We start from the raw sequence: 144179 nt of genomic DNA on the forward strand, positions 1-144179 counted from the left end.
ATTGATTTCAAATAAGCCATTCTCATCTTTGCAGCTTGACGTTCCCCAGTATGCATCCAACAAGCCACCTCTATATAATCACTCCATCATTAATAAAATTGACAAATTAAATTAACAGAGATTATATATGATTTTTTACTAGGCCATTTCCATACCTGTCCATGATGAAAACAATATTGCTATACTTAGATACACAAAATCCAACGAGTACTGCAAAATTGACAAAAAAATTACTACATTAAAACACATGCAGCTAATAAGAGAATAGCATTTCTTGAATGCAATTAAGTCCAAATTACCCTTCAATTGATAAAAAGCATCATGGTAGTATTTTTTTTCCAACTAACCTTAGAAGTTTAATTAGGAAGTGGACAAGACAAAAAAAAAAGGTTGTTACTTGTTAGTTGTTACTACAACAACACAAACCTTGGCAACTTTGTGAGAGGCTTCCTTGGGGAAAAGATAGGCCAAGCCTATGACATTAATCAACTTTCCAAAGAAGATAAAGAAAACGGGAACAGAAGCACCATGTACAATTGCCCCAACAGAACCAACACCCATTAAGACATAGTCATAGAAGTCAGCAAAAGAGAAGAGTTTCAGCAGAGAAACTTTATGTTCCTTTTTGTTGCTCTTAGCATCATCCATGGCCGAGTCACCGGAGAGGGTACCCCGGTCTGACATTTTGGCCTGAAAGAGAGAGAGAGAGAGAAAAAAAAAAAAACAAAAAGCTAGTGGTAGCTAACACTACAAGGTGCCCTGCAACTGCAAACTGCAATGTACGTTGCAAAAGGCAAAAAAAGTGAAGATGAGAAGGAACTAGCGTGGAGAAGGTAGGAATAATGGGGTAGGAGGTGGTGGATGTGTCATAATATACAAGGTAGAAAAGAAGATGGAATATTTATTATCATTAAGGATTAGATAGAATGCAAGGTTCACATTCAAGTTACTACTAATTAAGCTAGTGATAATAACCTTAATATATAATTATAACATTTATTCAAGCCAGCTTAAAAGATTGTTTCTGTGTTTGATTCTTTTGTGGTTACTTAGCTCTTTCTTGGGTCATTGCGTGACTGGTTCATATACTGATGAGCTGTGACTTTTGCAGCTAAGCCATAGAAATGCACTACTCTCTCTCTCTCTCTCTCTCTCTCTGCATTAAATTGCATTGAGAGAGTTGTTGGAGTTTGCTATATATATATATATATATATATATATGCATGTAGGTTCCAATAAGTTGAATTGGGCTTGGGTGAGTCGGTGAGTATGACTTACTATCGCTGTACCTTTTTCTTTTTTTGGTTAGCACTCAACATTATCACTGTACCTACATAAGGAAAATGAAGAGAGAAACCATTCAAAATCAATGTTTTTGTGTTGAATTTTCTTAATTTTTCGTTTTCATGTAGATTTACTAAATGTCAGATACACTATCAACTTCTTCACAACAGATTCTCAATAATAATTATAATAACACTTTTCCTCTAATCACAAATTGTTAGTGTTTTCGACTAAGCTTGAGGTCCAATTTGAATAATATAGGTCAACTTAACTCAGAGTACTACTGCATCAGTCTTCATAAAAAGATAAAAAAAGTACTACTACATCGGCTCAAAACCAAAAGAGTTGTAAATTGATTTGGAGTAAAATTATCATGTATCTCCAACTAAATGCCTAAATAGGGTATTATAGTTCTGAAATATCCTTTAGCCTCAAGGAAAACAATCTAGTCCAACTTAGACATCTATAAATATAATCAACGCTGTTGTACAGTAGATAAGTATTTATTTCATCGGGTCCTATCATGCTAGTAAAATATTAATTGGTTTGAGTGTCGAAATGTTTTTTTAGATATTTATCACTTTCTCATGTTGTCTTTATCTTGTTGAAAAATACATAATCACCAAGACCTTGATTCTTATAAAAACTTAACCTAATTAATATTTATTAGAATTCGCTCATAATCAATAATAATGTATTAGACTACAAATTCGTGATACATCAATCTCTCTCTCACACACATATATATGGTATTTTTTTTTTTAGAGTAACTACTTTAAAGCTCATATTTAAAATAATATTTTATTAGTTGATAATATAATGACAAATAATAATATACAATGATTGGTAATCATGCATAAAAACTAAATAATAATAATCATTAGTATTAAATGACGTTATTTAATCATAAGAATCTTCTAAAACAACCATAACAATAATTTATTTCGAAATAATCAAACATAATAGTTGAAAAGAAAGAAAAAAAAATATAGTATACCCCTGATAACTGATATAATACGTTCACATATCATAGGTATACCGTCATATCCACATGGGGTTTGGGAAAAAGGTATATTTTAAAAAGAAAAATATTACAACACAATAAACGTGTTTTTTCAATCATTAATGGAATTTGGAAAATATGCTAATACCAATTGGTCGAGAAATCGAAATTTTATGCAATGAGCTAAAACTAACATGTTTCCTATACCGTCGTTGTGCATCACCAAGTATGAGCATTTTTCGTACGAGATATGGATCGTATCAAATCAAAGCCCCTTCAAAATTCTCCAATATTTGAATTTCCATTGAGAAACACTAGACGTAGAAGCAATATATATCAGCTTCTGCATATTTCTCTCCTTTGTTTCATCAGGTTTGAACAAGTCAAAATTTTATGAAAGCTAAAGTATGCTTTATTATCTAGATAAAATTTAGATTTTTTTTTATTCATTTTTCATTTTCATGAAATTAAAATGTATTATATTTTGTTCTTACAAATAAATATGAACTTACATGTAACAATTTGTGATAGTTATAAATCTAACCCGTTAAGAATTGTCACAAATTATAAAAAATTACTACAAATTGAAGAAAAACTATTATATATAGTTCTAGAAAAATCGTCACAAATTATATTTTTTCATACAAATTTTTATTGTTAAGAATTTTCATGTGGGTTTGAATTTATCCAAAATTTACTCTAGACTAAAATGTCACATATATATATGAAAAATATATTTTAATCATAAATTATTAAGAATTTGAATAACTTAGTTTAAATTTTTTTATTCATATACAATAAAATCCAGTTTTAAAAGGATTTAGTTAAATTCTATTTAACTGTGAAGTGTGCTTTGTTAATCAATCAATTAATTAAGCCCACACCCTCAAACGGAAATTAATTCCATATTAAAAAGTAATAGAAACACTGCTTTAGTTGGGGTGGGGGTGTCACGAATCAAATTTCATATACGTTGTCAAGCTAAATAAATAGAAGAAAACGATATAAACACTTTTTAATTGAGAATGTCACTTTAAGAAGAACTTTACTTAATCACAAGCCTAACTCAAATTAATTAACATTTATATTTATATATATAAAGTTACTTATTCAATGACAAAACAAACATGAAATTAAGAAAATATAAAAAGAGGGTCTTATTTAGACAAGCAGTAACACGTGGGGCAGAGCAACAAACATACCAAAGACATATCCTTTTATCTTAACAGGTTATATGGGGCGTATACAGCAGATACTGTCATGCCATACCATAAAAATGTAAAGTCACCGAATATTTTGATGTTCGTAACATCTTTCACATGTACTTTGACATACCCTGCCCCATACCAATTAGTTCTTTATTTATTTTATTTTATTTTATTGACTACCAGTGTCAATATGCTCAAAAATCAATGATCTATCTCATTTTGTTTCGTTGGCTATTCGAAATTAATGGGAAATTTTCACAAATTATGAAAACTTCATCATTTGGGTCCGGCTTGAATAATCTAAATGCAACTTTAATTGCCTCCCCCCAACCGTTTACCAATATTATCAATGCAATAATAATAATTGGTTTACTTTGTCCTTCTTTTTCCATATTTCCATCCAATCCTGTGACATACTTACTCTTACCAATATGCATACACATGACCCGATTGACCTCCAAACCATACATACACGCATCTTTTTTATTTATATTAAATTTTGTTAAAATCCTGAGATATATACCTGAAAACAACATCAATAATAAATTAAACTCAATCTATATAGCTTATCATTTGAAACATTGATTAAACTCAATAAAAAAAATGACACTCCGTCCTCAAAGTCGGGGGGGAGGGAAAGAAGAAGAAAAGAAAATCGCATGCATCCACATGTAAAACCTAACCAATTGTCTTTTAACTAGTAAAATATCATGAAGTGATATTGAATTTGGGAACGTTATAACTTATAAGCAAATATGTCATGGCTAATTGTATCCTAGCGGGTACACGATAGTAGTGGGGCTTAAAATCGTGAAATGGAATTAAATGTATGTAAATTGGAATACTGACAGGACACGTTAGGAAGAAGAATATTGATGTCCTTGGTGCTCTTATTATTAGGAGTGTAGAAAGAAACTAAGTGCAAGATGGATCTTGATCTTGATCTTGAACGAACATAAAGTGATATGATAATTATAGTAGTAATAATGAACATGCACAAATAGTTGAGCGATTGAATTGAAGTTGGGCTAGCAATAGTTGTTGGAAAGCTTTTAATAACTGAGAGGCAACCGAAAAATTGATGCTAATTAATGCAGTTGTGGAAACTGATTGGGACTAGCTGTCACGCTTTCAAAAGAAACTCATCTATATTATCTTCTATAGTTACCTAATTAATTAAATTCAATTGGTAACTTAGACATCTTTGGTTCCTTCAACAAAGTCATGTAAGGCCGTTGTGATGGGGATTCATCGTGATTCTGGTACACACTACTTGTATGTTGCTTTATGGAGTTTAGTAACGTCATACGCATGCAGAAGTTGAATATCACAATATTTTTTGGAGATTTTAAAAGCATAGTATATGAGAGTAAGGTCACAGGGTGTATTGTATTTGTTAGAATAGAAGGTGGCCGTAATGTCTTGTTTCTATTTTGTCATATCTTTTGTAAGACATTTTGAATTTAGTTTAGCACACCTTGTGCTAAAATAAAAAAAAGTTTAATGGATCGAGTAATACATTTTGGACTTAGTTTGGCACACCTTGTGCTACAACTGAGTTTTTACTTTTAATAATACATCAATTGCCTTTAAAAAAAAAAAAAAGGGTACACCTATGCGCCCACTCAAACTAGAAAAAAATTCTTTGAAAATACGTTGAAAATGGAATGATCACATTTAAGATGTAGAAAGTAATAGTCATAGCTTCTGATAATCACATTCAAAAAATGAAAAATTACATTCAAAACATAAAACCAAACAATTTGTTATTGAGAACAAAATATATACGATGTTATCATTCCACTTTCTGAGTAGGAGAAAAACTTTGCATTCCATTATTTTTAAAAATTCTCTATATTCTGTGTCCTTGGAAATGAAAAGAAAAGTATGTTTTAATTTCCATTAATCTAAATATATATGTTCGTGATGAAGAAAATTGCTAGATGTTACAGATTAGTTGTGACAAAAACTTAAGAAAACTAAATAATAGTTCTTGCATCCTGATTGTCATCAATCATTCAATCTTCACAGTTCACGTACAGTTCGTGAAATCATTGTTCATTGAAATGTCTCATGAGAAATACGTGGGATATATACTGAGCAATGACAGACAATTGGTACTTTATTTAGTCAGTCTAAAAAAAAAAAAAATAACAAGCATCTATCTAACTAAAATGTATAATTTTTTTTTACTGTATTGAATTTGTGTTTAATTCTTACCAATAAAAAATAAGAATTGTTTAAACCCACGGGTTAGTTAGTATTCCAGATTTGTTTCCTTCTAATTTAAGTAAATATTAGGCTAAATCATAATTTTAACAAAATAATAAACCATTAATTTAATATTATCTTTTATGATTATTAGTCAACGATTATTTTTTTCTTCAAATTTATAAATTAAAAATATTTAATATATAAATCTTGGTAAATTTATTTTTAAATCATTTTATATATTTTTATTTTGAATAATTTATGTATTTTTATTTTTATTTTTATTTTACCAATTTATAATTAAATTTTATAAATTAATATTTAAATTATTTACATAATTTTTTATAAATTTATTTTAATATATAAATTATTTTTACTCTAATTATTTACGTAAAATTATTCAACAATAATATAATAAAACACTTGTTTTATTTAATTAAACATATTATTATTATTTTTTATATATTATTAGTCAAGAGTTATTAATTTTTTTCAAATGATCAAAATTTATAAACTAAAAATATTTTTTAATTTATAATTTTTGATAATTTTATAAAATAATAATAACTCTTGACTAATGATGTAAAAAAATAATATTAACGTAATTAACAAAAGAAAATAAGTGCGTTAATTATTTATTATTTTATATATAAATAAAGGATTATGAATTCAATTTTCATTAAAATATTTTTTTAATTTTTTTAATTATGGATTTAAAGTTAAAGGAACTAAATGTAATTTAGCCTAATATTATAAAAAAAGCGTACTTAATCAATCTCTTTTAAATCGTTGCTCAAATTTAATTCTTCAATCAATAATAAACACAATGAAATATGTGTGTGTGGAGCCGATGAGCTTACACTTTTTGGTGGTTACATTCTTCAATTTGGATGCCAAGGAGTATTTCTATAGATTTATGAAAATAATAATAATCTTATAATATAATGATAGCAATATTCGTACTTAATTAAGTTTTGCTTAACTAACATTTTTGTCACCCCTCACTAGATCTCGAAGTCTTAGAACAATCCTTGTTAAACAGAGAAGAAACCATACTTTTCTCAAGCTATTGGGAGATAAGAAGAAAATTCCCAAGTGAAACAGTATGCTACTCGACATTAATTGCCATGTGCAATTTTCTCGCAGAGAATGTGCAACACCTTGCTTTGGTATCCCCGTCATTTATTTATATGGTCCTTTCAATCATGTGGTGAAGATGATGATTATGATGTTGTAATTTCAAATCGCTTTGCACCTGATGAATTCCCCCAGATCAGTTCAAGAGATCACTCATATGAATTATTATTTTTTTGGCAAATGTTGAACATTCCTTGAACATTAGTTAAGGATTTAAAAGAAATTTTTTTGTTGAGATAAATAAAATTATTTTGTTCATCACTTTTTTTTTTATGTTCTTCTGATAAAAATTTCTACTTTTAATCCTTAATCAATATCTTAAGAACTGATTAACAAGATCTGTGTTTTTTTAGAGAACACATGCATCTTCCATTGATGATAATTATGTTCAAATTAGGTAAGATTATTACCAGGGATATAAAGTTCTTCCCACAAATATGTAAACTTGAGTTGAGAGTTTCTTAACTGACAACAATAGTAAATAAAAACTCGTGAGTGAGTTTTATGTCATTGGAGAGCAGGAAATCTGGGTCATCTTTTATTCATTAATAATATAGTAGTAATATTTCCTCTCTCCTTAAAAATATAATATTATTTGTATATTGTGGGGTCCATTTGAAAAAGTTGAGTGAGATGTTGGTTGGAGAAAAAAAATGAGTGCATGTTTAGTTTTATCTTCTAAAATTAATTTTAAGTTCATTGATGTTGAATATATTTTTATATGCTTGATTTTACATTAGAAAAAAATTTATAATTGATTTTGTGTTTATAATTAATTTTTGATTAAACAATTTTGAATAGCTTTTATATTAAATCCAAAATTTTGTATTAAATTTTACTCATAAATTAATTTTATAATAAAAGTATCCAAATATAAATCATGTCACTTTAAAATAAATTTTTACCAAAATCAATCTATTGATTCTCTCCTAATTAATTAAATTGTAGATGCGATGATTTATTTATAGGCAAGGTCTCTGATTCATTGAGTTGTTTAAAGTAAAAAAATGTAATATTACATTATAAAGTATAAAATATTATTGAGAATGTAGTAAAAAAAACTTCTAATGTATTTCTTCACTGAATATGCCCTTAGTTGATCCACCATGCTTAGTAGTTACAGAGCATATGTATGTCATATTATCATCACATCTATAATTTTTAACTGTTTGATCATATATAAACACCATTTGTATTTTAATTCTACTGCAATTACAAACTTGAGAACAAAAGTGATTAGTAATTAATATTTGTCATATTCTTTAACTGTATAATACAAGTCATGCCCAAATAGCCAACTACCACGAGTCAAAGGCTAGTTAGTTACAGATACAAGTCATGCCCAAATAGCCAACTAGGTGAGTAAGTAGACTCCAGCAATGCGAATCTATGATAATTAAAGTGGCTCACATATTTAGGTTCCATTCATCATGTCCAAAACAGAAGTATGTATAAAGAACTGTGTCTTCTTAAAGTTCCATTCTGTTTTTATGAATTTTTTTTTTTAAATCGGCAGCTTGTAGCATAAATTGTATGGGAGAGTATAAAGTTATTTTTTTCAATAGTTAGTAAAATTGCTGAAATTTTCAAAGTAAACAGAAACAAGAGGAAGGGGTAGTCAAATGTAGCCACAAGAGACTAGGGAGTAGAGACCTATAGAACCATTGCGGTGTGGGCAAGTATAGTCTTGCCTTTTATTCAAGATTATGCATTTATAACTGAATTTGAATGTTTTCATTATTTAGTATAAACTATTCACTGAATATCAGACTTCAGAAGGCGTGTGAACATGTTTTAGTATAAACTATTCATTGAATATCTGAATTCAGAAGGCGTGTGAAGATGTTCACATTCAAGTTAAAATTTTGGTGAAAAGCAGAGATATCCAATTAGAAAAGTCTGGCTGCTATAGCCTTCAGTTCACTTCAGGGATCACAGTATTATTTTTCTCCTTGTAATAAAACTGGCTTTTTAAGACGGCAAATTCGGCTTGTTTCATTTCCCGATTATCTTTTCTCATAGAAGGGGAAATCGTTGAAATTGGAGTAACTGATGGGGATGAATGGCGTATGGCTAATTATGGATATGATATAGATAAGAAGAAAAGATTTTAAAACAAATCTCTTCAATCAAAACCAGATAGTTAATCAGTGCTGGAGACAAAGGAGAACATTTCTAGTATTTTGATAAAGTCGTGCTTAAGAAATAGAAAATAAAATAATTATTTATAAATTGTTATGCTTTAAGAAGGAAATGTTGACAATTGCTTCAGAATAGTTAAGCAATAAAGAGTAAAATAAAAATTAAGAGAAAGTCTAACATTTAATGTTACTTAATACATTTTCATCTCATTTTCAATAAATATTTTTATTTATAAATTATATAATGTCCTGATCTAAGAAATTAATAAATAAAATATATATTGAAAGTCGTGATAAGAATATATTAATAAAAATTTCTAATAAAAAAATATTTTTATTTATTAACCAATGCCATTAAATATCCTTTAACATTTGCCTTAAATTATTTATCAACTTCTTAATTAGTATTTTTTTTAGTACCTTTCTAACTAATGTTGATATTGATTAAGAAACTACGACAAAGATTGATTATTCTTTTTCATTGGAATAATTTTGTACTAATGTCATGATCAGTAAAAAAAAATTATTTTTACAGATCATAGAAAAACATTAAAAAACAACACAATTTATACATTCCAATAAAAAAATTCCTTCTTTTAATTTGTTACAGGCATTTGCCTTTTTTTTATGCAATCTTAATTAGTATCTTTAGACGTTCATTTACAAGATTCCCTATGATACCGCCTTTGTTTTCAATTAACAAGGAAAGGAATTAGCCAACTGTTTCCATAAATGTTTTGAAAATGTCACTTGCAGAAGATTGCTACCATAGTTTCGAAATGCAGTCCATCACCGTGACATTTGTCCACATTTTTTCTGCAACTTCAGTAACCGTAGTATATATAAAGTAAAAAAAAAAAAAGCGTTTGGAAAGGAAAACCACACGAATATATACAAATAAAATTTAAATAAGGTTGTACTACCAGGAGAAACAAAAAATAGAAACAGCAATAAACCATAAAACGTCAGCTAAGTAAACTGTATAACTTGTTTTCTTCCGATCAATCTCATGTTGTGTTTGGATGAGGGAGGAAGAAGACAAATTGGGAAGAAATAAGATGAGTTCTATATAGGTCTCACTCTTATATCTTTATTTCAATTTAAATATTTTTCTTTTATTTTCATCATCTCAACCAAACACAACATAATGTATATATTTATTCTAGTAGGCTATGATTTACTAAAGTGGATCCATTACTCCAAAACCACATTGATATAGATCTATAAGCTAAGACTACTAGAAATAAACTGTTTCTGCACTAGCTAGTAGTCACTAATGCACTATTCCCTTTTTTCCATTTCTCCCTAAAGAAAAAGGTGCATCAGCTTTAAATGAAAGTTGATGTACCACTTAGTTTCTTTATTAGAAGCAACTGCCTAATATGAAAGAGAGAAGAGTAATCTGCAGCCTAAAAAAAATCCAACCAATTTTTTTAAATTTTTTGAAGATGCTTGTTGGATGAAAAATAACAGAAATCAATAATCTATCTGAAATAAAGAGTAATACCAATTTGGTCTAACGAATATTCCCGTCATCAAATTCAAGATCTAGGTGCTAGTTAGCAAGAAAAGTTAGAAAGTAAGCGATACTACTACAAAGAAAAAAATCTTTCTAAAGTCGAGTAATAGGTAGTTATCAAAAAACGGTTTCACACCCCACAAATTTGTATGTAATCAAAATCTCTTTGAATATCTTAATCTTCTTATCTTCCTTTGTCCTTTTGAAAAAACAAAGAATGGCAATCAATTAACCTATAAAAACACTTTGACAAATGCAGGGAGAACTTAAATATAATAATCAATACAACTATGAACCATGGAATGCAGCTTTTGCTTAATGATATTAAAGGAACCAATTGGTTACATGAGTCGACCAACATAGGTAGCCCGGGGATACTGTCGTTGCAGCTGTGGCCACTGAACAAAAAGTTGATCAGCCATCCGCAACTTGTACAGGAGCAGGCCACTCAAGGAGAGTCTTCTCACTCTTGCAATACTCTCAACGTAGAAAATTAATGACCATCTGATTCCCAGTACCTGCACAGAAGCTTGAACAATTTCAGTAGAATCATAAATTATCAAATGAAGTGGATAAATGAAATTATGGAAATGATAGAAGAATAAGGGAATATGAACCTTAAATATGAATGCAATAGCACAGAGGGGAATGCAAGTTCCAGGTCCATTGCAAAGTATCTGGACAGTAGCAATACAGAATCACTTCAAATTGTAACAAAATAAAATTAATAATAGAAGCAAAGAATGATAGACATGGTACCACTTCAGGTCTAATTTTAATCATTAGCCATAGCGCATGTACCATTGCAACTAAAGTAGTCCAAACGGAGGTTATATATGATTGACCAACTTCCCTACTCCGATATATCTTCATGAACTGTGCAGTATCAGTGACCCTTGTTGCATTCTGCAGTAAAATCTATTTCTGATCAGAATCTGTAAACCAGCAAGCAGAAGTGAAATTCAAAACCCATCAAGCTCTAATTAAAACTAACATATTGCATGTCAATAGAAGAAAATAGAAAACAGAAAAGGTCACGTTTTTTTTATCAGTTAGATAGATATATATTCTCTATTTCCTGTCCCCAAATCTGCAACTTGGAAAAGTTTGAGATTATCAAACCAGAAAGAATGGCAGAAATCAGCAAAAGAAACTATTGATACCATTCAAAAAATACGGACATTTTAATTTAGTATTCAAAAATAATTTCCATCAAGGATGATGGCAGTTTAAAGACTACAAAGTTCTTGTGACAATAAGCTATTATTGGATTCCTAGATACACTCCTGCAAGAAAACTATAAAGCATGGGGCAATGTTGCTTTGGATCTACCTATTCAAGCAACATTAGTAGTAGTCATGTTTCGAATCATCAGTCAAAGCTAATTATTGTCACATCTAAATATACAGGACTTCAGCCCATAATTTTCCTATAATTATCAAATGAAAACATAGACAAAATGTTAGAACACCTATTGCTATAGCCATCAACATACATCATTAATAATTTGATTCATATGTTGCAATAAAGGTGCACCAAGTTAAAAACTACCCAATTTATATTGTAGAACTCCCCCCCACCCCCACCAAAACACCCACACATACACACCAAAGTAAAAAAAGAAAAATAGAGTTCATTGGATAAAAGGTACTTCTAGAGACATAGCAAAAAATAGAACCTCAGCAGCCAGGGAATTCTCCAACAACTGAGCTTTTTGAAGACTCATATTATCAGTAGCAGCAGCAATGTAGAATCTTGGATTAAACCTATCTTTCTGTAGCACTACCAATAGATTAAGCATCTCAGCAGTATGACCACCTACAGCAGATAAACTATAAATTTGTGGAATTCTCATGAAATGTTTTGATATGGATGGAAAAGGAGGAAAAGTGAGTGCAAACCTGATCCTAAAATAATAAGGGTACTAACAGGTTTTGAAGCCCTTTTGCTCAAGGGCCTGCTGCTACGATATAAGACATAAAGGAGACGAACCAAAATCAAGGAGACAACAAAAATGGCACTTGAAAAGACAGCAATTGAAAATATACTAGAGAAGCTGCAGCCATTGCTTTTATCCATCAGAGGTAGCTTCAAGATATCAGTCACAGCTACACTTACATCTTCACTGCAGAATTCTGGAGAAAATCAATGTTGAAGATAATATTAGTTTCATAAGCATCTATTTATACTTACAAGTACATAACTGCGTATATGGAAAAGAGAGACACATTGCTAGAACAAACACTGCATACAAGACTAGATTTTGCATATGCAAGTGTAGGAGACTAGCCAAAGGGCAGAAACAGAAATACAATTAAGTGTACATACACAGTCACACACACACACACACACACATGAAGTTAAAACTTGGTGCATAATCTTGCCATATCAGATTACTCATCCTCCTCACAAATCTCAGCCATCACACCCCTACCAAGTGTGAGATCTTTAACTATCACGATCCCCTGTAGATTAGAAACTTTGCAACTGGGTTTTCTTTTACCAAAAATGGGCAACCAAGCCATTTGAAATCCACATAGGAAGTTGGTATGCATTCATTACCCATAACTCCAACAGTGGCACTGAGGCTTCATTAAAGATTAACCTTTTAATTTCTAGTCTTTCTCCTATAGATTCACTCATATTCATTCAGTCAAAATTTAGAGTAAACAAACAACTTGGTTCCTAAGCAAGGCATATAATATAGTGACTAATTCAATACTTCTTTGTTTTAAGTGCACTACTAATTGTTCATTTAATATTAAAGGCAAAGCTACACAAAGTTGCAGCAAATGGAACACTACTGCTCCAATGGCCCCGTTAATTGCTGTGCCAGCTTGTTTTAGTGAACGTGACATGTGATTGATTTTTTTGAGTTTTAACACATTAGGAATACAGAAGGACTAACAAGTGGTGTGATAGAAACTGGCCTAACATGGTATCTTAAAAAATAAAAGAACTAAATCAGTCACTGAAATATATATCCTTGTAACAAATTCACCTGACATGGCCTATATGTTTCATGAATCAAATTCATTGACTACTATTTACCAGGAAAACAATACCAGAACAAATACAGAAGCAGACAACCATTCATTTATGAAGTTTTTAACCTATTTAATTCTGCCAATAGGTTTTTAAAATGTCCAATACAGTTTGTAAAATCTCAATGGTAGAAGACGGGCAGCCAGCATGGTGCTAGAAAGATCTCAACGAGAGACCAATCTCATTAATATCTAAGTGTCAATAATTTGTGCCTATTAAGACACTGATATAAACTGGGTATTTTATTTAAAATAATAGGGAAAATCTCCCCCAAATCTAGCTTAAAACTTACAAAAATTTGAGCATCTGCACCTCTCTGGCCCAAATGCCCTGGACCTCTCTCAAATGACAAGTTGACCTACCTCCCATCCCCTCTACTATTTACTTTGTAATGTCCTACCCGTTCTAACTACCTCATTCCAACTGATTGGTTGAGTTGTTTAAAAAACAACCATTATTGAGGACATTGCACACCTAGAAAACCCATCATCATATAAAAAAAAAACTCATTTTTCTAACCAAGCCTGGAAAATGAAACCCAAATGAAATTTCCTGTGCTTTTTTTAGCCGATATGGAAAAAATACTATCTGTTCAAACTTCAAATTGCATTTACTAGGTTCAGAATTCAGAGGTCACAGTATTACGAAACACTGCGTGAGGGAACTAATCAATATCAAGAAATTCAGTTTGCACACAAGTGATTACGTGTGGAAGGGATTGGAAGAGATTGGAGCCGGAATTTCTTCACCGCAAAAGCAGAGAAGAAGCAATTCAGAGATTGAGGAAGGAAAAGTTACAGAGGGTGGAGGCTTAATCATCAGCATCATGCATTCCTTTCAAACTAAAAGGCATTTGGGATAGGTAAAGGCCAACAAACAAGTGAAACAGGACAAGAGGTAAAAATGAACAGGAATACATTCAATAGAAGGAAGGAAGGATAAAGTGGAATATCCTAACCTTCATAACAAGATTTAAAATTGTCAAAAAAAATTTATCTCTAACAAACTAAAAATGATACCATTAAAATAGAAAACAAATTTCAACCAACAACGCGAGTGTGTTAATAACTCCCAACTCTCAGCAAATCATATTCCATCGTAATTAACTCCCAACTCTCAACAAATTTCACGTTACACTGAATTTTAGCATATAATATTATTGAATTTACAAACAGATTACAACGACAGATCCAATACAAAATAAAATACATTATACAGATAACAGATGCGAATCTTACCGATCAAAGGCTCGGAATCGGCGAAAGCGACGTAAGACGGCGTGGGAACGCCTCTCTTCTATACTCAGAAGACGAAAATTTACCGAATCGCTCTAATTTCCTTCAAAATTTACAACACTATTTACATCTTTCAGAATTTTAGCCAGCTAGTCAAAAGGTATCAAATAGTATCTTTAAAAGAGAATATCCTTGCAAAGAAAATGAAAAGGGAAGAAGAAACTTTTTTTTTAATAAATAAACTAACAAGGAACATTGTCAAAAAAAAAACAAAAAAACTAAGTAATAACTAACGTTTATATAAAAAAAATTGATTTGTGTTTACAACTTTAACAATACAATCATTGTCAGTTGTATTTTTTTTTTTTATGTAAAAAATTTCAGAGGAGAAGACGATGGTCCAGTCTAAGATAGAAAAACCTTCGGCTCAAAAAATGTCTCGCTACTTCTCAGTTGTTTCATAAATTTTTTTTTATAGAATATGTATAAGAGTTATATAACGAATATATTTTCTTTTTAGAAATTAAAATTATCTTTTATTGTTTTTCTTTTCATTTTTCTAAATAATTTTCATTTTTCTTCTTGGAATTAGGAGGCCGAAAAAGATGAAATGTTTGCTCTATCTCAAGATTTACTATTTGCGGCTCTGGTAGCTTTTTCTCTTGAATAAATTAATTAATTAAGAAAATAAAAAATCTATAAATAGTATTTACTACCAAGGGTCAACCTTTTGTTGGATTGAAGATTATAAGAGAAGTTTCTATAATTTAATAATAGAAGTTGAATACTTTAACAGTGTGGGTTCTATCTAACTTTGACATGCCTTTCGAGATTAGTTATGATGTCTTTTATTTGGGATTGAATTGTGTACTAATGCATTATGGGAAGGTTATGACATATGCATTTCGATAGATGAAAATGTGTAAGAGAAACTAGCCTACACATGATTTGAAATTGGCTGCAATGGTGTTTGCTTTGAGAATATAGAGACGTCACTCTTTTTAAGAAAAGGTTGACATGTTAAGTGATTTCATGAGTTTAAAGTATTTGTTGAACATAAGAAAGGGATGTTGTGGGAAGATCTTGAAAGACTGATTTTCAGTTGATGTATCACCTAGGCAAGGCAAACATAGTAGTGAATGCTCTAAGTAGAAATATAAATTATGTGTTCGTTTTGACGGTGAAAGAGTTAAAATGAGTGAAAAAGTTTAAAGATATAAATTTATATATAGAGATGGATCATGATCACTTTAGTTGTGACATAATTACATTATAAAGTGTAATTTTCTTGAGACCGCAAGGGAGAATAGTTGTTAAACTCAACTTTGTGCAAGACGAATAAGTTGTTGAGGACTAATAAAGTCGTAGACTTCAATTTAGGAGATGATGTTATCTTAAGATTCACGGTTAGAGTTTGTGTATCTTAGGACTCAAAAATAAGACAACTCGTCTTAGATCAAAGTTAAAAGAGTATGAAGTTATGTCACAATTTGTGGTGGTTTGGTATGAAGAGGAATGTGGTAGAATATATGACGACTTGTCAAAAAGCTAATGGCATCAAGGATATGTTGGTTTGTTGGTATGAAGAGGAATGTGGTAGAATATATGACGACTTGTCAAAAAGCTAATGGCATCAAGGATATGTTGGTTTGTTGCAAACGATGGAAGTTCCTAAATGAAAATGGAGTAATATCATCATGGATTTTGTTGTGTGTTTCCTATGACAATAAATGTGTTTAATGTTGTATAGGTCATTGTTCATAGGTTGTGAAGTATGCTTACTTCTTACCTATTAACATTATGTATTTTCTTTAGAGATTGACTTAATCATATATAAAAAAGTTTTTACACGGAATACCTTCGAACATCACATATGATGGAGATTTGAGGTTCACATCAAGATTTTAGTAGAGTTTGTATTGGGTATTAGGCACAAAGTCATGACTTAGTTCTACTTATCACCACAAATCAATGGTCATTCCAAGAGTATAATTTAGTCACTTAAGAATGTGTTTGGATCATCTTGGTAGTTAAGATGAAATTCTACCTTGAGTAAAATCCACCTACAATAATAATATTAACATAAGTATTGAGATGTCATTAATTAAAGTCTTGTATGATGGGAGGTGCAAGACATTGCGATATTAGTATCAAGATGATAAGCACCAATATGTTGTATCGGAGTTGATAGAATAAACGATATATAAAGATAAAAAAGAATTAAAGAAATATGAAGATTGTCCAAAATTGTTAACAAATATAAGAAACCTCTTGATTTTGAAAAAGATAATCATTTTTTCTAATTAGTCATATTTGCTATAGATGTAGGTAGGAGAAAAAACCCCTTCATTAGACCCTACTAAATTAACTCCTAAATAAAGTAATACATTTTGTATAATTTAGTTTTTTTTTATAATTATCATAATTTATAAAAAAAATCAATTAAAAGTTAATTTTTAGAAAGTTATAAGTAATATCAATCAAATGATATTTTTCTGATGAACACTAAACATATGATAATATTAAATTTTATCTTATTTTTATCCTGGTGGCATAGCCTATTAAATCTTATTTTGACCACTAAACCAGTCATAACTCATAAGAAGGACGGTCTTGATGGAATTAAGATTAAGATATACAGTATTTTACAACTAAGAAAGAACAAAATAAAGTGCCAATGCAACAGCGCGCGGCGGAAGACTCCTCCTCCTTCACTCCGAACCCTTCTTCTCCTCACCAAAATTTTGGCCAACCAAACCACCGCAAGCCCGCACGTAGGAACCGAGGTCCACAACAGCACCACCACCACCAGACTTGCAATACCGTGTCGTCAGCATGCCCGAACCGGCTCCTTCTTCTTCCAATTCTCACTCCGTGGAGGACAATGTAAACGTTGAAGCCACTGGCACGCCGCAAAATCGCCATAACAAGGACGGTGCCGGTGCCTCCGAGATCAACACCGTTGACGGCTCCGATCGCGTGGCTAGTTCAAGCAAGGCCGAGGAAGGAGACGGTGATGATAATGATGATTATATTCAAGCCAGGGTTGATAAGTTGCTCTGTAAAATCGAGGAACCTGAATTGTCCGAGGAACAGATCAGAATCAATGATCAATCGCAGCAAGATGAGGTAGAAATAACGCTGTAGAATCGAAATCGGAATTAGTGTTTCAGCTAGTGTTTTGTACTAAAGTTAGGACCAAGCTTAGATGTAGTTGCTTTGGTGTTTTTGACTTTTTGTTTATGTTCTCCTATGAATTTTAGTTTTACTTCGGTAACTATGTAGATATAATTTCTTAGGTGCTTTTAATAACGTTTTCCAATCAAATAGTAGCTTCATTTCGGTAATCTATGTTAACCTTTGATGCAAATCTTAGTATTACGCAATTTACTCAGGTGAAACTCTAATTTTGATTGGAGAACAGTACTGCATTCTAAGTTTTGTAGGTTATTAATAGCTAAAACTCGATTCTCATTGAAAAACACGGGGAAAAAACACTTAAGAACTTCATTTAAGTTTTGTCGTATTGATTTGATGCAGAAGTATTATGGCACGTGATTTCTATTTTGTAGATACTTGTGGTGGAGTCAATTTATGGAGAAAACGTTTTCAGCCTTGAGAGGTGGAAAGGCCTGCGTTGTTTTCAGGTGTTGCTGCTGTAAACCTAATAATATAGTTTTGGCTTAGTTTTGTTACAATGAAGATTCTCTGAAACCTAATACTGACTCTGTTATTATTTCTTTTTTTTTTTTCCCTTCCTCAGATACATATAAATGTTGATGTTTTGGGTGAAATTGCCATTACTGCTAACCTAAACTCTATCAATCAACTTGAGACTCTAAGCAGCAATTCAGATGAGTTCTTGTACACTTTCAAAGTTCAATATCTACCACCAATTGTTTTGACGTGTTTATTACCTAAGTCGTACCCAAGCGACCAACCACCTATTTTTACACTCTCTGTTAAGTGGTTGGAACCTGTGAAGATTCTGAATCTGTGCTACAAGTTGGATTCAATATGGGAAGAACAACAGGGTCAGGAAGTGATTTACCCTTGGGTAGAATGGTTACATAGTTCTTCTCTTTCTCATCTGGGATTTGATGAGGAAATCATACTTGGGCCTTATGGCATGAATTATGTCCAGGATGAGCGTGTTATTTCAGGAGCTGAATGCATTGATGTTGATATTCCTTTTTTACGAAGTTACAACGATGAGAGACACAATGAGAACTTCCTCAAAGAATTGCATGATTGTAACATTTGCTTTAGTGAATATGCAGGTAAATTCCTATTTGTGCCTGATAATTTATACACACTATTACTCTTCAAAGGAAAGCCTGACTTGGTCTTACACAAAGTTGCAACTAATTTTAAATTTCAGCTTATACCATTACCATCACAATTCACAACAGAGTTACCTTCTCTTGTTGAGACTTGGGACTGTATGTCTGTTCATCACTGTTTATAAACAGTTCTTTAAACTTCATTGTGGTGAATCATTAACAGTTTGACTTATTGTAATAATTGGTGCTTTATTATTTGGTAGGGTATCAATACATAAGTTTTATTTTGTTCTAAACTAATTATCCAAGCATACACATATTTGACTAACCTATGCTAGCTTATGTTGTAGTAGACTAATATGAACATTTTCATGTTGTTAAATGAAACCAGATGTTTGGCTAGTTTTGCTCTAAATCAAGTCCATGGCTTCATGCCATTTCAATCCCAATATTGCTTTTGACCTTATATTAAATCCCTTTACAGTCTTTGCTCTGGTTGTAAAATGGATCTTACTCCTTGCCTATTCTATATTTTTTTGCCCCATCTTATGGACTTTATAATTCTATATGTGGAAAAGCTAATGCTATACCACATTACCACTTGAGCTAATACAATGCTACATCTTTCTATTGACATGCATGGATATTATCGTTTGCATTGTTGGCCTCTAAAGAAGTTTTCTTTTAACTATGCTTTATTACTTATTTGTAAGACTTGATTCTGCTTTTTTCTCCATGTTTGCTCAAATAGAGTTAATATTGAACATGGTTCTTATGTCTGCCACTTTACCAGGCTCTCAGTTCATCCGGTTACCATGTGAGCATTTTTTTTGCCTCAAATGCTTGCAGACCTTTGCCCAGATACATGTAAAGGAAGGCACTGTTAGTAATCTTAAATGTCCTGAAGCAAAATGTGCAATTATGATTCCTCCTGGCCTTTTAAAACAATTGCTGGATGACACAGATTATGAGCGCTGGGAATCCATGATGTTGGAAAAAACACTTGCATCAATGTCTGATGTTGTTTATTGTCCAAGGTGTGAAACACCCTGCATAGAGGATGAAGACCAGCATGCTCAATGCCCAAAATGTTACTTTAGCTTTTGTACCCTTTGCAGGGAACGACGCCATGTTGGCATAGCATGCATGAGTCTAGATATGAAGCTTCAGATTTTGCAGGTATGGTATTTGAATCCATAATCAGACAAATGGTTTAGTTGTCAACTTGTCATAGATCACAGGCATGATTTTTTTTATTTTTTTTTTTGGTGAATACAGAGGTATGTATTCTTATAACCAGCATTTACTTATATTTTAAAGGTGTATTATATGCTAAAATGTATTTGATTGATGATGAAAATTTTCAAACTTTTAATGAGAACTATTAATTTAATGTTAGATTGATAGTGTCAATAAAAAAATATTGAGTGGTGTAAGTTTAACAATACTTACTCCTATAGTAAGCAGATCTCTACAGCTCCACCCATATGTAGCTGCTTTTGAAATTCAATATCTTAATTACTAGCTTTTTTTGCCTTATCTTTGAGCCCAAGAGATCAAAGAGAATTGAGAAAACTAATAGAGTGAGATTGATTGAAAATGAGGATGATGCAAAAAATGTGTGATACATGCTCTATTTGTAGAGCTTATTAGTAACTAACAACTAACAAATTAACTAATCAACCTTACAACTAAATAACTACTCTTAATTAACTAGCAACCTCTAACCACCCCCAAATGTGTGATTGATCCTGTCATTGTCTTGATTTGAGTCTAGTCTGTTGCTAGTTACTATTGCTCTTGATGTTCAAAAGGTATGTATTTTGACACGTCTTTCTATTCTATTATCATTTTTCTTGATTTTTGGCTGTAATTATTTAACCAAAAAAATGCCTCCAGTTTTCTGATTTTTGTCCTTATTATTGTTAAACTCAGAAAAGGTTAGGCCAAAAACTGCTGCTCCTCATAGAGATTTCTCATATAAATACACTTTAATTACAATCTGTCAAGCTGATTTTCAGCCCAATAAATAGCTAAACTGCCATATACACAATTACAGCTAATTATCCTGATTTTCAGCCCAATAAAATAGCTAAACTGCCATATATACAATTACAGCTAATTATCCTAATTAAGAGAGTAATTGTTACAAATAAATGTGCAATCCCATACAATTTGCTGTGACATTTAATTCCGTGCTGTGACATTTAATTCCGTTGACATCCCCCCTCAAATTGATGCCCGGAAATCGACTAGCATCAATTTGCTAAGTAGAAAATTGTGTCGCTGACGTGTTAATGTTTTAGTGAAAATGTCAGCTATTTGAATGGAAGTTGAGATGTGTGGTAGACTGATGACTCTTCGATCATAGGCATCGCGAATAGAGTGACAGTCAACCTCAATATGTTTAGTCCGTTCATGGTAAACTGGATTCGCTGCAATCTGTATGGCACTGGTGTTGTCAGCATGCAGCGGAGTTGGTTGTGCTTGAGAGAATCCAAGCACTGTGAGGAGACCACGCAGCCATATTATTTCGGAACAAGCGGCAGACATCGCGCGATATTCTGCTTCAGTGGAGGACTTTGAGACTGAATCTTGTTTCTTACATTTCCATGAAATAGGAGCATTCCCTAGGAACATACACCAGCCAGTAGTGGATTTTCTTGTGTTTGGACAACCAGCCCAATCAGCATCACTGTATGCTTGGAGTTGTATGGAGGAATCAGCAGGAAAAAACAGACCATGCTTTGGGGTGCCAAGGAGGTATCTAATGATCCGTTTTACTGCTGAAAGATGCAAATGCCTCGGAGATTGCATGAACTTACTCACGGTGTGGACAACAAAAGAAATATTTGGGCGAGTGATAGTTAGATAGATGAGACTTCCCACGAGCTTGCGATAGTGAGTGGGATCATCAAGAAGTTCACCTTCATCTCTCCGATATTTAACATTAACTTCCATGGGAGTGTCAACAGGGGTGGCATTTGGGAGTCCAGCTAGTTGAACCAAGTCTTGAATATACTTGTGCTGACATAGAGAAATGCCTTGGTGATGATAATGCACCTCTAAACCCAAGAAATAAGTGAGATGACCTAAGTCTTTCATCTGAAAGGTTGAATGCAACTGATTTTTTATTCTAGAAACAGCATCTTGATCTGAACCAGTGACCACAATGTCATCCACATAAACAAGAAGCACCACGATGCCTTTAGGAGTCCTTTGTAGGAAAAGAGAGGGATCATACTGACTTTGAGTGAATTCAAAAATAAGTAGTGTCGAGCGAAACTTTTCAAACCATACTCTTGGTGCCTGTTTTAATCCATATAAAGAGCGTTTCAGTTTGCAAACAGTATTAGGTGAAGGGGTAGGCATACCATTAGGAAGCTTGATGTAAACTTCCTCCTTAAGGTCACCGTGAAGGAATGCGTTTTTGACATCCATTTGATGTAGTGGCCAAGATTGTGAGGCAGCAAGAGCAAGAATAGTGCGCACAGTTGTCATCTTGGCGACCGGTGCAAAAGTCTCATCATAGTCCAGTCCATATTGTTGCTTATTTTCAAGCACAACTAAACGAGCTTTGTAACGATCTATGGATCCATCCGAACGCAGCTTTATAGAGAATACAAACTTGCTACTTAAAGGCTTAACAGATGTGGGACATGGGACTATATCCCATGTTTGATTTTCTTCCAATGCTAGAAGTTCAGTTTCAATAGCTTTCTGCCAACAAGCATTCTTCATGGCCTGGCTATAAGAGGAAGGGATAGGAATAGAGGATAATGAGGCTGTCATGGAATGGATATACCTGTCTGGGGGCTTAATAATGCGTGAGCTGCGTCTTGGAGGAGCTGGTTCTGGTTCTTCTACTGGATCAGCAGCCAAGGAATTATCTCGAAGGGGCCCTTGAGGTTCTGTCTGTTGATTTTGGTTTGCAGTGCTACGTCTGCTGTAGGTCAAGAGAGGTTTAGGAGATGGTTCTCCTGCATGAGAGTTAGAAAACAATGGCAAAACAGAAATTGGAGAAGAGGTAAGGTCAGGATATGATGCAAAAAAGTATACATTTTCTTGGAAAATGACATTTCTAGATACTCGAATCCTACGGATGGTAGGATCATAACATAGAAAACCCTTTTGATGAGGAGAATATCCAAGAAAGGCACATTCAACAGATTGTGCAGTGAGCTTGGTGCGTTCTCTTGGAGGAAGATGGACATAACACACACAACCAAAGATACGAAGATTTGAGTAATTGGGTGGATGACCATATAACCGATTGAAAGGGGATTCATTACCTATTGATGGAGATGGCAATCGGTTGATAAGATGAACTGCAGTGGAGAGGGCTTCACACCAAAAATGTGATGGCACATGAGACTCCAGCAAAAGGGTGCAGACAACATCAAGCAAATGGCGATTTTTTCTTTCCGCTACCCCATTTTGTTGTGGAGTTGAGGGGCATGACCTTTGGGATACAATGTCATTGGATTGCAAGAAGTCCTGAAATGAGTGTGACATTTATTCTCCCCCATTATCAGAGCGAAAGATTTTTATTTTTGACGAAAATTGGGTCTGAACAAAGGCATGAAAAAATTTGAAAGTGGAAAAGACTTCATCTTTTGATCGCAGAAAATAGACCCAAGTGAAGCGACTATAATCATCAATAAAAGTTATGAAATATTTATAATGAGCATGAGATATAACCGGTGCCACCCCCCAAACATCACTGTGGATGATTTCAAAAGGTTGTGTTACATTAGACTGATGTGTTGGAAAAGGCAGAATTTTACTTTTACCAAGTTTACAAGGAATACAATCAAAGTGAACAGCATTGAGAGATGAATTGTGTTTATTTCCAAGATAATTAGATTTGAGCAAGTCATGAAGTACATTTGCGTTTGAATGTCCAAGACGCTTATGCCACACTTGGTAATCAACAATAGCAGAATTACAAGAAACTAAAGGCAAAGAAAGACTGGAAGGCAATGAGAATTGGATTGGGAAAAGGCGTCCAACTTTAGGCCCCTTCGCGATTATCTTCCCTGAGTGTTGATCCTGCACAAGACAACCAGACTGTGAGAATTGTACTTGACAATCATTGTCAACTAATTGACCAACTGAAATAAGATTACTAGTGAGACCAGGAGAAACAAAAACATTGGTTAGAGATGGAGAAATATCACCAGTGGCTGTGATAGGCAAAGGATTTCCATCAGCGGTGTGTATCTTAAGGTCTCCAAGATATTTTTTGATATTAGTAAGAAATTGAGCATTGTTGGTCATGTGGTTGGAAGCCCCCGAATCAAAATACCAAGGGGGAGAGGATTTACCTGAGATTCCTAAAGCAGAGAATGCTGAAATGATCATTTGTTGAACCATTTCAGGGGTCATAGTCGGAGCAGGATCAGGAGCTTGTTGCTGAACAGGTGTTGGATTTACTGAATTATTAGGAACAGATGAATCAACTGAGGCTGTAAAAGCTGTGACATTTCGCTTGGGTGGCCTTATGGGGCATTCTTTAATAATATGTCCATCCTTTTTGCAGTAGTTGCAGAATTTGTTCGGACAGTTAGAAGCATAATGTCCAAATTGCTTGCAACAGAAACATTGAACAGTACGCATGTCATGGCTTTTTGGTTTTCCTCGGGCCACATATGCCACTGGAACAATAGCGGATTTGTGATCTTCAATGATGGACTGTGTAAGGAGGCGCTGTTCTTCACGCAACAGAGCATTAAAACATGCATCCAGTGATGGTACATGATTTCTATGCATGAGGTTGGACCGAATACCTTCAAAATCAGATCTCAATTTCATAAGAAATTGATCACGTTTAGTAGTTTCATGAACTGTTTGGACTGAATTGAGGCCTTCAGAAGGCAAGTCCGCATAAACTATATCAGTGTATTCAGCCCAAAGATTTATGAATTGAGAGTAAAAATCAGAGATGGAGAGACTATCCTGTTTAAAGGTAGCGATGTCGTGTTCAAGCTGAAACCTTCGAGCTTCATTGTTCTGACTGTAGACTTTCTTCAAGTAATTCCACATTGTGGCTGCTGTCTTGTAAGGCCGAAGATTCAGGACAATGTTGGGATCGACAGAGCCTAGGATCCAGGCCATGACTTGAGCATCTTTGACTGTCCATTTGGCGTGTTCAACCTTAGCTGTGTCTTTGTCAGGGACGGGAGAGCTGCTGTCAACATGACCCCATAAGTCTTTTCCAGTGACAAAGATCTAGAATTGGAATGCCCAAGCTGAGTAGTTTTTGCCATTAAGGCGAACCAAGAGAACATCATACTTTTCGGTAGACATGAAACAAGGGATGGTAATCTGGACTGGGAAAGAAATGACCAAGAAACAGAAAAAAACAAGGACTTGGAGAGAACTGGAACTTGGACAAGGCTGAAAGAACAAGGAAAGAAGTGCAGACTAGGGTCTTGGATCGAAACCTAGGCTGATACCATGTTAAACTCAGAAAAGGTTAGGCCAAAAACTGCTGCTCCTCATAGAGATTTCTCATATAAATACACTTTAATTACAATCTGTCAAGCTGATTTTCAGCCCAATAAATAGCTAAACTGCCATATACACAATTACAGCTAATTATCCTGATTTTCAGCCCAATAAAATAGCTAAACTGCCATATATACAATTACAGCTAATTATCCTAATTAAGAGAGTAATTGTTACAAATAAATGTGCAATCCCATACAATTTGCTGTGACATTTAATTCCGTGCTGTGACATTTAATTCCGTTGACAATTATAGGACCGTCAAAATTTGTCTCAATTAAAGGAAGATCAAAAGCGAAGGGAACGTGAAAAGATCAATGAAATGCTCAATATGAAAGAAATTCATCGTGATTCCAAGCTGTGCCCTTCTTGTGACATGGCAATTTCTCGAACTGAAGGTTGTAACAAAATGAAATGTGGTAACTGTGAACAATACTTCTGTTACCGCTGCAACAAAGCAATTGATGCATCAGATCCATATGGACATTTCAGGTATTTGGCTTTTTAAAAGCACTGTAAAAATACTTTTACTTGATTTGCATCTGCCCAAGATTCAATGTAAAAAATTCTTCTGGAACTTGTATTTGTTTCTTTTTTTTTATTCATTCAAGGGATGGTTCATGTGAATTGTTCCCACGAGAAATGGTTGATTCCTGGGAAGAGCGCATTAATCATCGCCAGGCGGTAGGACAACTACAGGCTGAGCTCTTTCCTCAACATGGCTTGGCGTGTCCTAGTTGTCGTCAATATAATCCAAAGGTGAGTAAAGCTTTGTGTTTGTTCCTTACAAAAACATGGCACGAAAGTATTTGTTGAATGTATTTGATTATTGTTGAATTACTGAATTAGTGGAGTCTATGACTTTGATTGGGATTAAATATTATGCATTTGGTTAGCCTATGATATACCTGTGGTGAACTCTATTTTACTATCTACTACAGAAGTGACCTTCCAGTTTTCATATTGTATTACTACAGAAGTGAACTTCTATTTTACTGTCTATTTTGTTGTTTGGAGGACAGTTTCTCTGTCATCACTAACAACTTTCTCTATTGCCATTTTGAATTCTTCAACAGATTGGAAATAATAATCACTTGTTTTGCTGGGCATGCCAACGCCATTACTGCTACTTATGCAAAGCGATTGTCAGGCGTGGCACTAAGCATTATGGACCAAAGGGCTGCAAACAGCACTCTGAGGGATAGTATAAGCACAATCCCTTAGAATGTTACAGGTTCAATACGTTCTTCCAGACTGGTGAAGCCACTGTGATCAAATGCAAAGGTGGAAACCATCTGCTAAAAGTTCAGTGAGTTTCAATTGTATTTTGTAACAAAATAAAATCAATATGAATAGGATGTGTTTCAATTACATTTGGATTTCGGAAGAGGTAGTGTAAAAGGGTTAATTATATGGCTGTAATGGGAGTAAAGCCGAGTCATTTTTTTTTAAAAAATATTCTCTACCTCATTTTTATTGTTTTTCCGATACGTCGTCTATAACATTATTGATTTTCCAATCCGAAAGCACAAAAGTAAATAAAGATGAATGACAGCACTCGTAAAGAACAATTACATAGAACCCCAAAGCACCAAAACATGATGTAAGAAGCCACTCGGTTTATCCCTTTTGCAACAGCTTCAATTAATGAATTCTTTGATGATGACGGACCCTGTCGACTACTCCTCTTTTACGAGAATCTCAGCGATCCTACACAGAATAAAGAAAAAGTGTCAGTTTTGTTTGGTTTTCCCAGACAGGCTTTGATTTTGCAATGTCTTGGTAATTTTTAGTTACATAATTGACTGAAGAATCAACTTCACCGCTTGGTTCTAGTTCTAAAGTTATTGTCAAAGCTAATATCACCAAGAGAGATTTTGAGTTGAACCTCTTGTGAATGAAAAAAAAGGATCATGATCACCCGTGATTTACAAAAGTCCAGCATGATTGTGCTATATGTACTTCAAGCTAGTAGAGTAGCATTCAACAATTAAATCCGAAGTGAAAATATAATGTAATCAAATGATTTGTTTTATAAATTCAATTACAACAAATTGATAATCTAAAAGTTTTTTTTATATAATAATCAAGTTATAGATTTGCATGTATGAGAAAGTGATATCTAAAGTGATTTTTAATTGATTGATAGTATAACTATCAATCTATCAACTTTAAAATAAATAATAGTATATATGTAAATCAACTTTAAAATAAATAATAGTATATATGTAATGATAGTGTAAGCACTTTTTACACATAATGATTTTTATAGTTATTACCTTAAAACTTATACTAAGAAATAATTTTAATTAGTTCACAGTGTAATTTTTTTATCTTGATAATGCACAGTACGTCTATTAAACTCCAAAATTATTTCTTTTTTTATCCTTACTTTTTATTCAAAATTTTTAATAAATTAAATATACTATTTTTAATTTTATGTGCAACTTTATTCTATTTTAAAACACATCAAACATAATATAAATTTCATATATTCTATCTCATTCTAATATACCTATCGAAATAAAATACTCTTCTTTTAATACCACATTTTGGGTTATTATTTTATGCAAATTTTCTTATTTTTTACTATTAAAATTTTACACTTGTGAAAATAAAAGGATGTTAGTTCATAAAGAAAACAGAACAATTAGTATGTACTACACAATAGTATGCATAAAAACTAACTCAATTTTTTTAAAAAAAAATAAAGCACTCACGGATATTTAAGTTTTTTTTTTCTTTCAATATATGGAGTGGAACTAAAGACCTAAAAAATAATTATCATATAAGTGTAATGAAAACTGTAGGTCAATTCTTAAAGAAAGTAATTACCATATATACAATAACATGGATAAATTTTGACTCAAAAATTGATTCTTTTTTCAATAAAACGCTCTTAGACAAAATGTAATCTGATAATATTCTAAAGATTTTTTTTTTCAATATATGAACAAAAGAACTCACTCTCAAAAACTTCATTCTAAAATTAAAACTTTCACTCATTATAAAAATAAAAGACTCACATCTATTTTTTTTTTCGGAGCATCTTAAAAGCTTGTTAAATGTTAATATCCTCTTAATATAATTCAGCAAAAGTAAATCCTCTTAATATAAACTGCCGTAGGTTTAAACCAGAGATATTCGTTGCAAAAAATTCAAACAGAACAAGGTGTAATAAAACTGCAGCAGTAACCTGGCGGGGCTCTCTTGTTCCATTAAAATAATAATGCATAGCTGTATTAATATTTAATGATAAAATTTAATTTTAAAAATGGTGAAAACTATAGTTTTAAATGACAGTAAAGGATAGCACTTCAATCTTAGGAAACAAAACATGTTTTTTTGTTTGTTTTAAGGAAACCCTTTTTTTTTTGTTCAACTCGCCGTCGTGGGTCTTCGTTTTTCTATCTTTTTTAAATGCTTGGTTACGCACCCTCTTCATTGCTTTGTGTTGGTTTAGTTATTCGAATTGGGTATTGATGGGTGTATCTTCATGTCGTTAATATGCTTTCTTGGATGTGTTTTGCTCCGTCACCAAGTGCACTTCCAACGCCAATGCTTGTTCAGGTTCTATTCCTCTACTTCTTCTGCATTGATGTTGGAAGACAACGTGTTTGATGAAAGTTCAAAATCTCATTACACCAATTTTGTGATTAATAGGCCTGCACCCCATGTTCCCGCAACAAGGAGGGAGTTGTTTCCTTTAGTGTCTAGGGTGTTCAAATCACTGAGTTGGAGTGTTGCAAGAGAAGGTTTGAGAGTTGGGTTGAGAGTCATGGGTTTTCTCATTCAATCAATTGCTTTAGGATCATCATTCACGCGTTTGCTTTGGCGGGGATGCGTTTGGAAGTGTGGGCTTTGCTTAGAGATATTGTTGGCTTCTGTAATGAGGCTAAATATGATACATTGAATTGTTTTCAGCTTTGCTGGATTCACCCCAGCATGTGGAAAGATCCGATGTTGTGTTTGATGTGCTCATAAGAGTGTTTGCATCCAACTCTATGCTGGAAAATGCTCTTGATGCGTTTGTGAATGCTAAGCATGTTGGGCTTGAGCCTGATAATAGGACTTGCAATTCTTGCTGAAATGCTTGGTTGAGGCGAATAGAGTGGAGTTTGTGAGATGGGTTTTCAGGGAATTGAAGGACCGCAGCCCGTTGCCAAATATCTACACCTATACAATCATGATGAATTTTTGTTGTAGTGATGTTGGGTGTGATGCAGGTATTAGACAGGCTGCTGTGATTCTGGGGAAAATATATCGGAGTGGGGAAAAGCCAACTGTTGTCATATATAGTACTTATATTCATGGACTTTGTAAAGTTGGTAATGTTGAGGCTGCTCTGATGTTAATTCGCAACTTGCACTATAATAACCAGCCTCTCAATACCCATTCTTTTAATGATGTAATTTATGGATTTTGTAAAAGAGGTGAAGTGTTTGAGGCTTTGCAAGTTTTGGAAGAAATGAAGAGCTCTGGGATATTGCCAGATGTTTATAGCGACAGCATCTTAATTAATGCCTTCTGCAGGAAAGGGGATGTAATGAAATGTCTTGATTGATGGAGGAAATGGAACACTCCCAGATAAAACCATCCATTGTTAGCTACACCTCCCTCATCCATGGTCTGTGCAAGAAGAATCTGTTACAATGAGATGAGATGAGTAATATTTGGACAGTCAATTTCTTAAGTCAATAAAATGAGATGAGTAATACTACACATGATTATTTTATGCATATGAAAATTCACATATATAGCCACAACATTAGATTTTTGTTTATGGAAAAATAGTGTGCATAACATTTTCAAAACAGAGCAGGTGCTACCAGTTTAAAAATGCACTTGAATCCTACTCATCCTTCACCTTTATTGAATGAAGTTTTCAAGAATAATTACATGTGTGACTCATTTAGCATTCATGTGTGACTTTTCATTTAGTGTAAAAGTTTCCCTGGTAAACAAATTTTTTTGTCCCTTGCTGGTTCCTGTGCTTGTTTAAATTTTTGTGAATTACCAAATATCTTTACCTGTTGCAATTCTAAGTGGACCCACTTTATATCATCAAATTGAAATATTCAGTAGATGGTGGCTGTGATGGAATGATGAAATGTTTTTTTTTGTTATGGAGTTATAGAACTAGGAGATATAAGGTTGGTTTAGTAGTGAAGGGAGAAGGAAGGGGGGACAGGTCACGGGTTCGAATCCCCCCGCTAATAAAAACTAACAATACTAATAACTAATATTTAGCGATAAAAAAAATGGAGTTATAGAATTGATAGTAATGAGGGCGAGCCCTGGTGCAGCGGTAAAGTTGTGTCTTGGTGACTTGTTGGTCATGGGTTCGAATCCGGAAACGGCCTCTTTGCATATGCAAGGGTAAGGCTGCGTACAACATCCCTCCCCCATACCTTCGCATAGCGAAGAGCCTCTGAACAATGGGGTACGAAGTTTTTTTATAGAATTGATAGTAATGATGATTTTAGTATTGAAAGTATTAAAAATATTAGTTATATTAATCTATTATTATAATCGTCAGCATTTTTAGATTGAATATTAAGGTGAATGTGAAATAAATCAAATAATTTTATAAAGTCAAGGTGATGGATAATTATTAATTAGGGATACTCTAAAAAAAAGAAGTTAAGGTTCAGGTTGAAATGACTTCTGGGTTGTATGCTTTTGATTTCTTAAACTCTTGCACTATTGGAGAAAAGCTAGCCCATTTTGCAGTGTTTTTCTTGTTTTGCCTTGTGTACTTAATATAAAGAAGCACTTCTTCACACTCTTGCTGCATTCCGATTGTGGTCCCATACTCCCATGTGTGTTGATTCGGTGATTGTTACAAGAAACAAATCATACTTCCTTGAAAGGAGCAACAAAGTTTGCATTTTCTTTGTACCTCGAAGCCTCAACTTTTGCCGAGCAACTTTAGAACATGGTTCTTAATAGATTGATACTTTGGTTGCAGTGCTAGATACGGTTGACTTGATGTAAACCTATATGGAACACTTAACACAACTTACACAAGCATGATTGCAGCCATTATCTGCATCTGGGTTCTTAGCCTGGTGCTTGAGGAGAAGGCTGTGCCTTGATGTCCATAAAATATTCTTGAAGACGTCTTCAGCATTTAAAGAGTGGTTATTCAAGTAATAATTATATTATTCTATTAGAAAGCAAGCTTCATCTCTCACATTGGGAGATCATCTTTCAGCATGCATCACCATGGCCTTGGGACCAGAATACTCGGTATCTTTTTTGTCTAAAGCCGTACCTAATGCTTAATAGTCACTGCAACGTAATGCTGCTACACTATGAAAATCTGTTCATTGGTGTATTTCAAAAGTTAGTGACCAAATGATTTTGGCTTTTGTCTGCTTAAAGATGATACTGATAATACAACAGGAAAGAGGATGATAAACACTAGACAAAAAAAGCTGGAGATTTCATTCTCTACTTAAAGATGTCATTGGGCTAATTGGGTCTCATTTTCCTGCTTGCATTGATTTCATCCCAAGGACAAGAATGCAAGAGCTATTTCTCTGGTTAGATTCTATAACAAACTTCACTTTCTTCATTTTGTTAAGAAAAAATGATATCCTATGGACCAGCCTGCCAGATAACTTGCTTCTTTTTTCCCCCTCTATAGCATTATGTATGACCAGCAAAATGCCACTACCCTCAACGTACACCTACATCCTCTTATTTAAGCTAAGACGTTATCCTTCCAACCTCTCTAACTAATTAATTGTTCTAACTATGTATTAATGCTCCACTGTAACTAACTGTTGATAGTTGGGAATCGCTAGCACTTTGTGTTGTAGTTTCTTGGTCGTTTCATTGTCTTGATGTGAGTCTAGTCTGTTGCTAGTTACTATTGCTTAGGATGTTCAAAAGGCATGTATTTTGACACGTCTTTCTATTCTATTATCCTTTTTGTTTTTAACCAATCTATTCTATTCTTATCCTTTTTCTTGATGTTTGGCTGTAATTATTTAACCAAAAAAATGCCCCCAGTTTTCTGATTTTTGTCCTTATTATAGGACTGTCAAAAATCGTCTCAACTAAAGGAAGATCAAAAGCGAAGGGAACATGAAAAGATCGAAGAAATGCTCAGTACGAAAGAAATTCATCGTGATTCCAAGCTGTGCCCTTAATGTGACATGGCAATTTCTCGAACTGAAGGTTGTAACAAAATGAAATGTGGTAATTGTGAACAATACTTCTGTTACCGCTGCAACAAAGTAATTGATGCATCAGAACCATAAGTACATTTCAGGTATTTGGCTTTTGTAAAAGTTCTTTTGCATGATTTGCGTCTGTTCCAGAATATGATTACTTTTATTCTGAATTCTGCTAAATGTATTGCCAACATCACAGGTGCAGATGGATTTCGGGGAAAGAACTAAGGTTGATGTGGTCGGGGGAAGGAGATTATTTGCTGAATCTGATGTCATTGTTCTACAAAATTACTATTTATAAATGTTTTTTCCTTTTCTTCCTGTTGGCACTAAAAATAATTAGCCCAAGGAGTTGGTCTATTGGCATCGGCTAGCGGCTGATTTAGCCGATAACTAATAATCACCCAATTTTTGTCAAACTCATTTTATTTTGAAATTTCCATTTAAAACAAAAAATTAACAACATCCCAAATAAACCCTTAATAAATACAAAAAATGATTAAGAATATATTATTTGAGTATTTAAAATTATTCTTAAAAGAAATAGTAAATGCATTTAGTTTAAGAAAATCAATACTTCGTTTATTTAGTATTCATTTAGTTTCAACTTTTAAAACTGTTCATGTTTTCACCCCCTTTTTTTATTCCACAATATCTTTTATAAATTTGAAGTCTCACTAATTATTATTTTCATATACTCTTATTAAAATAAGTAGATTTCATCTTTTTGAAAAAAAAATCACTTACAACTTATTGAAAAGACCTCAATAAATAACAATCACGTTAAATCTTAATATTAAATAAGGGTGTTTTAGACTAAATAATATTTTACATTTACTAAATACTCCTTAATTAGTAATATATATTTTTTATTCATAGTAATCAAATATCCGTAGTTTGTATATATTATTTTTTTTTACCAAATATATATTAATCTTAAACACCAATCAGTTTCTGACGAAAATTTAATTTTATGTATAAGATCCTTTTTTCCTTATTGCACTGTCTTGTTATGAGAGATTTGTTTGATGTTTTATTTCCTCATGATTATTAATAAAATTGTTTTTCTTAGGGTGTTTTAGCCCCTAAGGCATTAAAAAAAAAGAAAAGAAATCAAATATAATTTTTTTATTAAATAAATCGTATCTTACACTTCTCCGCCAACATTTTATACTTAAGTACTTTAATTAATAATATTAAATTTATGAACATTCTGTTTACTTTTTTAAAAATTATTCTTGAAATTATTGAGACCCCATTGTTATAATCTCTTCCTACTTATAATTAATAATATATCTCTTTCTAGTTTACGTGACAACAGTCCATTATTTTATTTGTGTAGGATGAAAAATTTCCAAAGGTGTATGTTTTTGGGAGGATGCTAAATAGGTAATTCGAGCAAGGCGCAACCCCAAAGAGGGTGACCACAACCTTGATTCAATCCATTCCCCTTTCTTCTCCAACAAATTAGGGTTTCCCTTTTCCCAACATTGCCACGCATTCCCTAATTACTCTTTCTTTCTTTTCTTTTCCACTTAAATTTAATTTCTTGATATGGAAGGCGGCGGGTCCACTCCGGCGGCGCCGATTCCGAACGCGAACGCGCCGCCGCCGTTTCTGAGCAAGACCTACGACATGGTGGAGGACCCTTCCACCGACGCGATCGTGTCGTGGAGCGCAACGAACAACAGCTTCATCGTGTGGGACCCACCCGAGTTCGCCAGAGACCTTTTGCCCAAATACTTCAAACACAACAACTTCTCCAGCTTCGTTAGACAGTTAAACACTTACGTATGTTTTTTTCTTTTCTTTTCTTTTTCTTCACTCCACTATGTTAACGATAGGTGTTTGATTTTGATGATGTTGTTATGTGTGTAAGTGTAAGTATGATTCAAAAACATAATCTTTCTAACTATTTGTTGTTGGTATGATATATGGAGGAGTCTTATGGTGGGATGAGATTCGTGGATTTGTTTCTGTGTATGAAAATAGTGGCAGCTTGTGAATTTTGAGTTTCGATATATTGTCATCATCCTACGTTGTGTCTCAGTAACTAGGTGAATCAGTTGTTTGATTACTAGTTTATTGATGCATTGTATATATCAGATTTCATGTGTTGTGTGACCTGTGAAGTATATACCTAACAAATTGTTGTGAAGAGGATTTGGGGGTCTACAAGAAGATTCTCACGGTCAAGATGTTATGATATCGTACGCTGGTTTGCTGTTATTTTTTTATACAATTACGTGCCCTTTGTTGTGAGAGAGCGCGTTTGTGTTCTGCATAGACACTTCCTATAATGAGTGTTATACATGTTTTTTCAATTTTTATAGGAAGACTGATAAAGATGAGATAAGGATTAGGGTTCGTAAACAATGAGGCAGCACTGCTTGATAATTGATTGCATTTAGGAAGATTGTCTAAACTTTGCAACTCTGTTGTGATATTGATCAATTGTCATGGTGGTAGTAGGGCTGTGTCTTTTGGATAGTATGGGGCTGTTGTATTCCTGGTTTCCTACGAAGCACAAATGTGTGCTTCAGACTGTCCCCAGCCTAATTGGTGGATATGGGATTTTTTTTTTAAGTAACTAGTTTGCCTGAGTAAATAAGCTGTACACTCCATGGTTGTTAAACCGGTATATATCCTTTGTGGGATTGGTAAAACATCTGCATCCTAGATTGTCCCCTCATTGAATCTTGGTTGAGAGTTGAGACTGAGTGCTTAACATTACAGCTTTCATTGCGAGGTTGGTTCCAGTTGCTCTTGTGGAGCAAATCCACTTGACCATGACCGGAGTTAGATTTTTTTCCGTAGCCAGACCTTGTTGCGCCCTTCTGCTATATTGTTGCACATTCCTTATCATCTCCTACCTACTTTTTAGTTTATTATCTATGCATACTTTAGTGTTTCTGTGTTTTATATAACAACTCAAGCTGTGTGCCTTTTCATATGCCCTGTCTTTTTTTTCTCTTCCTTTCTAACATCGTCAATTCATTATCATTATACAGGGTTTCAGGAAGGTTGATCCAGATCGCTGGGAATTTGCAAATGAGGGTTTTTTGAGGGGTCAAAAGCACTTGCTTAGGAGTATAACAAGACGAAAACCTGCCCATGGCCAAAACCATCAACAGCCTCAGCAACCACATGGACAGAGTTCATCGGTAGGGGCATGTGTAGAAGTTGGGAAGTTTGGGCTTGAGGAAGAGGTTGAGAGGCTTAAAAGAGATAAGAATGTGCTCATGCAAGAGCTTGTGAGGTTGAGGCAGCAGCAACAGACCACTGATAACCAGATGCAAACAATGGTTCAGCGCCTTCAGGGAATGGAGCAACGACAGCAGCAAATGATGTCATTCCTTGCAAAAGCTGTCCAGAGCCCTGGCTTCTTTGCTCAGTTTGTACAACAGCAAAATGACAGCAATAGGCGCATAACTGAAGTCAACAAAAAGCGTCGGCTTAAACAGGAAGGTATGGCTGAAACAGAGCATGCTGCTGCTCCAGATGGACAAATTATTAAATATCAACCTATGATGAATGAAGCAGCAAAAGAAATGCTTAGGCAGGTCATGAAATGGGATACTTCTCGTGTAGAATCTTTAAATAAAAATTCTGATAACTACATGATTGGTGATGCTTCATCATCTTCCAGTGGAATGGACAGTAGCAGCTCTTCAGGCTGGACTTCTGGAGTAACTCTTAAAGAGGTCTCTCCAGCTTCGGTGCAGTCTTCACATATTCAAGCTGCAACTGGGACTCAAGGGCATGTCCCCTCAATCGTTAAACCTGAAATTTTATCAGTATCACAAGCAGTAGCTTCTGAAAAAGTTATGAATGATGGAGCACATGATCCACCTTCTATCCCTGTTTCTCGAGCAGATGTAATGATCCCTGATCTTCCTTCAATAACAGAGATGGTTGCAGGAAATATTCTTGATATTCCTGAAGAAAATTATATGGCAACTGAGACAGATGAGGGATATATGGATCCTTCATTGGGGGCTGGGGGGTCATTTCCCATTGATTTTGAAGGTATTTCACCCGATGCAGACATTGATGATTTGTTAGCCAATCCTATTTGGGATGAAATTTTGCAAACTTCAGTTCCAGAGGATATTGATACCAATGTGGCCGAAGTATCCAAAGGGAATGAGGTCCAGCCAACGGAAAATGGATGGAACAATACTCGACATATGGATCACCTTACTGAGCAGATGGGTCTTCTTTCTTCCAATGCAAAAAGACCATGATATTCATATTAATCTTTCTTATTGTCCTAGGTAATCCCTGACCCAAACAATACACGACTGATATATAATTACACTCCCACTTGATCACTGAAAAAGACAATGCTTTTCATTTGGTCTTCAATGGCTTTAGTTTGTTGTGCGTACGAAGAGCAATCCAACTTTCTCATGTGCATTTACATTGATTTTTCTTGACTTTATTTTGAAAACAAGTTGTGAACTTGTGGTCTTGTGATGGCATCCTCGGGAAGTGTTTGTGATTACATGATCAGTTCTTCCAATGTTATGGGCAATCTGTCAAGTTGAGTTATATGTGAATTAGATTTCTGTTTTCAGGTTTCCTTGGTGAGGGGGGAAATGGGAAAAGGAGAACATGTTGGACAGTGTTGGTAACGATTGCTCAAGGCGTCTGAAAAATGCACATTAGAAGATTTGCTTTCTGAACAAGGGCGGCAACAATGGACTGCAGTGATACGATGTAAAGCTGCAGAGGCCTTTTTGTTTCTTGGTCAATTTTATTTTATCCTTTCCGAGGTTATGTTTCAACTTATGGTAAAATAGAAGGAAATGAAATTGACTGATATTAGGCACCATTGTTGGAATTGTTTATAACAGAATGGAATTTATTCCATTTCTTTTTATCCAATTCTCTTACCCCCTTTATGATAGAACTATTTTATTGTTTGTCAACCAATCTCCTTATCATTCTGTTTTCTTGAATAATGAAATGAAAAATTCTTATACGCAATAAAATATTCAAACAGTAGTATAGTAATTTGGTTCCATTCTTTTTCATTTTATTCAATCCATAAAATATTCAAATGAGGGGAAGGATGAAATTAGCAATGTATTGAGATGCTTTAACTAATTAAGGAAAAAAGTGTGTAAACACTAAGATATTTTCATGAGATATTTAATGTTAGAGGCAAATATGATTTTAAATATACGTAGACAAAAATAATAAAGGATTTATTTGTAAGGTTAAATAAGATATAAATGATGATAATAAAGGAAAACTATAAAAGACTATTTAGAAAAAGGAGTTAATTATGTATAAAAAAAATGAGTTAATTGTTTAAAAGGAATCGTAAATGTTTATTTTTTAAACATTTTTTAAATATATTTCTCACACTTTTTTCCTATTAGAATCTTTCAGACTTTCTCTTTTCTAATTCAGTTTCCATTACGATTACGCAAGATTCTTTTCAAGAAAGAGATCTAGTGTATGAAGAATTCTATGCACATTTTTCACAAGGACTAGGTGGACTGTTAAGATTGATTACAGTAAGAAAAGTTGTCCAATTCCATATAGAGTTTAATCGGTTTATACAGTAAAAGTTTTTTATATTATCTCCTAATCCAAAATTATTATTGGTATTCCTTGAGTAAATAATTTAGGCATCGACGGTGATGTATAAAGAAGTTTTATATCGTGATTTACAAATTAACATATGATAAGTTTTTTTATTTTCACCGAAATAATTTTTTATTGGCTAATAATATAATTTTTTTACACTAATGCATAACTATTAATAAATTTTCATCCAATAAAAAGTTATTGTTGGTATAAATAAGGTAAATATTATAAACTTTATCATACCATTTATTTGTGATTGGATGAAAGTAACAAAAAATGTGTAATCAATGTATTGTTAAGAGAAATTCATCCACTGCTTAATGAAAAATATTTTTTTAAAATAATAAATAATTCTTAATTTTTGTTATTGGAAGAAATTTTCAAATTCATGACCTCGATCTTCTTCTCACCTTCAACCATCAAGTCAACTTTTAAATAAGATGATGCAGAGTGAATTTTTATTAAATGCTTGTATATTTTTTTTACATTAATAGCATATATAAATTAAATTTATGATGTAATAAAAAAAATAGAGTAGTTTAACTCTTATATTATTTATCCAGGCTATCAAATGAGTTCTAGTATTATAATTGAGACAATATATATAGAATAATCGTTTATCCTTACTAGAACAATTTCACTTTAATTTTATGTGTTTAATGATATTTTTAATTTAAGCTATGTTACATATACACTTTTTTTTATCATTTTTACAAAAAAAAAAAACATGTAATTACTAAAAACTCACAAGAGAAATATGTCAGCATATACTATTTTAAATACATTCTTTGATAAAAATTTATTAAATATCACAATTTTATAACTCTCACTTTTTTATTTCAATCTTGATTTTACAATTTTTAATAAATCTTAACCCATCGTGTATTATGAACTGAGTGAAAATTTAATTACCTACATAAAAAATTAATGTACAACTTATGTTTTTTTTTCTTCAAAATGTGTTAAAGTTGAGTGAAAACTCATGGTTTTGCCTTAATGTAAGGATTGTGATCCGAAAAATCTGATTAATGGATCCTGACTTGTTATATCATTTCGGGTTGTGTCACTGCTTTGGATGCTTAACACTTGATTATAGGCATCTCCATTCTCCACCATGGCACCATCATTTCCTTTTAATTAAATGTCTCTAACCTATACAAATGCTATTGTTAGGTGTAGATGATTACCAGATTCATCCTCACTATAACAAACACCGCAGGGTTGTAGATGAGCATGTTTAACGACAACCATGAAATTTGAGATTTTACGTACCTAAATATGGATATTAACTGAATTCAAGTATATTGTTAAAAAAAAAAAGGATAATAAATAAAACAACAATTACCACAACCATGAAGCGTTAAGCTCTGATATCACCACAAAAACCTCACCTATCCATCCATTTCGGATTGATCACTAAACACTTGTCATCACTCTTATAAGCCAAAGTTCATAATCAAGCACGTGGCATTCTGCAACACAATTACTACAAAGCATAGTAAGAATTAAGTCCATTGTATCACCCACACATTGCCGGTTAGGAAGAAGATGCTCTGCCATGGAAACTTGTTATAGGGGTAGTTATCATTCTAGTAACGGTTATTGTAGTGGGGGTGCGGTTATTGTAGTGGTTATTATAGTGGTTATTGTGGTGGTTATTATAGCGGTTATTGTAGTGGGAATATAGACATGTAATTGTGTATAAAAGCTCTAAGAATCAATGAATAAGGCAGAAAGAGAAGAATTTAGAAAATTAGTTTGTAAGGAGGTCTTGGTCCTCGAAACCAAGTAGTGTAGTTTTCTTCCCCTCCCCTCTGCTCCTAACAATTGGTCTGACCTGCCACTCTTCAATGGCGGACACCGAACTTTCCATCGCCTGTGTGGATCGTCTCGAGGCCGTCATGGCTAAACTCGCTGCAATTCAAACTTCCATTGCTGCAGACCAAACTTCCATTACTTCCAAACTTGATGTCATTATTCGGATATTGAATACCATGGTACCTAAACAACCCTCTCCATCTTCTGCCTCTGCGAAGTCACCACCCATGCCGCCTTTGCTTCCCAAGACAATCAACCCAACTTCTTCCTCTGCTAAGCCACCGCCAACAGCAGAAACCACGCCGCCTCCACCAACAGCAGAAACCACGTTGCCTCCCCTTCCCATGGCAACTTCCCACCTTCCCGTTAACAAGCACCACACACTCTCCTTCGAATCCCTCCTGGTCGCCAGTCATCGGTCCCACACAAAGTCCTCTAGTCGTGGCATCCTTCCCTCTGACATCCACTTCTCCCTTTCTGTTGTGTGTGCTGCCACAGTCAAGGACACAAATCTCAACCACCCCTTCCTCCTCCTCATCTTCGTCATTCTCGTCGCTGCCAAAGGGCTCTGTCTCCACAATCATCTTCAGGCACTAATTCTTACACCCATTTTCATTTGGGATCCAGGTTCTGTTTTCTACACCCAACACCTTGAGGACAAGGTGTTTTTGATGGGCTAGGGAATGTTAGGAAGAAGATGCCCTGCCATGGAAACCTGTCATAGGGGTAGTTATCATTCTAGTAGCGGTTATTGTAGTGGGGGTGTGGTTATTGTAGTGGTTATTATAGCGGTTATTGTGGTGGTTATTATAGCGGTTATTGTATTGGTTATTGTAGCGGTTATCGTAGTGGGAATATAGACATGCAATTGTGTATAAAAGCTCTAAGAATCAATGAATAAGGCAGAAAGAGAAGAATTTAGAAAATTAGTTTGTAAGGAGGTCTTGGTCCTCGAAACCAGGTAGTGTAGTTTTCTTCCCCTCCCCTCTGCTCCTAACATTGCCTTATAGCGCAACTCACAAATCCCAAATATTCTCCACTGCAACTTATGATGCCGTCGCCGTCGCGTCGAACACTTCCTCTACGCCGTTAACCAACGTCATCGTTATCTCTGGCGGCGCACGCGCTTCACCTCCACTTCGCACGCCGAGTTCCACTCCTTCGCCTTCCGCGAGTTGCATTGCGCCAGAAACTCCATACACGACGCCATTCGCGGGTTCAACGCGTTGAACTCGATTTTCACTCTCGACAAGAACTTCAACATTTTCCTGACGCAAAATTCACAAAGAGAAACCGATCAAAACTTTCACTTCTCTTTCTTTCACACCTTCTTCATCGGTGTGATTTTACCATCTCTAATTAATAATTACTGTGATTAATATTAATATGAGAATTCTTTATAGTTAATTTATGTTTTTTTAATTTGTAGAGTACAATAGGGTTTAAATATATATATATATATATATATATATATATATATATATATATATATATATATATATATATATCTTTGTTTTAAGTTTTTATGCAGTAATTAAATTAATCTAAATATACATTGAATGTAAAGTTAAGAGAGTAAAATTATGTCATTAATTATATTTCTTTTTTTATTACTTAGTCTTCAAAAATATTTTCTTATAAAAATAAATAATTACCAAACTTACACTAAGTTTTATAATGTGTATGTCTAGATTAATTGTACATAAAGAGTAAGAGAATTTACTATTTTTTATATTTTTATTATAAATTATATCTAAATAAATAAAATCTTTCTAAGTTTATTATTAACTTGCGATGAAAAATATTGGGACGGATTACATGTTTTCATGGAGACGAAAGATTATCACGAGATTGAGAGGAAAGATAAATTTTGTCACAAAACAAGGGACGAAAAACAAACTCTATCCAAAAATTGAAACAGGAATTATTATTCCATCTCTGAATTGTCATGGAGTACAAATTCTGTTCGGAACTAATAAATGGTTTTAAAAATAAAAAAATATCACATAATTTTGTCCCAAATTTCATCCTAATTATTTTTGGGATGGAAATTTTCTTCATCACAAATTTTCGTCCTATTTTTTTTTGTTTGAATGAACGAATGTTACTTTAAGTAAATTGGTCTCCCAATATAATCGATTTCCGGATCAAATAGTAACATTCGTTCACAAATTTTTGTTTTGTTTGTGTAGCAATGTTAATAATGTTAATCTTTTCTCTTCTTTCAACCCAATATCTTGCCTTATACATTAAAATTAGATTTTAGACTTATGTAATGCACAAATTTGGCTAAATTATAAATTTTTAAATGTGTACTTAGTATCATTTGTATTTAATATTATTTAAAATATATGTAAATAAATAAATTTATTATTTTTAAAAATATTTAGTATCATAATAAATATAATTAAATTAAAGTTGATTAAAAAAAATTAATTACATTTTTAATTGAACATAATTATCTTCAAAAAATATTAAGTCTATTGTAAAGTTCAAGTTTCGATTTGATGAGTCATGAGTCAAAGTTGTTGAAATGAAGATGATATAATTGAATTAGATGAGCCGTTATTGTAAAGTTAAAATTTTGATCTAACGACTCTCAAAGTTTTAAGTGAAGTTTACTTTTATACATATGATGTAATAGCTCTTTAGGTATAACGATGTAATTTAATCCCTCTGTATAGATAGATAGTTTTACGAACAATCAACGGCAATTAATCATTGATCCCTCGAAATAAGAGCAATAATACCACATAAATGTTAAAAACACCAGCTTCTCGACCCAGTTAGAAAGACTAGCAGAAAATGTGACTAACAATCTTGCATAGAAAGAACCTTCATTTGCAATCTTCATGCCCTTACAGAACTACATGTCATGTCACCTGAAGATGTAGAGTAACAACTAACAGCTGTGTTTTCTACCACGGGGGAAAGAAATTGGCATAGCAGTTCTTATCTGCAGATCACAACCATAATCACTTTATAATAGAGGCACAGTGTTACAAGGTGAGTGTTCCAACTATTTTGGTGGAGTCAAATTCCAATTCTTAGAAATTTCTGTTGGCCTATAGAGATGACCACCTGCAGCAGAATGTTCAGCAGAAACAAAGCCTAAGTGTCTCAAGACTCCAACAAAAATGTGAAAAAGGGATGCATTCGCTTCCTATCTAATATAGGAAAAGGAAACTGGTGCTCAACCAGACAAACCATGACGTGAGGACCATAAAAATAACCGCACTTCACTGCATATCATTCTACTTATGTCAAAGAAATCAGCAAATAGAAAAAAGGCAGGGCATAGTGAAAATGAAATGTTATTGTAAACATGCAAACCAATTATTTTTCTAGAGATAAACATAAACTAATATAATATAATATAATTCGAAACACCAATTGATAACATAAACTAATAAAATATAATTCAAAACACAGAAATCACATAATACAGCAATACAATTGTTGTTCTAGAGATAAAAGTCTCTTGAGAGTTGAGAGAATACTCTCTGTCCACAAACTACAAATAACAATACCCTTTTCTTAATTACACACCCTACTATCAACTATACCCTAACACATAACTGCCATCAGTTATTTTCTATGAATAACTGCATCAAGGGAGCTTCAAATTCTAATACAGAACAAATACTGGTCAACTATGGCAGGACAAGCTATTTTCTATCACATATGCTAATAATACTTTACTTTCCTAAGTCCTAACTTCTATCCATAACTGCTCGTTATTATTACACTTATATCTATTCTAGGGGTTATAAGGCTGACTTGATAGTGAAAGGAGAAGAGAGGAGGGAGAGGTCGTGTGTTTGAATATCTCCCACTAACAAAAACTAACAACTAACATTGACCGATAAAAAAAATTACACTTATATCTAATAATACATGACTAGTGAGTACTCATGAGTCATGACAGTTCTTATCAGCTTCCCATCAAAAGTTTTTATCACATTTTTATCACACTTATATCTAATAATACACAGATTTTTTTTTTATTGGTGTAAAGAACAAAACAGATGAGTTTTAAGTAAATATCACAGCACATGTAGACAATCATCTATAATCCATTGCAGCTTGACCAAACCAGATTTCAACCATGTACCAAGAATTCATTACTAGACCATATAATAAATATATTAGTTGGTAAAGCCAAAGGCACTCAGTTGAGTTCTGTTTGTTCACACATTAATCAAAAGTGAAGGAATAGGTTACAGCATATAAACATATGCTAAAAATCAGGAGGGTTGTGAAAAATCATTGAGTTGACGATTATAAGTGATTTAGGATTTAGAGAATATACATTTTCTTCATATCATGCCTAGGGCAAGCCTAGGCACAACAGTAAGGTTGCTACCTTGTGACTTAGAAGTCACAGGTTCAAATCATGGAAACAACCTCTCCGCCTAAGGCTGCACACATACATCCTCCCTAACCTCACTAAGTGGGGAACCTTGAGCACTGGGCTTCCATTATGATTTATGATGCCAAATGCATAACTAGCATGGATATCATGGGAAAGAAAAACACAGCAATACTGATATTTAACACCATGAAATAAAGGATATGAGCATCAAGATCAACTGAATTAGGTAGCCTCAATTAACTAAATGCAAGGATCAACTAAGATATCACAACAAAATCATTAAGTGATTGATATACAAACCACCTCGATGTGATACTAGGTGGATCCGCGAACGAGGCCCTTCAAACTTCCAGTTATCTTCAACCAAGGATTTAACTTCCTTGTCGAGTGCAGCCATGAGATCTGATTTTAAAACTGAAAAATAGGAAAGCAGAATGTCACAATCCAAGCCTCATGTGTAAGTTCAGGAAGAACAGAGAACAGAATACATTATATTTTGGATCCAAAATTACATAGAAAGATGCTGCATTCTTCTTAAACCAAAGATTTGCCTTTCCCCTTCATTGTTTTCAAAATCAAGGCATGGTGAATTCAACATAGAAAACCAGACCAGAAATCCCTCTCTGATATGAATCCTAACCAGAATACAATTTAAGGCTACTTTTAGTCCAAACCCAAGAAACCCAAAGGAAAACATGAAAAAAAACAAAAAACAAATAATCTATATTGAACGATAAAATCAGGGTAAAATATGTTTTCAATCCCTATATTTTTGGTGAAACTTGATTTTAGTCCCCAAACTTCAACTTCGATCAATTTGGTCCTTGAACTTTACAAAAGCAGTGGTTTTCATCCTTCTTCCATCTTCATGGTGATAAGTGTCTAAGGAAAGGGATAAAAACCACCACTGCTAAGTTAAAGTAAAGTTAAAGTACGGGGAAAACATATTTTACCCTAAAATCAATCAGCTGTGAACCATAACTGAGAGTAACTCAGGAATCTCAATAACTGCAATGCTAGATAAGTACAAAGGAAGTAACCCGAGATTAGGAAGACTGAAAAATAATAAAATAAAAATTAAAGATTAAAAAAAAATTATCAGAAAGAGACCCTTAGATGAATTTCACCCTAATAACTAATAGGATATCATATTCATGCCAATTGTGAAATGACCGCAAAGTTTCAATTTTGAATGAAAATAACAACAAAGTAAATTGAATGAAGCCCACCTATCATGGCCTCGTCTTTCCGTTCTTGCGATGAGATGGGATCACAAGGGAGATGGAAATCGTCAATGGAAACAGTGGCGTTGCTGCTGCCGCCGCCACCACCACCACCGCCTACAACCGCCGTCGTCGATAGCGAAGAGTGAGCCGGCGATGAACTATTCATCGTTCCTCCAAAATTGGTTTTTTTCTGAATAGGAATATGAATAAGAGCCAATTCGTGTTTTTTCAGCTTACGTCGGGATTCGGAAATCTGAAGAATCAAGCTTTGAGTGTGTTGCGTAACACGACACAAACTTCTCAGGTGTTTGTTTGATTTGATGATCGAGCCAACTTTGAAATTTGAATCAGTAGATTCAGCACTAAGCAGTTCATCGCTCACAAAAAGTCAAAAAGAAAAAAGAAAAAAAAAGGAAATTTAATCAGCATATTTTCATTTTGTTCCACATCCAAACAATGCTTTAAGCAAAAAATAAAAACATTAAAATTTTAAAGAGTAGTTATTTTTGAAATGAAAATATTTTTTTATGATCATGAATAATTTCCACTAAAAGCAGTGAATCCTTATTTATTTCATATAGTCAACTAAAATTCAAAATTTTGAATTATTTGATTAATAAACATAAATGTTATCATTGTCTATTATTGGTAATTAAAATATTTATTTTAAGAATAATAAATTAATAAAAATATTTTTATTTAATATTTTAAAAATAATAAATTCTTTAAAATTAAATTAAAATAAACTCACACTCACTAATTTTAAAATTAATATTTTAAATACATTTCTAATAAATTATAAAATAAAAAAACAATTTTCTTAAATAGTAAATCACTCTCTCCCTCCCTCCCTATCGTGTTACTCATGATTCTTGAGGGAGCTTGTTACATCTTTAAGTGAAGTTGATTTATTAGGTTATTGAAGTTGAATGATTCTACCATCTAAAATTAAATATATAAAAATATATCTAAATTTAATTTTATACTTAAAATTAATTTTATAATATGAAATCAAACACGTATTAAGTAGGGGTAGGTTTTTATATATCTGATTTTATTTTATTAATTAAGAACTGAGAAAGATGTGTATTATAGTTAAAAGTAAGATAAAAAATTGAATATCCTAAGTATATGATCCTTTGAATTTTTCTTTTATTCTTTGGTATAAATGAGTGTGTACAAGTGATTATGTCTCTGTACAATTTTTTTATCCAAGTACAAATGGATTATGTTATTCAATGTTAAACTACTTTTCTTCCATGTCAAGGATAAAAAATAAATATTAAAAACCTAATACTTTTCTTGCAGTCACATTCGAGAGTTTGATTTGTATAAAGTAGTTTTGATTTAAAACAACATCGTTTTGAAAACACAACTTTCAAAACGACATCATTTTAAAGGGACAACACCAAAAAAGACGACAGAGAAGTCAAATTCAATTAAACCGTCTTTCTTCCCATAAGTACTAAGGACATCATCTCCTATATATACCTGTGTTTTGCATGGCTTCTCCACTTTTTTAAATTTGACTTGCTCTTCAGTTTTCAATGTTATATATAAAATTATCCTTTGCTCTTATCATTTTAATACATAATAAAATAAAATCTGATAAAAAAATACTTCTGTCACACTCTTAATTAATTACCCAATCTTCCTGTTTACTTCTTATATTGTTTTTTCAATTTATTTTATTTATTATTGTTGTTGTTGAATCACAAAATCGAACTATACATATCCACGTATATACCTTACAAATCTCAAACTGTCATGCTTATGTTCGGTCAACTTGCATTAGATACCCCTATGGACATGACTTTTGAATCTCAGAGGGAAATGGTGACGAGAAGTGGCGAGTGATTGGTTTCTGAAAATGGGTAGTTGGAGGAATTACAGCAGCTCCAGCTAAAAGGGTTCACAGGAGAGATGTTTTTTTTTTCCGGCCAGGAGAGATGAATTGAAGGGACTGGTTTGTAATATTTTTGCCTTAGACATAATTGCAGGCCCTGTTTTTTGTAATTTTGTTTTCAAAATCTTCCTAATCTTAGTTACATGAATTTACATGGAGTATGGCAGTATGCATCGCCAATAATGTGTTTGGTTTACAGTTGAAAAGCCCCTAAACGGTCATTGAATCAAAAGCTACAAATTCCTACTTCTCACAAAAACGTACATCAAAATGTGTCTGTTCAATCTAATATTAAACCAAACACACACTGAGTAGTTGGGAATATTGTAGAACGATTCCAAAGTTTCAAATTTAGGGGAAGAACCCCACAAATCCGAGGAGGAAAGAAAGAAAAAAAAAAAAATCCTGGATCGGGGTATTATAAAGAAGGGTCGGTCATGCTAATTTTGAAGTTGCATATACAGGTAAAGAACAATTTAATATATATCTTTTATTAAGGAACCAAAAAGATAACTTACACAACAGGCAGGTTGTGATACATCCTTAAAGCCCCAAGTAGAACATATACCCACAACGAAATAACGAGACACTAATGTTAATATTCCCACGCCATGTACTGAAACCTGATGAGACAAATTCCAGTCATATGTGAGATCTGGTAAATCACCACTCTGTAGTCATCAGCGAGGGAGATCTTATCTGCAGCTTAGTATATAGAGCATTTGATTCATAATAGAATCGAGAGTTTTTGACTAAGCAGCAAGAACAATGATGACGATTAGAAGCACGATCCCAAATATCACCAAAAGCAAGCATGTCTGCATATATAAAAACAAACAAGAACATTTGAGATTAACAGAGAAAAATACATGAAGCTTTAAAAGGAAAAAAGAAATGGATGGGATAAAAGAACAAGATGATATATTATCCATCAACCATAATTAGAAAATTGAACTGAAAGTGATTGATATATTATCCATCATCCCCCACCACCTCACACCCCTGCCCCCCAAAACAAATCCCTCTCAACAGAAAGTAAAAATGGTATCCTCTATGCAAACAGAAAACCATCTAAGAGGCAACCAAAGTCCAAAAATATTGACTTGAACTATGTAAGATTGTCATTCCTATAAATATAATATATTGTTGTACTCAGTACTCTGTAGCCTTACATAAGTTCAATTTGATATGTCGTGAAGGGTGAAGGCTTTGATTCATTTCACCCATAGAATCTATATCCCTTCAAGAAATTATACGTCTAAATTTATGTGATGGGAGTAAAAGGGGAGGCCCTAAAACCAACAATCCAATAATAAATAAGAGAACTTATATATTACCAAAGATGAATTTGATCTTTGTGTCTTTGAAGCTTTGGCAAGTTGAGATTTTGCTTGCACAGTTGCTGCATGGGAATGCTCAATATTGGACCCAATATCATCTACAAAATGGAAATATTTTACATCAAATAAAAAAAAACAAGTCTAGACATTTAAAAATAGAGTTAGAACTAGAATGTGTGTAATTAGCAAAAGCATGAAGGGAAAACACTAAGTTACCAATCATTGCTCCTTGCTCATGGACAAGCACAGCAAGATCTTTGAAAATCTCATTTACTTCACCAATTTGCGACTGAATTTCTTGAATACCTTGATCTCTTTCGTCAATGATAGCCTCATTGAAGGCAATCTCATTATCTAAGAATAATACTTCCTGTCTGTGGCATCAATAATGCAAGAGATTAGGAAATAAAATAATGCAAATGGTCAAATTTGATAAGTAGTCTTCTATATCTGGTATTACAAATGCATGTACAGTTTTTTTTTTCAAATTTAATGTGGCAGAATCCTTCCATTGATCATATCACCAATTCCAATTCCTTTGCGGCTTTGCCCCACTTGAAAAAAACAGGAGAAATAAGACAACACTTTTTAGTATCAAATATCAATGCCATTACAGATGACAAAAGCAATTTGGCTGAATTTGAGATGCAACCTTCAGATAAATACATTGATGTTGAAGTTTTTCATCAAAATTAATGATGAGTGGATTCTGCCAGTTATTGTTAATTAAGAATGTGCTTTTGGTATCAATTATATTCTAGCCTCATAAACTTTCAAATGTTTAACTCTAATATTTGAACTAAAATTACATACAAAATATTGTTTTGTCGTATCTGACATTATATTATAAATGATAATGTGATATGTGAAGTAGAGCTCTTATTTTATTTAAGAAAAAAAAAAGCACAACAATCTCATGAAAATAAATCTGCAAATCCCTCATTCACTGTCAATAAGATATAAGAAATCACCTTCTGGATTCAACAAGAAGGGCACGCTGTTCTGGAGTCTTATCAGAACTAATGTCTACTTCACTGGCTGTATAGCTGCAAGCCAGAAGATATTGTAAGAATTGTATGCATAAGCAAGATAAATTAGAAACAAAAACACTCAGGAGCCAGAAGTACAATTGCTCACCAAAAGAAACATAGTATTCATTGTTAAGAATTAGTTCAAAAGTTGCTTCTACATAAGTTGTTGAGAATTGAAATTCCATATTGACTAGAGATATGGCAAATATAATACTTATAAAGTTTTTGAAATTCTCACCATACAAATTGGTTTGAGATTCATTAGGCCTTAAGCCCAAACTCTAAGATAGTATCGGATCCTAAGTTTGTTATTGAGTGATAGAAACCTTAGTAAGGAAGTGGGCCTTGATGAGAATGTTAATAGGCCCAAGGTTTGGAGAGTGTATACGAGGAAGAAGGGAAAAGGGAAAAAGAATGATGAGGTGGCAGAGGATACATCAAAATAGTACTATATAAGTAGTAGTATTGAGCAGTAGTGGGGAGGAAAGAATTCTGTTATTTGGTAGGGTCACTGAATCAGTGATTTGGGATCTGGTAGTACACTATCAGATTATTATCTTTTATTCCTTCAGCTGTTGAGATCGTAATTGTCCTACCATAATACAATTCCACTATTTCATCCATTTCTTCCCACTGTTTTTATCTGTTATTTACTGTTTCATTCATCTTTCTCATACTTAATTTCACCAATTGGTCCGATTACAATCTCAACAGCTGAAGGAATAAAAGATAATAATCTGATAGTGTACTACCAGATCCCAAATCACTGATTCAGTGACCCTACCAAATAACAGAATTCTTTCTCCCCACTACTGCTCAATACTACTACTTATATAGTACTATTTTGATGTATCCTCTGCCACCTCATCATTCTTTTTCCCTTTTCCCTTCTTCCTCGTATACACTCTCCAAACCTTGGGCCTATTAACATTCTCATCAAGGCCCACTTCCTTACTAAGGTTTCTATCATTGAGTCACCCATATTTTTCTTCATTTTATTCCTAGGTGTGATGTGAGGAGTGTTGTTATTGGACTACCCATATTAGTCCACACTCTAGATGTCTAGTCTTGGGAATGAGGATGTGTTGAGATCATACATTGACTAGAGATATCACAAATGTGATCCTTATAAGGCTTGGGCAGTCCTCGTCTTATAAACTGGTTTTGTAAGGATGACCTAGGCCTTGAGCCCAAATTCTAAGATGGTATAAAAGTTTATCCAAACGGTTGTTATTGGGCCTATCAAGCCACCCATTATTGGACCGTTATCAAACCACAAGCAAATGTTCAGTCCTGCAAACTTCAAGCTCAAGATGTCCAATCCTCAGGATGAGGAAGTGTATTGGAGATTGCAGATTGATTAGTAATATGGCCAAAATAGTGTATATTTATCCCATGAACTAACTTTCGGGATCGAGTTAGACCCAAACTCAAATTTTAAGATGGTAGATTTTATCCTAGTGGTTGTTGTTAGGTTTGTCGGATCACTCATTATCGAACCACTGCCATATGTCTAGTCCTGCAAACTTGAGACTTTAGATGTCAAGTCCTCGGCATGAGGGGGTGTTGGAGATTTTACGTTGATTAATGATATGGCCAAAATAGTGTATAAAAGGGGGCAATCCTGTGGCTAGCTATTGAATTAGCACAAACCCAAATTTTAAGATGGTGAGTTTGCATATTGTCTAGAGACATGGACAATCTTCACCTCACAAGTTGTTTTCTGAAATTGAGTTAGGCACCAAGCACAAATTTTAAGACAGTATCCAAATTTACCCTAGTCCTTATAAGACTAATTTCAAGATTAAGTTAGGTCCTTAGTCCAAATTCTAAGATGGTTGGCTTATCTCTACTCAACCTGGAATCTCAACATAAGTCACACACACAAGGAGTATCTTACCTCTTCCACTGTTAGACTTAGAGTCCTACTTGGAAAACATTTATGTTTGACTGTGTCTTTTTTCAGTCTAATGTACAATTCCCCTTATAAAGAAGGGAAAATAATATGCAATAACGGAAAAAAAGAAAATAGGATATTCCTATCACAATATCAGCGCAATAAAGGCTGATTCTCTAATTTACAAAATATTTACAGCTTAATCTAAATTCTAATCAATAAGAATATTTGGTGCAATAAAATCAAATCAACAATATTTATTGACAGATACTAACACTCCAATAACAGTTTATTATCACCTGGATGGAAGAGCTCCTTGTGGAACAAAAGGAGTGTAAGCTGTTTCCCTCTCAGCTGAAAGACGCTGAGCCTTCTGAAATTCTTTCAACACCGCCTGAAAATCTTTTGCAAGCTTCGCATCTGCTATCTTCTTACTTGTCTGCAAATACAACCAAGACATTGAAGGTCACTTTTTCTTTCCTCAAGGGAAAAAAAAATCACGCCACTAATAATTCAGTACATAAACTACAACAAACATTCATTCAAATCGAATCCAAAACCACTTAAAGTCTCCATAAAAAATGCCAGCTCAGCAACAAAATTAGGTAGTTTACAAAGAAGCTCGTGCATTACAGAAACCGATCAAAACAAAACAAGTCTAGGAATAAGAAGGCTTTGCATGTCCAATTGATTAAAGTAGAACGCATTACATTAACTTCAACATTGTGATCAATCTCACTAGCTTGCTTAAGCTTAGCCGAAGTATCCTTCACCAATTGTCCAATGTGCAGTCTCGTCTTGTGCCTGCAAATTGCGAACAAAAACTCGATTCAATCGTCGAATCCTTATCTTAAATAGAAGCAACACGAAATCCGATCAATCCAAACCACAAAATCGAAGCAAATCATATATATATAAGAGAGTGTGATGATGATGATCTCACAGCTTATCACGGAGCTCGGGGGTGTCCTTGGGGGTTCCTAGGGTGTTGACGAGTCTCTGGAACGTGGAGACAGCGGTGTTGATCTGAAAGATGCCGGAAGCCACCGCCTGCGTGGGGTCTTGTTTGCCGTTGATGAGGTTGCGTCGGGCAGCGAAGGACCGGCCGGCCTCGATGTCCTGAAAGCTCATTTTTCTATTATTAAATAATTAATTAACTGTGCGTAACCCTAACTAACTTTTTTTTTTTCTCTCACGAGGACGAGATTCTGGAGTTGAGAAAGAGAAGGAAGGTTTGATTCGATGATGTTAATGCGATTTAGAGGCTCCGATGCACGAACTCGCCGGGAACTAAGGAGATAGAAGAAGGTAATGCGATTTAGAGAGAGAATGGAAGCGTGGAATGAATGAATGTTTGTTTGGTGACGATGATTGATGAGGCAGTGGGAAAAGTTTCTTCGGTTTGTGTGTATATATATATATATATATATATGGGATCTAAATGTAAATTCTTGGTTGTAATTCACTACCGGCACGTCTACGTGGACCCGCTGCACACGTGTTTGTTCCAGCGGAGCAGACATGAAGCTTTTTTGGTCACGTCATTTCAATGATCACAATGCCTTAATAACTATATTAAGAATAGTCTTTAATTTATATAAGAAAAATGTTTAACTTTATATAATTAAAATTTATAATTAACAAAAATTATTAATGTATAAATATTTTTATTATAATTAATATTTTAACTTATTTATTGTATAAGAAAAAAGTATTTAAATATTATTAAAAATCATAATCGTAAATATATTTAAATATGTATAGTTAAAAATTATAATAAAAAGACAATTTTAAAATATATACTTTTATTTATATTTATAAAAATAATTTAAAATTGTAATATTTTCAGCGTAATAAAATAGTGGCCCAAATATGTACAGTTCATGCCGGGGTGACACTTTTTATTTCAAAAATATCCTTTTTCACGTGAACATGTTTTTGTTATAGTGTAGAGATACCAAAATATTATATAAAAAAATATGTTTTTCTTTTTGTTGTGAATTTTATCCGTTGAAACATGTTTTCTTTTTGTTGTATTTTTTATTTTACGATTTTTTATTAATTATAAATGCAAGTGATCTTTTCAAAAGTAATGAAAATAATCGTGATATAATTTACAATTTTAATGGTATTTAATATATTTTTGAATTAAAATAAATAATTAGATACAAGTTTTTATTTATAGAAATAGTCAAATTAATTATTATGAGAATTTACATTATTAATTGTAATCAAATCAATGATATTAATTTCATTACAATTAAAAAGAATAATTTATGTTATCATTACTTTGAATTTAAATAAAAAGGTAATTTATCTAATAATTAACTTGATAACCCTTAAAAAAAGATGATGTGAGTTCACATTAATATAATTTGTATCAAAATTAATTAAAGTAAAAAAATTAATTTATTTCTATAATTCAAGTTAAAAAATGTAACTTATTCCTAATGAAAAATTAATTACATAAATAAGTAATATTTTTTTACTTGAATTGATTTTGATAAAAATTATATTAATGATGACACATATCACATTTTCTAACATTAATCAGATTGATTATTACACAAAATACTTTTTATTTAAATTTAAATTGATGATGACATATGTTACTCTTTTTAATTGTAATTAAATTAGTATCATGAATTGATTTGATTATGATTAATAAAAATAATTATTATAATAATTAATTTGATTGTCTTCATAAATGATAATTTGTACCCAATTAATTTATTTTAATTAGAAAATATATCAAGTACTATTAAAACTGATAAATTATATCATAATTAATCTCATTAATTTTAAAAAGGTAACTTACATTTATAATTAATAAAGAATCGTTAAACAAAAAAATACAAGGGAAATACAATTTTTTATACTCTTTGTCGAAATGCACAACAGAATTGTATTTTTGTTGTATTTTCTTTAAAACCCAAAAAAATATACAATAAAAATATAATTTTATTGTGTCTCGATAAAGAGTATAAAAGAATAATTTTTTTGTTGTGTATTTATTTTTTGTTTAATTTTAAAAATATAAAATGAAAACAGAATTTTGTTGTGTATTTTAACGAAAATCACAACGAAATTATATTTTGTTGTATATTTAGACTATGTTTAGCTGAATAGTTTTCTTGATTGTGTGATAAATAATTTTTTTTAAGTAGCATTTAACATTCTTTTAGTAATTTATAACGTTTTTTAATATTACTTAAAGTAACATTTTTAAAATCTTAACTTCTGGTTTTTTATATTTTATTCCATTTTTATCTTTAAAATATTTATTCAATTTTTTTATTATCTTTTTTAAATATGTCATTTTACATTTTTCAACTACTTCAACAATTAATTTTATCGGATACTTATAATTTAATAAGTTAATTTGTCAGTTTTAGCTAATTTTGTCAAACATGATCTTAATAAGAGATGAAATAAAGGAAAATAACAAATAAGATAAAAGAGAGAAGAAGGAGGGTTGGAATGTTTAAACAAATGTGTAAAATGGTCTATTTTAGGGATTTTAAAGTTTTATAAGAACCTATAACAATTTTGATAGGAATCAACATCAACTATGATGGTCATAGAGATAAGCTAGATACGTATCGATCTAGCAATAATAGTGGCCCATAACAAGTCATAAAGAAATTAGCCCAAAACTGTCGTCATCTTACCAAAAATATATTTAAGAGTAAATTTTGAATACTCTAGGGTATACTTAGATTTCTGTTAGAATGATTTTAAAAGTATATTTGAGAGTAAAGTTAATTTAAAGTTATGTTTGATTATTCTCCAAAAGTATGTTTAAGAATAAATTTTGGCCTGACAATCAAATCTTAAAGAAACAAATCTTAAAATACCTTTTAAGATGTTAGTTTGGGTGGTTGAGATGTGAATGAAAGTGAGATGGTGAGTTTAAATTTAAATTTTTTTATTAACAACTAATATTTATTGATGAAAAAACTTAAATTTTTTTACAAAATTAAGTTTAACTGAAGTTTAAGATTATAAATTTCAATCTAAAGATGCACGTACTCGTGTTAAAAATATAAATTGTAACTTATAGGGATTGTTAACATAAGATTAGCTTTTTTAGAAAGAATATTTAATAATTTATAATTTAATTTTTCTTAAAATATATTTATAGTATAGTTTGCTAAAATATCTTTTTCTGAAAAATAAGTGGATATACACTTAATAATTTTTTGTGAAATTTGTTAACATACTTGTTTTAGATTTTCTTAAAATACATCCATTTAAGGCGTATTTTGATATTTTAAAAAAGGTTTATTCTGTTAAAATAGTTTTTTTTTTTTCTTTCAGAACAACAAATGAGAATACCTTAACAAAAAGTACACACAATTTAGAAATGACATGTTGAAAACTCAAATTTACATAGATAAGATTGCAAACAATCAGAATATTATTCGATCTGATACTCTTAAAAAACACATATTCATAACGTACATGTGCGTCGTGGATTATGGATTATGATTGCGAGTTCGTGAAACCCACCCCAAACTCTCATGAATAAATCATGATACATGTCAACTGCTTCATGCGTAGCACAACCAAATTGTTTAGATAATTTATTATATTTTATTTCAAAAAAAATCCTAATTGATCGTATAGGTGCAGGCTAAGGCATCATCAAACATAAATGGTGTCGCTTTAAATGAAGTCATAGAAGCTATCCATACAATAAAAAAAAGTAAATAAAAAAAAGGAATCACTTTAGAGGAACGTCAAGATTAATAGCTTAAGCATGCATAATTTGCCTTGAGTAATCCAACAACTGAACATGTATGCCAATGGAAGCAACATGATACACCACTTTTTATGTACGACTTTATGAGAATTTGAGCATGCAACCTATGAGCACACATTCAATGATTCTCGCATTAACAAATACCAGTCAGTAATAAATATTATGTCTCCCTCTTTATACATTTTTGCGAGGCTTTTAATGAAATGTTGAAAGGCAAAATTTGAGCTTCAAATGCAAATAAAACATATAAGATGGTGGAATATTGCATGTAGCTTGTCTATTATAGTCATTTGAAACCAAAAGGCATGAGCAAAAAAAACAATTAGAGTAAGGCCACTTGATATTACATATAATGTGATGACAAAAAAAATGTCAAACTATTTTCAATATATCAAGGAATAATATAAGACCTTTTCATCAAGAAGGACGAGTTCAAGTTTTAATATGCGTTAGATTAGTATTCACAAAAATAAAATAAAAAAATATGCATATTAGATTATTGAAGTCCGATTGCTTCAGCAAACAAGTTTTGATCTATCTTTCTAAGCACTGTTTTTTGGATCGTGACAAAAAGAAGAAAAGAAATGATTCTTCAAACAAGGAAGAGACAACTGATCGTTGAACAGCGGGGGGAGTTTAAATAGAGTAACAATATCTTTTACATGTAAAATTTATTTTATTTTGGCAAATCTCAATAATAAGTCATAGCATGGAATTTACTTAAAACTTAAAACAAAATCGAAGTTTATTTTCTTCAGCTTTCATTTCCCCCTCACTGCTTATCATATTCGGTCTAAAACTTCATTTGTAAACTAAATAATTATTAGTCATGTGAATATTAAATAATTACAAAATTGTGTCAATTATACCAAAAATATACCATGATTGAAATGGATTACTTTAAATTGACTGAAATATTTAACACGATGAAAAATTCAGGAAAACAATTAATGTATAGGTTACTATTGTTTTTTATTAAGAATATATAGGTTATTTTATTCGAACGAACCAAACGCTAATAAAATATTACTACAATAGCAAAAATTAAATGATTTACGTAACGTTCATGTTATTTGTTGTGACCCGTTATCGGTTGTCCACCTTCGTAAATCGTGAGTCGTGTCGGGACAGGTCGTTCAATCACGCGGATTCGTGCTTGGTAGTTTGAAATCCTCAAATCCACGATACTGACACGTGCGACTCTAACCCCGGCACGTGCGACTCCAACCCCGGCACGTGCGTTCAATCCCTCTTAAATCCCTCGGCAATTTTTTCTTCACTCACATTGCTCCTCACGGCACGACTTGTTCACCGACCAGAGCTGATTTTCGCGGCGGTTACCACTCATCGGAGATTCTATCCAAAATCGTTTTCCGATGACGGTGAGTTCTCATAACACCGCCTCTGTTTCTCAATTCGCACGTCTATTCTATGAATTTTTTTGCACCGTCAAAATTTCTGAAATTATTATTAGGCTTTTCTACCGATAAATTTATCTTACATAGCAACGAGTGAATTTTCCAAATCCTTTACAACAACATATTTGATTGTTTAATTTCTGTATTTTGATTGCTAGCGATATTTAGCGTTTTGTATTTTAGGCATATGAACCTGAGGAACTCATAACTGTTATGTTACACGATTAGTGAAATAAGGGAACATTTTTTCTGATACTGTGAGTGAAGTTAATTGTTTCATGATTGATACTCAAAGTTCGATATCAAACTTAAACCAAAACACACTCGGTGTATTGTTGCTTAAACAATTTAAGTGAATAGAATCAATAAGGGAGAACCATCTAAAGATGGCGATAATTTATAGCTTATAGTTCCACTTTGACATGTTTGTCTCCTTTTTGGGTGTTTCTGAAAAAAGAAGGGTTTGTGTTTTGGTTGGCTTGCCTTTTGGGATATCTGAAGGGGATAATGGAAGTATCCATAGTTTATAGTTAGTTCTCAACTTCAGAAGTGTGATACTGATACGAAACGCGCTTGACTATCTGTAAACAACAAAGATTGAGTGTTTCCTATCTAGATATGCATGTTGATTTGTTGCACATAATTATATGTGGTACTACCTTCTTTAAGAGTTGGAAATTGGAATTATTCCCGCATAACTGGGTAATCAGGAGACCTGTATGAAGGAAACATGATGTGGGAATGATGAATTCGTCTTAGTGGGATAAGGAAGTTGTTGTTATTGTTGTTGAGGGTTTCAGGGAATGGATTTAATTGGAACTGGCTTAAAGTATTGAATAGCGAGAAACTGGAAATGGTAGCTCACTTCTGTTGAAATTATAGGGTTTAGTTAGAGAAGTAGGAAGAGGGATAGGGAAAAAGAGTGAAAGGAGACTTTAATAATATTGTTGCGTGTATTATGATGTGTTAAAACTTAGGAAATGAGACACTAAACTCATTTATACTAGTACTAGCCTCTAGACTCATAGTCCTAATACGGAAACCACTCCTAAGAGATCATCAAAGGAACTCTAAAATTTTCTGAAATACAATAAATGATGTTATGAAATATTTTCTAGATGTTGTTACAACTTCATTATACCAGGTGCTTGATTGTGGAATAATGTTATGTTTATGCTATAGATAATAATACCTTTCAAATTAAATTGCATGCTAGGAAAGACATACATATGACTTATCCTTTTAAAGGAGGTATATAAGTGTATGTTCTTAGCTGGGGGAGACTGAGGAAAAAAAAACTACTCCAATTTTCAAAATCATTTTATGAATCTTTTATCATCCTCTCTTAATATCTCTGTTTACATTAAACTTCATAAGATATAGATTATAAGAAGCAATTGTAGACATGCTTATAGCATACATATGAGACACCTTAAGCGGAGTTCTTTTAATAGTAAGTAATATAGTTGAATAGTATGCTTTGAAATTTAATTTGTCCTTTATGAGGTTTCATAATTTATTGCATATGAAGAAGTCGGTATTCTGCAATTTCAGGTTTCAGAGTTTTAATGTTTGCATTTTCTTTTTTCTCTCAGATAAAAACTGTTAAAGTCAGTAACGTTTCCTTGGGAGCAACTGAACAAGACATTAAGGAGTTCTTTTCATTTTCTGGTGATATTGAATATGTTGAACTACAGAGGTCAGTTATTATTCTTGGTTTCATACAATCCCCCTTTTAGGTTACTTTTATTAATATTTTTTCCATAAAATCATAAGTATATATATATATATTGATGCAGCCATGATGAACGATCTCAAATTGCTTTTATTACCTTCAAGGATTCACAGGGAGCTGAGACTGCAGTACTGCTTTCGGTAATCCACTTACTTCATTAAATTTATATTTATATTATATTAAATTTGTTTTAACAAAAAATCTCATATTTATTATCAGTGTTCAGATTTCAAGCTTCAGAACTACAGAATTGTTTGTCATTATCAGTAAGGCATACATTGTGCTGAAATATTCATCTTTTTTGGAAATTTAATGCAGTATTAACAACTTACCTAGAAAAAAAATCTATTTGAGAATCATGTAATCCCACACGATTGAAGCTGTTATTAAGAAGCCTTTCATTAGTCTATTTTTGTTAAGTTTTATTGGATATGCATGCTGTATTGATTACTATGTTCCATAGTGCTGGAAACTTTTCCTTTTCTGTTTTGGATTGAAATAACCTTTTTGCTAGTGGAATTATTGAAAAATTTCAATCATCCTCCAGAATAAGATTGAATATAAATGGAGAGTTTGACTCAGTTTATTCTATAATCTTACATATGCTAATCTGAACTTGTGTTGTATGCTTTACTAGCCACTAGCTGTCTTCTTTCTGGGCGGGGTTATTTTTGTGGTGATTGAAAAGAATAGCCATTTGAAGTATGGTCTATTAGTTGTAATTCAGAATGTGGGAAATGTGTTTGATTGTATTATTTTATTTGGGCATTAAATTTAATAGCGAGTTTTCTTGTAATTATACTAATGATATTACAACTTGTTCTATTTCTCTTTTGTGGATAACTTCATTTAAGTCACAATGTATGACCAAATATAACCTAGATTCACTTATGTCAGGGAGCAACAATAGTCGATATGCCAGTTACAATATCTCTGGATCCAGATTACCAGCTTCCACCTGCTGCCTTAGCATCACCTGTGAGTCCTGCCTAGACCCTTTACATTTTAATATTGTACACAAGTAACTTGACTGTTTTTGCCTTACAACTACTAATATTTTTGCAGGTAAGAGAAACTCGAACTCCTGGTGGCGGTGCTGACTCTGCTTTCCGGAAGGCAGAGGATGTGGTCTCCGGCATGCTAGCCAAGGGCTTTATCTTAGGGAAAGATGCTGTCAACAAAGCAAAGACCTTTGACGAGAAGCACCAGTTATCCTCCACAGCCTCAGCAAAAGTTGCGTCTTTCGATCAGAAAATTGGGCTTAGCGAGAAAATAAGTGCTGGTGCTACAGTAGTGGGTGATAGAGTTCGAGAAGTGGACCAAAAGTTTCAGGTTTCAGAGAAGACCAAATCAGCATTTGCAGCTGCAGAACAGACAGTGAGTAATGCTGGTTCTGCCATAATGAAGAATCGCTATGTGCTTACCGGGGCATCCTGGGTAACAGGTGCTTTTAGTAAGGTTTCTAAGGCGGCTGGTGAAGTAGGACAGAAGACGAAAGAGAAAGTGGAGAGTGCAGAAGAACAACAGAAACGAAAAGTGGAAGATCAATATGCACAAGTCCTTTCTGAGTCCCCAAAAGCAGCAGAAGCAAGTGAGCAGAAATCTTCCAAGCCTGCTCCTGCCCAGGGTTTGATCCTTTGATTTGCTTCTTGTATTGATAAATATACTTCCTCGTACCGACCTTTATTTTATCCAGATCGAAAGTGAATGTAGGACTGATTTACTGTTGGACGTGCTTGCAATTATTTATTTTGCTTCTATAATACCACTATAAACTAATTACCTAGGTGTGAAATATTTTGTTTCTCGTATTTATTTTGGCTACGTCAAAATAAATACATAGAAAAGAATAGAACAAGAAAGTGTGGTAACTTAAAAAGGCTTTTAAAAAAAAAAAAAAAGAAAGTCTAAGAAATGAATTTACTTATAAAAAATACTACACGAAACGGACAAGTCATAGGATGTGTAATGTGATTGAATTTAGTATATAAAGACAGATAAAAACACAATTACTAAATTCAAAACGGACAAGTCCTCTATATTTTTGTGGTTAGTGGGTTATAGTTTTTTTACATTTACAACTATTGAGTGTTTTTCAAAAAGCTTTTAACAATTTACACGAATAATCTTGTAATACGGACCATCCTCAAGCATATTTATCACAAATGTGAAAAAAATGCAGGGCAGTTTTGATTTTTTCAAAAAATACTGGGTGCACCTAGCAACACACAAAGCACCCACACAACTCCTTGGACCAAAAGTTCAAACTGGCCCAGTCATTCTCATGTATGGATTCTAATGTTTTTTAAGGAAGAGTTAAGTATCCAATAAAATCGAGCAGCAACAGCTGAATTTACATGATGAAAAAGCAAATACTGAACCCCTAGTGGAACAACCTGCACCCAGTATTGTTCAATGACTTCAAAAGCATTGTTAGCTATAAATCCGTTACCTTATTAGCATTTCATTTAATGATATAACAAAGCTCAAAGGACTGAAAATCAATTGATAACTGGAGGCATTCGTGTGGAATATCAGAGTAGTATGTCCAATCTGTTATCGGCCCCTTCCACCCCTTATTATAATCAATTTGCACAAAGCACTTGCATGATGAACAGCCCATTGAAGAGCCAAAACTTCTGATGATTTTAACATCTTCTCTTAAGAAGTGATTAAACTTGGCAGCAGTAACAAGCATCTAATCTTCATGGAATACCTTGTTCATTTCTCACCTTAACTTTTAACAATTATATTTTGGGTAAGCTTATCCAAAAGAATTTTTAAGAGAACAAAATAAGAAAAAAAATGAAATGAATATTTTTCATTAGCTCAAATTAATTCATACATTTATTAATTGGTAGAAGTTCTCTCGGAAAGAAGTTATACGATAAAATTTCTATAAATTATTATAAACGAGAAACTTCCACAGTAGTTAATACAATGCGTCATTATCCCTATGTATTATTTCAATCGAGGTTTATTACATTAATTTGTAATTCAAGTGGTTAGTATAAAGTAATAATAGTTTACAATAAAATATTGTTCACTCCTAATATGACGAAACAGACATCGAGATGTTTATAATAGAATATCAGGTTGCTGATAAAAAGAGAAAAAAATACGATAGCATGTTGAAGTGAAGAAAACCATACCTTGGAAGTGAAACTGAAAGTGATCTGACTTTTCTCCTCTCTGTAATGATATATATTCACGCTCTGCCTTAAATGCTAAGGATGATTAAAGACCAAAAGGATACTGCGAAGCCAAATGTCTAATTATAAAGTTATCATGTGCCTTTTAAGAATAAGAGAACTCAGTGAGAAATGCCAAACGTATTGCTACGGTAAGCGCAGAAGTATTTAAAATTTAACTATAAAAACTGAAATGAAAATAGAACTATACAAATTCAAATATAATTAAATCATTTTCGTCAACAACACATGTCATTTAGAGGAAGTAAGGACCCTCCTTTAATACGAAAAAAATATCTTCTTGGAACAGAAAGTATTCACATATATAGGGACTTATTCTCTTAATAATAATTTTTAATATATAAACTTAAATTTAAGATTTTACTTAGAAATATCAAGCATGTATAGTTGGTAAGTATAATTAAACCATTTTGTTGTTAATAAAATAAATTGAAATTTAATTTTTTTAAAAAAATAGACTGATAGTATAAAATATTTTATACAATAATTTAATCATAATTCATCATTTATGATAAGTTTAATTAATTTTTATGATAATTATCATAAAAATGATATCAATAATGATAATTTATAATTGAATAATAATATAAAATTATGTCAATATATAATTATTAAACTTTTTTTAAAAATTAAGTTTTGTTCTGATAATCACAAAATTTCACGTTAATTATGAGTTGAAATGGCAGATAAAATCATGACAGTTCATAAAATACTTAAGTATGAATAATATCCAACCATGTATTCGGATTTGAGATTAGAACATGAACATTAGAAGGAAGGATTAGGATAGTCTCGTCCCTTAACCTCAAACCGGGGGAGATGACGGAATAATACTCTTCTAAATAGAAACCTAAGTGGATGAAACGTGAAAATCCAAGTAGAATGCGCGCACACACACGCATGACATGAGGTCACAAATCACGTCCTTTGTTATAAACTTTTGCAATAGCAACTCGTCTGCGGAATCAAACCCCAGCGGCTGAGACAACCTCTTCAATGTCCATATTCACGGGCTACATAGTTTGACCAAGTGCTCCTCGTGAAGCCATGGCCCACTTTCCTTTCTTTATTTAATAAAATTGTTGTTTGGTGATAACTGTAGTTGCAGTATGGACCATTTGCTCTTTGTTTATTATCCTTTTACGTCATCATCAAGTTTTAATTTCCAATAAATTCAAAATCAAAAGTTGTGGTGGCCTGGTGGGATGAAACCAGTGAGTTTAGAAGAGAGAAAAACAATCTAGGAGATATAAAATTTTCCAAGGATGAAATGTTATCATACGAGGAAATTTTTAATTGTCAACTAATTGAATTGCTAAGCTTACTCGTTACGCAAATTAGCCAACTAGGTTCAACTTTAGCCCCACTACCAACTAAAAAGTGAGGAAACAATGTATATGTTTCACAAAAGAAAATGGAATAATATATGTGTCAGTGGGAAGAAATTTGCATTGCTTTGCATCATTGTTATGTTCGCCACATGACTTTGTGGATATAGTGACTAGCTACTTGACTTCAATAGTATGTTTTGAAGATATATTAGTATTGGTTTAGGAAACCAAAAAAAAAAATATATTGATGTACAACTATCCTCACAGTACATGTTCGATCACGTTGGATAGTGTACAACTATACTCATAGTACTCGTAATTTATTTTACACCTTACATAGCAACGAAATTATGATTAAAGACCGTTGGTTAGATTTAATGTTGAAATTATGGTTAAAACCATTAATGTTCGAAAATATACACGGTTTACAGTTTGGCCTATTCAACTGTATCAGTTAAGCAGTCTTTAATCGTTTGAGTTCTGGACTTCTGGTTAAACATTTTAACATTCAAAGAAAATGACACCCAATATTACTAGCACTAGCAGCCTTAAAAGATTTCTGACAAACTTTAAGTGGATGTAATTTTAAGTGATTTTAAGACATTCAAAGTTCAAACCCACACTTTAAGGGGAAATTTGCTTCGAATCTTACCATTTGTACGTACACTAGTTGGCTCTACCCAGTTTTGAAAGCATTGAGTACGTGCAATAAATTGTTATATCAAAATATTCTATTCACATAGAAACATGAACGCACGGAAATGTTTCTGTAATATTTTGCGGGACATGTAATGTATTATTATTTGACAATTTCTTTATCAAGACTAATTTAAATAATTATATTTTAATAATCAATAATACTATAAAAAAGTATTACAGAAATAAGACAACTTTACTGTACTTTTTAAATACTTCAAGTATTATTTTAAAATTATAATTTTACAAGATTGACTTTTATTTTGTTGGTCATTACTTATTACTATAAGATAGTAAAAAAAAAAGAACCCTAAAAAGCTATATATTAATATTGTTAATAATTCTGGTATTATCTTGGGGTCCCCAGAAGTGATTGCATAACGTGAAACGTGTCTCACAATGGACGTCGTCGACGTAACACAAACGATTATGAAAATAGGAAAAGCAATACTATATCCATAATTTGATTTGATATATGATGATCCCTATCCTATCTTTGAATATGATTAGAGACCAGCCAATCAAAAAACCCCAGGCATGTCCCACGTACCAGACACACACCATCATCGTCTGCACCCGATCATGCCCCCATCGTATTCATTCACCATTATTCCTGCCACGACGCCGTTTCATCAATCTTCCCACACCAAACGCAGCAAGAAAGCCTCCACGGCCACGCACACACACGCTTTCATTTCAAATTGAGTTTAAGCACCGACACTTTTGCACCCTATTCCTATGTTTGTGCCTTCTCCATTTCATTCCCCAAACGACGACACGTGTACCTAATAATAATAATCTTCACGGTTTTGCGGATTCCCTATGCACCCAGCGGTGATGGAAAAAATCCTCCCCGTCATGAGCCAACACACCTGACATAAAAAACACTGCTATTTCCAGCTGGCACTTAATCGCAACCCGAGGGTGCAGTAACGGTCCCCAACTCCAGCTGTATCCAACATTACAACACCCACCCGGCGCACCATCTGCTATCTTGAGCCGGAGCACGTAAACACATATAACAAAAATAAAATTGATACTACCAAAACCAAATGCTATAAAAAATGGAGGATGTAAGAAGGTGAAAATGATTTTATAAATATAGGCAAATCGCAATGTACACCGGGAACAAGAATATATTAAGGAAATACGCAGCGAGGAGCACGTGCGAACTTAAAAATCGGCGAGTTTCCTGTGAGGGCGAGGTTTCGGAATCTGTTGCAAACTTCGGATCGCCAAAACATCGCTTCTTTTTACATCCATGTATTGTCCAATGTCGCCGCCGATCTTCTCCGCCAAATCTAACATAAAAAAAACAGATCGAAAAACACGCTCAAACAAAAAATAATAATTTAAAAAAAGAAAAGAATTCCGAAATGCATTGCGGTTGCGGTACCTAGACGGTGTGATGGCGAGCGGTTGAATCCGGTGAAATGATTCAAGTCTGAAACGAAATGAACGAGGCGAGAGATTTAGAGAAATTCTGAAAGTGTGTAATAATAGAGGTGGTGAGTGAGTGGTACCTGATGGAGAGGGAGTGTGGGAGAAGAGGTAGAGGACGAAGAAGCAGAGGAGAGTGAGGACAGGAATGAGGTGGACGAACTTGTGCGGCGGTGGAGGCGGCGGGGAGAGGCTGAGACGGTGAGGTTTGGGAGCATCGTCTTCGTCGGTGACGAGCGTCTCTAGCATGGGGAGCTTGGGAGAGGGAGAACCCAGGGATTGCCTATGCATCGTGTCGCGAAGTGGCTGCTACAACGGGAATGAGATAGAGACACACCGAGAGAGAGAGAGAGAGTGTGTTTTGTTGCCAACTGTGTGAATGAATTTTATTTTATGCCTTTTCTTTTTTCTTCTCATTATTAATTATTAAATTATTGTTTTCATGCGGAGTTGCTTGTCCTTTTGTATGGTTGTTCCTCTTTCTTCACTCATCTCTTTCGTTTTTTGCTTTTTAACCCTTTTTGCCAGTTCACTCTTTTCGCTTTTATTTCGGATGCTTCTTTAGGGCTCCTTTGAGGTTCTCCCACGTCTTTAATTTCGTTTAATTTTTGTTATTATAATAATATTATCGGGATGAAACCTGTTTCATGTTTAAAACGTTAGTATTAGCAAAAAACGAAAATAATACCATTAATTACTACTATCATTAGAAAATATTAAAAGTTAATGTCGATATTTTTTTAAAATAAAATATTGGATACTTTTAATTTATAATTTTAGTTCTTTAACTTGTGTCTTGAGAGCATGTTAAAGAAATTATTGGTATTAAATGCTGGTGGATTTTTTCCACCTCTGTTTGCTTCTTTGATGATAGAACACCAAGAAGCAAATAGAAAAAGAGCCCAAAAAGACATTTAGGGTCGTGAGAATCAAGCCCACGTAAGCCCATAAATCAAATGAAAGACACAAGGCCACGGATTGGCGAAAATGACGCAAATAGATTTGTCCCACACCAAATTGACCAAATCCAATATGAATTACCTGGATGTTAATCTTAAGAACAACTCTCTCACAAAAAATAATAATCTCGTGAACAATTCATGACCAATTAGAATAAAATCTTCATGGTTTTTTTCTTTTGTCAATACGGTAACATACTTCTAAAATTACAACTAAAGTAGTGCAAGTTTCAAAAAAAAAAAATACACACAAGGCACGGGAATTAATTTAGAAGTCGTTATTCATGTATAGGAGTTACTTTTTTCTAATATAATTTTTTTTGTAATGGTAAAATAAATAAGTCGTATATCACATAAACCTTAGTATAATTTTCATACTATTACCATTTAGTCTAATATATTAAAAATTTAATAAATATATTACTAACCACAGTATTGACCTAGACTATCACGGCCAAGCAATACCAATCCTATGGGCTTATACAGTCAAAAAGTCATATTTTTTCGACATTGGGCCAAGTCCTAAGGTTGTAAGGCCCATTATGAAAAGCCCGTCGGGTTAAGACGAGGAAAAGCGAAATCCAACGGCCAGAGTGGCAGCAATATGAAGGGAAATGAAAAAAGGCAACGGGTCACCGCGAACGAAAATTTCTGGAGTGCCAATGAGAAGAGGAATAGAAACTTGGGCAACAGGAAAAAAATTCGTCAACATTACAACACGAGAATAAGAAGATCGAAAGAGAGCGAAAAAGTTACAGAGAGAAGAAGAAGGTTCAATGGTGCTGTGGGAGATAACGCTCGGAACTGCGTATTTCTTGGGTCTGAAGCGAACTTACAGGCTCGCTCTCAGGATTCAACACAGGACCGTTAGCCCTAAGTACCCTAAGCTCCGCCAATTTCTTCACAGGTCCGTTCCTCTCTTAATTCACTCTTCGATTCCCAATGCTGTTCTTATCCATTACTACTAATAATAATAATAGTCTTCACAATGATGGAAATATCATGTGTTTCTCTCGATTCCAATGTTTCCAATTCCTCGCCAAGAGGTTTTTTCATTATGATACTTTTAAATTAAAATAATTATGTTTATAGCTAGTCACAAATGCATTGTGACCTTCAGATCCAACATTGATAATCAATTAATTGTTATTAGTGTTTAGATTTAGTGCGTACCGTGAATGATGATGCTGATCACTGAGTGTAGATTCTAACTTGGAATTTTTTTGGAATGCACAATTGTTGGTGACTTGTGTTCTTCTATGGTGCTTCACAGACGGACCCGTGCTGTGTTTGATGTAGCTATCAAAGTGCATCGGAACATTCAAGATAGAGACATAGAAGTGGGACGGAATTTCGGGAACTTTATATTGCGATGGCTGGATCGAATGAAGCCATCGGCTCAGATTCGCGGTCCTCCGCCTTCGAATGGTGTTACATCAAGAGAAAGTGTTGGAAAGCGTTTATCAGCAGGTAGCAGTTCCAACCAGAAGCCTTCTGGAACGTTGAGGAGGGACTCTGATAGGCATTTGTCTACCTCATCAAGGACAATGCCTTTTCCTACAGTTGCGAGGATGATGCGATCGCCCTATCCTGCAGGGACTACTGTCCATGGCAGGCACTTCAGGGCCTCTACGCCTCAAATTGTTGGATCAAATTGCAGAGTAAATTGGTCAGAGGGTGTTATTAGGAAGGATATTATGCAGTGGATGATGCATAACTAACCCTCTCTCTGCTGGTAGATGTTGGAAATTGATGGTGATAGAGTAAGCAAATTTGTCATATCTGTTTTTGTCTCTTTGGATTTTGTATAGTTCGTCAAGCTTCCTTTTGGATAACCAGCGGTCATGCATTTGCTTTCAGTTTTGGTTAAAAGAACTAGTTGTTAACATCACGGATAATCATTCTGTTGAAATGAATAATGATAGCGGAGATTGCGTATTGCTCTATTTTATAGTTCCCTACAACTTTGGTTTATGCAACATAATATATCCTAATTATATACGATATTGTGATATACTGATAGTGTGTTTAGATTGGTCTAACCTTTACTGATAGTGTGTTAGAGTACGCAAATTTGTTATCTCTGCTGTCTCTTTGGATGTTTTTACAGTTCGTCAAGCTTCCTTTTGGATAACCAGTGGTTATGCATTTTGTTCTCAGTTTTGATTAAAAGAACTAGTTGTTAATATATATCACGGATTACCTTCCTGTTCAATGAGTAATGATGGTGAAGGTTGGGCATTGCTTTAATTCATCGTTCCCAGCAAACTTGGTTTGTGCAACTTACAGTTTGATTTTTCTTCATCCATCCACTGGATTGGCTATACCATGTTTATGCAAACCTGTATACCATAATATGTTCTAATTTCTAATTATGATTAAGTTAATAAAAAAAAATTAACATAAAGTTGATGTGACTCATGTGAGATTTTCAAGTGTTTCTCTGGAAGCGCTACGTGGATACCCAAATGACCTAAAATATTTCAGTGTCGCTATCTAGACCAATTCTAGCTTACCACGGCACACGCAGAAACCAAATTTTAAAATGAACATTTTAAACTATACTACCTTATAATTCTTAAGGTAGATAATTAAGGTTCCTTCAAATAAAATTCACCACCTTATAATTCCCTTTAAATTTTAATATTTCAAATTAAATAAAAAAATATTGTTTTCTAATTCACACATTATCTTTTTAAGTAAGCAAACTCAACACAATTAATAAAGAAATTAGTTTCTTATACATATTAATTATAGTTGATTTCCTAACAGATTGAGAAAGATACTCACTTCCGTGGTGTTTTTGATTTCCTTCTTTTGAAAGGAATTAATCTTCTGTTGTAAAATACGGTAGTTAGAGAACGCCCTTGATATGCACCCCAAAAAATCTTTTGAAGAATGACCAATCAATTAACAATAAACTCCAAAGCATGTAGAACAGCAAGTTATGTAGAAACAACAAAACCCCTTTTTGCATATCATTTAAATCTAGTTCCCATGCTGAGACAAGAGTCTCAATCTCAAAAGTAACTTCATAAAATTTCATATTCCTTCCCCAAATCAATATTTCACGGAAGTAAATAAGGGGTTGACACTATTCTTCCGACAATTTATATCTTGTAGAATTACAGCCTGAAAACATAACCCCGTCACTCCTTTACATCAACTTGAGAAGAAGAAAATACAAAAAAAAATGGAGAGATTTTGAACAAGCCATTCACATTATTCTCGGGACGGGAATGGGATGGGGGAAGAAGAAAGGAGTATAATTTACTTTCCTTCTCTGGCAAGAACAAAAAGACCACCATCCCCCCTTGATATTCGCAAGTCCTTATCAAGATATGTAGTAAGAAGCCAAGAGCTTGTCTTCTCGCCAGGGATGGGAATCTTAAGAGGCGGCTGACCAGAAATGACACGTGATATGTTTTCCACCAGACCCTGCAGTGGACCAAGGGATTGTTGCAGAGGCTGTAGGTTAAGCTTTTGGCCAAAAATGTCTACATTTTCTGGTAGTTCGACATTAGACTTTATATCTGGAGCTTGGATTGAACCTTCTTTAAATGCAACCTGCTTGCATTTAGAAATGTCAGCAAGAGTTTTCTAGTTATGTGCAATCTAAAAGGTTCATATGCACACTGTGCAAACTAATGAGTAACACACAACATTCAGTTGCATAAGATGCAATACCGTTAACATTAAGCACCATACAAATCATATTTGCATAACAGAATTGAAGCAACTATTTATTTAACTACTCAACATTCAGATGAACTCTTGAAGCACCAGCAAAATACAATGCACAGGATATGATAAGTATAATAATAAGCATTTATCTTTTTACACCCTCATATTATTGCCCCATAGCAAATATATATATATATATATATATATATATATATATATATAATTTGACAGTTTTCACAATACAAGAGGAATGCACTTTTTGGTACCCTTCACATTAAGAACAAGTTTGGGACCGATTAATTTTGGGGATTTCAGCTGTTTTATGAGTAAAAAAAGGCTGTTCGCAAAGTGTTAACCCCCAGAACCTTTTGCCTTTTTGACTGCCTTGGGTCAAATATATTATGTCTTTTTAAAAATTTACTTTTGCAAAATACTAAGGTTTGCACAAGAATACCTGTATTCTTGTAGGGGATTGAACTTCAAATGAGGAAGATGCACTGAAAGACAAAGATGCAAAAGGGCTAGACAATGTTGTGGAGTTTATAATAGTGGAGCTACTAGTATCAATTGTTTGCGTAATCTTGTCCACCTTCAACAAAGGCAATCTTCCCGCTGCTAGAAGAGGCAACAGTTCAGAAGATGCAGTGTACCTGACATCAGTTTGACAAGCAAAGAAACAGTAAGAACTTCAATTAAGAACTACTAATATGATAATTAAGAGCTTATTTCATCAATATCAACATTACTTTTATTTCTGTTAGAGGAGACCAAGATGAAAAGAAACAAATACTTTTATCAGTCACACTATATTGATTTGACTCGGAATCATCTTATCCTTTCAGTGCAAAGTTCTGACTTAAAGAGAACCATTATTAAGAGTTGGAATAATGTATGTTGACATATACTCCAACAGCTGTTATCATTTTTTGCTAACTTTCGGTTCTGAATACTCCAATAGTACAATGCTCACATTAAATCTTCTGTTCTGGAAGTAAAACAGCTGCGACTGCCAAGCACTCTGCTTGGATGACCAAGCCAACCAGTTCACCCTTCCCTACATTGACCAAGTGCTCGGCCCATTTTCAAGGACAACTGTTGCCTGGTCATTAATCAGCATCAATCATGCAACCTTTGCTGTCAATGAAGCAGCCCCTATGAGCACAGACAACATATCCGTCACATCTTACAGCAGACCCCATTGAGAGAAGTGACAAGCTAATTATAAAAGAGCCATCAAACCCCTCAGCATTTCACCGATTAATACCCCCATGGCAACCTCAATCAAGTATGCAAATGCATACAACTTGGCAGTTACTCTGCGAAATTCTAAGTCATACACCTTAACTGTTACTTTGTCAAATTCTGATACGAGTGTCAATGTCTCTACAGGTATGTCCCTCTCTGTCTTCAGCACGCGCACCGGCTGCACTATATTGATACACTAGAACAAAGCTCCAGAGAAAATATCAACCACGAAGCACTGTGCCAGTTCCTTCAGAACACCTTCCAAACTTATTTAACCTAGTTATGTGGAAGCAATTAACTTTTGAAAATAGTCCCAAATCTTCATTGACTTAAAACATGTTTAAATCCTATAATCAATCGGGTCAGTCAAACTTCATGACACTAAACAATTTATTCAAAAAACAAAAAATTGATTAGCAATTTATTCAAAAATACAATAATACACAAATCGCAATATATTTTATATTTATAACACGATATTACATTGTTTAAATGTAGAATGAATTACATTGTTAAATTGTAAGAAGAAATCTATTTAGAATAAAAATTTAAGAAGTAAATATGAAATATCACCTTTGAAAATAACATAAATGTCACATTTTACAAAATATGCATGTTGTATTCTAAATATATTTAGAATGCAATTTTAACAATTAAATTTATGTTGAATATATAAAGTAATGATAAAACTTAATTAATATTCTTAATCAATGTAAAATTGGCATTTGAATATTTTTGAGTAAGAAACAAAATTAATTACAAAAAAACAATATTAAATAAATTTAAAGTATTTTTGTTCTTTCTTTTTTATTTCTCCCATCCATAAATTTCCTATTGTTATAGTTTATTGTAGTTAATATAAATTTTCAAGCAATTATTTTCAAATATATAGTTATTTTGTTTTTTCAGATATATATGTATTGTGAACTTTTTTGTTTTTACAAGTCATAAATTTAATTTATATATGATAATGTTGTTTGACTTAAAGATTATTATGAATAATCAAATCTTCCTTAAATATTTAAGGAAGTTTCATATCTAAGAATAAAAGTTAAATTGACAATTAGGTTAAGTTAAAATAATTTTATGTTAAAAATGATAAAATGAGTTAACTAGTGTCAATCTAATCTTTCATTGATCAATAAAAAATATGGATCATAACAAGTTAACCTATATATAAGAAATAGGTTGAAACCTTCACCCTACCCCATTTACACTTGGGTTGGCAAATTGACCCTCCAAATCCCTAGATAACACTCAACAATGAGAAGCAAGCTTGTGATTGTGAAGTGAAAAAAAAGTTTAAAATGAGAGGAGCTTGGGCTTGTGTGAATAGAAACGAAGTGCAAATGGAAACAAGTCTCAAACCCCGCAACTACCATTGGAAGCAAAGCGTAAAGGAAATGGCTATGCCAAGGCAGTCAAGCAAATGTGTGGCTTGTACCTTTGTGATTACTCGTCAGTTCGGGTCGTTGTACGTTATGATTCAAATAACTTTTTTAGTTGTAATCAAATTAGTTTCAAATGAATCAAAATCACTTTTCAATAGTACCACACCAATTAATTGAATATTAAAAAAATTAATTGAATGAATCAAATTAATTATGAATGATTTAAGGTAATTTTGAAAATTGTTTGATCACAATCAAGGTAACAAATAGAGTAATTTGTTATTTTATAATTAAATTAATTATTTTTTAATAGTGTCATAATTATTCTAATGAATTAAATTAATCATGCAAATAGACTAATTTGTTATTTTTATTGTATCTTTTGATTGGAATACACAATGAAACATTGTTTTTGTTGTGTTATATTTTATTTAAAAAACATTGAAAATGTATTTCCACAGTGCATTTCAACAAAATATACAACAAAACAAGTTTCTATTGTGTTATGGAGTGTCAAAGGTCAGAAGTATTTAAAAAACACGCACACATAATTATGAAAATGTGTGAGATCTTAATAGTAAGTTGGGGATGTGAATAACAGAACCCTTATTGAAATAAAATAAAAAAATAACAATACCCTTACAATATTAATAAAAAAGAGAACTTGTAGAAGTCCGTGAACTTTTGGGCCATACCCCATAGGTATTCATGGTTAAAAGCTTATAAATAAATGAAGTAAATATTAATAATAACGAACAGGATATAACTCATTTCATTGATGTATGAGTATTGTAAACTTTATGGTAAAAGAATATAATAATAATAATATTATGAAAAGAAAAAAATGTTTTATGATTGATATTTTTGCTAGAATCTTATTATTAAATTAGTAAAATCCATAAGAAAAAAATGGTGAAAAAAGAAAAAAAACATTTTTATCAGGAATTTAAAAGAAAGAAAAAACATTTAAAAATATATTTACTGACATTTGTCAGGTTGACAAATAATTTACTCCATAAAAATACATTTATTTAAGATGAAAGATGAAATTGTATTGACGTAATTTAAATAATTATTATAACATTTTATAATTTAATATATAATATGATTTTTATTGATTTAATCATTAAATTATATTTACATAATATCAAAATTATTTGTGTAAATTTTCATCAAAATTGAATAATAAAAAAATAATTAAATCATTCATATTTTAATATATTTTAAAAAATTCATATCATGTCAATTTTAATATATGTGAATATAATAACAACTAATCTTGAATTAACATGAAATTTTATATATATAATATAAGTGAAATAGTCGATTTTAAGAAAATATTATTCAATTAAAAATTATTAAATAATATAATAATTAATCAAAATTATATCAATATAATTTAATCTTTTATTTTTATTTAGTCTTTGTTTTATCCTTAATACAATTTAGTCAAACTGCTCATCATCGACGAAAACACATGTATCTCTTAAAAAGCCAAAAAATGATTATATTTTAAAAAAATAGGTTCCAGAAGCACGAGAAGATATGGATGGGAAAATTGAGAAGCAAGAAAACTAGAAAAGAAAAAACAAGTGAGACCACACACGGTAAGTCAGCGCACAACCACGGTCCAATAAGACGGAGTCTGTGACAAAAAGTAATAGGTGACTGCGGGTGAGCGTATCAAATCCCTGGGTGAATCTTGCGTGTGTTTACTTGGAAAAGGGGTAGCGAGAAATTGCAGCATCTAAGGGTAACGCCTCCATTATCAGTCCTTTTTCAGGCGTGGTTTTTACCTAACCCTACAATTCGCCGATCCTTCCAGTTAGGGTTTTTCGCTCTCAGCGAAAACGGTGTATATAGAAACCCTATCTATTCCTCCGATGCACCAGGGGAATTGAATATATATAATAAGAAAAAGGCAAAAAAAAGAGGTGAAAAAAATTTGTCTGGTAAATTGTTAATTCTGTTGTTTTGCGTGTTTCTGGACTCAGGTAATTTCTAAAGCTTATCTCGGTTTTCCATGCGCTATTCGATTCAGAATTTTAATATCTGCCAGGGTTTAGGACTTTTTTATTTTTATGTCCGTTTGACTTTGCGATTTGGGGCTTGGATTTAGTAGATCAGGATTGAGTTTGGTTGTTCTTGCTGTTTGGAATGATTTTCTGTTTATTTGTAATTTTTGGAGCTGATTTGGTTTTAGAAGTGATATTTATAGAGTTTGTTTTTTATTTTTTATTTTTGGAGTGGGGGGTTGTTTTGATTTGTTGATTTTTTATACGGTGTCTTTGGTTGTGATCGTTGACTGCCACGACTTTGTTATAATTTTGCAGTTTTTTTTTTGTAAGAATTTTTATTCTGTTAAATTCTATCATCAGGAGCTGCGCTGTTCCCGGGGAAAAGCATGTACAGTATGAACACTAAATGCAGTGCTGGGTATGCATAAATTTATTTATATTCGTGTCTTTGATCAATTTCATGGTATTTCTGAAGTTTGTTTGATTTGTGAATTTCTTGATGTTTAAGTTTATCTGTTTATAATTGGTAAAAAAAAAGTTTATCTTTATCAACCTGTTAGCTTAATGTGTGAGATTGCTCAATTTATACTGTGGACGATAAAGAAATTGGCCGTTGCATAATGCTTTCTTAATTTTCTGCTCGGTGGTGCTTCATTTTTCCTGAACTTTATAACTAAAACTACCTGTAGTAGCTGGGATGTGGACTGAGTGGGGATACTGGACCCCGAACTGGGCAGAGATGGGTATAAAATTATAGGCCATTCGGGAATCGGGGATGGATATAATATTGGGGAGCAGGGACGAGAGACATCATACCCGTCCCTGCTCCACCTCATTACCATGCCGTCTCCTGCATAACTTTTGCTATGAGTATGCAGTAAATGAACTAAAGCTTCTGTGGCAGTTTTAAGCAAGACAGCTCAGTCGTTAGGTGTTTATTTCATAGGTCTTTCAGTGAGCATAGGTAGAGTTGAAGCCAGGGATTTGGTTAGTTAGAGTGCTGGTGCCATAGAAAACAACTTCATTCATTTTTATGAGTTTATTTGGATTGTTGTGTTGAGAATTTTAAATAATATAAACTGGGATCCTCTTGGAATTGTTATTATTGTTTTTTATTCCCCAGTTATCTATTTATTGTTTGTTGTACATTCTATATATTAGGGTTATTATTAGTTTTCTTGTTGGTCTAATTGAATTTTTTGGTTTAGTTAAAAGCATGCATGGTTTATGAACCAATTTTTCTGACAAACTGCCGAGTTGCAAACTTGCAAGTACAAAGAATTATTTTTTGGGATTTTGTATTAATCAATCTTTTTGAGCTACATTATAACATTTTGTACATCTTTTGAACTTGCATTTTCTTGGGGTTTTGCAATTTTTGGTCTCCTAAAGATCCATTGACATCGACATTAAAAAAGAGTGGATAAGTATTTGATGTAAAATTGGATAAATTTAGCTTAGACTGAATTAGCGATATCATGTAATCGAATTTGTTTATATTTAAAAGCTTGTGAGTTTAATGTACTGTGTTTCGGATGTTGATCACTCTTGTAGTATATGTTATAAGTTCAATACTCTATTTTTCTTAATCTTGTTGGAGATGGTACTTTTGCAATATGTCACTTGTGCAACTGTTTCAGAATTCAGATTACTTATTTTGTTATGCAGGGAATGCTTTTATTGATTAACCCCTTATTCTTTATTTGTTAGCCTTTATTATTATGTGTCTATTATCCTATGTATTTGTTCAATATTCTCAAAAGTTTTAATATCCAGGGATTGCCAATTGATGTCATGGTCTTCACCATTGCCACCACAGTTTCTTTGAAACTGCTCAAGGTCTAGGGTTCTATTTAACTTCTGCACCTGAGCTTTTATATTTAAGAGTGTTTATAGATATTGGGCTAGTTGATAGAAATGGAAGCAAAAATCGCAAAGGCATTGGATAGGGTTGCACTCAATCTGAAGCGCAAGCGAGCGACCCGATATGCTGCACATTTAAGTGGAGCTTCACAACCAATGTTAGGGCATTGGTCATCTTTTACGTCACCAACAAGCAGGGCTGTCAAACGCATGAGATTGGGTGGATATAGAAACAGGCTGACAAATGCTGGTCCTCATATTGGACGGTCCTTAGCTAGGCGTTTTTTGAATTATAAAAAGAGTGGGAGACTGGAGCGTTTGATGTTCTATGAGAATGGGTCATGGTTGGACTTTCCAAAGGATGTTGTTGATTTGGTTAAGAAGGATCTTGAAATCAAGCGGGCAGCTGTGGAGATAGAGTCACATGGGTATCATCTTTTGTTTGATTTTTTACGTCTGCATAAGATGGACCTTAAAACTGGCTTGCAACAACCTATAGCTTTGATTGATGAGGCAGGGTGCTGTTTTTTCCCTGAAATCTATGCTGCTTCTGATGAAGAACCTTATAATTTGAGCAAACAGGAAGGTGGAAAAAGTCCAGACTCATATGCATCTAATGAAATAAAATTACATTTAGAAGTTGAAATAAATGGAGTGGATCAATCCAGGTTGAGTGAGTGTAGTGGGGAGTCCAATGCTCTAGTTAAGGGTATTCAAATTGATACTAAAGAAAACTGCTGTCAATATGATGTAGAAGTTGAAGATAGCATTAACAAAAAGGACTGTGGAAATGTTGGTGAAGACATTCAGCAACATCAAGACATAGGTTTAGATGCTTATACTGAATCAGTATATGGAAAATTGGATCTGAATTCTGTACAAAAGATGTTTCTTAAGGGAATGTGTAGTTTTGGCAGTACTGATTCTGACATAGTTGAGATTTACCACTGCTCAGGTGCGTCAATGCAAGCACGATGGGAGCTGTTCCAGAAGCAAGCTGAAATTACCAAAAAAAATCATGGGGAAGCTAACATTCGGTATGCTTGGCTTGCTTCCTCTAAAGGAGAACTATCTACAATGATGAACTATGGACTTAGTCATTATGGACTATCTGGATCAAAGTGCACATATGGCATTGGTGTTCATCTTGCTGCTGTTACTTGCCCTGATGCCAGGTTAGTTTTGATAAAAGTTTAATATATTGTGTTTCTGTGGTAGGATTTTCTTCTGTAAAAATTTGACCATTTTTCCATCCAATATTACTGTAGTTCTGTCTTTTAACGGTTTTTTTTGCCCTTGTTCTGTACTTGTGTTATTTTTAACTGCTGTAATAATCTTTAATAAATTTTTGCTGCATACCTTTTACGTCGAGGGTGGAGTGATGAGCATATTTTCTTGTTATTCTTAATTGTTTTCTACTTATTATTACTGCCATTGTTTGTTGTCTTTTTACTAGAAAGTACAGTTTTTTTTTTTTTGTTTTTTACTTGTCCTGATATTATTTTTTTTTGCCCAATTTATTATGTTACTATTTGTTATATATATTCTAGATTTTTCTGTTGACATGCTTAGAGAAGGATTCAATTTTGCCATATGTACAGTGTGCGTTATTGTGATGTTGACGAAAATGGGGTTCGACACTTGGCCCTTTGTCGTGTAATAATGGGGAACATGGAGATTCTTCGGCCTGGCACTGATCAGTTTCATCCCAGTAGTTGTGAATATGATAATGGGGTGGATGCCATTGAATGTCCACAATACTATGTGGTGTGGAATATGAACATGAACACCCACATCTATCCGGAATTCGTTGTTAGCTTTAAAGTCTCGTCTGACGCTGAAGGTGATACATTTTTCTGTTTTTTTTTCCTGTTTACTATTCATTTGTGTTTTCCTGGAAAAAATAAGTTGTGCATCTTAATATTGTGTAATTAGTTCTCAATGGGTTAAGCAAAAGACAAACTGATTTATATCCATGGTTCTTTCTTTCCATTCTGATGGAAAAGTCTTATAAGATGTTAGTATTAGGTAACAGTGTTTCATCCGTAAATTGTTGATATCTCCTTGAGGTCTATCTTACATTCATTAAATTAATCATTTCAATCTGGTTCATTGAAACAGCCAGTGGCTTCTGCTGCTTAGCTGTATAAATATGATTCTTTCTTTCTGATCATTTATTTAAGATGCATTTTTACAGGTCATTTTTGTGGAAGTGAGGGTAAGAATGTTTCTGGGGTTAATACAGCCTGTGACGGTCCTCATGGCTTGTTAAATTCAGAATCTTCTACTGTAGATAATGTAAGTTATTTGATATTTGAGTTTTTGCATCTCATGGTTTCCCAGGTTTTTAATGCCAATTAACTATTTTTTATGGTTTTTTTACCATATATTTCCAAAATCTTGTTTTAAATTTTCTCTTGATATGGTAAAAAATGATGTGGTTGATCTATTCTGAAAGAACAAAAGCAGTTAACATCATTTGATATTCCTTTATAGAGTAATTGAACGTTTCATGAGGCTTTGGTCATGTAAGGTAGTCTGAGAGTTATAGGGTGGTGATTAAGGGCTGGAAGATTGTTGTTTCACTGCTGTGAATTTTAGTTCCTGCATACACCTTTATTGGGCTCAGGTCTGTTCTATGGCTGCAAGCACAAATGCAAAGTTGTGTTTTGTAAGGAAAACATACCACTTTTAGGGTTTTATCATACTTTTGAAAACTGTTCTGTTGTTAAATCCTGTACTGTTTAGCTTTATTGCTTATATATAGAGCATTATCCATATAATTTTGGATTGTGGGCTAACCTCCTCAGGGAAAAGCTCCTAGTATGGTTTCTAGCACCCCAAAAGTTCCAAAATCCCCTTGGATGCCTTTTCCTGTGCTTCTTGATGCTATCAGAGATCAGGTTCCTCCCACGGGTATGGATGTAATCAAAACATATTATGAACAATTCAGGGTATGTACAATAGATCCACTCGATGGTTTCCGGCCTTGATTGATGAAATACTGCTAATATTTCATGCTGTTCTGTTCTTATTCAGTCTAAGCATATATCCCGGGATGATTTTGTGAAGATGCTGAGGTTAATAGTTGGAGATGGTCTGTTGAGAACTACAATAACAAATCTTCAGTATAAGGTATGGTCTTTTTTAAAAATTAATTTGGCTTTGAAATCTTGTGATTGGCCTTCAACTGTGGTTATACCTCCAAGGAAATCACTTGTTAAGTATATTAGGTTAGGCTACATTGAAATGTTGTGCTTGTCTTTTGCTATATGGTTGTACCTCCTAACTGTTTAGCTTGCTGCTTGCAGATACCTTCCGGTGGTGAATTGAAAGACTCAATCAAGAAAGAAGACTGAGGCTGTATTTCTGTGAGGAGGTGGAGATCTTTATCCTTGGAGTCAATTAATGTCAACTGTTTGCTGGATAAATCAAAACTATCTTTTTTCATTTCCTTTTGTCATCTATATTTGGACTTGAGACATACATGCAACTAGAACTACATTATAGAGTTTAGTTTGAACTGTTTGTGATTAGGTGACCTGTCAATCAACCCTCTTGTTTATGTTGGGTTTTTATGATAAAAACCAGAATTTGGATATTCCATTTTTTTTTTCACTCTAATTTTCAAAATGAAATCACTTTGTATTGTAAATTTGATATATTGAACTTCTTGTTGTGGTAATGGTGTTTTAAAGCATATAAGGGAAATTTTATGGGCGTGGATTCAGTGATTTTGTGGAGGGAAAGTCGGTGTAACTTTTCTTCATTTGACATCATTAGATTAATTTGATGGTCCAGATTATGTCACTTGTTTTAAAAGATATTTTTTAACTAAACTATTAGTTCAATTTTTATATTTTTTATACTTTTAAACCATGAGGGCGAGTCCTGGTGCAGCGGTAAAGTTGTGCCTTGATGACTTGTTGGTCATGGGTTCGAATCCGGAAACAGAATTTTCTTTCTCGGTAAATGATTTCTTACAATTGAATAACTGTCAGGTTACACTACTATTAATTATCTACGTACTCAGTAGTATTTTTTTTAATTTTAAAGGATAAAAAAATGTGCAAACCAAATTAATAATTAAATAAAAATTATTTTTTTGAAACAAATTGCAAAATTTGGACCATTAAAAAGTTAATCTAATGGTCTAAAAAGGAGGAAAGTCACCAAATTTTATCTTCAATCCAGTAGAAAATTTAAGAAATCTAGTTGGTGTATTCTCAAAATCAATGTTGGAAAATGACTACCAAAAACTTCCTAGATATTTCCCCGTGTTTGTAAAATAAGTCAAAGAAACTTGATCTTGATCTCTTTATCTGGCCCGGGCATCTATTATATATTATCTGCTTGCTTCTTCTATAAGCTTCTGTAGCGAGAAGATTCGTGGTTTTATTTAATGATGCACCTAAAAGCAAGTTAACATGCATTCATATGGCATGCCAAGAGTTGGAGAGAATGCTACGTAAAGAAAAGAATTGGAAGAAGGATGGAGTTTTGCTTTTTCAGCAACAATTGCGAATGCTGATTCAAAATTGTGTCCCTAATGAAACCCTTTTATCCATAGTTTTAAAGCAATTTTACTGAACAATTAGGAATGACAATTTCAAGTAAAAATTTACTTGAAAGACTAAAATTGTGCATTGTAGTGAAGTGACCAAAATTACAATTAACCTAAAAGAAAAATGTGATTCTTTTTACCTTCACTCTGAATCTGTTAGACTTGCATCAGATGCGGATGATAGACCAGAAAATTTTAGTCATACATACATTTGGGTTGTATTTATTAAAGGAGTGAGAGGTTGAATTTTGTCGTCATTATAGATTGAACGGCGAATCACATTCTATATCAGCCACCAACTCCTTGTCTCTACCAACAAGAAAAGAAAATCTGTCTACCCATCAGCCAATTATAATTTGGCTACTTTTTTCCCCCATTCCATTAATCGAACCAGTCCACATCAGTTCAAAAAGTTGTATGACCAGTTTTGTGAATACTATGTTACAACATCCATCACATAGTTATCAAACTACGGAGCTTTTGGTTTTGCTGACTAGAAGCATAACATGTACCAATGAAGCTGTCTCTTATATGACATTTGTGGTAGAAAAACTTGTATAAACAAATTACATGTTACTCACTAATTTCAAGCATCATTACTGTGTACCAAGAGTTGTGTTATCTTCACTTGATGGATCCCAACCAGGGGGTTTGATGTTTGGCCAATCCCCGCGACATCCCAATCTTATGTATAGGCTTTTTTTACCTGAAAGATGACAGAGATGAAGTCAATCATGGGCTAATATAAAATGTTCAAGTTTTCCCATTTTCAATCTAAAATTCCATCTTTCCACTTGTAAAATGCCTCCTCAGTCATTTTTCACCTCCATTTTTTTTTTGCTTCCCTCTAAGTAAGAATACTCATTGACCTGATGCACTCCTCATTTTAAACCTTCCCATTTTATCCCCATGAAATAACATCCTAATCTTGATGAAAAGCAGTTGTCCGGGGTAGCAGTCCACAAATCAGAAATGTTGAAGTGACCATCTACTCTAAAAATTTTGATCACTGAAATGAAACGACTTATGAATGGATTGAATCAACATGAGAGCATTGAACCCACTAAACAATTACCTGGAAGTTTCTTGTCTGACTTGATTAACTGTTTTAGGGCACTTAAACATGCTTGTGCTACATTTTTGGCATAAGCAGGATCCCAGCCCGGTAGCTTAACAACTACATCTGCGTTTGTGTATGAAATTATGCCATCTTTGACGTTTTTATGGGTCTCCTGCGGTGCAGAATCTTCATCTGTATTTCAAGCTTTCCAGGTCATTTTAACTGAAAACAGCATGCTGCAGCAACCATGCAAGGACATGTGTATGTCGGGGAAGTGTGGGGAAGAAAAAGAAGGGGGAGGGACGGCAGAGTATGAATGGTGAATCAATAAGCTTCTTTCTTTGTATGTTTAAAGTTCTTTATAAAAATAAATAAGGGAAAGGTTAATGGGAGTTACATGTTATAGTCTCCTACTTTCTAAAGTTATTTTAATAATAAAAATATATTAAAAATATCTTTAAAAATATTTATTTAATAGTTATCTTTGACTTAAATATTAAGATTTGATATTTTTCTTATTTAGGACTTGCAGATATGAAAATGATAGATTAAAAGAGAAAAAGATTGAGAAAATATCCAAAATATCAGGAAGATATGATTAAAAGAAAAATAAATCTAAAAGATATAAAAAATATCAAAAAAGGAAGATGGCTGGCAAACACAACTTTAAAAGGGAGTCAAGTCAACTATAAAAATGGAGTCAAGTCAAGTAGAAAACAATGCCACATAACCCTCTAGGGTTTCATTTACTCCCTTCCTTTCTTTCACCCTTCTATCCTACCGGTTTTTATACCCCATCCATTGTAAAGCCATCAATGACCATCAATGGTACTGCTAATTAGGGTCTGGCAGACATGCAAATATGACTTGCAGATATAAAAATGATAGATTAAAAGAGAAAAAGATTGAAAAAATATCCAAAATACCAGGAAGATATGATTAAAAGCAAAACAAATCTAAAAGATATAAAAAATATCAAAAAAGGAAGATTGCTGGCAAGCACAACTTTAAAAAGGGAGTCAAGTCAACTATAAGAATGGAGTCAAGTCAAGCAGAAAACAATGCCACATAACCCCCTCTAGGGTTTCATTTACTCCCTTCCTTTCTTTCATCCCATTTATTCTACCAGTTTTTACACCCCATCCATTGTAAAGCCCTCAATGGCCATCAATGGTTAAACTGCTAATTAGGGTCTGGCAGACCTAAAAGTCCAGCGATGTATGATGTACTCAAGGCACAAAGATGTACGAGCTGTCCCGTAATAAACCCTGCTGATATTATTTTCTGTTAGAGGTTAGACGCGAAGAAGATAACTTCTAAATAAGATTTAAATAATGTATGCGAAAGGATTTCATAAGAAAATCATTTCTAAGAATAGAATAACAGTTTTATACCCATGCATTCTTGCAAGCACAAACATCTAGAATTCATACTTCATGCATTTTATTTATTTGTTAAGTCTTTGCAAAGGAATTTGGAAGATAAATAAATAAAATTTTATCTTCTATTTTTTATCTTTTACTTTTCTTAACTTATCTTTTATCTTCTATTTTCTTTTATCTTTATTATATCTTAATTTAAATATTTTATCTTTTCTATCTTATATTTTTATCTTTAAATCTTTTATCCTTTCTTTTAAATCTTTATTTATCTATTGTTTTTAAATTGGATTTGCATTAATTTAAGTACAAATAAAATCCCTATGGATTTGACACTTGGACTTCCGAATACTTTACTATTTATGACAATTTGATACACTAGCCAACAAGTTAACACTTCCCTTCCTCATTATAAAAACTTCCCAAACAAGGGTGAGATTTGTTTGAAACCTTCTCCTTCCCCATTCCCCTCCTAAATTCCCCACCCATAGTAGTCAAAGTTTCTGAATCAGATAGCTCAACTCTTTTTTAGTTCCAAGTCAAGAATAAATTTGAAGGTTCCAAAGAAAGTTTGGAATGAAGAGAAATATCCTATAAAAAGCAACCCAGATTGATTAACAAAAATCACCTAGTGCTTCAGTCTTTGACAACCAGACAGTCAATCCTGCATAAAGATGTTGTCATTTATCAGCTCTTCCAGCAGCACCGTGTTGCCCTCCTAATGTTGCAACTACTGCCCTAGCATGACTGGGCCTAGATTGATTAACAAAAATCACCTTGTTTCACACGGCCCATTATAAACATTTACGACATATTGGGCCAAGATTTTTGGGCTCAAGGGGTTTTCTCTGTCTGGACTCTGGACCACAATTATGCGTCCGAGGTTGAGGCTTGAGATTCCACTCGATGAATAGCATTATTGTAAGCTATGTCATTGTATAAGGGAAGTTTATAAATAGTATAAATGCAAACATGGTTTGTAAATTAAATTAATATAAAAGAAATTAAAGGTGTTACAAAACTTACTTCTATTTTGTTAGGGAACTACTCTAGGATCATAGATTTTATAAATTTCTATTTTATTTACAGTTTTTTTCCTTTATATTAATTATTAAAAAATATTTTTATACTTATTCTCCATCCCCTTTTAATTTTTTGCTTGATATACTCCTTGTCCTTGTCACCCCACTTTTGTTTGACTGTTTGAATAATAGCCTTCGCCTCGATTGAGATTGTTTACTCCTTTCTTGTTATGTCCATCGATCCAATAATTATTTTTTGAATTTTGTTTTCGAAAAAAACGTTACATTATAATAGATTACCACAATTGGAATTTGGAAAGCCCTTGAGCAACAAAATGAGAAGGCCTCTCTGATTAATACTACATGTAATATATACGGTATATATTTGCAGACAAGCCAACATTATCTTCAGTAGAGATATTTCCCATTGTGCATGTAGGTAATGGATGGGTCAATTATAAATTGTATGTGTTTTAAAATAAATGGTTGTCGCGTACACATACGTCTGTTTTTAATTAATGGCACATTACATTATTGACATGCTGGACCCATTCTACGTCTACGGTGGCACTGCAATGCTGACCAAAATTTATTAAATTTTTGGCATGCGAGTCAACCATACTGAATTATATTAGTCACATAGTAATAGACAACAGGGTGCAGACTGCAAAGTTGATGGATCCAAAGGAGATGTTATAAGATGGGAAAACAAATTAAATACACATGCCCATGTACATTAAAAAAGAAAAGCCAGCAAGTCACCATAGCTGTGACAAATATAATAATTATTATTAAGAAAATCTTCTACTGTAAAATTTAAGAATTTTTTTTTCTACTTCAGAAATCATGAGTGTGGTTAATTTATTGGGTCCATGAGTAATTCTCTTGATAGTATAATCAGTGTTGACTTAAGAAAATTTATCCAAAATAAGAATCAAACATAAGTGTTAAATCAATCAATCTTGTTCATATTCATGTGAATGAATGTTACAAAGACTTTTAGACAATTGCGTAAATTCTTTGGATTAAAACAGATTGATATAATGGATTTTTTTTCTTTTTATGAATTTTGAATGGTCCACACTCCACAAATCCACTGCCATGCATGCCTGAAATCCTTTTGAAATCTTGTTCTCATGAACTTAGGGTTCTCTTCTCTTTAGTCAGTCTGTTACTTAAGAACAATAATAATATAAGAAGAAGAATAAGTGGTCCACAATACATGATATAGGTGTATGTATATATAAAAATAAAAAGAGAGGAAAAGTAGATTGCTATATATTACATGGGCAAAGCATTGTTGTCATTGTTGTCGCACAACAGAGATAAAATGTTTCAGCAAACGTCACATCCTGCTAAGGCCAAAAGCATTAAAAGGAAGTAATTATGAATGAATGATTCACAGTTCAGACTCTTTCGGATAAAGATAAAGTCATACTGACACTGTCCCCTGACAACTTTCGTCACCACCTACCCCTCAACTTTCACGAATACCACATTCGCCATTATCATTCATCTCAATCCCAAACAAACCCCCATTCCCTTTCTTTTTTTAATTTACTAAGTATTTCTTCAGAAAATAAGGTAGCCATTATTAGTCCTTCAGGACATTATAATTAATTCTCTAGGATAAAATTAATATATAACACTCGTTATGAGACAGTAGTATATTAACATATTAATTCTGTAGGCATATATAGATTCAATTATGTCAAATTTTTCATTGAAGAATAATAAGCCAAAACTCACAAAGTTGTACCGCATCAAGAAACTGAGCCGAATTGGAAACAATCCTCAGCCAAAAAATTTCGCTACATGAATTAAAATATAAATATATCCCAAATTTGAAGTAAACTATTTAAACTAGAAGTGTGACTGAATTTGAGATGAAATCTTCCAAATGTTCCACTGTTTCAGTGTCTCTGATTTCTAAGGACTTTTTTGAGCCTATTGAAGTGATTTAAGGGTAGCTTGACGAAGATATATAAATACAATCAAATTAATGGTAATGAACCTCCGAAAAAATAAAAGGTTCAAACGGACATGAAAATAAAATGGGCCACAAAATGGCTAAACTTCATGGCTAAACTTGATTTTTTGGTACAAGAGAATAGCTGAATAATTAAGAAAATCCAATAGCTAAGTAGCCTAGCCCAAATTTTATAGAGACGACTCGGGTTATATATTTTTTTGTCAAAGATAGTTAATTCTTCAATATATGGCATGCATAGTATTAGCAGCACATCAAGTGCTAGGTAATTAAACCTTATTTTTATTTGAATGGATTAATTTAAATAAAAAAGAAACAAAATATTACATTTCCATAACTATTTGGTTTCACGTTTGAGCATCCAAATTGATATTCGCATCTCATGGAAAGTTGTATATGTTTGTTTGACAAATAATTTTTCAGTGACTTTCACCTAAATTGAGGTTTTATCCCAAAGCTACTTTTATATTATTTTATTTGTTGAACGTAAAACATTATAAACATAAATCAAGTTTCATTTTTATTTTTATTTTCCATCCCTTCCGCTGAATAAATCCCGATGGTTAAATCAGGTTAAATTAAACTTATTACTTTTAACTAAACTTAAGTTTATATATTTTTTTTAAAGCAAGATAGTTAAGTTGAACCAAATTCCATTCTTAATTTCAAGTGTAATTTATTTTATTTGAAGCTAACACGACCCAACCCATGATGATAGTAAGTCCAAAAAAAAGTGAAGGTCCATGAACTAGTAGATGTGTCCCATGTACTTGAAGAGGAAGAAGAAGTAAAAAAAAAAAACTGAATAAATAAAGTAGCCCGGCTTGAATGCTGGGCAGACAAAGACTGGACTAGGGTTGAATAGAAAGAGGGGAGAAAGAATGGTCACTATCGCATTTGAGAGATTCTCTCTCTCTTGCCCGCACTGCCCGTAGATGTGAAATAACACAAAGCTGCTCTCTCTCTCTCTCTCTGAATGCTAAAACGACAGTGCGGTGCATTGCCATGTGGTCAGAGAGGCGTCAATCATAATGCAATGGATTGCTAAATGATTTTGCCTCGTTCCTTGTGTTGTGAATTCTGTTTCCTACCTTCCCTTTTTCAAGACTGTTTTATTACTCACTTGGGTTATTTATTATTCATTATCAACCCCTTATGCATGTCTTTGACCATGCCCTAGTTATTATTATAGCTACTATCTCTTGTTTTTATTTATACAACTTACCCTTTTTCACTCTTTTGACATGTCACTTCCCTTTGTCACGTGCCAAGGATTTCTTTAAGACATATATTATGCACACTCTCTCCTCCTCTAAAATTATTATCCCCTTTGTTCTCTACCTATGACTATGTTGCTATTTGTTATGTTTCCACATTCTCTCTCTCTCTCTTGAAACGCAACAACAACAGAATGATGCCTTTGGCTCCCGCGAGAATCTCGCCTTATTATGCGTCGTCTTGTATTCTAACACGTCGCTAGCGTCAATTTTTGTTAATTTCTCTCTTTTGTCTTTTCTCCCAAATCAACTTGCTTGTAGTTGTATCGCGCAGCACCAACACATGTATCTATACATCGCTATTCCACTTCCTTATTCTCTTACACTGTTAAATATCCTTCCACCCCTTTATATATACCAACCTTATATTATTATACCAAACTCTTTATAGATCACACACAATTTATATAAATCAATTTAGCTTAGTCCATCAAATGCAAAATAAAATTAAAGTTAGTTTAGATTTTAGATTCATTTTTTTTACAACTTTATCTTTGTGCATGATTCTTTCTTATATTTAAAATTTTCACTTTTATTAAAGTTTTAAATCATCATTTGCAACTGAAATTATTGGTGCAGTAATTGATAAGGCTTTAATATAAAATAAGCGTAATGTATTTGCCAACAAATCAACAACAATTTTGGTGATTACGACGAAACAATAACTATAAAATAAAATTTATTTTTAATCAAAGCTACCGTTTTTTTCGAACCATTTAGTTCATATGATTTATTAATATCACACATGGAACGTTTTGTTTCACAAGATAACTTTTTTAATCTTGAAAATACTAATTTTGGGAATAAAATATGTGAATATTATTCCTGGATATTTAATAAAAAATGTTTGATTAACTAAAAAATTAGTTGAGAATAGTTTTTAAATTCCTGAAAATAATTAATACTTAGGTTAAATTATTTTTTCTTATGAATATATATTATAATTACTAAAATATCCTTATTATGTTGAAGATGTTATTTTTTTTTCATAAAATAAATAAATTTATTATAAGATTAATAAATGATAAGTCAATTGTAGTCAAAATGTTATATATTCCACCTTCATATGATAAAACTCCTCTCATTATTATTTTACTATTCATTAGAGTATGATCCAAAATATAGATATATCTATTCCCACTACATAGACATAAAAGGAAAATTATTGTGGATAACATTTAAGAGATTGATAGTAAATAATAATTAATACATGGACAAAAATTTTAAAAATGACAAAAAATTAAAATTAGAGAACATAAATGAAAGGGTCATGGGGAGTGTGATAGTAGATAGGAAAAGCATATATGTGTATTTTTACTTACAAATGAAATATTTGTTCCATGGAAATATATATTTCATATCTTTCCGTTTGGATTTAATATTAGTTGAAAATGAAATTATTATTTATTCAAATAAAAAATATATTTGAGATTAATTATTTTATTACTTAATAATAAAGGCAAGATTATTTTTCTTCCTCCTGTATTGTATTCTCAGGATTTAGAAACGTACCCGTCCCCATTAGGTTTTCTCTAATATTATAAGCGGATGAAAAAAATTATATTTTACCATATGTTGTTCTAAATGGTGGGGGAAGGTAAGAATATGTGAGATATTTATGAATTTTATTAAAGAATAAAGTATATGAAGTAATTAACCTTTAAATCCTTTATAAAAAAATCACTGTTGTCTCTTTATTTCAGTTAAAATATTCATTTTTGTAATATATTTTGTGTACTTTTCATTATCTTATTCTCTTCTTTTTATTGTTACTTGAGCAGCGTTCTTCTCTTCAAGAAATAAAGTAAAATATTATACTCTTAAACCCTCTTTCTTACCTCTAATGAAGGGGATGTCACAGACGTCCACTTACTGCTATCTTGTGTTTAATTTGGCCAAATTCAAACTCAAGCGAACAATCGTAATAATAATAATAATAATGATCATTCATTATAATAACCAATTAACCACTTGCGTAATTTAGATAATCTGCATAGCTATGTAAAACTAAAATACATAACCCAATTCAGTGACGTCTCACATCAAACCGAGATGTTACCTCTCGTCAGGAAAATCTTCTTCTTCTTCTTTCTTCTTTTTTTTTTATTTAATTTATGAAAGGGGAAAATGTATTCTGAGTTGCAGCTCCATGCATGCTTCCATCATATATCCATGTCATTAATTTGGGACCATCGATGAAAAGATCAATGTCATACCATAGTACGTCATATTTAATTCACATATGATACACACACCAATTAACCCATATGAGAATGGATCGATGGAACTTATTCGAATATACCTAAACCTAAAAAATCCCCTTTACAATTAGGCTCTTTCCATTAATCTGCTAAGTCTCTCGCCTTTTGTCACGCACAGCTAGCTAGGACTACTGAGCACGTTCCAAGTGAAATCAACTGCAACTCTGATTCATTCTGCTCAAAAGCAAATATAAAAAAATGATCATTTTATAATTTGAATTGATTAATAGTATTTTGGTGCACGATGTCTGACATGAATACTGAACATTAAATTGATTGCATGAAAATTCGATGGCACAAGGTGTCAGGTAGTGGGGCTAGATAAAAGATTGAATAAAACGACGACGCATGGGTGAAAACAAGGGCGTCAAAACGGGCGTCACCTCAGTCAGTGGTCGTTTTCGACGTTCTCCATACGGCATGCAGAGAAAGCCTTCATTCAATTGTCGTCCACGACATTGACGTGACACGTGGGTGCAGATCATCGTCTACCGAGGATTGAATCATACCCTAATGATGAATAAATTATTTGAACTATCTAGTATGTGGACTCAATCACTATTTAGTAGTATGCAGTCTATGTCTATGCGTGTATTGTAGTATACACTACCATACCTATGCTATGCCTGTCAAAAAAAAGTATGCAGTGCTCTGCATAATTGTACGCGGACTTTCTTACTCTTGTCACCATTACTCTAGTACTATTTCTAAAAAATTCTCATATATGTGTTTTACAAAATTTGATTTTTCTATTTTTTATAACATTGTTAATCTTATTTTATATTTTTGTCTTTTTTGTCCAAACCGAACTTGTAAGGCAAAACTACTTTTGGAGTTTAAGAATACTAATTGAAGAACATGTAAAAATTGAAAATATTAAGTTTATAACTTGCAAAGATGATAAAATTGACCTAGAGAGATCAGCGAGATCAGAATACTTGGTGTAGACATGCAAAAATAAAAATACTAAATTCAAAAGTATTCTACAAAGGTTTGAGAAGATTTTTGTAAAAGCGTCAGAAAAAAGATTTATGAATTATCAAAATAAATCCTTAAATTATTTGAAAATTTTTATTTAGGTTCCTAAACATTTTTTCAGTTGGGTATCTAAACTTTTTTATTTATTTTTTAATTAGGTTCCTACAATTAACAACAAAGACCTATTCATAAAGAAATACCAGTTTAATGACTCAATTAAAAAATATAATTTAAAATTTCCAAATAATTATGCGTAAAAATTGAAAACAAATATTTAGAATATATTTATTGTTCTTCCATCTTGGATTAATATATGGCAGATTAAGAAAAGAGAACAATGTCACTAACTAGTAACCACTAAGGTTGACTGTTGAGTAGCTCAAGGCTTTAGCGGGTTGTTTGTTCTCTGGCTCCTTCAGTTATTACTACTGTTATTTTGGCTAGCCCCTCTGCGATCTGCTGTAAATATGTACTCTCACTATACCTATGCTAGCTATTGCTATTGACCGTGTACAGGTTCCTGCTTTCTTGTACCTATTTTTTCAAATCTAGTTTATTGATTAATAATGAATATATTTTCCGCTTCAGCTTCAAGCTGCGTTTTAACTTTTTATAAATTAATTAATTAATATAAGTGAAGGTACAGATCCAAAGGGGAGGGTCCTAGTACAGAAGTGACGCTGCCAATTGTAACAATTGCATGGCAAGTTTTTCAAAAGTAAAAAAGTGACACTGATGAAAATGAGACAACGTCAAAAAGAGAAATGAAACAAAATGTTCCCAACTTTTTTTTTCCTACTTGCTTACTTTTTCTTTCTTTTTCCCCCCTTTTCCTTTTGGTTTTAGGATGAAGTGTATGTATATTGCTTTTTTATTGTTGCTAGGTTTATTTTTATATATTGATGCGTATGTACCACTTTATGATTAGCTCAATTTGTCAATAAATTTTTGGTCATTATTATTAAGGCCAACCTTTTAATTCCGAATGAAATGGATGTAGACCATATATAGAAACTTGAACACAATGGATACCTCGTTAGCAAATTAATTATTAAAGTACTAATGTACCAAAATCAAATGATGGGATAGCTTTGTAGTAAACAAGTGAGTAAACAAGAAAAGAGCGTATATATCTTGATTATGAAAGTGAGTCCATCTCTGTCGATAAACATTTAGAATTTTAATTTCTTTTTAAAGTAAATAAATGTATGAAATTTCACCAAAAAACTCGTTGGAATTTAATGAATGTCTAATAATAGAGGCCTTAATCATGAGCTGTGGGACTTGTGTGCAGAAATTAAAGTTGGAATCTCATAATTAAGTTACCAAAATCGATATGATTTCATATGTTAATTACAAATTCATTGGTACTTCAAATTCCTCTCTTTATATTTATAAGTACCAAAGCTTAATTAGGTGGAAGCTTTTAGCTGGCTTTTGTCAAATCTATTAGGACAAGCGTCCTTAATATTAGCCCTTGTTTCCTAAGCAAGAAGAAATCTGCTTTTAATAAGGACCGAATTTTACCGTCCTTATATAAGCGGCATAGGTGTACGATTAATTCTTTATGTTTTTTTAAGTGGTTAATTCTTTATTCTGATAGAGACCAATTTGAACAATAACTAGGAGAAATTAACAAGTAGAAGCAAGAAGAATGTGCTTCAAGGACAGACTTTTACTATCCATATACAAGACGGCGATTAATCCTTTAATTTATTTTAATATGAGCACCAATTTAATCAATGTGTTGGAGAAATTTATTATAAGCGCCGAGTCAAATAATGCAAAAGGTCCAAAAGTTAAAGTACGTACTTGCATGTCACATTAGAACTTCCACTATTCCAATTCCAAAAAATAAATCAGTTTTGTGACTTGTTCCCACTTTTCAAAATTGGCGAGATGATTGCCAAAAGAAAAGACATCCATGACATTTTGGCAATTAAGCAACAATACTATATATCGTCACATGCATGTGTATACACAGTAAACTTTATGATATTGGAAAGAAGCATTATAGTGACAAAATCATGTGCTTACATGTATATACTTATAAAGGAATAATTTATTACAGATATTGTTGCTGCAACTGCAAAAGTGATTAAACCAATATAACAATTGCAAAGCTGTTGTTAGAGCCATGGATTGTCAAATCTAAGAACTTTGAATTTATGCATTTATGTAAGTGCATCAATACTTACAGATATGACAACAATTGACAGTCCTATTGTTTTAGTAACACATTTACTAAGAGGAGTGTTATTAATACATTATTAAATGTACGTGGGAAATTTTGGGTAATTTTTAAATGAAAATCTTTGTTCTTGACTCACAATTATATGTTAAAAAGGAATTCTTTCTATTCTATAACAAGTATTGTTTTAGGTTTTTTCATACAAATTAAGAAAGGCTAACAATAAATAAAAGAGTACTAATTTTATGAAACTAATTTTATTATTAATATCATATTAAAAATTAAAATAATACTTATTAGGGTTATAAGTGAAAAAATAATTAATACTATTTTGAAAATTAAAATGATACTTTTGTGGCTTAATTTTTCTTCTTACATGATATTTGTTATGGAACAAATGAAGCATTTATGAATTTTATTAATATAATTGGGGAGATGTTTATGAGTAATCGTTATATTTAAAAAAAAAAACAGTACAGAAATTAAAAATAAATAAATATATATAATTATGCTCAAAATAAATTAAAGTAACTTATTTTGCATTTAATTAGAAATATTTAAGTATGCATAAAAATAGAAATATTTAAGTAATTTCAATTTGTGGGTCCTTACATGTACGAGTACCTTACCCATCTACCCTCGTCTTGTCAATGAGCAGATAGAGAAAAAATATTAATTTTACTCATAGTTACCCGTTAGCTATTAATTTTCTATATATCAAATTTTACATATGAATATCTGCATGTATGCATTTTTTTTTTTGCCATTTTTTCACCATTCGTTCTAGTATTTCTCTCTACTATTAGCTAAAGATAAATGTTAACATGCTTTTAAATTTTTTTCTAACACACTATTTTATATAATAAAATTCATGTGGGTCTCATGTCTAAAACTAGTAGAATCCACGTATATTTCAATCAATAAAATAAAAGAGTGTGTTAGAAAAGAATATTAGAGAAGTAATATTTTTAATTCTACTACAGCATCCTACTAATCCTCTTATTTGCTTTATATGCTACGTATTGAATATTTTTATATTTTCAAGGCATTAGATGTACATATTATTTTTACTTAATACTTTTTTAATAAAGTATTAGATAGATTTACTACTATATGATATTAGCATGGTGTGATATGTTTAGTAAATAATCATATCTCTTAAATTTATATTTAATAATTTGATCCTCAGGTCACTATCTATGAAAAAATATATGTTAAAAGAAATTATTTTTTAAATAAATTTTATTACCTAGAATGATTAGTATCTTACTCTTGGTGTAAGATACACCAGGTTAAAAAAAAAAGTTACACCAGGTTAAAAAAAGAGAGAAAGATTTATAGTATGATAAGTATTGAACGAATTTTATATTTTCAAGACATTATTAAATACATTTATTTTTTATTTAATACTTTTTTTATAATGTATTACTTACAAAAATTTATAGAGATATAACATTACTAAAAGAGAATATATGTTGCCAATCCTATTCATTAGCTAATATTTATTACTAAAAAATTATAAAATTACCAGTGGATATATGACTTGTTAATTGAGAAGTAGGACTCAAGTAATTTTACATTTTTAATAAATTTCAGTCTAGTAAAGAGTGCTTAAAAAATAGCAGTATATCAAAGAATATGTTATTAGTATTTTTTTTTTCCTTTTGCATAATGTGTGTGCCGTTTATATTTTAAGCAAGTAGAAAGTTGAAGTGTTTTTTTCCTTCTTGTAAAATCATACTTTGTTATGTTATTTATATTTTATATTTTTTAGTTTTTTCCATTAATAATGATTCGTCATGCATGTTTTTTAAAGTAAAATATGTCTTATAGTACTTTATATAAAGCCCAATTTTATTATACATTTTAATAGTGGTTTTGGAGGGGGGCGGGGTGTTGAGGAAATCTTTACACAGAGAATCGGATTAAACAAAACTACCAAGTAGAATATACACTAAAACCCTTATGACTCAGCTATTTGTTTGTTAGCAATGTGGATCAATTATGGTTTGATTATATTGGTAATATGTGATCTAGATCTCTTTCTTCTTTTTTTCTATTGCTGGGATAAAAAATTATACTACCCCACGGGGTTATCTGAACACTGATGACTCCATGCATTCGTGCAAAACCAAAAGGAAAGCAAATAAAGCTGAAATAAAAACAAAAGCTAAAGCATCCTCTTTGCTTTTCTCTCCTCCTAAATTTTAACACCATCTCCTTTTGTTTCTTTTAATCAACCCTTCTTTTTACACCGACGTACTCATCAGAGCCTCAACCCAACAATCAGTACTTTCAAATTCAAAGCCATTATTCTTCTTTCTTATATCTCCTTCTTTTGTGCCTCGATTTAATGTCTTTTTGTTTGAGATAGGTTCTTAATTGCCTCCTTAGGGGAAATTAGCCGTGACTTACGAGTTCTCTATAGTCTATACTAGTTATTAAAATCACATGTTTCACACGGAAAATTTTGGAAAACGGGCTAATTTTTTTGGAGGCTATGTAAAATTAATTAGATTAATGTTAGAGTTTAGAATATATAAAAAGTGCAATGTAGTTGTAACAACATATGTTATTGAAAAAATTAGTTGGAAGTTGAAAATACTAACTGATAGATGAAAGTGAGAAGATGAAAAATTAACTGTTAAAGGTATAGTTAACGGCTGAAATAGTTAAAAAAATATAAAATGACAAAATAATAATATTATGATTTATTTAAAAAAGATGATAAACAAATTAATAAATATATCAAAGATAAAAGTGAAAAAAATATAAAAAATTAAAATTATAATTTAAAAAACTATTATTTCAAGTAATATTTTAAAAAATATTAAAAACTATTAAAAAATTACTAAAAAATTTATTTATCAAATCGCTAAATAAATTTGTTAACTAATAAAAAAAATTAATAAGTAATTGAAATGTCTTAGACAATGTTAACATAATAATTTCAACACTATTCCTGATTTGAGAAGATAAATATTCTGAGTTTGGGGCGTTTGTCTCAATCCATTCAGAAAAAAAAAAACAATTCCAAATTTAATAAGTTAGGCAACGCTTAAAGATATTTTTGTTTAGAGAATGTAATTTTATTTTTGAGTCATAACATTATTGGTGCAAAATATTTGTTGTTTTGTCAATAATTAATTTTTATTAAAGAACTTGAGGTGATTATAATTTTTCTTTTAATCATGTGTATATTTTGCATAGAAAAAAAATTAATTATGTTTTGCACCAATAATATTGGCAAAAACATGGCTCAAAATATTTTGAGTCATAATATTATTGATGCAAAAACATGTGTATTTTATTAAAGAACTTGGGGACAGAAACATTATAATGTGTATATAACGGATACATAAAGAATATGATATTTATTTTCTAATTTTTCTTTCTAATAGTGCCTTAAAAAAATTCTCTTTCTAATAGTGCCCCCAAATAAAAAAATGTAATTAATTAGAGTGTTAAATCAAAGCAGAAATGGAATTATTATTTGTTATAAATCACTGCTTCTCTTTCATAATTATTTATTCACTTTAAATTAAACATAATTTTATATCACAATTTGAATGATTTATCATAATTAAATATAAAATATAATTTATATTTAAAAATATTTATTTATTATAATTATAATAATATAAAAATGTTTTTTTTGCAATATACAGATTAAAAGTTAGTATATTAATAAAAAAGTATGTACGATTTAATTTGAGACGGTGATATTTTGTAATAACATAAAATTAATTTAAATAAAAAAATATGATACAATTTTTTTAGACCGGGCGTGTGCTCATGCATGTATATATGATTTAATTATTCCAATTAATGTGAATGTTAATTTAGCAGTTAGAACTCGTGTGTTGTCTCAGTACAAGATATATAACATTATATATTTTTGGACATACGGGGGAATCTTTGGAGTTTTTGCATTAACCATTAATTTGTGTTTGATTTTATCAATTTGGGGACAGAAACACAACAAGACTTGTACTACCTGTTACTATTTATATGGGATTTAACTTATGTGTGGTTACTTAAAAATCACATAGTTTTAAAATTGAATCATAAAATTAAATATTAATACAATGACATGAACAACATAAAAATAGCTGAAAAAGGACAATTGAAAAATATTTATTAAGTTTTAGAGAGGGTCCTGAACTACCAACCACCACCCGTTAATATTCCTCCTTGATACATTTAAATATTTTAAAAAAACATTTAAGTTCATGTCTCACTCTTTTTATTTTCTCAATTATGAATTTCCAAGACACTTTTTCTTCTCTCATTGGAATCCACATTTTACACTTTACTCTTACTAACAACTTGCTAAAATATTTCTCAACCATATCAAACTACTCTTTTCTTTTAATCTTTATTTGTATAATTGATTATTTTAACTGTCTTACCATTTCAATTTGATAATAATGTTACATTGCAATTTAAATTATCTATTATAAATCTAAAATTTAATTATATAAAAATAAATATTTATCCTCTATAATATTCAAACTAAAATATTAGTTTGTACAAATTTCTCAATCAATCTTTCTATCAAATGACATTTCTCTAGCCCATGTATCTGCGATCGTTATTTTAGACAATGAAGCCGCTGCATCAAAATAAAATATTAGCATTTCAACAATGTTGACACTCCAAAATCTATCATTATCATTCATTTGCAACGTCCCAACGGTTTATTAAAAAATTAAAAACAAAGATATCAATAATCAATTACACCACAAAAGAGTAAATATATTTTAATTAAATTTGTAACTAGGGAGTCCTATTCTATCCCTATAAAACTGATTGTTAATCACAAAGGGAGATAGAACCTCACCACATAAAACCTTATAAATTAAGTGAGCTCAAGATTGACCAATCTACACAAATATTTTTCTTCTCGATAAATATGGGATATGGAAAAGTGTGGAGATTGAGTTGTGGCACAACAATTAGACCAGGGAATACGAAGCCACCAAGGAACCAAAGAGTGAAAATGGTGGTAAGCTTGGACAACCAACATTGAATCAACATATGTATCTGCGAGGCTGACAAAAACAACATATGTATCTCTGATCGTTGTTTATTAATTAAGTAATATTTTCAATACAAACAAATAATTAAACTGTTACATTCTTGTTTACGATTTTTTTTCCATACTCTAATTACAAATACCCGAAGAGATTTTGAAATCACAACTTTATAGTAGTTCCTAACTTTATTCTAGTGAAGTTTCCTGACCGGGACAAATGGATGAATATGCCATTTTAAACAATGAATTGCGACCGTATTTTCTAAAAGTTTGTGATAGCTCAAAGCTTATTTGAATTAAATTATTAAAGAATAATTTGTGGAAATTTAATTATTATTATTATTATTATTATTATTATTATTATTATTATTTACATATGTATCAATGTGATATAACAAATTAATCAATCTTGTCGTACGCACTCAACTTATAGGCAATAAGCAGTAAGTACAAATTTAAATAAAAAAAATTTAACATAAAATTATCTAATTAAATGATGGCACGTGAATATTTTACATAATATCTTTTGATTACATTTTTCATAATTAAAAAAAAATCATCTACTCATTTTCATTTAACAATTTGAAAAATTTAATGACAAAAATATATGAAACTTAAATTTTGCTCATTAAAGGAGACAAATAAAAAATAAAAAAATTGAAAGGACTTTATTTTAAACAGAGATATAAGAATGAAAAGCTAACCTTATGGATCAATGTGGAAATTTAATTATTATTATTATTATGTACATATGGATCAACGTGATATAACAAATTAATCAATCTTGTCGTACGCACTAAACTTATAGGCAATAAGCAGTAAGTACAAAATTTAAATAAATATTTTTTAACATAAAATTATCTAATTAAATGATGACACGTGAATATTTTAAATAATATATTTTAATTACATTTTTCACAATTAAAAAAATCATCTACTCATTTTCATTTAACAATTTGAAAAATTTGATGACAAAAATATATGAAACTTATTAAATTTTGCTCATTAAAGGAGACAAATAAAAAATAAAAAAAAAATTGAAAGGACTTTATTTTAAAAAACAGAGATATAAGAAGGAAAAGCCAACCTTCGTTTCGCATGGGTTTGCAATTTCCTCGGAAAACCAAATTATTTAGGCATAAAAAAGGAATATAGATTCTTTTCTTTTTTAGTTTTCCTTTTTAAAAAATATCATATGTTATCATTGCCACTTTATTTATTTCTTTAGTGAGTTCATTGCCACTTTATATGTACCTTGACTAAGTTCGTATTCTTTTTGACACTTTATTCAAAATTTTCAGTCTTTTCCTAAGTCCATATTCTCAATTCCTTCTTTTGTTCCTAAAGTGTAAACCATGTGGGTAGGCATAGAATTAAATATAGGATTAGGAGAACCCAACTTCTTTGTTGGAAATATCTAAATATTTCATAAATGTAAAGTGCTCCATTACAATTACCAAGGATCACTTCATACTTTTAACATAGGTCTCTCTCTCACACTCTCTTGCTCTCTCTCATGTCTCTTTCTTTCTCTCAGATTGAAAAACATACAAATCAATTAGATTTCATATATTTACCAAGAAAATATAATATGTTGATTTGGATCTCACAAGAGCTCTGATAGGAAGGCCATACTTTTTCCCCCTCATCCCTTCCTTTTGTTGCTTTCTGTCTTTCTTGTCTCCTTGTGTTCTTTAGCTCCTTTTACTTTTCTTTTTTTCTCTTTTGTTTTCTTTTTAGCTTTCTCTTTCTCTGATTTTCTCAGCGGGTTCCTGATTCTCATTCCAGAGCTCTACCTCTTTCAGTTTCATAGTAGTTAATGAATAATATATATATTCAGATCTCAAATTAAAGTGGCTGGCCCAAGCTGAATTCCAAATCCAAATTAGGCTTCTTCGGGCTTGATCCTGAAAGATTTGAGGATGAACTTCCATCTGATATTCTCTCATAGCTTAGGCACTTTGGATCCATTTCCTTCTGAAAAGCCAAATATAAAATAATTAATTAATGAAGAAGAAACAAATATCATAATATAATATTTCTTTTTCTATACAATAAAATCTTGCATATACTATCTAAACTCTCAGCATTAGGCCAACTCCAGTGTACTAAAAAATATTACTTTTGTTTCTTTTTATAGAAAACAAGTTTTGGTAACACACTATTATAACTTTATTCTTGTAAAAAGTAACGGATAGTTCTAGTGTAATGATGAGAATATGATATAGAGGGGGAAAAATTAGAGATATATGCAAGTAGAACAAGAGAAGTGTGTGAACAGGTTTCCGGAATCAATCAATTTAAAGAACATTTGACTCGGAGAATAATTACAGAACATTTCTATCAATCGAGGGAAAGAAAGTTCAGATAGGTACACCTAAAAGCCTGCTAAGTGCTAGAATTTGCATGTTCATGAGCTAGCTTGCAATTATTTTTTAGTATACCATAACCATTTACTATTCTTGTGTTTGTGTGTGTATGTCACCTATAATTTCATAGTCTAGACCATTGATCATTGAGTCAAACGGGGTAGGTTTAGGTTTATATTGTCCTTTTCAATATGGTCATTAATAAATCTTAATTAGAGAGGGACGCCTTTTACGGCACAAATTTGGTTTTTTTAAGTGTTGTAATTAGTGTAAATGCGAAAAGGACTGGTCTACCCCATTTGAATTTGTGAAGGACAAAGCAGCTTTATGAAAAGCCTTTTCCTTTTCTCATCTTTATAATGTGCATGGCAAGATGAAAAAGATCAAACGTATTTCCTTTCCCTCTCAACTCCTTTTCATGCATTCCAAACGCAGCCTAGTATTTATGTATAAATACAACTTTTGAAACAAAAGTCCAACACCTTAGGCAATAAAAGGAGAATTTATAAGTAATTAGTAGCATTTTTACATACCTCAAGAGAAAAAGGCACGTTTCCAACAGAATCAGTCTTTGTCTTCCCATGCAACCAAGCTTCCCTGTTACAACCAAACACATGGAAAGAATATTTCCCATTACCGAAAGCCATGTAGTAAAAAAAATAAAGTGAGAAAAAGAAAGCCATCTTTTACTGCCTTACTTGTTTATTATAGCCCCTTATACTTAATTATTGTGCTGATTGAAATAAAGTTGGAGCCAGCCAATTCATAGCACATTGCCCATGGCTATATTATATTTATGTATGTATATATATGACCATTCAAGGAAATTTCAAAGGGCATAAATCATTTTGGCACCAGATTTCTAATTATGGGTCTACCAAAGGCTTAGCTTTGACACTAAGTTTTCCCAATTGTAGGGCGCATATAATAGGCTAATGTCTGAGCCCCACAAAATCCTAAGGAAAGAGATATCTCTATTTTTAAGGTGGTTTTTGGCAAATATCAAACTCCTGTCTCTTTGAATGGTATGTAGGAGAGTGTGTGTGTGTGGGTTCCTTTTTTACTCCCTTTTCACCCACTAGAAGAGAGTATATTATTACCCCATCATGTAGATTGGATGCCTCATGGTTTGTGGACAGACAGAACAAAGCAAACTGAAATGATTTATTCTTTTTGTGATTTTTTTGCGCCTAACCATGTTTGCATGTGAGGTTGAGAGAGAGAGAAAGGAGGATGAAAAGAACAAAGAGAGAAAAATGCTCATGTGAATAAGACATGCATGAATTGCTCCGATTTTTATTAGTATTTTTGCGGCATGACTGCGGAGAAACATAGAATGGAATATATATATATATATATATATATATATATATATATATATATATATATATATATATATTATAAAAAAAAGTGAAACATGAAAAATAGCGCTTACAACTTGATCATAACTTTTAAAAAATATCACTTGCTAGGAAAACAAATATGTTGTAAGTATCATTCAAAACAACATGATGTGTAATACATTAATGATGGCATATGGAGACCTCCGTAAAACTGAAAATTACCTTCAATAGCTTTCAAACAATATAACTCTACGTGATACATATATTAATCAAACCAAAAAATAAAATGAAAAGGGAATGCATATATTTAATTAGAATGAATTATTTATACATAAGAGCAAAAAATGGACAAGTCTTTATGTTTTTAACCACAGCAAGAAGCATTACCTGGAAGAATTGCCCCAAAGACCATGATACTCCTTATCTTGATTAACACTTGATCTTCCCTGCTTAACGGATAGATCAGACCTTCTTGAGGATTTTATGTCAAACATTAAGTCATCAGAAGTATCTCCAGACGATCCATTATCATACACATCTGATTGCCCTAATTCATGATTAAAGGGGGAAAAAAGTTAGATAGAACAATAATAATGGATTAACAAAATTAGATTTTCTTGCCTTAATCTTCCAACAAATGTTAGATAAAGCGAAAATAGACACTAACCTGATGAAGCTGCCGCCCTATCTGTAGTTTTCACCGTCCGGTACATCTGGATTTAAATTTGTGCACCATAAACATTAGATAACATATATAGTAGTACTTTATATAGTAAATTAAAAAACACGAAAAAGAAACCCTGATAAAAATCATGTATAATATTAGTAAGTACTTATTATTTTTTAATTATTATTTACTAGCATGTAACACATCAAACAAAGAGGAAGATTAGCAGAAATCCAAGAAGTTTGTTTTAAGAAAAAGAAAAGCATACGAAGTTGCAACTTGTGAGTATTAAATTGATACGAAGTACAGTACAAGTTCAAACTCTGAAGCATTTATGGTTAAGGCAATATGCATATGCATGGAAGCATGTGACTAACCAGGGTTAAAGCTGGCATGGTAAAGAAACCCATATCTGAGGAACGGATCATTGAGAAATGATGGTGTTGGGCATACACGTACTTCCTTATCACATTTATTTTTTTCTTTTAAAATGCTATTTACACACAAATATTATATTTTATTTCATGCCATGGACTGAACTATGAGCTTGTCTGATCTCGGCTTGGCTGCGACTCATTTTGGATTCATAGGGCTTTGTTTGTCCTACTTGTTTTCAGAAATCGATAAGTACCTCACACACTCTCTCTCTTATTTTATTTTTTCTCTTTTTCCCCTTTAACTCGGCTGGTTCATTCTTCCAAAGCAAAAAGCTGTTTATTAGGTTGCAGAAGCAGAAGCAGAGGCAGCAGATCTAATAGAAAAAGAAGCGCTAAGAATTTGAGAGACCCTTTGTAAGGAAACCATTGGAATTTGAAATATATATTGATGACTTAACTGCTTCCTGTAATGTAAATGTATGCTGTGAATTTTTAAACACATATTATATATATGCATATGCATAGTACGTCTTACAAGCACCATTTAAAACTCCAATCAGAACCGTACCTCCACCTTCAAACTGACCCAAGAAATTCATAACGAATAAATTATTAATAAAATTAAAACACTCACCTCAAATACTATTTAATTCATTATTATACACATACTTAGATTACTATAAACAAGTGCAATTAATTAAGAACTTAATAGATTACCTGTAGATGAGACTTAACATGTGCCAACGTGAGATCCTTGACATCCATTAGCTCAAGAACTGATTTGGGTGTAGCCCCTAATGAAACCAAGTAAAAGAAAGAAAGAAAGATTAATTGAATTAACTTCCACAAGAGAAAGCAAGGGTGTAAGAAGAAAATTGATCAAGAAAAACAGGAGAAGAAAAGAAGCATACTTTCGTGGCCACCCAAGAGTTCAACGGCATGAACAAAGCGAGCGTGGAGGGTAGAAGTCCAACGCATCCTCGGAGCCCTCATGCTACGCTTAGCAGGGAAGCGTGACAAGAACCTCGATCTCATAAGGGCCTGAGAGTGGAAAGGGGTGGAACCATTGTTTGTGTTTGAAATAATAGAAGGGGTGGTGGTGGAAGCTTCTAGAGGGAGATGATGATGATGATGGTGTTGAGTGAATGGTATAGGAGGAGGGTTTTGGTACACCGGGATTCCCCTAATGGGTCTTAGAAAGCCAAGGTCTTGGCTTAGGCTTTGGTGCTGAGGCTGGAACAGTGGCTGCTGCTGCTGGTGGAAGTAGTGGTTTTTCTGAAAGGGTAGTTGGAAGGGGTTGGTGGTGGTGGTGGTGGCATTAGTGGGGGTGGCACCGTTTTGGAAGTGGTGATGATGAATGAGGTTAGAGGTGGTGGTGTTGGAGTGGTGGTTGTTGTTGTTATCTGAAGCTTTTGGATTGGAGAGGGAGAGGTCGAAGCAAGAGTCTTGTTTGGCCATTGATTGAATGGAGTTTCTTGAGTCCAAGGCTCTCTTCCAAAACCCCAAATCCATGTCTTCTTCTGTGCTTCTCCTCCAACTTGATGTGGGTTTCGCGTTTGGAGGGCTGATTTGTAAGGACAAGTCTGGTTGTGCTGGGAATAACTCCATCCAAACAAGCCTTTATCTTTACCTCTTTATGCTGCTTTGGCTTCTTCTTCTCTCTTTGTGTACTTAGTCGTGTAGATTTCCTTTTCCCTCTCGTTCAGTTTAAGTTTCCTTTTTCTTGTGCAATATATATATATAATATGAAAAATTTGAAGGATTGAAGAGAGTGTGTGGTGAGTTTTTGTGGAGGGGAGAGGGAGGAGCTACGAACTGGTTGCTAGGTGAGGGTAATTAATAAGATTTTTGAAGGTGTGTGTGGATGGAGTTTGGAGCATTCAATCAATTTGGAGTAGTTGCAGAGCAGAGATTTGAGATTGAGAGAAGAGGGCAAAGAGAAAGATAGAGAGAGAGAGAGAGAGAAGAGAGAAGGGAGAAGGGAGAAATGACAAGGTATGTATGTGAAGTGAATGGCTGTTTTCTTTTGTGTAAAGTATATGTGAGAAAATGACACTTAAGGGACTATACTATAGGGGGTGGTGGGCAAGAGAAAGAGAGAAGGTTGTTTCTTTTGTGGACGTGGGGGTAGGGTACTAGAGTGAGAAAGGGAGATAAAAAGAATGCAGAAAGGAAATAATGAAAAAATTAAGATAAGGAGGGGACAAAAAAAGAAAAGAAAAAGGTAAATGACTTGTAACTTTTATTCCTTTTTACAAATATACTCTTTTTTTTCTCTCTTCTGTTTTCTTTGGATTAAAAATGGAAAAGGAGGACATTTCTCAAAGACCTTTAACGCGTGTGTGCATTGTTTTCCTCTACAAATTAAACTTTCTAACAGCACACACACGTACTACACAGAAGCCCCCCCCCCCCTTTCACTGGACTGAAACCTAGGGCTTGGTTCTTTTCATGATCTAATACTTTAAAAAAATTGAAATTTAGAGTCACATGATTGCACGCAAATTTCAACATCTTGGGGATTTGTTTTGTTTTGTTAACAGCCCAATTATAAACCACTCATTGAGGTCATGATGAACCCTAATTCTCCGCAAATCACATCATGCATTCTTCTTAGCATAAATTTGGACCCATCCATCCTATTCTTGTCATATTCTTTTTATAATCAACCAAGAAAATCAAAGGTATATTTGTGGGTTGTATCCAAAATGAGGACAAATTGGAAAGTCAGATTTACCCTATTTTAGTTGCCTAACGGATTGAAGAGGAGCTTTCTAACGTGGGTAAATTTGTCTTTAAACAATAAGGTCCTTAAGTCATCAAATAGACATCCGAACGTACTAGTGATTATATATATTCCACTTTCTCTCGGAGACACATAGCCCTAGACCTACAAAAGGAATCAAATCAATACAATATTTTTTCAAAAGAAAAATGTTTTATGTTTTCTACAAGGGAAAAAATGAAATTATAATGAACTTGTATATCAGAAAAAAGCCAAGAAATTAATTAAATTCATGGAATAATCAAATATTCCTGGTCCTTCAGAAAATTTGGGCCAAGAAATGCTAGTTTCGTTGACTTAAATTTTGCACACGAAAGCATATTTCTAAAACATGGCAAATTACAGGTAGATGGAACATTGACGGAAAAAGAAAAAACAACCGGTGGGTCATTAGACTCTATCAAAATTAAATTTTATGGTTATGAGTTTTAGAAATCAAATGGATGGATGGTCCTAATAACAGTCCATAAGAAAAAAGGATGGTCCTATAATACACTCTATATAGATAAACGACGTATGAATAATCTCTGTCTACCAATCAATGTGTGTCACTATCAAGTTCACACAAAATCATATGTGTGCCTATGTATCTTGATCATATTAAACTACAATGAATTACAAGCATATAAATAGCAAAATCAACAAGTCAAAGTGACCAATCACTCTTAATTGGAATTAAGTTTAGTAATCAATTTAAATTTGTGTCGTATAGAGGAAACTATTAGGGTTGGCTCATTTTGGGTCCAATAATGGAAGACATGACATGGCTTTCTATTTCTGCTAGCTAGGAATAGGGGATGCAAATATTTCAATCAGCTGGGGGTGTTAATGAGCTTTCGATATGCAAATTAAGTGGTGGTGAACAAAGTTTACTCACCTTGTTGAATTACCCTGCCCCTGTACTTAAATTTACATAAGAAACTTTTTCTTACATAAAAAAAGAAAAGTATTTTATGGCATCCATCACATATATAAGTTTGTTAATTAGCTATTAAAATTTGAATGGATATGTTGCAACAAAAAATGTACGACTTTCTTTTAACTAAATATTTCATATCATTGATTTTGTAGATGATCAATTCCTTTTATTATAAAATGGTGCGTAAGATGCTTAAGGATGACTCTAACCAGGCTCTAGATCTGTTTTTTACATCCAGATTTGGCTCTCATTGACCGAGGGGTCTAATTTGTATGGGTGATAATCCATATTCCGGATCCGATGCAAATGAGCTATAGTGGAGATGAATTAAGCATATATATGTAAAGACATTTCAATACTTACGTTAGTAGTGATTTTGACATAGTGACAATATACATTAGATGCATATCTGAGTCTGTTAATGTTATTTATAGGGTGCCCAAGATACATTAGATTACATGGCACATGGTCTAAGGCTTTTTTTTTTTTTATCAACAAAGGCAGAATATATTAGATAGAGGATGCCAGGATCCGTAGACCATTTATGAAAAAAAAGAAGAAAGAAAAGCCCTTCATTTTGGTATTATGAAAAAAGTCAACAAGGCACATTCAATTTTAGGATGGTTTTTGTTTTGCAATATATTTCCTATAATTATAATGCAAAATAATCAAGCATGTATGTACAATATATTTACTAATTGACTGTAAATATATTCGAGTTCAATCTCTTGAAGTCATTCATATTTCTTGGTCTTGAGGGATTTTCATTGATACGAGAAAAATTAATGAGCATTATAGTACTAGCTAGTTAGCAATTAAGGAAAGAAATCGTTAATTTTAATTTGTAGATAGCCGATTCCTTAACTTTGGATCTAACAACTGGTAGGGTGGTGTTGGATCTTTCATTGAGTAAGCAATGCAATCATTGGTCAATAACGAAATAATTTCGATAAAAATAATTGAAATAACTTAGGGTGTTTGATCATTCGATTTTTTATGGAGGGGCGAACCTATAGCAGTTCCTATATATAGGCTTGACTACTTTTTGTTGGGTAAGTAATTGGTAAATGATGTTCTGGTCTGCTACCATTCTGTCCTAAATTACTTGAATGACCAACATGCTTTCTCCATTAAGTTAAAGCTAAACTTACCTTTTGACCCTAAATTTAATACAAATAACACTTATTATATAATTAATCGGTAACATGTCTTGCAAATCATTTTCATTTGAGTAATGAGCCTCCGAATTTGGTTAGAGATAGAGTAAAAGCTAAGATTCAAGTTCAAGTTCACCCTATCCTACTGAGATTTGGTCATGGTAACGAAAGCACAATATGTAAAAGGATATCCTCTATAAAACTCAAAGACAGCATACTTTGAGAAAAAAAAAAAAGATTGTTTGGTAAGCATGGCCACATAATCAGGAGAAGGAGAGGTAGAGATAGAGCTGCAAGTTTTTTTTTTTTTTTGTTTTAATGTAATGAGAAGGGGTATTTATTCTAAGAATTTATCCTACAAATAAAAAAGAGCTATTCTTGGACAAAAGTGACGAAACGGTGACAAAGATGTAGATTTAGTTATATATATACTATAACTTGTGAGAAAACAAAGTTAAATTTTCTTCTTTTATTTCCCCTTTTCATGAAAAAAGTAGAATCACTAAGACTGTGTTGGGCAAATAGAAAGATGATGCAAAACCTTTAATAATGCCTTTAAGCCTTGCCTACGACGACGAGCATTGGTATGCGTTACCCTTTGCTACGTAACTTTGCTTTAGATATCCCTTCCTTAAGTCATTACTCAAACCCAACTAATATCTATACATGACCTTCTTTTTTGGATAAAGCCTCGATAGGTCCCCCACCATTGCACCTTTTACACTTGTTAAAAAAATGTCATTTCAATTTAAATTGTTTTTTAATATTTCAAATATGAATTTTTTTTATATATATAATTGTAATTGTAATTGTAAGTATTAATTTATAAACTAAATTAATGTTCAAAGCCTATAAAATATTAACTTGACTATTTAGAGGAGCATGCAATTTTGACCATTAATTCACCATGAATAAAACAACAATAAAGATTAAATTTTGATCATTTCATTTGGGAGGGATATTTGCATGAGTGAGTTCTTATTTTAGCTCTCTCTGCTTGTAATAGTTTCTGGTACTTCTGGTAACCATGCATATTAATACATAATTTGATTTTCCGATAAAAAAAATAAAGATTAAATTTAAATCAAAATATGTTTAATCATTAATACTTATTTGTATGATTTATATTAATTCCTTTTACTTGCACTTCCGACGCACACAGGTAATATATGTATTTTTTTTCCCGTTAAAATTAAATAAGCATCGAACTTAACTTTCTTTGTTAAATTGCCAATCTAATTATTAAAAAAATTAAAATAAATCTGTTTTATAAGGAAATCGATCTTATCAAAAAACAAAATATAAGTTTTGCTAAACTACATATTATGAATTGAATTGGGTAGCGGCATTTATGCTCTCAAGAGGTTAACTTTGTTTCTGTTTTTTTTTTTTTTTGTTATCATCCTAAACATGTCTTATGTTTAGCTTGATTTTTAATGAAATTCTCTTTGGCTTGTTAAAAAAAAAACATATTACGAATTGAAAGTTGTAATTCCTATATGAAAAGTACTATTAACATACTCTTCAACAAATTCTTTATTATCAGTTTATTCTTTAAAAGTCATTATTTTATTTTTTTTGAAAATGAAACCTAGTTACAAGATAATTGGTTTTTTTCCAGAAAAAAAAAAACAATGATAAAGAGAAGGCCGGTGAAATTTTTTTGTTGTAAGTATTTTCATTCCCCCACATAAATGTTGTAAGTTTGTTGTGCCATCTTAATATATGAGGTTTTATTTGGCTGATAAAAAAAATTAGTCCTCAAAATATTTTAAAAATTAATAGCATCAATGATATTTGATTATTGCGTTTATATAGGGCAAAAAAATTTCATTTGAGGATCAAAACTGGAGTTCTTTTTATTTTTATAAATAGTTAAGAGATTTTAGTAATCAAAGCAAAGAAGAAACAATAGGCTCCTTATTGGATTTATAAAATCCAGTCAAAAAATTGAATAATTTAGTATGAATTTATATTGCAAATGGATATTATTATTATTAGTTGCGAGTATTGTTAGTCCTTAAACAGTCCAAAAAGATAGATTTCTTTTTTAAGAAAAGAATTGGAATTTGTTTTTTGCCTCTCGATTAACGAAATTAATCTTAGAAAGTTGTCCGTGTATACCTGCAACACTTTTTTTCCCTATGTTTTTCTGTGCAAGCACCATGATAATAAATATTGTTGCTATTGTTCTTGGTTAGGTTTGTAGCCTCATTTTCAATACATAGTTTACGGTCAAAAACAAAACCATCTTTCAGTACCGTTGAAGCCCAAACGGGACATGGGCTACATTTGTAGGGCTAACAAGGTTTTCGGTAAGGAGCAACTTTAACACGCGTTACGGTAAAAAGTAAAGAAAAAATAATCCTTCTACACACGTGAAGCTGCTGACGCATCTGCATAATTTCGCTTTTAAGTCCATTTTTTTGTTAATTGATCTTTATTTTGGTAATCCATCTATTTTCTAAGATATCTAGACATTACTAATTAAGTCCCTATTTTTTAAAATTTAGCAAATTTGATCTTTAATTTCGTCGATTTTAATACTTAAATTCTTAATCCAAATATTTAAGGTTTTTGATGAAATTTGAATGTGAAATAATTTAAAAGTTCAGAAGTAAAAAATTAAATAGAAGCTTAATAAAATTAATTTAAAATATTTTACAATATGTAAAACTAGAATTTGAATTTGAATTGAGGAAGTTTTGAGAAGACAAATTCATCGATGTAATTTATAAATATTTTGAGTAGAAAATGATTATTCATTTATTTTAGGTAGAAAAAAAATAACAAGGAGATTAAACCGGCTAAGTTTTTTAAAAATAGAAAGGATTAATTAATTAAAAGACCTTGAAAAAACAAAATTTCACATAATCAAAACAAAAGGGAAAAAAAATGTATGCAGTCTTGTATTTATTTCTCATTTTAAAATTTCAAGATAGGAGTACCGATTAGTATTTTCTGAAATATATCCTCGTTAATTAGAAAAAAGAGAAAAAATAGTATATGAAATATAAAATAATAAATGAAAAGATAAAGGACTTATTATATTCTAAATAATTTTAATATAAATGAGAAATAATTATTTTTCTTAATTTTTTAGCAATATTCTTCTTCTCAGAAAAAGAAGAAGCAATATTTTTAAATGAATGATAGAAAATTGAGAAAGTAATCATTAATCAGCACTTATTGGTTTAAGTGGTTAAAAGTTTCATTTCCTTTAAATCATGTCTCGAAAGCCTTTTATCTGAAAAAAAAAAAAGTTTTGCCTTTTAGGTAAGTCTGTTTAATTCAACAAATATTAAATAGCATTTAAAGTAACATTTATACACCGAGAATTTAAGACAAAAAAAGAAAAAAATATTGAGGGTCTGAAAAAACATTTTCCTTCTTTTAGAATGAGCCTTTCATATATGCTTATGCTATGCTAACCAATGCGTCCTTTAATTACCACAGGAAGGAAGCACCTAGCTTACAGCTATATTTATTGAATATGAAGGAATAAAGGGTCCCTATAAAAGTCTAAAACACACAGTGATTGATCCTCACTGTGTTTCTTTTAAATTATTGGTTAAGTTTGGACAGGTATAATACAGAGATGTTTAACATCGAGGATTATACTATTACTCTAAATCCCAAATACCCACCTCATTTTTGTCACCAAAGACAATCCTACATTGAGACCAACAAAATATTCCAAAGTAATTTCCCATGGGAAAATGACATCTAATCTTTGCTTCAAACAAAGATAAAATGGACCAAATGACAGTGTTAATAATGAAGTCCTCTGAGACTTGAGAGTACAACACTTTAATTTTTCCAAGTCAAACAAAGTGAATCCAAAATCTCACAAACTTCTATCTATCCGAGAGCATATTATAATATTTGAATAATTAATCTAGTCTCATAGATGAGTTAGTAGTGGTTAATATTATTAAATTGTCTTCCTAGGGTTCCCGACAACATTAGAAGCACTGTAAGAATATATAGTAATAATTAGGTTTAATTGTAAAATTTATGTTACTATTTTACCTGTTACATTAAATTATTTTTCTTATTTTTTTAATTCACTGTTTGAGTTTCCTATATTTTAAAATATGTTATTTTAGTCCGTTAAATTTTAAATTAACTATAAGAAAAAAAAACACTCTTTTACCACTATTCTCAAGTAGTTATTTAAATAATTGATGTAAAATATAGTATTAATATAAATTTTATGTAAAAATAATTCAAAATTTAAATTTTATTCTTTTTAAATTTTTTATATTTTTATAATCTTTTATATATATATATATATATATATATATATATATATATATATATATATATATATATTATCTTTTGGAGTATAATATATAAGATTAAATTTTGTTTTCTCATAGATTAGAATACTTATATTTATATAAGTTTTTTTATTTTATATATTATATTTATCTTTTTAAATAATAATTTTGATTTAGTGATAATAATTTTTATTTATATTAAGATATTCATGTTATTTATTATAACATATATAAAAAAAATAATGTCAATAAATTACATATATAAATATTTTTAAAAATAAAAAATACTTTCATTTTATTTAATTATGTATCTTTGTTATATAATTTAATTTTTTAAAAAAATCATACTTGATTAAATAAAGTTAAATATAAATAAAAATACTATTATAATAAATAACAAGAATATCATAATATAGGTAAAAAAATACTATCATTAAATCATATATATAAATATTAAAAAAATAATAAAATACTGTTATTTTATGAAATTATAATTTATATAAAAAATATACATTAAAGATAAAATTTATATTATATATTTCCTTTATAAAATAAGTTTTGAATAATATGATAAAAATATAATATATAAAATAAATATTTTAATTTACGTAAAAATAAAATTTAATTTTATATATATTATATTTTAAAATCAATTCTAGGATTAAGAGAATGTATTTTTAAATGTAGGAAGATTCAAACAGGAGATTAAAAAATGAAGGGACCAATTTAGTATAATATACAAAATTGGGAAACAAATTTTGTAATTAAGCCTAATAATTGTAACTTGTGATGTCAAAGTTCTTATACTCATGTTTTAATACAGAAATTAATGGTAACCGGGATGGGCATGGTCCGGGAATACATGCAGCCCTGACATTTCGTTTTCTCAAGTTATAAAATTTGCCGTTTCATCAAGGACATGGATTATTATATATCCCTTTGTCAACCATATTTCTTGAAAATAAAAATTAGGGTTCGGAGTTTGTGAAGATTTGAGTTAAACTATAATTTTTTGTATTGTAATAATTAATGTTTTAAGAAAAAAGATAAGAGTTTAAAACATAAATGTCTTGTGCATATATATTAATTAGTATTGCTAGAGATTTGTGCCTTAGAAGCATCTAAACTTTGTCTCTTGTCAAATGTATATTTTACATTATAAACTAATCCTGGTCGTCCATGTCCTCGTGCTCAAGAAGGTATCTTAATTATAATTTGTTTATATATATATATATATATATTCCAAGCTATCTTTTGAATATGACAAGTACGTACACATAACACTTGTATAAAAAATAAATAAAAGGACTACACAGGTATAATATACTTCATAGTTGAGGACTTGAGGTTTGCATGACTTGTTTAGCATGGTATTATATTGTATTAACTATTTAGCTGACTCACTTATCTAATTCAGTTAAGCAAGTCATACATATATACTAAAAAATAAGTGCTTAAATTAGTTCATAGTTTTTTAAAAAAATATGAAAAATATTGTGATCCTTAAAAAAACTTAACCTTTAAGTTATTTAATATCACAAACATGCAACTCTTAAATTCTTCTATTTATTTAAGTTAATACTTTTAGTAACTAATTTAGATTATTAATGGTTTATTTTAGAGACTGGGTTAGTATAAGATTCATTTTCTTTAGAATTAATCAATGCATGTGTTAAAAATAAAATAAAAAATTAGAAGGCTAAATTGTTCTATATTTATACTGTTAAAAGACCACTTAATAACTTTCTTTATTAGGATTAAAAAGCAATTAATCACTTTTTAATGTTTATAGCAATCTCTCTAGCTAGTGTATAAAGGTAAAAAAAATAGGAAAGTTTCATATAATCTCGCAAAATATTAGGTTTCAGCTTAATTTACTCAAATCTGCTTATATAAATGAAAAAACTTTTTTTTGTTGTTGTGAATCACAGGGGCTAACGCTCCAGGAAGATTAAATTAAAAGCCACGAGGAAAAATAGTAGCAAAAATATCTATTGATATAGTAAGAGAAATAAAAGAAAAGATACTCGGACAATCATTTAAGAATTGATCATAATTTACTAATAAGTCTACAACTTGATTTGATTCTCGCAAAGTATGAGACCATTGAAAGCTCTCTAGCTCTAATATGAGTCAAATGAAGAACCCGTCGAACTATATCAAAAACCACATGCGAGCGATTCAAGAAAACCATGAATTAAAAAAATTATCACCACCTGAAAATCAAATTCCACTGTGAAAACTCTGAATCCCCTGCTCCAAGCAATTTCAGTACCAGTAAAAATTGCCCAAAACTCGATCAAGGTAATTGAACAAGAACCAATATAGCTAAAAACACATAACCATAATGGTTCCTAAAGGCTAAAGGCACCACCAACTGAAAAAAGATATTAATGCAAAATTATTTACTACTTTATTGCAATATTTTATTTTGATGGATATAATAAGCTAATATTTAAAATATAAGTATATTGTTAGATAACATATACCAGCAATGTCTAACTTATGTGAAATTTGATATAAATTATCATAAAGATAATATATATCAAATGATTTAACAACTCATGATTCGATTAATTAGTTTTATATTGATTAATTCCATATTTAACATAAATTATACTTACGATGCTTCATAACTTTCTTGAAAAATATGAAATTGAGCAATATAACTATTAAATTAAAAGTTTTTGTAAAATATATCAAGTTTCTAAAAATTATACAAATCAAAAACCAATTACTACCTTATTGCATTACTTGATTTTGACATAAAATATGTTATTTAAAATATAAACAGATGTTTATAGCTGGATAATATAACAATAAATATCCAATTTATGTAAAATTTGATATATATTATTAGAAATGTAATATAATATAATTTAGTGGTTGGACTAATTTAATCTAATTATATTATATTATATATAAAATTATTAAGTGATGTAAGTATAAAAATATATCAACTAATCTGTCATTTTTTAGAAAATAAATTAGATCAAATATTCTTTTTGAATGATCGAATTTTATTTTCACTCAATACTAAATTAAAAGATTCACAAATTCTTGATATTATGACATTACGAACACTCACATGCATCTCTCAATAATCTAAAAGAACCTAAAAAGGTATATAATGATGCTATAGGACCCAAAATTAAAGAACACTATGAACTAACTTTTTTATCTGTTTGGCTATCCTAAAGCTTCTTTTTTTTCTTCTAATTCTTTTAACTATTATTATGCCAGTGCACACAACGTGTGTTAATATTTTTATGTTTTTTTTATTAAATGATTGAGAAAGAATACAAATTTTGAAATTTTACATGTAAAATTCCCCGAACAAATATTTTATCTTACAAATAAGTGTATTAAAGAGTCAAATTTGAAGTTATGTTTTGTCATATTTTATTAAAATCTATTTACTTAAAAAAATAAGAAAGCTTTGTCTAGTAATAATTCATCATTGGGTACTTGATTTTAGTTACGCTAACATATATTTTGTAAATTAAACGATTATTTCGACATTAGCTAGCTAGTAGATATTCACAGGAAATTTTAATGAATTCTTCTCTACCAGATTATTAATTGGGCGGGCACTTGTGTCTGCAAGTACTATATATATATATATATATATATATATAAAGAATTTTACTTAATTTTTATTTTATCTTATTGACTTTTCTTTAGACTTTTTGGATTGAAGTATATTAGCTTTTAAATTTAGCTTCTGCATTGAAGCATATTTGATTAGTGTGTTAATTTCATGTATCTTGAATAAATTATTTATTAGTATAATTTGAATGAATTGTTGATGAGTATAACTAATTAACTAGTTTTAGATTAAAAAAAGGTATAGGGGTATAGATAGCAAAATTTAAAAGGTTATGTATTTTTTTTGTTTTTAACCTCTTATTTATGAAGGAAAAAAGATTATGACTAATCCAGTAGAATCTAATTAAGAATTTTTTTTTAATTTTAGATTAAAAAAAATAGACTGATTTGATCTAACTTAATGAAGTCATTTAGGCCCATAAAATATAAGTCAAAAAACATTTGAACCTATTTGACCTAATATTATTTATTATTTTAATTTTACTTTCTTTTAAAATCTATATAAATTTAGGCTTGAAAAAGAATCATGCCAAGTCAACACAACCCATTTTGTCACATATAGTAGTCCTTGATAACAATTTCAATGGTGTGCTTCACCCTCAAAGTTAGATTAAAGTACACAAATGTATTTATATCATATTTAACAACGTATAATCTTAAGATATTGATTACATAAATATCTATAAGTTATATATTCTATCCATCAAAAGTCGGACTTATAATAAAATTGATTTGATAGCTAAAGAAAAAAAATTATGTGTTAAAATTTCTTTCATTAACAAAAACTAACAAATTAATAATTTGATTTTTTTAAAAAAAAATCATATCCAAAAGTCTGTGAGTTATATATTGTTCAACATGTCTATCAATAGTTAATGTGAGATTTTTTATTCATACATGCACTCCTAAGTCAAACTACCAGTACAGAGCAGAATTGAAAATTAGCAAAAGTCGACGAAGGTTTACAACAACATAGCAGATAATAAACTAATTTCGACGTGGAAGAGAAGAAGGAACACAATAAATAAATTTCTAGACATGTTGAAGTAATATTTTCCCCAGACTAAATTGCCACTCCTGTTCACTATAGAATTAAGCACCAGAGTTACAGTCATATTCTCTGTGCATGTTTTGCTTTTAAGATTCTCAAGGATCAAGGAATTTCCCAGTAATGCATGTTTGTGTGTATTAACCACATTACTTTATCAGTAATGTCTCATTCTCTTTGCCGACTAGCTTCTTGTTATGTCTCCCCATGTCAGTGTATCATGGTAAACATGTTAGCATTAATTCAAGTGTTGTCTTGACAAGGATTACCAATTTAAGCTGTTGAAGGTTATGTTCAAATTGATACAATGGGTACCCAATATAAACCAATGGCAACAGCTACAGTGAACAATTCCTTTTCAGTAAATCCTAATCAACAAAGACGTTTAAAACTCACTCAATTCAGTGTAGAAAGCAAACATACATCCCCAACGTCTTCCAATGACAGCTAGCAACTGTTGTGCTCAATCAATTAGTCATATCATCACACATTGCTATTTTATTCTATATAACTATTTTTAGAGTGAAAGCCATGTCATATTCATGCCATTGTTGAGTTCTACCATGATGTCAGTGTGCTTTGGCTTTCACTAATAAAACCAGCATAATAGCATAATTTGGAGACAGGAATTGCAATGAGTAATTCAAACAGAGGCAAACAATGAACAAACAGTAACACACTAGTTTCAAAATAGTTTCCAAAGAAAATTTCCAAACAAGTTTTTTGCTATTTTATTTGTTCTCTAAAACAATTTTATAGTACAATCTTTAAAACAAAAATAGAATTAGACTCACTAATCTATCTATCAAATGTACAATTGTACTACATGAGCTCATCATGTAATCAAAATTTCTTGTGAGGCAAAGTCCATGTAATAATTGAATTGAGCTCTCATATATTCCTGTTGAATATTTACCAGAAGTAAAGAATCTGAGAGTCCCTGATTATATGAGTGCAAAAACACTGCAATTTGGGCACGTGGTTTGATTATTGGGAGCCATTTGAGTTTTCATTATTGCTCTTACCGACACGAGAGATTATATGTGTCATAATATATTTTTCTACAAACGAGAAATGTTGTGCTCTATATATGCAAATTGGGTCGAAAAAGTCAAACACACTGTGTAGCAATATTTGAACCACACAAAAGTTAACAATATAAACAAACTCAAGTGAGGATGTCAATGTCAATCAATTAGCATTGGCATGGGCACGGTCTGTGATAATTTTACTCCAAATCCCCATGCCCATACAGTGATATGCATTGTTGAATGCAGACAGAAAATAAAAAAAGAAAAAAAAATCTTTATTATTGAACCAAAAGAAAATTACAAATATCCATATTATATTTTGATGTGATTAGAAATGCGTAGAAAAGGGATATAATTATATTAAATAAATTCTATATATTTTTAGTATAATAATAAGGTAAAAAAATTGTGTGTGTAAAGTAAGGTAAATGATTGAAGTTATTATTAAAATAAAATATTTCTCTAACATTTTTTTTCTCATGACTAGGAAAATTTTATTTGAGCTTCACAATTTTTTCTCTATAATCAAATGAAAGAAATAAAAAAAAAAGATCTAATCATATTTTTCCTCTCCACCAAACTTCTTTTCTTTTATTTTCACTCGTGTCAAACAAAAAGCATGAAGAAACAAATTAAATTAACAGTGTTAATATGTAGGGGTCCTTTTTTTCAAAAAATAAAATAAAATGTAGGGGTCCTTTTGCAGCAGGGTATATATAATCCACGTAATTTCCCTAAAAACCAAGGCATTGATCTCTATGCATACTGCAGAGTACTGTGCTTTATAATTTAAAAAGATTGAAAATTTGGAAAGTGCTTTTGAGTTAAGATTAAACGTCCCTTGCTTAAAGCATGTTTGTTTTTCTTTGGTTTTCCTTTTCCCTGTCTACCACCTAATTAATGAGCATCATGAAAATTTCTTTTTGTTCTGTTAAAGCCTTAAGGGGTGAAATTATAGAAATCAAAAGGGAATATAATGATAAGAAATGATTTGTTGAAGGATGACCCTACGCGGTTTATGTCTCGATCTTTAGTCGACACGATTGTAACAGTTGTGATTCTCATTATAGGTGATAAAGGAATCTTTAAAGGAGTTAGGATATCACTGGTAGAAAAATTGTCTCTCCCATATCTCTACTTTTCCCTTTTATATTTTCATTCCTTGCACTAATTTATTAGTTCAATACTTGTCACAAATTTAAACGATCATTTATTAATTCTTATAGGAATTATGAATTTCCTACTTATCAACTAATTAGTGGAGATGCATTTTGTTTTGTTTGGTAATTGGTGACTATGAAGAGAAAAGGGTTTTACGTGCAGGTAGTATATATTGTTGAGAATATATCGAAACCAACCATTCATTCACATTGCCCGTGTGTTTCTTCCACGCAGCAAACAGAGAAGATTTTTTTTTTTTTCTTTTGAGCATAGCATATGAGAGTACTAATTGGGCAACACATAGGATAAAATCTGAATCATATATATCCTTTTCTTTTATATAAATTGAAAGGATATAATATTGTATGGTAGATCTAATTCTAATTTGGATGACTTCAATAATATTCTTTCCAAAGTGTAATGAAATCATTTCGGGTGTGGCTTTTCCATAATATGGAAAAATAGATTATGCCTTGGAAACATACCACAACCCATCAATTAGAATTTTCTTGGGTTGAACCCCACACATCAAAGACTTCAAAAGCAGTAAAGGGTTCTTTTTCCATTTGCGTCCTAGCTATAAGCACATAGGCATATAGGATATATCCCCGTTTCTTTCCTAATACTCCACAAGAAAGAAAAAAAAAATAAACAAAGTAAAAGTTGGAACATTTTGAATACATGTTTTCTGACAAATAGGAGCAATGGATGATAAGGTTCCCCACATATCTAGTTAGACTATAGACTGAAAGATAATATGCGAGATTTTGACAAGAACCCATTAACATAAATTTTGGCTTTGTTCCCTGTCTCAATCTTACATTTTTTTCCTTGCTTCACTTCACTTTCTATAAATTCACACATTTATTCTCTTTAGGAAAAGGTATACATAATTGTGGGAACGAGATGGATGGCCCTACAAAAGTTTCTTTAGCTATTCAATCAAACTGGAAATTGGTGGATTTGTCATGGAAGTCAAGCTACACAAGCATCAAGGTTCCCTCTTGATTGGACTAAATATTTGTTTGTTTTGATGGACAGATAATAATATATAATGCTATGGTTGGATTAGCAACTTGGGGAGGTTAGATACCTAGATGTCCCAAGCTTCGCACATTTAAATTGAAAACTCCTATATATTATGCGACGCACTGAAAATACATTACTCAAAATTAATATTAAACTTGTTAATTTTATTTTACCTAATGTTTTTCTATATATTCTCATTTTTGTGTTCTATTATAAGAGAAACCAAAAAATGTAGCAAAAGGGTAGAACAAACCAATTACCGATGGCTCTGGAGAAGTCCAAAGAAGGCTGCAAGAGAAGGAAATTAAAGGAAAAGGAATAAAAAGGTAGAGTACATGATAGGGTTGAGTGAAACCTTTTTCGTATAAGGCGAGTTGTGTAAAAAGAATCGAAGAAGAAAATGACGCTAAAACTGTGATTGAGATGTATCAAGCTAATACAGGTCCAGAATAAAATGATGAAATAATTCCTCGTTATATACGTTCCATTTGTGAGAAAGAATTGAAGTCCTTAACAACAGTTCTTGCTGGTTTGGATAACTGTAGTGATATATAGACCTCAAGGTGATAGTTTCTCTAAAGAAGGAAATGAAAACTAATTTAAAATGAATAAATAAATAGAAGACATTTTTTGGTACAGAGAAAAAATAGAAGACACTAATAAGGAGTAAATTTTCGGTTTTTTCCCATCTAAAAAGAAGAGTTGCTTTGCTGATATATAAGATGATGTTTTATGACACCAAAAACAAATTAATCTACACTATGAAAGAGAAAGACACGGAGAAGAGGTGAGAATGATAATATGTTAGTAATTGTCATGTTGTGTCGGAAAAAGAGAGATAAGGAGAAATTAGAAGTATTAAAGGAGTGTTTATATTGTTGAAATGCTTATTTACCATTATTATTGTGAATAATGGTCTGACAACTTATGTGATGGAAAATCAAGGAATTTCTTTTTTCTTTTTGAATCAGAATTTTAAGTCTAAAATATTTTTTAAAAAAAAAATAAAAACTAAGAGATGATAAGAGAAATGCTAGGGGTAAATCAGTAACTACAATAATCAAGAAAAAGAGGTGATGAAAAGTTTATTGGAAATGTTCTTTAATTTTTTTAAATATTAAGTAATGTTGGATTGCTTGTTTGAAAGGGACAGAAATCTAATTTAATGAAAAAATAGTGCATGATTGATTATCAAAGCAGAATTAGTAGTTTTGAGTATTTCAATGATATCCAATAAAATCTATGACTAAAAGTCCACTACTTAGTAGCCATGTAATCATCACTTCAATTAAAAACTCATTAATAAACGAGAATACGTAAACTAACACGTTTTCAAAAGTTTCTTCATTATGGAATTCCTGAATTTTCAAAATTAACACGATATTAAGAAACGATTTTGTTATGCTCGAACTTTCTTTCCTTGTATTGTGAGTGTAAGACACACTAAATCATGTTTGCAATACTCACATTTTGAAATAAGGCAGTAGTTATGATCATGTATCTTTTATAAGAATTCTATAACAAAGATATGTAGTTGTATGAATCTACTGCAACTTGCAAGGCAATGTCAGAAAGTTATTCACTCATTTCAAAGATTGCACTAAAAAATTACACCAGAGTTTTCTAACAAAAATGGCATTTCTTTAATTTCCTCTTTTAAGTTTCTCTCACGTTGTGGGACAACTGGAAGTATATAGCTACTGCATTGTGTTTGAGATATTTCATGAGGGAGAAGTGTCTTATTGTGAGAGGTAAGAATATTAAATGATAATTTTTAGATCAAAATAACGTTACATTTCCAAGAATTATCGTTTAATCCTCTCACTTCTTAGCATAACACACTCTTCATATGTTCTTTATCTTTATATAAAGCATATATTATATTCAAATAAAGAAAAAAATAATGTATATAATGAAAATGCCGGTTTGACCTTGCACTGAATCTCAACTCTTTGACATCTTCGTTCAATGATTTAATTCATTGATCCGATTTTTAAATATGTACAGGGTTACTGGCATCCATTACAACAAGATGCAATAGGCGCGTGTTAATCAGAATATTCAAAAGCAAAACAGAGAAAGGAGCATTATGAGGTGAAGATAATTTATAGGGTACTCAAAGAGAACTGGAGAGAATATATTATGAGATTAAGCTCATATGATTCTCCTTAACAATATCTTCCCACGCATATATTTATGCGTTTATAAGAAAAATGTTAAAAAGGAGAAGATTATCTTTAGCTGTGCTTTTAACAGGTTAATACACCCCAATGCACATATCAGTTTAACAGTTTATCTTTAAGTATGTGAATTAATTGAATATACTATATTAAATACTTGAAGAGAAAATTTTGGTGATCATAGTGATCTTAAACACTAATAAAGAATACATGTAATTTAGACGAAAAAATATCAATTTCACAGTTTGATTGAATGCCTTAGGGCTGCTTTTTTTTAAAAAAAAATTAGTTAATGAATTGTTCTTTTATTATTAGCAACCTTCAATCACTCTCTTAAGGATTCAAGAACAATTTCCTCTCCCCAACTTGAATCCCTTCTTCTTAAGGATAGTTGATCTTTCTTGTATTTTCCCACTGAATAAAAAAATAACTAATAAGTTTCAACCACTATCAACTAACCTCACCATGGATCTTGGGGCCTCAATGGATACTACTAATACTGAGCAATGTAGCGAAAAAAATATAGGAAACAACATACGAGTTCACATAAGAATCTCAAGCTCTACTGTTTTCTGCTCAATTCAGGTTGAATAATATTATACTTGACAGAGAAGAAATTTATGAAACGTAATAAGGCTCATTTATTACTAAATAAGAACCATCAAACCACTATTTTCTCAATTGAGGTATCACTTCCCACCTCCCAGTGCATTTTTCATTCTCAATCACCTTCTCTCTCCCATTTGTTTCATCTTGCAAAGCACGGGATTCTTCTTAGTTTAGTAAAATTTTCTAAGCTATATAGGTTTAGAGAAGAGTTACTTAAGTTCTAAAATGTAAAAATGAGTGATGTGTAATCATGAAAATCATTTAAGACGTGTAGAATGTAAGAGAGAGACATAGAGGGGGGAGGGGGGAGGGGGGGGGGGGGATATATTAGGATGGAGATGCTTTAAGAATATCAACTTTCATCAAAATAAATTTTATCAATAGAAATCATGGAAAGCCAAAAATATACGATTTAAAAGCAATGTATGATATGAAAAACACAATATATAAATATCCTATTTCAATTCATAAAAAATATTAAATTATTTATTTTAAAATTTAAATTTACAAAGTAAGTTATCACAATAAAGTCGAGGCCTTCCAAAGATATTTTTCCTTTATATTTTATGATGAATTGATGCTTCCTGGCTGGCTTCACAGTTCAATCTGATCAAAATTTATTAAATGAGTCAAGAAATGTAAAAATCTATACGATAAACAAACGTAAATTGAATCAACCCCAAGAGAAGAGAAAGTAGAAAGGGGGAACAAATAACAACGTTGATGTTTGAGTTATTCCGATTTGGGCCGGCATAAGTTCAAGGCTCCAACCTTTGTAGATGAGCCCAGTTTCTCTTTATTGAAATGTAAATTAGTTCCGCTGTAATGGACCAAAAAATCACAACCTTTTTGTTAACAATAGTTCTGCAGCCAGACTAGCTCCACATGTTAATAGTAAGGCATTTGTTTGCTGTATTCTCACTATTGAATCCAGCACCTCGAAGTTTATTCTCTGGAAAGTCCATTTCAAAATATAATTATACATTTCAGAATAAGTATTATATAGTGAGAGGTGCAGGATACAAATAATGGATACAGGATTCAAATGTCAAACCCAACAACACCGCATTGCTAAAAAAACACTCGATACCAAATTAATATTTTTGTGGTCATTTGTATCAAGCCAGACTGGCCACTCGGTATGTCCTTTTGGGTCTTCAATTTAATCATAAGTTATGAATTGAAAAAAATAAAAAAGAGTTAGTCATGAGTTTCGGTCACTTGTTATGTCATTGTATTGTTTTCTTTTGGGTCTTAAATGAGTCATAAATTAAGAACAAAAAAAGAAAATAGATAAGTTTTGGTCACTTGGTATGTCCTCGTATAGTTTTGTTAGGTCTTGAATTTAGTCATATTAGTCATAAATTTCGGTCACTTGTTATGTCCTTGAATTGTTTTCTATTGGGTCTTAAATTTAGTCATAAGTAATGGAAAAAAAAAAAAAAAAACGTAGTCATAAGCTTCGGTCACTTGCTGTGTCCTTGTATTTTTTTTTTCTTTTGGGTATTGAATTTATTCATAAGTTATAAACCAAAAAATATTCATAAGTTTCGGCTATTTCTATAGGAAATTGTACTTCCAGCTCAAGTCAAGACCGCTAGTTAAAAAATCAGAGGATGCATATGATGTATTCTGAGAGAAACTCTAATGCAAGTGACCTAGGTAAATTGGTTCTTAAAGTTAAATAATATGATAATATTATTGGAATAAATTATTTTTTTATAGACTTTTATATAAGAGACTACAAACAAAGTTGTTTAAATATATATAAAAAAAGTCAAAATAAGGTTGTTGTGTAAATAGAGAAATAAAAGTAAATATATAAAAAAAAATGTCAAGTTTATTTTTTTTTTCTTTTAAGTAAAACAAACTCACCCAAACAATTGCGAGAATAACTAACATAGAAGCAACCCGATGAACCCATGTTGAAACCAGGTGGAAATAAAGTCTCCACTTCCTAATCCGCAAGCGACAAAAGTAAATGTTGGGGAAAAAACGAAAATGAGTAATATTAGGTATTTTTTAAAACAAATTAGCTAATATAATTTTGTTAATAATTACGAAAAATATTATATTTTTTTATATTTTATTTTGTCATTCATAATTTTGTTACAGAAATGGTAAAAACATTGTTTTGTTTATTTCACTATCTTTAAATAAATTTTGAAAGAGAGAAATAACTTCAATAATTGAGGAAAACAATAGAAAATCACAATTTTTTTTTATCAAATAAGTCACATTGATTTCATCGTATTTGTTCAACATCCCTTCACAAAAGGAAAAAATATATAAATGGAATATCTTTTTAGTTCACACAAGTTGAACTTTGGTGGCATATTTACAAAGATTCAGATGCTCAAATTAATGTTGGTAGGAAGAGAGTCAAAGTGTGTCACAATAAGAAAGTGTGTCCCAATAAGAGATAGTATATTTAAGGCTTTTATTATGACCTATTTATATTTTTTTTATGAGTTATCATTGAGTTTCTTGCACCATGAGACGTGAGAAATGTCTCTAGAGTGAAATCTCATAAAAATTGGTAACTCTAAACACTTGGATATAATCCAATATTTCATAATTGTATTAAGCATGTTTGGATGTTCATTTAAAATGAGTGTACAAATCTCAAAATAAATCAAATGATTCACAAATTCCGTTTTATAAAAGGAAGAGTCTGGATGCTTTTGCAAACCTCATTTTATTCCAAAAGTCCGTTTGCAACGATAAAATAAACATGCACATTGAGGTTGAAGTTTTATTACAAAGTTCTCCAACGTAGACTTTGAGTCAAATATTGGGTTTGACTAATTAGATCAACACATTGGCTTACTTTATTATAACAGGGCCAATTTTTTTAAAGAGGGATCCAAAACAATATATCCATTCGGACATAATGGTTTTCTAAATTACTAAAATTAATCTATAGTTATCACTAAAAGAGTTATTTAATATTAGAAAAAAATAAGTGTCAAATATTTTTTTCTCTTCTTTTTCTTATTTTGATAAAAGGCAAGGGCTGAGACCAAGCACTTCAAAACCTTTCTAGGAAAAGCAATACCATAGGCACCCCTGGTGGATGGGACCCATACTACGGGGAAAATATGACTGAGTCCATTTCAGGTAGAAGTTGATTTGTCTTTGCTAAGTAGAGACCTCCAACCAAACTCCATAATTTTGCTTTGTACAACAGAAATGTGTAAACATTGTCTATACTATTAGTGGCCTATCCACTGCGCCGAACCCCTTTTAATAGGGAACTACTAACTAGTCCTCTGCCATTGCAAAACCTTTCCTCACCAGCAGAAAAGATAAACAATTCAATTTCTAGGGTTGATTTTAATGCAGGCTATCTCTCTTTCCCTAAACAGATCAAAACAATCCTAATACTACGATACTAGCTATACTTGAACATTATTATACCATGATTTTACTAGTAATGTTTATACATCATTATACCAATACTAGCTAGATTATACATTATTTTTTAAGGAAAATATAACGTAAAAGTAGAGTGAGTAAATATCTGAAGTCTGATTATGTGAGAAAGAATAGTAAATTTCATTAATGTTTTCTTTCTTTTGGTCCATGAAATAGATTATCATCAAATAACAATTTTACAGTTAGTTGACACCAAGTGTGATCAGCACAACAAATAATGGATGAACTAAGATAGAGTGAAAATGAGAAATTTCATTGAACTTTATTCAAGTAGTTCTAGGTACAAAGGACCTATTGGTACAAAAAGAATGGATTAACATCAGAAGGGGGAAGCAGCTGTGATAGAATTTAATGAGAAAACAATGGAGAGACCCATGTTCCTAAGAAGACCTAAAACGACTGGTGAGAAGAAAACAAATTTACATGGAAATAAATGTCGCTAAACCGATTTCTAAGTCCTAACTTTGCAAGTCAGGTTCACCAACCAAAGTTGGAAAAACACCTCGGCCCGATAACCCAGAGGATCACCACCCGTGCAGATTCCTCAAATGTTAAGGCCTGCACAAAGAATGTAAATTCATACCCTAATACGTTAATATCTTGCCGCTGCTTCCTCCCTCAATCAATCATTAAGATTTACTGTATTGTTAGAAAGCCCATAAGCTAAAATGAAGTTAGCAAAGTCAGACTCTCCATGGCGTTTCACAATCATTTCGAGCCAAATTGAAACATCAATTCGATCTGCTCTCTAAGCCTAAAAATGAAGGGCCTCGGACTTTAAGGCGCTTTGGCTCAAGCTCCATGGAAGGTGGTTCCCTAAATGTCTGTTGCAACCTATCTCTTTGGTGGTGATCTCCTTGCATGCTTATTTCCTCGTTGCCCAACTTCTTATATCTTATAGAAATGGGAATACCATTACTCCTTGCAAATCTATCCCTGGATGAAATATCTGCATGACCTTTATGGTTAACAGCGTGACTGTATTTGTAACTTGATTCATTGCTTCTGCTAGAATCCATTGGTTGCCCACTCTTTCCTTCAGGAAGGATTTTCTTCAGTCGTTTTAGCCCCTGCTCATATAATATAGATTCAATAGCATCATGATCCATGTATTTATAGAGCAAAATTAGATAACCAATTTAGGAAAGAGAGTAAATATTGGGAACTTAAGTTGAAACGCTGAAAGATAGAATAGCTATTATGATGGACCAATTAAACAAACTAAATATTTGACAATACCTGCTGCTCTGTATGTTTTGAAGGCACGGCATCATTCATATTTCTCCTCTCTGCTTTCAGAGAAGAAGGACGCTTTACCCTAAATATCTCTGAATCAGAATCATCACTCTCGTCCACAATGGATTTTGTATCAAATCTCTTCTGAAGATCACCCAGTGGTTTAACCGAGCTTTCATGATACACAGCAGGAGATAATGAAGATTCACATGCACTGTTGGATATTCTTTCAGCAAACTCTTCAAAATCAATAATACTTGCATTGTTGTTAATATGCTCCTCAGCCTGCTAGCAGAATAAACAGACAGCTTTAGCTCCAGAATCTATAATAGCTGTTCAAATCTCAATGCAATAATATGCAATGACAGTATTCAAAAACTATATTCAAAGGACTTACATTTTTGGGAGCAGAAAAGCTCTCGAGAGATTCTGAAAGAGAGCAAAGAGTGGATGTGGCAGAAGAAAAGGAAACCTCAGACACCACTGGTTTTTTATTTTCAGAGCAACGTACAATGACAGATTGATTTTGTGAACTGTATTCTTGATTATTTGTTGAGTGCTCTGGAGTTGCATAGAATTCAACAACAGAATCAAGTTTTAGCTCACAATAAGGCGTGTACCCATTCGCTTCAGCTCTCTGAAACATATTTGACAAAGGATATGCATACATGTTTTGGTCACTTTTAGTTTGCTTCCTTATCTCATCCAATATCCCATCTTCGTGCTCAAACATCTTGGCTGCAGCTTCCATATCCATAATATCCTCCCTCAAATAAAGTGTGTGTTTGCTCCCACAGTTGAAGTTAAGAAAATCAACATCTGAACCATCAAAATTCAAAGACATTAAAAATGAGAATGTTGTATTACCAAACATGCATGCAAGAGAATCAAGTAAATAAATCCATTGTGTCCATAAATTTGTTCTCTAGTCCAGAATCAAGATAATATTTTTCCCAGAATAATGCCATAGGATACTGAAGAAGCAACTGGCCATTGATGTGATTAGCAGTCATGGTAAATAATATTTAAGCAACGCATGGCATCAAACAAACATGAGACAACCAAACATAATAAAGTTCACAAGTCATAATGATTAATGACATTAGTAAATAGCAATGAGCAAAGCTTTTACCATGACGTAGGCATACAGGATGCATGTGACAGTTGCAGTCAACATAAGCTATGTAACAGTCACGTTTGCAAAGACTACAGAGAATCGTGGCATGGGAATGAAAAGAGACCCTTATACTCGCCCTTGATTTCGTTAGGAACCATCGAGCACAATGTTGGAAACGCATCAAGTTAACAAATGAAATCTTAATGCTATTATGAGAAAACAAGTCAGAGGAAGGAAAATCAGAATCTTCAAGTTCCAAGCATGTACGAAGAAGCATTGCTTCTTTGCATAGAAGTTCTTCATGAGGCAGTAAAGGAACCCTGTTAAGAAGTGCATATCTTCTGCTAGCAACAGCCCCTAAAGGAAACCAATCACCAATTGCAAAATTCACTGCTTCTCCACAGTTGAAACCTAGAATTTTAACCAAGATATGGAAGATTAGTTTTTTCTTTTATTTCGCATGTAATGGTAACTGGGTGGGAGCAGGAAGTGAGATATCATTCCAGGAACTAAATTATTGAAATGAGCAAATCTAACCATGACTGAAGCCAGCGTGATATGCCCTAGGGAATGTTATTATAAACTCCCCTGGCTTTTGAACAGCCTTGTAGACAGGAACTTCATGCTCCAACAAAATATTTGGTGGAAATAGTGTTGTTTTCCCCAGGAGAACATCAAAGGCTCCATCTTCCCCATCACTTGACAAAATATCATTAGTGTACACGTGTTCTCTCACCACCCTTTCAAATTCCAAAGCTGCATGACCTGGAATACCGTACCATGTTTTTGATGCCCCGCAGTGATGATAGTTAATGCTGCCATAACAATGTAATACATTAATATCATTAAATAAACAACTAAAGGAAGTCTTCAATTGTGATAATGTTATTATGATTTACCTGTACAAATAATGATCCTCCACATGCCAAGCAAAGATACTAAACAGCATTCCAATGTATAGCATGGGTTCCGTTACTCCCTGAAATAAAACCCAGTATAAGTCTTGAAAAAAATTTAGTACAAAAATGACTGACCAACATAAGAAATTTTCATACCGGAATTGATGTTTCCAAGAGCCGTAAAATCGATTTGGGCAACCTCGAAAGTTTCTGAGATCATAGAGAAGGAAGTGTTGAACAAGTTAACTTTAATAAGAAAGGAAATGTAAAAAGCATATCTTTGTCACAAATATCCTCCTATTCTATTAAGAAAGAAAAGAATATGTAAACAAAGTATCGGTCAAAACAAAAAGAAAGATACTAATAAAATTAACACCTTCAAATTCCATTTGCTGTTACCAAGCTGGTCAGTGGGAGATGATGAAAAGGCACTGCCATCAACATCACATGCATATTCAACAGTTTCCATTTTTCCACAACCAATTTCATGCCAAAACTCTTTTTCCAAGTATGTGGCAGGAAGACATCCAGCACTGCAATATCTTCGTGCAAATACCTTGTTGGCCATTTTCTCAAAATCTCGAAATGTATAATTTCTGATTAAATTACAGTTGAATTAATCAGAAACAGCAATAATATAATTAAAATACATACTACAAATATTAAAATACACAACGGGGAGACTGACCTTCCACTCATAAAAAATGTGACTTTGTCTTCAGTATCCCATTCAGCAAGGCGAAGGGGCTGCACTCTAGTTGTAAACTTGAATCCTGCTTTCTCCTTCATTAAAACAACCCCAGCAGGTACTGAAGCACTCAAAGGGGAAATAATCTTGCATATACCTGGAATTTATCACAAGATTCAAATGGAAAACAATTAGGTCACTATTCTATCACTATACTGTTTTCATCTATATCTTCCCAGAAAAAGAAAGAAATCTACATCTATATAACATACAAGGAGGCTATTTTCATTTCATTATGCTGAATCTACAACTTTTACTTTCAAATTCCAAATAACCAATGATAATCCTCACTAATATACCAAAAGTACATCCTCATATACCATAATTTAATCAGGAAAATCTTTAAAAAGGACAGTTTTAATGACTATTATATTAAATGAAATTATATTAAACTAATACAAAAACAATGACCGTCTATAAATCAATATTTAAGCCTACAACTTTTTTAACATATGGGTATGGTAGTATGCAGAAATTACTCTATCCTCATCATTTGATGATTTTATCTGTTACAACACAAATGGATCAACACCCTCTCAACACACTCAAGCTGAATTGAGAAGTGACACAAGCACTGGAAAGCCTGGTCATCTTGTGAGTTATCAATGCCACAGTTAACTATTATGACATTATCAGTGCAAAATATTAAAGTGACTACACAGTAGAAGAAATAAAACATTCAACGGACCAAAACTCCATACCATATTTAGAAGCTTCTGGAGCAATCTTTTGCAAATAAATCAAAGGATCCTCAAATTCCTCCTTTGTTGGAGAATACACAGGACATTCTGGAATTTTATCAGTCCAATCCAGGTCATTTGTATCAAACTTATCCACCTTGCGCTTGGAAAAGACATCAGCATTACCATGAAATCTTGTGCCACATGATGCTGAAGCTCTTAAAGCATCTCCTCCACTTCTGTTCATCATGCTAGCAACACTTGTCTGGGTGGCAGTGACAGATTTTGCACGCTGAAGCCTTTTACGCTTCAAAAATTCTAACCCATTTCTAACTTCCTTTGATAAAGTCACTCTTCTTTCCACCTGTAGATATTTCAAACATTTCTCACTAAGGTTAGCAGGTATTTAAATGTAAGGACTAAGGATAAAGCAAAACGCATTAAGTCAATGTGAAAATAGATGGATAATAATCAATAATAAACAGACTGAAACTGAAACATATGTTATGTTAGCATAACTGGAACTTTGAACTAAGGTGCAAAAGGTCATGTCATCCAAAGCATTGCATGGTAATTCTTCAAATGAAACAAAGGGGTGTCAAATCCAGCTTGAAAGAATGTAGTTCAACGGGGTGAATGGAATAAAGTTCAAACTCAAGCAAACTAAGCAATCAAGGGCCAAAATAAATTCGACCTTCTTTGGTATATTACCATTGAGGAGTCAATAAGTAGATGAATGGGTCGTTCGTTCTGAGGGAACCAAAGTCGGGAACATTTTACCAACAAAGACATACGGGGTCAAACGTAAACCACCTCAATCTGAAAAGTATCCGCTAAGAAGGGCAAAAAAAGAGCACAAAAAACTTATCCGAATTTAGAACCACGCAAAGCAAAAGAGTCGACAAAAACAATCTTATGGAAATATTCAACAAATGCATGCGCTAAAATTTGAATAGTTTACTCCTCTCAACATCACTTTTTCCACCTTAGAATAAACCAATCAAATAAAAAGGAGTTTTAATCACCTAAATTTCAACACACAAAGGGAAAGAAAAATAGAGGCCTAGAAAATTATTAATCCTCGGTTAAACCGAATCTTCTAAAATACTATTCCAGAAACAGGAGAAAAAAGAAAAAGAGAAGAACCGTGTTCCTCTTTTTTCCATTCTTTTCAGAGAAGAACTACGGTTTACATATCAGAGGAAACAACAACCACTATCACAAAATGCAGCTTAAGCATCCTTCAATAGCATCTATTGTATATCACACTCTGAATCCTAAACATGAAATACAAAAAAGGAGAGGAAAAAATAATATTACGAGGCGTGATTTGAAAAAATCATGATTCAGGCTAAAAATCCAAGAGAAATCGCATCAAAATCGTAAAAAATTACAACAATGTCCGAGATCTGAAGGATGAGAAGACGAAGGTACATTTTCAAGAGAGTTTCAAGCATTAACGAATCGATTACCAAATAAAAAGGTAATATAAATAAATTTCTGAACAAAACACGATTGACCTACCATTTCATTACGAACTCGCTCCCTGTAGGTCTCCGTCTTCGTTAACTAGAACAAGGAATCGCCAAAAAAAAAAAAAAGCAATCACAATACCAAATCGAAATCCAAACCCTAAACCACGATCCTGAACGTTGTAGATTAAGCGCAAGCCTCGAAGGACAACCAGGCTCGCCACATTCTCGAGGAACGCCGAATAGAATGCTGAAACCGTGTCACAGAGAGATCCAACGCCTCGTAGAAGCTACCGCGGCAAATAGCGAGAGAATGCAAACGCACGAATAAGAAAACCGAAATATGCTTCCTCTGGAGACGCGGAAAAAAAACGCCGAAAACGCAAGCGGTTTTCCGGCGAACGGAAGAAGTTTTCCGGTGGGGCCAGAAAACGGAGAGAAATAGTGGATGAGGAAAGAGAGGAAGCGAATGCTTAGAAAACCGAAAAAGGGTAAGGAAGGGATAATTTATAGTTTTATACTCTAAAATAATTATCGCTTTATTAGTTCCAAAAACCGAATAAAAAAAGGGCTCTAATTATTCATTTCGATTTTAAAATAATTATAATTAAATTAAAGAAACTTTGAGAAGTGGTGGTGGTTGTTATTAGGTGGTTCAACGAAAACAAAACGTGCCGTCCATATTCCAAGACGCGTTTCGCGTGTAAACGCGATTGAATGTTTCTTCCGTTCCGTGTATTGACGGAATCACCGTTACTGTTAAGTGGGATTTATTTATTGGCGGGTACAGAATTGAAGAGCCGGTGATTACTACCTTCTTGAAGGGTAATTTGGTAAACTCATGAGGGCGGTATTATCAATGAGGTTCTGGCTCCTGCAGCGGTCAGAGAAAAAGAAAGGGGCAGGAAGAAGGAATGATCACGTGCGATAAGACTGGGGTAAATTATGTACACAAGTTTGACATCGAACCGTTGATTTCTTCGTCGTTTACTTGGAACCGTCCAAAGTACGTGAACTCCATCGAATCCGAAAGCTCCGGGGGGATGTGTACTTTTTCAGTTCAACTGCCGACTTGTACAGGATAACTCTCACCTACCTACCAGTTAGTTAAGCCTTGGGACGCAAAATGACGGGTTTATCCTCCTTTGGTTAGGTCCCGTTAACGCGATGACGGGGGGCGTTTCTGGGTTTTGCATGGGGGTCGTCTTACATACGAAATGACTTTCGTAATGTGAGTGAACTACTGCAATGCGTGACCTGGCAGGACAGGGTGGGACGGACACGTGGCGCTTTCTTGTGAGCAGGAGGCACACGCGGCATGCGGATAAGGGTGTGGTTTCGTGGATTTTCTGTGTCACTGGGGGTGGTGGCCAGAACGGATATAGCCGGCGGTTACAACAGGGTTCTCAAGGTAGCCCCACCATAGAGCGAAGCAGACGATAAGGCCACCCACTCACGAGAAGTTCCCTGTGTGATGTGTGTAAATGCAAATTGGTTGTTCCATTTGGAATTTTCTTATTTATTTCTATAAATTGAAGAACGGAATTTGGTATGGCAAGGAGCATTCTTGGGTAATTGTGCTAGTAGGTAAAGAAATAAAAAAAAATGAGCAATTTTTTTATAATAAAATGTAAAAAATATATTTGTTAAATAGTATAAAACTATGTTAACTTATTCATATCTATGAAGTTGACAATATTAAATTTTATCGTAATTCATAACTATGTTTACTTAATTGCATAATTTATCAATTAGTTTTTATTGTTTCACAAATTTTATTATTTAAGTTTCTTTTTTATGATTTTACCATCATATTTTTTTTAGTTTTCTCATATCTTATCTATCCTTAAATGTAGTAACATGTTCCTAAAATAATTGAAGTTTTGTTATCAATTTTTGTGAAATAACATTTTTCTATCAACATAATTCTAAAACTCACAAAAATTAAAAACATTAAACTACTCTTTGAGAGAAATTTTGCAATGCTCGTGGATATAAAATATAGCATAGATACAAAATTATAAAATGTGAGTATAGATAGTATTTTATAAGTTTATTGAACACTGAGTGTGAAAGAGAATAAATTTTGTCCATTTTTTAGGAAATTATTTAAGAGAATATGAGTGTGAAAAAGAATAAATTTGTTTAATAAAATAACAAATTTATCCTTTAACAATAAATAAAAACCTCTCAATAGACTATTTAATGTTTACTAAAAATTGACCCAACACAGCATAAGATCAATCTTATCATATTCACATTCAAAATATTCATAATATAATTATCATATCTTTAATTATTGATGGATGACACTTAAAGATAATATATTAATTATCGATTGATATTAATGCACAAAAATCATTTTTAAAAAATATTTATAATTATTATTATGTATTAACTAAAAAATATAAGTTATTTTAATCAAGAATAATTAATGGAATAAAAAATTTAAAAATATTCTTAAAAGAAATAAATAAATTTCAAAAAAGTATTATACTTTAAAACTAGTCAAATATACTAGTATGTAATACTACGTAAAGTATAAAATATTCTTTAGTCTGTGATGACATTTGTGAACAAAGATTTAAAAATTAAATTAAAAAGAAAAAAAAAAAAACACACACACATGTAGTTATGGTTTCCAGTATCCGGTTTCAGTGGCCAATTCTCTCTCTAATTTTCATTGGCCGGTTTGTTCTTTTGAACTTTTTGTTACGCGGAGGTTGGGACTAATGATTAGAATTTTACATAGTCAGCGAAAACGAACCTTGAATTATAGTCTATTTCACAACCCAGCTTATACAAAAACTTGGTCCGTACCCATGTCAAATTATATCAATTTTCTTCTATGGTCTAAATTTGTTTGGTTGGTTTGTCTTATCGGTCGAGGTATTATGAGATTTTATTAGAAAAAAAATAAAAATAAAGAAATAAAATCTCTAAATTTTCGAATTTGCAGGGCATGAAGTGACAAAAAATATCTTTTATTAAGAATTCAATTGAGTGGCACGCAATAAATGCGGCAATGGGGCACACGAAACCTGTTATTATTATGATTGACTGCGCAAAGGCGAAGCTTCCCCTGCTTTGCGTGTAAGCTCAGGTTGCGGATACTCGCTTAAAATAGCTGCGTCTACCTGCCCAAAGCAGAAAGGTCATTTTGGTAATCCTCCATGGCCAGTTGGGTTTTCGTTGGAGGAGTAATGCTAAAGATTCTGTTTCTGGAAAGTTCTTCAATTGACCAAAATGCCTAATGAACAGTGCCAATTCACTTAAATACCTATCGCTTTTTGGTTATGCGTACGTTGTGTTGTTGTGGCTTATAAAACAAAAAATCATGTCCTTTACTTCGGGACCACAACACACCCAACCAGCCCTCACAGCTCACGGGTAAAACTAAAAATAAAAATTGGAGGGGTTAATTAATTAATTACTCCACTCTCCGATGGAGTATATGCTAATTAAGCCTGTCAATGTATATATATTAAGATAAGAGAAAAATACTCAATAAATAAAATTTAGTTGGTAAGTTATGCTGAATTTATAGAAAAAAAAAAGAGTTTAATTCCTGTATAATATATTTCTAGGAATGAAGGATGAATTTTAAATATAACCAAATTGTGATCGTCATGAAAATGGGTGAAATTGAGAACCATTGGATTTGGATTTTGTGATCCATGTGATATGATATGATGATGGGATGGGACCATAGAGGGAATTGGATTGGATGGGAGATAATTGAGGGGAGCTATGATGCCACATTTATCGCGGGTAGCTACAAAAGTGAAATGAGCCAGCTAGAATGGATGATGATTATGATGATGGGTAAGCATCCAAGTGTTTAAGAAGAGAGGTTGGGAGGGTAACTTTGGAGGTGTCTATTTCCAAAGCACCCGCAATCTTGGAAGTTAAATGACCCAAAATGGGGTGAATGACAATGCCATGGGAGATTAGAATTTCAGTGAGTTGGACCAAGTATCTAGTTCGTCATGAAATAAAGACAAAAAAAATAAAAAAAGAGAGGCAAAATTAGGAAAAGGATTATGTAATACTACCAAGAAGACCCCACCCTATTGCTTTGCCTTGGTTTAGATTACTACTCCCTTTCTTATCTAGAAGAGTAGTATATTGATATTATTATCCATTTATATTAAAAATGGAGCAACACTTTCAATCTTTCATCATTGACATGTTTTCGTAAGTCCATATTTGAATAAATAAAACAAAAATGACTAAACAAGTGACGTTAGTAGGGAAATTGGATTAGGAAATGATCATATGGCTGCAACATCCGAACATTAAGAGGCACATGGATTATTGACCAAGATTCTTAGGTGTCATACAGTGCGTCAATGGCAAAACAAAACCCGTTGACAATCGTAATATGCTAATGGTTCAGCTGGGCATCATTTAATGAAGATGATTTAAAAAAAAACAAAAAAGGTTTGGCACATCTCGAATCTTTTTTTAAAAAATCTGATTCATAAATAATTATATAAATTTATAAATACATAGCATTTGAAACATAAAAAAGTAAATAATATTTATATAAATTATTATAAAAATTATCTCACAAATTATAAGAATTTAGAATAACTGCTTTTAAATGAATGAAAATAAAAGTCTTGAAAAAGAAACCCATGCATGTTTCTCTACTTCTCACATATAAAATATCAATTTAGAAAGTTATATTCTCTCATTATAAAATATCATAAGTTTAGGTACTCAATTCATATCTTCTCTTCTCCTTATTACATAATGATGCGTTGACACAATTTATACAAGATTAATTTATTAAGGATCCATTTACTTGTGTTCTCATTTTATATTTTTATTTCCTATTTTCATATGTTGACCTTCTAATATATTTTCTCGAATGATTTGACTCAAGAAATTCATTTTATAATACGAGATATAAATATAATTGTTGATTAAAAAATTAATAAATGAAATTATAATAATATATATTAAAAAAATTATTAAGTTATTTAAATTTTAACAGTTGATTTTCCAATCCATGATTATAATTGCATTTTTTTTCTCTGAAATACATATTTCTCACCTTAAAGGACTTTGGTCTATTTTCTTAAATAATAAATTCATTTTTACGAGTTACAATTCAATGTATTGAGTGACTAGAGTGTTAACCATGTATCTTACAGTTGTTTTCAAAATTGTAGAGAATTTAAATTTGTTCTTTATAATAGAGAAAAATATAGATTTTACTGATAAGGATTGAGTATGGTGAAAAGGGATAGTCCCCTGCAAAACGATGAAAGATATCCAATATGATTTATTTTTTTATGAAAGATATCATGAAAAAAAACTAAAAAAAAAAGTTATTTTTAATAGCTAATGTGAAACTAAAAATTGTAGCCAAAGTATAATGATTAGATTTGTGACTTTAAAAGGGATTTATTGAAACTAGCTAGTGTTTTAGCCTGTTTTATATAGAATAAATATTTATTTTATATAACTAAAATTTATAATTTTTAATAAATAAATATTTATAAATATATAAATTATATTATAATTAAAATATACAATAAATAAATATTACTGAATACAGTAAATATTTATTTTTTATTATATTTTTATTTTCATTTTTTTATTGTTAATCCAAATAAAACATGATAGATTAAATTCACGTTTGAATATATAACTTTTAGAAGTTTGGTAGAATCTTTATTGCCTATCCGATATTTTTTCTTGAAAAATCAATATGAATCTCTTGCCCACGCAAAAATCTCCTCCACAAGCATGAAAGATACCAAAATATCTCACATGTGTTTGATGAGGATAGTTGTGCGCCGAACCATTCCTTAACTATGAAGCAGATTGACAAAAAAGAAGGCCTAACAATTCATTTCCCACGCAACGCAACGTTGTTTCGCTCAACCAATGCTTTATATATTTTTCTTAAAATGCAGCCTAAGCAAATCTTGTTCCCAAAGATTCACGCCCCTACCCAGTCTAAGAATCAATCATTGTGATTCTCTCTATGGGGCTATCTCAAATTAATTCTCACTGGTTCATGGTTTAAGGTATCATGATTATTTTAATAAATATAAAACACTTAATTAAGTCACAACATGTAGCTTAATTGGTTATTTGGTAGCATCAAATCGAGTTGACACTAAACACTTTAAGTTCGATTTTAATAATTTCTATCAGTAGAATATAAAGTATTTGCAAAAATAAAAAACATCTATAGATATTGTTGTTACTTGTTATTTAATGATAAATCTTCAGTTAAATTTAAAATGTACCTTGATTTTTAAATTCCACAACTTCTATTTCTTCTAAATTTTCATCCACCAAAATCAACAACAACCAAACCATCCATTAAACCAATTATTTACATTGGAATCTAGTTGGTAGCGGTAGGTATCCAATGGTAGAAAATTTCAGTGACGTATGTAATCCGGAAAAAAATAATACATGATTTATTCATTACTTTTTGTATAAGACCATACGTTGTTAACCAATTAATTTTCACACAACGGCAATGTAAAGATTTTATATTATTAGTTAATTAGAAATTGTTTTCAAATGAGTTTAGAAAATAATTATGACAAAAATTAGCAATCTTATTATACATGATAATATATATTTGAATGGATATTTTTATATTATCAATGTAATCTAATTAAATTATACATAATTAGTTTAGATTACAATGATAATATATGTGTGATAATTTATGTAAAAAAAAAATATAAACTTGAGTGATATCATCAACTTATGAAAAAAAATACTGAAATCCCTAATCCAATCCAATACAAAATTTAGTTTTTTAAATTTTTAGATCCATTAAAATTTCAATTTTTTTTAGATTGATTTTTTAAGTTTTTATTGGATCTGACCGGGTTATGTACATTTTTAGACATCTCAAATATATTTAAATCTTTTTTTTTTGGATAGAAATATTTAAACCTTTATTATTAAATATTTAAGTGGTTCCTAACTATATTATTTTATTTCATTCATATAATTTATTTCCATATGTGAATTTTACATTAATGATTTTTTGTTTTGTTTTTTTAAACATGATACGTTTCGATCTTAATTCCTCTAAAATTTGAATTTTTTGTAGTCAACACTTGTAATCTTTGTTTTTATCACAGATTTATTAAATACTAATATGTCAAATAAATACTCAGTTCAGCACATATGTCAGTATTTAAGCCTAAAAATTTCCAGTGAATCACTGATATCCACAGGCACAGAAACTAAAAAATGAGACGGATTAGATATAGTTAATTGGTTAGTCTAAAAAATTATTACGTAAGTGGTATTTTTTTTTTAACGAAGTCTAATCAGAGATACTCTACTCTGGCTATGGTTTGAGTATCTGTGGGTAGTTTGGTAGATTAGAGACGTATTGGAACCATGAGGCGTCACGTGGTGTCACATAAACATGTTGGGGACACCTCATCCTCACTCACCAGCTTCTACTCTAGCCACAGTCATTTCACCTTTAATAAATAATTAACAATTAACAATTGGGTGTTTATTTATTTCAATATAAAAATAATAAAGCCACATAGATGATAGAACTTTTGCATAAAGAATTAAAAACGAAAGAAAAAGATAAGAGTTTTGGAAGGCTTTGTGGTCTGAAAAGAGCTGATGAAACTCCCACTAGTGCACAGAACAACGAGGCGTAATTCTTGGTATAGAGTTGTAAGGGTTTTTATAGAAAGAAGGGACACGTGCCCTGTTCTTATGTTCCTTAGATATAGTAAAACAAAAACGCCGTATGCGAAACGAGGAGGTTTCAATTCCATTGTACGACAGTTCCGCATGTGGTTATAGTTCACATGTTATAGTGTTAATACGGTTAATTGATTTTGTTTCGTTACGTAACCTAAGCATTACAGTCTTTCACTATAAAATGTTAATGTAGTTAGTTTCCCATCGATTTCTAATACGAATTAAAAATTTCTTTCTTCACTAGTGGATATGTGTAACCCTAGTCCATGAATGAAAAGGCTGGTCAGACAGTGTTCGAAAAAGCAAAGCTTGTAAATCAACAAGAAAGATGGCTGTGCTGCTTAAAATAGAGGCACCATCATTGGTGTCTCTATGTATAGTGTATAGGGAATATTAAATGATGAGGATATAATATAAAATTTGCTCAATTTTTTTCCTTAAAAAGAAGGTTATGGATAATATTTTCTGTGTCGAGTGCCCACCAATATAATTTATATAACATGACTTTTGACCAAATGATGAGGTAGTCGTTCATATATGGAGTTTACCAATATATGTAATTTGTACATAAATATGAAGGGACCATTCAATTAATAATGCCCTTATGGCCTAACATTGTAGTTGTTTAAACAGCAGGAAGCAAAAGTAAAACATAGAAAGCCATAATAAAAAAGAGACGAAGAAAAAGATTAATCTGAAGGTTTGTCAAGGGTATATATATGGATATATTTATACAAATTTAATTCTTGTGTCTCAACGATTGGTTTGAGAAGATAGTACAAAATTGTACAATAGAACTTGTTGCATCGTCTTTGGTTGGTCAAAGGGACAGAGGGCCCAAAAGGGAAAATGTTCATAGGAGTGTCAAAATTGGATATTCTGTTCCAGGTGAGACAGAGGTGGAAAACCATGGTCTAGGGTAATTTTTAGTAGTCAACTATTTGATGTATGTGATAAAATAAGTACCATAAACTAATATGAAATCCCTTGAGAATATTCTCTAATCAAGTGTGATCAGCATTTAATAGGTCCAATTATTGACGGAAGTCACCGGCATGTGCAAAGCAATTCCAGACGCAATGACCACTTGTACAAAGAACTCGTTAACCCTCAAGATTTACATTTTTTTTTTATAAAAAAATGTCATTATTAAATATTACCCTTTTAAGAACAATTGAAAACTGCGAAAGTCCGAAATGATTTCCTGAATACCCAGAAAAAGAAAATAGCTAGGCTCTGAAAAGGAAAAAAAGTAGGGATCATTTTCAAAGTGAGAACTGGACAAACTTCGTTTTCAATAAAGATCACATTTCCTATCTCTCTATCTACTTTTCTTTTTTGGTATATTTCCTATCTATCCATCTATATGCATGTCTATGTTTTTTTATAATTAATCTTCATAAATATAATTAAATTTAAAATTTATTGTTTAAAAAGTTTGTTAGATTTAATCAATAAATTTTACCAATTGTCCTTATCATTTATAAGGGTCATTCCAAAGACCACGTGACGTAATATATCCATATGTATGTTAAGTTATTAATAAATATTACTAAAATTATTTTAAAAATTGAAATTAATAAAAAAAACTGACATTATATGAAATTCAATAAAAAATGATAAGCACTGAAAACATGTGCATCATATGAATAAGTACAAGGTTTTGAAATTGATTGAGAGAGCAGAATTTGACTACGTACATTGGGTTCACAAGTAGGAAGATATGATATGAGAGTGAGACTCGGACAAATGCCAAAACCAGCAGACACGTAGAAAGCTAGCTTATCCTGTCTGACTTATTTACTCATTCGCACCTTGGATGGAAAAATATGGGTTAAAAAAAGCCTTTGTGGATTAAGGTGGAAAACACTCATTGGACACAACCTTTTCAGCCACCATTTTGAGCCCACTTGCTGACCAAATCTTTGAATTTTCACTTGATACCAACTTTTCTAGGCCCCTTGTATTATCCACGTTTCCAAAGCTTGCGTCTCTCACCCATAGTTTACGCTTATAAGTACCCCTCACAAAACATTACTTTTAAAATTTTGATTGATTAAATGTATCGGATACTCTATGGGGAAAAACCCACAAAGAATAACATGACATAGTCACACATTTTGAGAGGGAATTTACCCGGAAGGGAGGGAAGGTGTTTGTTTTCTTTATATGGCTAAGGTGGTAGCTAGGATTTGTTTTATGGCAAGAGATGCCACCACCACGTATTTGGGGTAGCTAAAAAGAAAAATTCAAAGTTGAGGCCAACTTTTGAACTTTAACATTTGTGGGTGCACAAAGTAACTAAGTTTTGTGTCCACATTTGGTTGAGAGCCACGGTGTTTACACATTGAAGAATAACCTATCATTTATAGCCACATATGCAAAAAAAAAAAAGGAAAGGAAAGAAAAGAAAAAGAGGTGCTCCTTTGTCTGCGCGGTCACTGCTCACATAGCAGTTTTACTTAACCCCACTTGTTTTTATTCCCTCGAATCAATTATATGTTTTCTCCGATGTCCATAGTGACAAGTTCTTGTTCCAACTCCCCACCCCTTAAAATCAATGGCCCAGTATCTATGGTTTTGGTTGTATGGGTTATTTTTGTTGCCACCAAATCTCATACGCATTTAAGCTTAATTGAATTTTCATTATATGGGTTCAATGTATAGAATGGAATTTAATCACATTAAGTTGTTCTAACAGCTTCAGTTAGATCTACCTGTTTGTTTTTGTTTTTTGCCTAAGTTTGAGTTTCAATTTCCTACCTAAATACCACGGAAGGCAAACTTTCCCTGTTGTTTTGTTGGTTGTAGTTTTGGATTTTAGAATAATCCCTT

The 144179-nt window shown here is 31.9% G+C and overlaps 13 protein-coding genes and 1 long non-coding RNA gene across 20 annotated transcripts in view; 6 read left to right on the forward strand and 8 right to left on the reverse strand.

Moving 5' to 3' along the window:
- LOC100810688 (ABC transporter B family member 2) overlaps window positions 1-1063 on the reverse strand; it is an 8291-nt gene extending 7228 nt beyond the window's left edge. The window contains exons 1-3 of the mRNA XM_003533392.5: window positions 427-1063; window positions 156-210; window positions 1-70 (exon numbers count right to left, since the gene is read on the reverse strand). The exon at window positions 1-70 is cut by the window's left edge and continues 106 nt beyond it. Of these exons, the coding sequence (XP_003533440.1) occupies window positions 1-70; window positions 156-210; window positions 427-684 (383 nt within the window). The 5' untranslated portion in view covers window positions 685-1063. The remainder of the gene's footprint in view (window positions 71-155; window positions 211-426) is intronic.
- A 9584-nt stretch (window positions 1064-10647) lies between these two features.
- LOC100811229 (UDP-N-acetylglucosamine transferase subunit ALG14 homolog) lies at window positions 10648-15240 on the reverse strand. 3 transcript variants are annotated; one of them, XM_006587534.4, is made up of 6 exons: window positions 14787-15240; window positions 12405-12638; window positions 12182-12321; window positions 11263-11409; window positions 11121-11180; window positions 10648-11021 (listed from the first exon to the last, which is right to left on the reverse strand). In XM_006587534.4, the coding sequence occupies exons 2-6, from the start codon at window positions 12580-12582 to the stop codon at window positions 10845-10847; spliced, it is 702 nt and encodes a 233-aa protein (XP_006587597.3). In that variant the 5' UTR covers window positions 12583-12638; window positions 14787-15240; the 3' UTR covers window positions 10648-10844. The 3 variants fall into 3 exon arrangements, with proteins under 3 accessions (XP_006587597.3, XP_040861011.1, XP_014617792.2); XM_041005077.1 differs by having other exon boundaries at window positions 10648-11032; XM_014762306.3 differs by having other exon boundaries at window positions 11305-11409; window positions 14787-15223.
- A 2162-nt stretch (window positions 15241-17402) lies between these two features.
- Window positions 17403-27095, forward strand: LOC100500662 (RWD, IBR and zinc finger domain-containing protein). The gene is made up of 7 exons (NM_001250634.3): window positions 17403-17912; window positions 18356-18430; window positions 18547-19063; window positions 19860-20245; window positions 25833-26068; window positions 26188-26335; window positions 26653-27095. The coding sequence occupies exons 1-7, from the start codon at window positions 17619-17621 to the stop codon at window positions 26779-26781; spliced, it is 1785 nt and encodes a 594-aa protein (NP_001237563.2). The 5' UTR covers window positions 17403-17618; the 3' UTR covers window positions 26782-27095.
- Window positions 27096-28823: 1728 nt separating this feature from the next.
- On the forward strand, window positions 28824-33168 carry LOC106794647 (uncharacterized). Its single transcript, XR_005886400.1, has 4 exons — window positions 28824-29146; window positions 29240-32124; window positions 32623-32858; window positions 32960-33168. It is a non-coding gene; the product is annotated as an uncharacterized lncRNA (long non-coding RNA).
- An 891-nt stretch (window positions 33169-34059) lies between these two features.
- HSF-17 (heat stress transcription factor 17) lies at window positions 34060-37694 on the forward strand. Its single transcript, XM_003534235.5, has 3 exons — window positions 34060-34551; window positions 35772-37037; window positions 37341-37694. The coding sequence occupies exons 1-2, from the start codon at window positions 34315-34317 to the stop codon at window positions 37005-37007; spliced, it is 1473 nt and encodes a 490-aa protein (XP_003534283.1). The 5' UTR covers window positions 34060-34314; the 3' UTR covers window positions 37008-37037; window positions 37341-37694.
- A 5305-nt stretch (window positions 37695-42999) lies between these two features.
- On the reverse strand, window positions 43000-46220 carry LOC100795957 (protein SAMBA). The gene is made up of 3 exons (XM_003534236.4): window positions 45784-46220; window positions 44858-44968; window positions 43000-43260 (listed from the first exon to the last, which is right to left on the reverse strand). The coding sequence occupies exons 1-3, from the start codon at window positions 45944-45946 to the stop codon at window positions 43199-43201; spliced, it is 336 nt and encodes a 111-aa protein (XP_003534284.1). The 5' UTR covers window positions 45947-46220; the 3' UTR covers window positions 43000-43198.
- A 1931-nt stretch (window positions 46221-48151) lies between these two features.
- Window positions 48152-53354, reverse strand: LOC100796477 (syntaxin-22). The gene is made up of 7 exons (XM_003534237.4): window positions 52898-53354; window positions 52665-52758; window positions 52254-52393; window positions 49998-50072; window positions 49243-49400; window positions 49024-49124; window positions 48152-48504 (listed from the first exon to the last, which is right to left on the reverse strand). The coding sequence occupies exons 1-7, from the start codon at window positions 53083-53085 to the stop codon at window positions 48439-48441; spliced, it is 822 nt and encodes a 273-aa protein (XP_003534285.1). The 5' UTR covers window positions 53086-53354; the 3' UTR covers window positions 48152-48438.
- A 4421-nt stretch (window positions 53355-57775) lies between these two features.
- LOC100797009 (binding partner of ACD11 1) lies at window positions 57776-61600 on the forward strand. Its single transcript, XM_003534238.4, has 5 exons — window positions 57776-58101; window positions 59733-59836; window positions 59937-60012; window positions 60770-60850; window positions 60938-61600. The coding sequence occupies exons 1-5, from the start codon at window positions 58096-58098 to the stop codon at window positions 61511-61513; spliced, it is 843 nt and encodes a 280-aa protein (XP_003534286.1). The 5' UTR covers window positions 57776-58095; the 3' UTR covers window positions 61514-61600.
- Window positions 61601-66186: 4586 nt separating this feature from the next.
- LOC100305643 (uncharacterized) lies at window positions 66187-66913 on the reverse strand. Its single transcript, NM_001251503.2, has 3 exons — window positions 66635-66913; window positions 66508-66555; window positions 66187-66412 (listed from the first exon to the last, which is right to left on the reverse strand). Exons 1-3 carry the CDS (start codon window positions 66840-66842, stop codon window positions 66285-66287), a joined length of 384 nt encoding a protein of 127 aa, NP_001238432.1. The 5' UTR covers window positions 66843-66913; the 3' UTR covers window positions 66187-66284.
- Window positions 66914-68144: 1231 nt separating this feature from the next.
- Window positions 68145-69329, forward strand: LOC100527045 (uncharacterized). The gene is made up of 2 exons (NM_001250885.2): window positions 68145-68417; window positions 68784-69329. Exons 1-2 carry the CDS (start codon window positions 68287-68289, stop codon window positions 69229-69231), a joined length of 579 nt encoding a protein of 192 aa, NP_001237814.1. The 5' UTR covers window positions 68145-68286; the 3' UTR covers window positions 69232-69329.
- A 1140-nt stretch (window positions 69330-70469) lies between these two features.
- LOC100811749 (plastoglobulin-1, chloroplastic) lies at window positions 70470-76610 on the reverse strand. Its single transcript, XM_026123940.2, has 5 exons — window positions 76532-76610; window positions 72459-72622; window positions 72145-72248; window positions 71649-71880; window positions 70470-71077 (listed from the first exon to the last, which is right to left on the reverse strand). Exons 1-5 carry the CDS (start codon window positions 76608-76610, stop codon window positions 70781-70783), a joined length of 876 nt encoding a protein of 291 aa, XP_025979725.1. The 3' UTR covers window positions 70470-70780.
- Window positions 75415-81312, forward strand: LOC100797549 (inactive poly [ADP-ribose] polymerase RCD1). Of its 2 annotated transcripts, XM_003534239.5 has the most exons (8): window positions 75445-75824; window positions 76209-76266; window positions 77625-78886; window positions 79313-79554; window positions 79909-80009; window positions 80522-80665; window positions 80751-80846; window positions 81023-81312. In XM_003534239.5, the coding sequence occupies exons 3-8, from the start codon at window positions 77766-77768 to the stop codon at window positions 81068-81070; spliced, it is 1752 nt and encodes a 583-aa protein (XP_003534287.1). In that variant the 5' UTR covers window positions 75445-75824; window positions 76209-76266; window positions 77625-77765; the 3' UTR covers window positions 81071-81312. The 2 variants fall into 2 exon arrangements, with proteins under 2 accessions (XP_014617793.1, XP_003534287.1); XM_014762307.3 differs by having other exon boundaries at window positions 75415-76266.
- A 19544-nt stretch (window positions 81313-100856) lies between these two features.
- On the reverse strand, window positions 100857-106300 carry LOC100798081 (probable transcription factor KAN2). The gene is made up of 6 exons (XM_006587537.4): window positions 105139-106300; window positions 104945-105021; window positions 103851-103896; window positions 103571-103730; window positions 102374-102437; window positions 100857-101448 (listed from the first exon to the last, which is right to left on the reverse strand). Exons 1-6 carry the CDS (start codon window positions 105833-105835, stop codon window positions 101320-101322), a joined length of 1173 nt encoding a protein of 390 aa, XP_006587600.1. The 5' UTR covers window positions 105836-106300; the 3' UTR covers window positions 100857-101319.
- A 21413-nt stretch (window positions 106301-127713) lies between these two features.
- Window positions 127714-134148, reverse strand: LOC100798611 (lysine-specific demethylase JMJ706). 4 transcript variants are annotated; one of them, XM_006587540.4, is made up of 11 exons: window positions 133681-134148; window positions 132178-132520; window positions 131417-131573; window positions 131105-131324; window positions 130885-130938; window positions 130729-130808; window positions 130367-130644; window positions 129845-130240; window positions 129110-129531; window positions 128716-129000; window positions 127714-128546 (listed from the first exon to the last, which is right to left on the reverse strand). In XM_006587540.4, the coding sequence occupies exons 1-11, from the start codon at window positions 133681-133683 to the stop codon at window positions 128208-128210; spliced, it is 2577 nt and encodes an 858-aa protein (XP_006587603.1). In that variant the 5' UTR covers window positions 133684-134148; the 3' UTR covers window positions 127714-128207. The 4 variants fall into 4 exon arrangements, with proteins under 4 accessions (XP_006587603.1, XP_006587602.1, XP_040861013.1 ...); XM_006587539.4 differs by having other exon boundaries at window positions 128716-128997; window positions 132868-134148; XM_041005079.1 differs by having other exon boundaries at window positions 128716-128997; window positions 133681-134144.
- Between the last annotated feature and the right edge of the window lie 10031 nt (window positions 134149-144179).

Source organism: Glycine max, chromosome 9 (genome assembly GCF_000004515.6).
Source record: "Glycine max cultivar Williams 82 chromosome 9, Glycine_max_v4.0, whole genome shotgun sequence".
Taxonomy (NCBI): domain Eukaryota; kingdom Viridiplantae; phylum Streptophyta; class Magnoliopsida; order Fabales; family Fabaceae; genus Glycine; species Glycine max.

Excerpts from the sequence above, each read along its gene's own strand:
- LOC100797549 (XM_014762307.3), top strand. The coding sequence starts at position 77,766 with ATGGAAGCAAAAATCGCAAAGGCATTGGATAGGGTTGCACTCAATCTG. Across the intron at positions 80,010-80,521 it reads AATCTTCTACTGTAGATAAT|GGAAAAGCTCCTAGTATGGT; the intron begins GTAAGTTATTTG and ends TAACCTCCTCAG. Across the intron at positions 80,666-80,750 it reads CATATTATGAACAATTCAGG|TCTAAGCATATATCCCGGGA; the intron begins GTATGTACAATA and ends GTTCTTATTCAG.
- LOC100527045 (NM_001250885.2), top strand. The coding sequence starts at position 68,287 with ATGGTGCTGTGGGAGATAACGCTCGGAACTGCGTATTTCTTGGGTCTG. Across the intron at positions 68,418-68,783 it reads CTCCGCCAATTTCTTCACAG|ACGGACCCGTGCTGTGTTTG; the intron begins GTCCGTTCCTCT and ends GGTGCTTCACAG.
- LOC100795957 (XM_003534236.4), bottom strand. The coding sequence starts at position 45,946 with ATGAATAGTTCATCGCCGGCTCACTCTTCGCTATCGACGACGGCGGTT. Across the intron at positions 44,969-45,783 it reads GAAAGACGAGGCCATGATAG|TTTTAAAATCAGATCTCATG; the intron begins GTGGGCTTCATT and ends CCTATTTTTCAG. Across the intron at positions 43,261-44,857 it reads CCACCTAGTATCACATCGAG|GTGGTCATCTCTATAGGCCA; the intron begins GTGGTTTGTATA and ends ATTCTGCTGCAG.
- LOC100500662 (NM_001250634.3), top strand. The coding sequence starts at position 17,619 with ATGCCCGAACCGGCTCCTTCTTCTTCCAATTCTCACTCCGTGGAGGAC. Across the intron at positions 18,431-18,546 it reads AAGGCCTGCGTTGTTTTCAG|ATACATATAAATGTTGATGT; the intron begins GTGTTGCTGCTG and ends TCCCTTCCTCAG. Across the intron at positions 20,246-25,832 it reads TGAAGCTTCAGATTTTGCAG|GACCGTCAAAATTTGTCTCA; the intron begins GTATGGTATTTG and ends TGACAATTATAG.
- LOC100798611 (XM_006587538.4), bottom strand. The coding sequence starts at position 132,948 with ATGTCTTTGTTGGTAAAATGTTCCCGACTTTGGTTCCCTCAGAACGAA. Across the intron at positions 130,939-131,104 it reads ACAGCAAATGGAATTTGAAG|AAACTTTCGAGGTTGCCCAA; the intron begins GTGTTAATTTTA and ends CTATGATCTCAG. Across the intron at positions 128,547-128,715 it reads CAAAACATACAGAGCAGCAG|GGGCTAAAACGACTGAAGAA; the intron begins GTATTGTCAAAT and ends TTATATGAGCAG.
- LOC100305643 (NM_001251503.2), bottom strand. The coding sequence starts at position 66,842 with ATGCATAGGCAATCCCTGGGTTCTCCCTCTCCCAAGCTCCCCATGCTA. Across the intron at positions 66,556-66,634 it reads CCACACTCCCTCTCCATCAG|ACTTGAATCATTTCACCGGA; the intron begins GTACCACTCACT and ends ATTTCGTTTCAG. Across the intron at positions 66,413-66,507 it reads CTCGCCATCACACCGTCTAG|ATTTGGCGGAGAAGATCGGC; the intron begins GTACCGCAACCG and ends TTTTTATGTTAG.
- LOC100811749 (XM_026123940.2), bottom strand. The coding sequence starts at position 76,610 with ATGGCCTATAATTTTATACCCATCTCTGCCCAGTTCGGGGTCCAGTAT. Across the intron at positions 72,623-76,531 it reads CCACATCCCAGCTACTACAG|TGCAGCCGGTGCGCGTGCTG; the intron begins GTAGTTTTAGTT and ends GTATCAATATAG. Across the intron at positions 72,249-72,458 it reads TGATTGAGGTTGCCATGGGG|GGAAGGGTGAACTGGTTGGC; the intron begins GTATTAATCGGT and ends TGGTCAATGTAG.
- LOC100798081 (XM_006587537.4), bottom strand. The coding sequence starts at position 105,835 with ATGGAGTTATTCCCAGCACAACCAGACTTGTCCTTACAAATCAGCCCT. Across the intron at positions 105,022-105,138 it reads ACTCTTGGGTGGCCACGAAA|GGGCTACACCCAAATCAGTT; the intron begins GTATGCTTCTTT and ends TGGTTTCATTAG. Across the intron at positions 103,897-104,944 it reads ATGTTAAGTCTCATCTACAG|ATGTACCGGACGGTGAAAAC; the intron begins GTAATCTATTAA and ends ATTTAAATCCAG.
- LOC100797009 (XM_003534238.4), top strand. Across the intron at positions 59,837-59,936 it reads GAATATGTTGAACTACAGAG|CCATGATGAACGATCTCAAA; the intron begins GTCAGTTATTAT and ends ATATTGATGCAG. Across the intron at positions 60,013-60,769 it reads AGACTGCAGTACTGCTTTCG|GGAGCAACAATAGTCGATAT; the intron begins GTAATCCACTTA and ends CACTTATGTCAG.
- LOC100811229 (XM_006587534.4), bottom strand. The coding sequence starts at position 12,582 with ATGGATAAAAGCAATGGCTGCAGCTTCTCTAGTATATTTTCAATTGCT. Across the intron at positions 12,322-12,404 it reads CCTTATTATTTTAGGATCAG|GTGGTCATACTGCTGAGATG; the intron begins GTTTGCACTCAC and ends TATCTGCTGTAG. Across the intron at positions 11,022-11,120 it reads CTATTGCATTCATATTTAAG|GTACTGGGAATCAGATGGTC; the intron begins GTTCATATTCCC and ends GCTTCTGTGCAG.
- LOC100796477 (XM_003534237.4), bottom strand. The coding sequence starts at position 53,085 with ATGAGCTTTCAGGACATCGAGGCCGGCCGGTCCTTCGCTGCCCGACGC. Across the intron at positions 52,394-52,664 it reads ATCACAATGTTGAAGTTAAT|ACAAGTAAGAAGATAGCAGA; the intron begins GTAATGCGTTCT and ends TTGTATTTGCAG. Across the intron at positions 50,073-52,253 it reads CAAGGAGCTCTTCCATCCAG|CTATACAGCCAGTGAAGTAG; the intron begins GTGATAATAAAC and ends TCTGGCTTGCAG.
- HSF-17 (XM_003534235.5), top strand. The coding sequence starts at position 34,315 with ATGGAAGGCGGCGGGTCCACTCCGGCGGCGCCGATTCCGAACGCGAAC. Across the intron at positions 34,552-35,771 it reads TTAGACAGTTAAACACTTAC|GGTTTCAGGAAGGTTGATCC; the intron begins GTATGTTTTTTT and ends ATCATTATACAG.